The sequence below is a fragment of the Argiope bruennichi genome, chromosome 6 (genome assembly GCF_947563725.1).
Source record: "Argiope bruennichi chromosome 6, qqArgBrue1.1, whole genome shotgun sequence".
NCBI classification, from domain to species: Eukaryota; Metazoa; Arthropoda; class Arachnida; order Araneae; family Araneidae; genus Argiope; species Argiope bruennichi.
In genome coordinates, this window is record NC_079156.1 from 109,720,989 (window position 1) to 109,865,167 (window position 144,179).

The 144,179-nt window shown below is 29.8% G+C and overlaps 1 protein-coding gene across 3 annotated transcripts; it reads left to right on the plus strand.

The window, feature by feature from the left end:
* The first annotated feature begins 15,178 nt into the window (after positions 1–15,178).
* LOC129971555 (putative bifunctional UDP-N-acetylglucosamine transferase and deubiquitinase ALG13) lies at positions 15,179–55,806 on the plus strand. Of its 3 annotated transcripts, none has more exons than XM_056085430.1 (21): positions 15,179–15,334; positions 26,174–26,257; positions 26,564–26,614; positions 27,110–27,156; positions 28,437–28,509; positions 28,601–28,682; positions 28,976–29,114; positions 31,181–31,241; positions 34,793–34,922; positions 40,477–40,535; positions 40,611–40,705; positions 40,841–40,893; positions 41,041–41,073; positions 41,317–41,379; positions 42,614–42,657; positions 45,416–45,531; positions 45,852–45,954; positions 47,866–47,950; positions 48,189–48,253; positions 50,296–50,668; positions 51,345–55,806. In XM_056085430.1, exons 1-21 carry the CDS (start codon positions 15,248–15,250, stop codon positions 51,635–51,637), a joined length of 2,136 nt encoding a protein of 711 aa, XP_055941405.1. In that variant the 5' UTR covers positions 15,179–15,247; the 3' UTR covers positions 51,638–55,806. The 3 variants fall into 3 exon arrangements, with proteins under 3 accessions (XP_055941405.1, XP_055941406.1, XP_055941407.1); XM_056085432.1 differs by lacking the exon at positions 15,179–15,334 and adding an exon at positions 25,707–25,980; XM_056085431.1 differs by lacking the exon at positions 41,041–41,073.
* The last annotated feature ends 88,373 nt before the right edge of the window (positions 55,807–144,179 follow it).

Here is a 144,179-nt window from a genome sequence, read left to right on the forward strand (position 1 = left end):
TAAAGACCGATACCCAAGTAATTTTCATTTTCTGCTCCCATGGGATACAACCACATCGACCATTTCGTGCCTTTCAAAGCATTTGCAAGGAAATGAGGACTTTCTATTTTTTCTCCCTTCTGCAACGACCAGCAGTGGCTTATATTTTCAATATTCCACTGGAAAGTGCATCCGTTTCTTTCATTCTCGTTCTCATCTTTGGCAGCCATTTTGAGTATATCTCTTACACACTACTGACAATAGTTGATGGATGAAAATGGAGATATTGGTGAAATGTATTCAAAAGTACAAGCAAACATTATACTGGAAGAAGTATTTCAGCGCTCCTGTTTTTGTCTATTAATAACAATGCATTCAAGTTCTACTAATAACAAGCTTGGAGAAAGTAAGGTCTATTCTGTTTTAATCAACAATTGCTTGCTTTTTAGGTGATTGTTTATCTATCTACACGAGCTTCATACTTTTGATAACTAAAATGTAGCTTCTTTTGGTTTGTTGTAACCGTTCATTTTTCTTTACTTTACACAGTGTTGATAAATTTATTTCACCAAATACATCTCACCGCCGTTAAAATAAAAAAGATAGATTACTTTAACGGAAAATGCTTGTAAGAAACGATTTTAGTTTTTTCCATCATTTCAGTTATAATGATAACTGAAATGTTATTTCAATTACAATGTTAAATGAAATATTAAAAAGAAATTCTGGAAAATTTACCACTCCCGAAATTTAGATTCATCAATAATTATAAGCTTCTAGAATATTTTATAAAATTAACAGTTCCGAAATTCGGTTTCATCAATAATTATAAGCTTCTAGAATATTCTATATAATTTTTCAGTTCCGAAATTCAGCTTCATCAATAATTATAAGCTTCTAGAATATTTTATAAAATTACCAGTTCCGAAATTCGGTTTCATCAATAATTATAAGCTTCTAGAATATTCTATTTAATTTTTCAGTTTCGAAATTCAGTTTCATCAATAATTATAAGCTTCTAGAATATTATATTTAATTTTTCAATTCAGAAATTAGTTTCATCAATAATTATTAACTTCTAGAATATTTTATTTAATTTGCCAGTTCCGAAATTCAGTTTCATCAATAATTATAAGCTTCTAGAGTATTCTATAAAATTTATCTATTCCGAAATTCAATTTCATCAATTATTATAAATTTCTAGAATATTACACAAAGAATGATAAATGATTATAGAAATTCCATTTCCAGAATTTAATTTATTTTATTTTATATTTTCAGAAATGACTTTTTATCCATCTCGAGATGTCGAATTGCTTTTGCGTTTTGTTGAATCTCTTTATTTCTGAAAAGTATTACAGTGTTCTATAATTGTTGTCTAGAAAATTCGTATTAATCAATGTCGAAAAAATATATTACAAGCTTTTTTAGAAAATAAAATAAAAATAAAAATCCTACGTTTCGATGGAGACGATGGATTTTGATAACTTCCATTTACATGTTGTTTTCATCCTATAAAAGAGAAGTCCTCCCGTTGGTGTGGTGTGATGTGGAGAGGGGGGTGCCAGCTCAGGTGTCGTTCTCGTCATCTGACCGCTGTTCAAAATTACGAGATCCGTCCCAAAATAGTCCTAGTGCTGCTTTAAAGCGGGACGTTAATATAACTAAACTAAACAAATAAAACTAAACCTATAAAAGAGAATGTTTTATCATTTTTGAAATTTTAGAATTTAACTTGTTTATTTTGTGAGGATTCGGAATTTTAGAATTTATCTTGATTTATATCGTTTTATTTTCGATATTTAAAAAAAAATATTTTTTGGGGGGGAGGTGGAAGTTTATGAAATGACTTATTTCATATTTGTGAAGACAAAATTTTATATTGATTTTAAATATTGTACATTATTTCCGTTTCAAATTTCTTACAGTAGTGAATTATTTTAATTATTAAATTATTATTTAATATATTATTAAAGTATTACTTTAATACATTTAAAACATTTATTTGTAAATAAATCAATTTTAATGTAATATGATTGGCGCCATCTGGCAGCGAATTTCAAGGAAATTTAATATTAATACTAACTGGTATCCCGCGCGTTGCCGCCGCAGAGGAAATAATTATGGAAATTTCGTATGAAATTTGAAATAAAAATTTTGTTTTATTAGGAGTTATGCAAAGATTTAATTATTATTTATTTTCTTGTTGAGAATGAATGCATTCATTGAAATTTAATGATACACAAATAATATTAAATCTATTTTTTTTAAACTTTATTATTCAAGTGGTTTAGGGTAGACAATATTTTTTGTTTTTCTGTCTTCAGCAAAAACTAATAAATATCTTGACTGTCAGACTCGTGAGCATCCAACATACAACTGGCCACGTGAAAAATATGGATTTTTTTAGGTTCAACCCGCAAACTTGAAATGATTGACCTTGAGCCTTGTTGATGGTCATCGAGAATGCAAGTCGTAAGGGGAATTGCAGTCGTTTGGAATCAAAAGGCATGTCGGTGGGAATAATGGGAATGCGTGGAATGAGTACATTTTCTCAATTCGACTTTCCGTTAAGAATAGCTGCCTCACTTCTTGCCGCAGGTTGATCTTCTGATTTTGATACGCGTCATCGGGTAGCACGTAAACTTTGTATTTCGATTCTTACCGCATGTTGATCTTGAGTTCTGAAGCACTTTGAATTGCAATTCATAAACAATCTGCTTCATTGTTCGTTTGTCGTTTCTCGTTTGTTTGATAAGCTGGAATTTACTTATTTCTTTTGTCAATTGTTAGTTGTCAATTTTGTTAGGTTAGTTGTCAGAAACGTGTGAAAATGTTTGTTTGTAAATTTTATTGTGTTCAAAATAAATACTAATAATTGTACTATGCCTATAACCTTCGTGCAACTGCAGGCAATAAGTTGACAAAGTTTTATCGCAATCGGATGAGCGGTACCACAGCGCTGAATATATGAAAAAACAAAAAATCTTTTTTATATATTAGTTAATATAGTTTTTTTAACAATATATCCCTATTCCCACTGATAATAAAAATGTATTGTAGCTGCCCATCTACGAGTATTTGTATCTATAGGATGCTCTTCAGACTTGACCGTTTAAGTTAGACTACCAAACGTGAAAAACATATACTATAGAAAATCTCAATAGGCACTTAACTTTTTTTTAAAATTAATTAGAATTTCAATGAAATATGAATTAACTGAAATTTTAAAGATTTTTCACAACAATTTCCGAAAATATTATCGCATAATTCTGATTTTTAGCCCATTTTTACTTTCTCGCCTCCGTAGTATATTGAAATTATTGTAGCCATCAAAAATTTGAAATCGATATTTTGACGAATCTCTAGATTTTAGACCTCTAAGGGTTCGAGAAACACTTTTTTGGATAATGACTGTCTGTTGGTCTTTTTGTCTATCTGTGACAAAAATAACTTAAAACAATTTTAGCTAAGTGAGTGCAATTTAATGTATGGTTTTTAAACTAAATTTGTACATTTCATCAAATTTGGTGCAAAATTCGTTCAGAGAAGGTCTGTATGTCCGGCTGTTCGAATACAAGTTAGAGCTATAACTACAAAACGAAAAGATTTAGATTGATAAATTTCGGCACACAGATAAAACATCATCTATAAAATAGACACTTATCAAATTTTGATCCTACTCCAATAACGAGTTACCGTCTGCCAGTCTTTACATTCAGAAACATGTAAAACAGATTACTCAAAAACGTAATGACTTAAATATATCAAATTTGTAATGGACTTTTGTGACTACAAATATAGTTTAGTCCTGTGTCAGACTTTAGTTTCAATCAGTAAGGAGAGAAATGCGTCTAAAACACAAATTAGGGATAAAATACTATTTATTTATATTGGGTTGGTGCATCATTATCAGGCGTTTCTTTGACGTGCAGTATTTTAATGAAAACTTACAAAATTTTATAAATTTATGAATGAAAATATTCCTCTACTTTTAAGTTATAAAACTAGGTGTCCATAATCATATTCATTTTATGCTGTACCACTTTGAGAAAGGGGGGAAAGCAGCGCAGTCACTTCGCGATCTCAACGAACTTTTCGGAGAGGGCACACTCAGCGGAAGTCGATGCAGGGAATGGTTTGCCGGTTTCAGATTTGGTGACACTAGCTTGGAAGATAAGCTACGAAGGTCGACCCTCGGATTTCGATCACCGAGCTTTTTTGGCAGCCATGGAAGAGGATGAAAGCTTGACAACTCAAATGCTGGCCGGCAACTTCAATGTGGGGCCATTCAACTATCGTTCGTCGTCACAAAAAGCTTGGAAAGGTATGGAAATTGGCTGGATGGGTCCCCCATGAACTCACTGACAACAATAAAGCCAAACGCCTACAGCGCGGACAAGGCACATCCGCTCACAGCGGGATACAAAAGCAGAAGATGGTAAAAGAGAGAGAAATTAATTATCCCTGGTCGTCATTATAAATTATTATCAGAAATTAATTATCCCTGGTCGTCATTATAAATTATTATCAGAAATTAATAATCCCGGGAATCATAGGGATCTTTCAGAATAATTTGTTTAGATCAGCAATTTTTATCCCTTCCCTCGGAGTATGGAAACTTGCCGGCTTTTAGCCAACTCAACAATTTTTGAATTCATGTTGAATTATTTAAATAGAAAAATTGGAATGGGATCAAGAAATAAGAGAACATTTTAGAATGAAGTTGATATGGGCTAAATTAAACTGAAGGTTAGGACATTAATTAAGTTTAAATTAGATTTTAAAATATCATTACACACACACACACACACATATATATATAGTAATAAAAACCAAGTTAATAGGAAAAAAATCAAAATTAAAGCAAATAAAAAAAGAATCCGGTCGGAAGACTTTCTCAAGGGTCACCCTCAGGCAGGAATTAAAAAAAAAAAAAGGGATTTTTTCTGTGAAGGAATGCAGACTAATATCGATTCCTCGTGACCCGAAAATCCCTTGAAATTAGGCCTAAAAGTTATACCATTTTAACAGAATAGAAAAACACAAAACAATAAATTAGAAGAATACGTCCACTAATAAGCAAAAATACAATAACAAAAAATAACATATAATAACACTCAAACCAGTAATTTTGATTATTTCCTATTAACTTGGTTTTTATTACTATTGTCTCAATTCATCTGTGTTTTAGATGTAGCCGCATTTGCGCTCTTTAAATACGATGGTGTTTTTCTCTGTTCCTTTTATGGTTTTAATTTTGAATAAGAAATAATTTTTAGTTGCGATTCAACTTTAGTTGCCAATCAACGTGAGTGAAATGAAATCAAAAATATTTAGTGCAATTGCTTATTTTTTTTTTTTTTTTTTCGTTAATGAATACAGGATGGTGTCATCCAACATGCATAATATTTTGGTTGCGACGAAAAGCACATGTTATTCAGAGTTTATCTCACACATACAAAATAGTATTATTATTATCGATTCGGTTCAAAGTATATTACATATAATAGAAATTTCCCAGTGCAAACAGTAATTTTTCTATTTATTCAGTGAATCGACAAGCGTATATCGTGTTGATTGCTTCGTCAAAAAATATGCCTCTCTAACATTCATCAATTTCTAGATCTATCAGCACAGCACGTGGAAATAAGAAAATTCGAGCTTCTCAAACAAATAAGGAGCGGTAAGCGAGCAATGAAGCAGATAGTTGCCGAATTCCTATTATTCCCACCGATATGCCTTTTGATTTCAAGCAACTGCAATTCCCCATTCGACTTGCATTCTCGATGACCATCAACAAGGCACAAGGTCAATCACTTCAAATTTATGGATTGAACCTAAAAATTCCATATTTTTCACGAGATCAGCTTTATGTTGGATGTGCTTCTTCGGGCGTGGTTCGGGTTTCTTTGTGGCTTCAAAAACTCCAAACCAAAACAACTTCATGTTCTCTCATGTTAAAAAGTATTTTTTCTGGATAGCATTTTGCCCCCACTCCTCACCAAAGTTCACTCTTGCACCAATAAATGAACAAATACCTTCCAAATGATCCTTTTGCTGTTACGCCTACCTAGTTACTTACTGATGAGTGAATAAACTACTACTCGGATGACGACATTTTGATTTCGGTAAATAAGTAAATAAAAATTAATTAATTAAAGGAGATTCGAACCACAAAATAGTAATAAGTATATGTTTAAATTCTTGTTTTTGTATATAATCATGAATTGCATAAGTCGTACCATTCTGGGTGAATAATTTTTAAAAACGAAATACAAACCTAAAACCATGATCGTGTTGAAAATGAAAGCGAAAATTCTGCTTCAAAAATAATGCTCGAAGAAAATGATACATTTTTCTATCAGAATGTTATCAGTGAACAATTGATGATGTAATGATGTAATGTTTTGAGTATCAGCGATAAAAATTATCATCATCAATTGCGCTTTAAAATTTTGGGAAAACTTATCTAAAATAAAGAGGAAAAAATGCACGAGAATCAAATCTTATCACTCAAAATGTATTTTTTAATTTAAAGTGATCCCATCGGGGAAGAAGAGGATGAGGAGGGAGAAATGAGAATGAGTAGCTTCTGGTATGGTGGTTGGTTCTAATACACTGGTGGTCACAAAAATGGTGTGGAGTCGGCTACCTCATATCGATGACGAGACGCACTTCCCATAATAAGGATTTTACCGTTGTCAGTGATGACCCCTTGGATTCAACCTCAATTCCTACCAATGCTGCCGCGGCGGCCTGGTCATTCAGATTTTTCCGTGTACCTCAGAGCGAGTCAAAATAATCAACTGCTCTATTTTAAAATGTTATAATTTATTACAGAGAAATATCCCAACAGGGGCACCTTAGATATGAGGATGACAAGATTTCGGTTTGATGACTGGTTCTCATCAACTTGGTGGTCACAAATATGGTGTGGGTGTATGGTTCCCTTTATCGATGAGGGGAAGTATTTCCCACTGGAAGTGTTGTATAGTGGTAGGTGATGACTCTTAGGGCTTAACCATATTTCCCGCCAGTGTTGCTGTCGTGGTGGCCCAGTAATTCATATTTTTCCGTGTGCTATCGTGCGGGTCGGAATGGCCGGTTAAGGATAAGGTTTGAAATTCAAAGTGATATAAAAATGGTCTTTTTATAATTTTCACCGAAACTAGTTTGTCAAAAATTCTATTAACTTTTAATTAATTAAAAATTTGTTTAAAATTTCGAAAAACTTTTCTTTGTGGGCTTTTAACCCAATGGTAATTTCTTGTTGGATTTCTTAGCTCAAAATTCAGTGGTTTGCCCTATGAGAATTTTGAAAAACTTTTTCATGACGCAATTTTCATTTCACTCAATTTTTTAAATTTCAGATACCAGTTTATAAACATTTATATGTTAAGGAAAATAGATTCCAATTTTTTGTCACAACAGAGCTATAGTCTCATAACCGAAGTTGCTTTGTCACAAAGTTAAGAAAAGTTAACTGTTACCATCCAACATATTTTATTTTTGTGTCATTCATTTATCTGCTTAAAATAATTAAATTGCTTATATTCAGCAGTAATTCATTTTTACAACCGATTGTTTCGATGAGAAATAATGATTGTTTTTAGTTATAATTGTTTAGTGTTCTTCATTTTTCCAAGAAAACATTTTGAAATATCGAATTGGGACAAAAAATTTAATCCATATTATTTAAATGACTTTATAAAGGGTGTCCCCAAATTAACGTAAGATTTGAATTTGCCACCATTCCTGCAGTAAAGTGTTGGCAATCCTATTAGAAAAACTATTTGACAGCTGATAGTTAAAGTTTAGTAAAAATGGAGCGTTACACGATAGAACAACGTGTTTCCGTTGTTGAACAATATTTCAAAAATAAGTCTGGCAGCTACATTTCGAAAATTTGAGAATCGACCCTCTAGATCGTGTGATTTAACACCATCGGCTATTTTTTTATAGCGTTATTTGAAGTCAAATTCCTATGCCAACAAGCAAGCGTGCATTGAAAGAGGAAATTCAACCCTGCATCAACGAAATTTAGCCACATTTATGCAAAAGAGTCATGGAAAATTTCGACAAAAGAATGCGTATGTGTCAGCAAAGCCGTGGAGGCCATTTGCCCTATGTATTATTCCATACATAACTATATCCTGTGTACTTTACGATTCAATTAAAATATAACGATTAAAAGAAAAAAAAACTGATTTTTTTTTATTTAATTCAAATCTTGCGTTAACAAATTGTTCTATCGAGTTGTTATCAAATTGTTCTATCGAGTTGCGTCAACAAATTGTTCTATCTCCATTTTTACTAACCCTAAACTATCAGCTGCCAAATGGTTTTATTTAAATAGGGTTGCCAGCATTTTACTGCGCGAGTGATGGCAAATCCAAATCTTGCACTAATTCAGGGATAAACTTTATTTTGTTGTCTATTGCAAATAAAAACTTTTCTAATGGTGATAAATCCAATAACTCCATAATGCTATTAAAAACAGAACCGTCCATTGCTCTGTTTTTTTCCAATTTTCGTGATATTGTAAGTTAAGGTTATTATTCCCCCTATAAACTATATAGATTTAAACAGATCTGTTCTGTCTTGGCTTTCAGCAAGAGAATAAAATCATGCGCTTAAATATTTCATGAAACAAAGAAAATGGTTTAAATTTCATTATTAAGATGAAATCCTCTATTAATGAAGAATTTCGTCTTAATGATATAATCTGTTTTTAAAAAATGTCAAAATTTCTCTCAGTTTTAAATCAATAATTTTTTTAAATTAAAATCTGCTAACGCAAGTTTCATTTTATTATGTGAGAAGGCTATTATTTCCTAAGTTTGTCGTAATTAATTATGCCATTAACTAGTTGAAACCGGTTTGAAACAATCATGTGTCTATCAGATTACGCATGCATCGATATTTAGAAAAACGATGGAGTTTTTTCTTCTCCCCCCCCCCATCTCAAATCGTTCGAGCTCCAAAACTTTATCTCAAAGCTATTTTCTTTTCTTTTTTTGTGTGCAAAATTCTGGTTTAAACTGGTTTGGAATGATCAGGTGACTACTGTATTTTGTGACTAAAAACCAATTTTAGAAAAGCGATGGTTTTTTTTTTTTTAATTAAAAGTTATATTGTAGCACCTCTTTTTCCACTTGTGCAGAAAGCGCCCTCTTGTGGCGTTTTACAGTAGACAAGCAGTAGAACGGAAAACCTGCATCCTGTATCCTGAGACTTTTTCCCATGTGCAACCCCTGCGCTAACGCCGAATGCTTTCGGTTGGAAACGGTGGAATCCCTCCACCATACTGTTTTCTTTAACCTAATTGTCTATGTGTGTTTGTAAATTTTGTAGCGTAGCTGTGTTTGTGTAGATTAAAATTATTCTATTTAAAACCGGGCAGTTTATTAGAAAATCACAACACATTCACTATAATATAACTTTCGATACCTCCTCTCACTGTTCGCGCTTATTCCCATTTTCTTCTCTGTGCTTCTTCTGGCGATAACTTCTTACGACCTTGTCCTTTATTAGCCTGGCAAGAGAATTGGTTACATGGCGGACATTCGTGCCAAGTTTTAACTTTTGGTTGGCAATAAGTCGCCAAAGGTGACAACCTTCTATATCAATTTCTAATAATCCTAAAATCGAAAAATGTATGCCTCAAAAGCGAAAAATCACCAATTTTCTGCCCGTGCATTTTATGACTTCAAATACCCCAAACCAAAACAACATCAGGTTCTCACATGATAAAAAATTAAAAAAAAAAATGACGAAATTTATTAAAAATTTGCACATTAATTAAATGATGTTATTAAAAGGATAATTTCCTAAATTTTAAAATGGGAACAAATTTTGTTTTGTTTAATAAAATTTCCATGTGTTATTGCGGAAAAATACCAAAATATTACATAATAATGTTACGCAATTTCCGGGGTTCGTTTGGATAGTGGAAGTGATATGGTGTGGAGAACACTCAATCAGCAGGCGGCAGTAGAAAATAAAACAACGACGTTTATTTACACGAAGACACACAGGACAGCACAAAGACGACAACTATATACAGTACAGAAGACGATTATCTTCAGCCGAGACGTGCAGCATACAACAGTATACACAGCAGCTCTACTCCGTCGCTGCTCCGCTAGTCCCTGGAAGGCGAGTTCTTCACCGTCACTTCCGACTACTCTTCGACTCCACTGGTCCACGACTCAATTCACCACTGCCCGGCAGCTGCGGGTACTTCCTTTTATAGGTCTCAGGAGGCGGGGCTAGACGCCTCTCAACCAATCAGGAACGTTCGAGGCGTATCTCCGTTCCTACGGGACGGATCGGGAAAATTCTCGATGTTTCGGGTATAATCTATTTTGTTGCCAAAGTCGCCAAATGGACGAGAAGTTTGTAGCCAAGCTCTGGCTGATTAATTAATTTTAGAGAAATTAATGATGTACTTCATTAACCTGCAAAGAAACGCCGGAGTTACTATCTTAAAATAGCAAGTAGTAAAACTACAATACCTCAAGTGGACTTCATGCTATTATAGGGATTAGAATAAAAGTAATTGCCCCATACAGGACGTTTAATTTAATTGGTAAGTTTAATAAATTCATAGATAAAGAGGATGATAAATGTTTTTGTCAAGCTATGAAACTTGTTTTACAAATTTTTTTAATTATAACATAATTTAGAGAAAATCAACAAAATTTACGTTAACAAAATTTCAGTAGATCCTTATAGTGTGAATGAGTAGCATAATTTTGGAGATGCGCTTCCGAAAATTTATTCCTTTTGGAATAAACTTCAGTTTATTTTTCCACGGGGGGCATCGTTTGTACACAAGGACAAAGGCTGAAAGTGTCCGTTCGTACCAGAAGGAAAAAGCAAAACATTTGGAGTTTTTTCCCTTAGGACTCTTTACTGAGATATTCTGATAGTAATTTCTTTGATTCAAGAACGGACATTTTAGTATCTTTAAAAGGAATACGTTGGTGTTAGGGATTTTCATTCCCTCTTTTGGGGCATGAGAAATTCGCAGGTGGTATGCATAATTAATAGAAAAAAAGATGAGATTCATATTCAGGAAATAAGACGACATTTAAGAATACAGTAATATGGGCTTATTTAAAATGAAAATTAGGTAATTAATTAGGATATAAATTAGATTAAGAGATATCATTATATAAGAATCTTATCTTAGTCTTAAGAACCTTGGTGGGGTGAAAGCTTATAAGCCAGTTAACAAATACGCTACCCGAGCAATTGCTTTTGTATCGTGGTCATGTTACTGGGCTTCGAACCACAAGGTCCCAGGTTCTATCTTCGCATATCTCAATTCGCAACATTGGTGACCTCGGACGATGGACCTTCAACCTTCCTACAGATATTGTGGCGCCATCTACCCACAGCAAACCAAAGTCGTCAGATTCACTCGACGCAGCAATGCAAAAAGGCCGCAGCAACCCAAAGTCGTCACACTCACTTGACGCAGCATCAGCAACCACACACCCTCGCCATAACGCTTGGCACTACTCAAATGGGTACAGGCGCATTAGAATCAACAGCTAATACACCATCTATAGTCATATCGTTCGTCTCACCTTCGACTCACTGGAGGGAGAGTCTGTGGTGAAAGCTTATCAGCCAGTTAGCAATTACGCTACCTTATCAATTGCTTTTGTATCGTGGTCATGTCACTGGGCTGTGAACGACGAGGTCCCAGGTTCTATCTCCGCGCATCACAATCTTCCACATTGGTAACAAGGTTTTGCTTCATGATGCGAGAGTGCGCATTTGAGTCGCAATATCAACGAAAATGTATTTATATATTTATCTTACTGTCAATAACATATTTGTTCTTATTTCATTTTTATCCCTATTAGCACAAAATACCTAACATTACTGTTATGATATCTCCAAGCATTCAAAGCATCATATATATCGTACATTGTTTTGTGTTAATAGGAATATTAAACATCATCAGATAAATTTGATATGAATGATTAATTGGTCAATTTAAAACATCAATTTGGAATTAATCGAATCATTTGTGGAACAGGTCTCATTTTTTAACATCCCTTCGAATACAATAATATCTCTGTCACGTGCATCCAATTGCTACATTTTTAATTTCAAATCTGCAAATAAATAAAAGTATTAAATAATTGAAAATGAAAAAAAATCACTTAGGCACACTTAAATATTTCAAATGCCGCATATATTACTATATGAATTTAAAATAACAATAAATATCCCCAATATGAAGAGTCTATGAAGAGTTTCTAGTTAGAAAGTTAAGCAAATGCGTTAAGTCAAAGAGTTAATATATGCTATACCAATATTCACTACAAATTATCGAAGCTAAGTTCAGTTTTGAGCCCCTAATCTTGTCATCGTTAAACATATATTCTGCTAATTGGAAGGAAATATTGTTATCTCGAGATAAAATCATGATTTCAGACTCAGAGATTTCAAGTTTTGAAATCGATTCAATAACTGATCTGCCATAATGTGATGTCAATAAATCTGACTTTGAAGATCAAACTTCCTCTCTGCGGTGTGGTGCCGGTTTTAGAGAAAGAATGGTTTGAAAGAGATTCTGAAATCAGAATTTCGTCATCTAACTATGGTTCAGAATGGTCAATGTAACTTTGAAACGGGACATTGAATTAAATGTTGCACCAGGTTTTAAGAGAGGGTGCCTCCTCAGATGTGAACCTCTTCATCTGACTATGGTTCAAGAGTAGTCAATAAAGTAGTAGTTTTAAAGTAATGTAACTCTGAAAAAGAACATTAATTTAAATTTAACAAAACTGCCAATGAAAGTTTGAAAAGTGAACAGAACATACTATGCCTTACACAGTAAATTGTCCTGAACTACGGCGTGTAAGATGTCTACTTCTACATTTAATTTTATTTAATTCGGCTATTACCCCCTTTTAAAAATTACAAGATGTCTATTTTGATTTGAATCTTGTGATTTAATACCCAGGCCAAACGAAGAGAGAAATAATTTTAAAATATCACACATAAAAATTAAAATATTTGATTTGAACCCACATTTAAACTTACTGCCGCGTTTCAAATTAGATTATTTCTCTACAATTTCTTAAAGAATTTCTCCAAGCTGAATTAGGCCGCGGTGGCCTGGTGGTAAGGTCTCGGCTTGTGAGCCGTAGGGTTTCAGGTTCGAGACCCGATTCCACCGAAGAACCGACGTGTAGGGGGTCTGTTGCACGTTAAATCCGTCATGCCAAACGTCCTCCCGCTGGTGTGGTGTGGTGTGGAGAGGGGGGTGCCAGCTCAGGTGTCGTCCTCGTCATCTGACCGCGGTTCAAAATGGCGAGGTTCGTCCCAAAATAGCCCTTGTGTTGCTTTACAACGGGACGTTAATATAACGAAACTAAACCAAGCTGATTTATTTCTTTTTAATAATTTCCATGGTTTTCTGATTTGCTCGGATATACTCGTGAGTGTTAACGAATAGGCCAATATATATCAGGCACAGATGATCTTCTGTGAAAGATCGGTTTTGAACCCTTTGTTTTGACTTCCGAAGTTAATACTTTGATGCTAATTTATGTCTTCCGTTTTAAACTTGTATATATAATGTACGAGTACTTTTTAAATATGTTATTCCTTGAATGTCACGAAGGAGTTAGAGTAAAAAATTTTCAGTAAGTTGTATAAATTGAAAATTTGTTCCATTAGATAATTTACTTAAAACATAGGTAATTTATTTTTAGAGTTCCCTGCTAAACTTATAATATAAGATGTCAGATATAATCTGAGCGTATGCCTCATTTTCCAAACTTTTATGGATCTCAGTGTTCAAGTGGAAGTTCTGTTAAATTTATTTCAATGCCATGTTTCAAATTTTCCAACTTCTCAAAACTTTCTTGCATACTCTGTAATAAACTTGTCATGCCAGAGAACGCCTTACTTGACATTGGCGTACAATAGTTATGAAATATTAACTTCTGGCGTGAATTTAGCAGTTTTACTGAATCTATAGAGTCATGCTTGACGAATTATTTGGCCTTTAATCCCTGGTATGTATTAATTATATCCAAAAATCATATTTAAGTTGAAGACACGTTTTTTACCTATTGATTGAAACAAAAATTTGACACAAAACTGCAATTGTAGTCACAAAATCTCATAACAAATTTGATACATTAAGTCCATGCGTTTTTGAATTATAGCATTTACATACTTATGAAAGTACAGACCGACAGACAGTCAATCCGTAATTGGATTTGGCTCGAAATTAGACAGGTGCCTACACTATAGATATTAAATATGTGTATCGAATGTCATCTATCTATCTCTCTCCATTTTCTAATTATAGTATTGACTTTTATTCGAACATACAGACAGACGGACTTTCTCCAAACAGATTTTACACAAAATATGATAGAAATCGGTAAATTTGGTGGGAAGAAAATATACCAAATTTCAACCGTCTAGCTCAAAGAGTTTATGAGTTACCTTTGTCAGAGAACAAATAGACCGACGGACATTTTTTAAAATGTGTTCTTTGAACTCAGGAGGTCTAAAATGTGGTGATTTGTCAAAATACCGAGTTTGAATTTTTTTGACGAATATTACACTTTCTTCAAATTACGTATACGTGAAAATAATAGTTTAAATAATAATAACATTTTCTAGCTTGAAATCTCAAAAATGAAATCAAAAATTTTAGATAAATTTTAGCCTTTATGTGTGATACAACTAACAGCTTAATTACTTAAAACTATAAATCTTAACAAATAAACTCTTTTCGAAAAAAAAAAAAACTAAAATTCATGTATCTGAGAAAATTTTAATAAAAAGCCGTGTAAAAATAAAGATTTAATATGAATCAAATGCCAAATTTATATTTAATTTAAAATAAATAGATACCATAAAATATTTATTGGAGAAATACGGTAAACAAATTTATGAAAACCTTTCTTAATTTATTATCATTTATGCATCCAATAGCATCTCGCAAAAATAAACATTTCTTTTTTATTTACCTCTTCCTTCGCTATCTATCAGTTTCCTCAAGCTAAAAAGATTCTTCATTCTCATTTGTTGCTGACGTCAGTCATACGTCACCTTTCATTACCGACCAATCGGAGGCCTCATCGGGAAAAACCGCACTTTTCAAAAATATGCAAATTAATACTTTTCTGTCGCTGAAGAACACGAAAATTTCGATTACTGTATTCGAGTCTTTTTCTCGTCTGTTTAGCAAACGTTTGTATTTTAAATCAGAAAAACTATGGACGGTTTTTTAAATTGCTTAGGCCTTTATAGAAGCGACGTAGCCAAGGATTCTTCAAGTCTTTTTAGAGTTGTTTCTGAACAGGTATTTATTTACACGCATATTTAAATCCGAATTTTAATGCTTCTTTGCTGCTTGATATTTTTTCATGTATATTTTAAAAGGGAGCATATTCCTAAAGTGTTACTTTCATATTGAAGTGCTTAAATGTATATTGTTTATTTGAATCAATTCTATAAAGTTGTTCTTTTACGGTGATTTAATATGTTAAGAGTTAAGGTGTACAAATTTATACTATTCTTCAAGTTAAAAATAGTTTTTACTAAAACTTTTTAATAATTCACATTATATTAGCTTCTATGCAAGATTTGTTCTTTTGTATTTTGATGCGATTGTTTTTTTTTAACTTCTTTTCGATAGAATCTGTTTATTTCCTTTCTTTGAAAAGTTTAAAAATATTATTATAGCACCTTCATTTAAAAACGATTAAATTTAAGTCTCAATTTCATTAGATTTTAACACATTTCGTGTGATTATGAAGCAAATCAAGTCCATTTGTAAAGATAGAATTTCTTATATTTGGTTTTGTATTTTTATATTCATTATTTCAAGTTTGTTTTAATAAAATTAAATTTATTTGATATATTATTTCTATCAAGTATATTTATATTTAAGAATTAGATTAATAGACTTCTTAGCTGCATTATTTATATTATTTATTATAATGTGATGTTGGTAGCGAATTGTAAATTGAATTTGAAAAATAAGTTTTTCCAATATTAATGAAAACGAATTTTTATAAAAATGTTTTTAATGTGTTGTATAAGATAAATATAAATACCCCAATAAGTCATTATGTGGTTACTAAAATTTGTCTAAGCTGCATAGATTTAGAATTATTATAATCATACATTTATGTTTACAATATTGACTGATGTTCAATTTCATTAGAATAACCTTTACTTATAAACGGACTTTTTAAGCTCAGCTTTTAGAAACACTACCGTAAAATAAATACATATATTGCATTTTGAAAATCAACGCAGGCTTGAGTTCGACAATTTTTCATAATTGTTTATCTAATATTGATTTCATTAAAAAAATGACATTATTAAGCCTAAAACATTTATACTCAAATTATAATACTTGTTTTTGATTATATATACATATAATATAAATGAATAACAAGAAATAGAGATATTTGAAAAATTTTTAGTTTAAATTTGATTTTGTGAAATCGGGAACCAGTCCCAAATGTACATTATGAAATGGGACTATTTTCGAAATATTACTTAAAATTCTAGAGTTGCATGTATCCAAAATTATTAAAGTGCTGTTATGCAATTGATTAACTTTTCTTCTGCAAACAACACAATGTGAAGCAATTTGCAAACGTGGACTCAATATACATGATAATGTAGTTTGTTCTCGATTTCTTAATAGATCATTTAGTAATATCGGAGATTCAAGATCAGCACTATAATTGTAAAATTTTAAGAAACTATTGCGTAAAATACGTTATAAAGTACCTTCTTATTACTACTTTTATTATGATTAATAATTCTTTTTCTCTTCAGTTTTTTTTCTCTGACCTTTAGAGATACTTTATTACTTTTTTATTTGTTATTTTCTGATATACAAAAAGGAAGCATTCGTCAAAAATTGCGTCAAAATCTCGTGTTCTTTTGAATTTCGAATGAAATCGATTGTTTGTCAGCGAAAGTGGAAGCGATAGCTACAAAGCATGAAGAGTTAGATGGATGAAATGGTGGGTCTGTGTATTCGCAAACATGTAAATGCTGTAACTCTCAAATGTGATGCTACATAGATAAATGAAATCTGGTATGTTTGATCTTGTTACAGAAGTGAAGTGAAAAATTTTGTTCATAATCGATCGAAAAAGAGCATTCGAAATATATATTTCCACCCTATTTTAACCCTTCACAGGCTGATATTCGGACTGTATGTAATTAAATACCCCTCCTTCTCTGTTATCTCTTTAGTACAGAAGGGATGATCCAATTAGATGATTCGCTCAGTTAGATAGTAGGCATGAAACATAGGCAAGCTAAGAAGCAGTCAAGTGTTAAATAAAATGTTTAATTGCTCAGTAGAATTATTATATAACTGCCATTATCAAACTGTTGAATTCTGATTCATAACACCATATGCGTTCGGGTTTAAAATGCAGTCCCTTAAAGTATTCAAAATACTTTGTTTCATATAAAATGATGGCTTCAAGTGTTAATTTTCTGAAAAGATTTTTTTTTTTCTGCAAAACAAATTTTTTGTTCTGATCATTATCTTAATAGCACGAATCGATTTTTCTACTTTGATATTTCTTTTAAGTGTCTGTATGTGTGTGTGCGCTAATTTTTACAGCTAACAAATTTGTCATATGTATACCTTAGAACCTCAGAGGAAATGTGATCACCGGAATGGGTTTTTTAGAAATTTTAATGAAAAAATTAAGCTGAATTTTGGCGTTGTCCAGCGATAAGCTAAAAAAAAAATTGTTTTCAATTATATAAATTTAATAACAGTGTGAATTTTTGCTATATTTTTATGGTTTCTGAAAAAATCCTTTGCTAAATTTCCAACAAATTGCATTGTAGCCCTGAAATTTAAAACGTTTTCGTTGTTTCATCAATTTTCTGATCGCTCGAATTTTTTTTCCTTGTGTTGAAAATTAAAGAACAAAGTGTCTGTTCAATATCTGTATAGTGTACGAGAGCGATAAAAACCAAATGGTAGTTACAATATCGATTGTCAGTAACATGTCATAGGACTTATCTTCTTTATAAAGGTATATGTACACATTAAAGTAAGCCAATATAAAAAACAAAATTACACAGCTTTAATATCTTATAATTTGGCTAAGAATAAGGAAATTAAGTTATATCTACACGATTTAAAGAAAATTAAATATAACAAATATTTTCCAAGCACTAGCTGGTCGCTAAAGTCGAATAGTTTTGAATAAGGTCTACTCTATTAACAGTTAATTGAAGAATATTTAAATTTACTCAGTATGTTATAAAGTGTGAATATTATCTTACAAAATCGCGCAATTTTAGACCATTATATCGTTATCTCTAAGAAGATGTGAATCAGAACCCAGAGTTTTCCAAAGGCTGATTTTCCTAAGATTAGGAAAATGTTGATTGTTCTGAAACTGTAATATTCGGAGCTTCGTAATGCGGTCACATTTGATCGCTGAGGGTAGAAATTTTCTTAGTTTTAGTTTTTAAATAAAAGCTGGAGTATCAAGAATATTACGCTGAATGATTCCGTAGGATCAAAAGACAGTATAAAATTTAGATTTCATATTTTTTTTAAAATATATTTATCGACGGAAACAAAGTAAAATATTATTTACGTCATTTGAATTATTTTGAAAGTAAAACTAAAAACTGAATTTTATGATGAATCAAATTTTTATTAAATAATTCTTTGAGATATTACATAAATTTTTAAAATTATTCTGTAGTGCACGTAAGACTTCAATGCCGAACGATTTTGTTTTCTATGCTTATATTTAAAAAAAGCCGTGCTTGATTTCAACAAAAATGTTTTTGTATTAGTTTGATTTTGATCACTTTCGCTTTAATTTAATTTGAAATTTAACGCGAGTTGATAAAAATTACTGTTGCATCAGAGTACAATCAATAGAACGGCTTAAGGCTTCTATAGGAGTATGAGTTGCATAATTATCAAATTTGAAGCATTAACCTTAAAAACATTTTCTTGAAGTTATTTAGAGATCAGTTTACATAAAATATTTAATTGAAAATTTTAGAGATCTTTACTCCAAATATATCGGCAGGTCGTTCAAGGCGGCTAATGTATAATACGTGAAATTAAATCCACACATGTTATTAAATTTGCTTAAAATTTGTATTTAATAGTTGTCTAATTTCGATGCGCAAGCGTTAATTGAAAATCAATCAAATAATTTTAAATCAATTAAATCTTTTGAAATTAATTAAATGGTTATTTTTGAATCTGAAAAGTTAATAAAGATGCATAATTATACCCACAGAGGGTAAAAAAAAAATTCCGTACGGAAGACTAAAATAAAAAAAAAACATAATTTCTAATCTTTGCTTTTTATCTTTATAAACTACTTATATATTGTTAATGTGAGTCTTTAAAAGGGAGTTTCAGAATAAATTTCTCTTTTTTACAGAACTCAGCAAGTCTTCTTACAATTTTTAAGATAAATGACGAAGTATCATGCAAAAAAAGTTTCCGTACGCAATATGCAAATTCCTCCTGACGTGCTCTACAACTAACCCACAATAAATATCCGAAGTTGATGGTTTGTCAGAGTGAAGAATACGACATAACACATGTTTAATTTCAATGTTTCGCTGATCGTCTTAAAATGGAAATTCAGAAATCTATTCGAGAGTTAGTGATTTGGTTGCGCAAAAATAGATTATTTATGAAAAAAAAAAAAATCAGTGAAATGACTTACAAACCAAAGTCTACAGTGCAGTGTATTATTGAAAGATACTGTAATGTGTAAACATTTGAGGATAGAGATCGATCCGGAAGAACTCCGAAGTTAAATCACTTGCATAAAAGAAATATCATGTGTAAGGTGCAAGATAATCCTTCGGATTAGGGCGCCTCAACTTGCAACTGATTTAATGGTTAATTACAACATTAAATTCGCATCTTAAATTGTAAGAAATGTCATTTAAAGAAAAGGTTATAATGGATGTGGGGCCTGTTATAAGTCTCTGGTACAGAAAAAGCGTCTCGAGTTTACAAAGAAGCATATAAACAAGCCTCTATCTTTTTGGGAATCGGTCCTTTTTAGTGATGAATCAAAATTTAATATCCGTGGGTCAGATGGTCGAGTTATGATCTAGAGGGAATCAAAACAGCATATGTTACTTAAGAATTTATGTGGAACTGTGAAGCACGGTGATGGTTGGTATATGGTATGGGGGTGTACAAGTGCTGCTGGTGTCGGATATTTATGTTTCATAAATGGAAATATGGATAGGTACATGCATCTTGATATTCTAAAACAAAACGTTTTAACCAATGCAGATAAACTGTCCCTTAGAATGGACTTTACTTTTCAACAGGACAACGATCCTAAGTACACCTCCAAGATTTGTCAAGAGTAATGTCTTTATAATGTTAAAAAACAGATTAATAGCCCTCCCCAGTCTCCCGATTTAATCCTTATAGGGCATTTATTAGAAGAAATCGGTCGTGAACTAAAAAAAATATGACACAAAGAACAAGGTTGAACTCAAAAGGGTAATTCAAGACATTTGGAGTAGTATTTCTCCAAAAACAATAACAAAACACAAAAAAAAAAAACTGATGGGGGTTATGCCACAACATTTGAGAGAAGTGATAAAGGCCAAAGGAAGGCCTACCGATCATTAAATGCAAGTTGGTCTGCATGAAAAAAGTTTTTCACGTACTATGTAAATACCGTAAGGAAACATTTTTGTTCCTTATTAGAGGCATTTTTTAATTCTTTAAATTGAAGTATTTATTTTTCTTAGTTTTTCCTTTATAATATTCATAAATAATAAATGAAATTGTGTTAAACCAATTTTAAAGTTTTCATTTTCATAACAAAATATTTTGTGCCAAAAATTCAACTTTTATTAACAGTCATAGCTGCGTATGGAAACTTTTTTTACCCACTGTATGTGTATTTGGATTCTTCTTAGTACTTCGGAAGTTAAAAAAAATAATTATGGGTTTTAAAAATTTATAAAATATATATTGCTAGAATACAGATCTTATAATAATCATATAACTAGAATATGAAAACATCGCATCTTTTGGAATGTTGAGTCAAATTTGATAAAGGAATGAAAAGTAAGCAACATCAACTAATAAGTAAATGAAGTTGAATGAAAAAAAAAAAATGTGAAGTTCAAATTATTAATATATCCATTCTGAGTATTTCAAAATCTATATTTTCTCGTGATCGATAAAAAATATTGCATAATGTTGTAAATTTTTCCTTTTAATCTTTGCGGAACTTTTTTTTAATAGGAAGATTCGTATAGGAAGATTACCTATTGCAATATTTCATAACAAGACTTCGGAAAAATTGCTTCAGCATATCATGATCCCTAGAACCCCAAACCAACCTTCTTTCAAAAGTTATATTATATAGCGTATAACGCTTTCCCATATTTTCTTGTGAACTAGAGTAACTTAGTTTGGATTTTAATTGGCTTGGAATATGTTGTTAGAAAGGTAAAAATCTCGGACTAGTTTGTAAATGGTCCATCTAGCTCAAAGAGGCGTAGAAATGGTGGGGTGTTAAAATTTTCATTTCACTATAACTTTCTTAATATTGAAGATGGAAAAATAAATCCTATTAGCCTCATTAAGATGAACAACTTTTGTATTTAAAATGTTTCGATAACTGCAATATTTTAGAAGTTAGGGGCTGAAAAGTGATTTTCAAGCCCTAATTTTGACCATTTCTAACATCAACAATTTATGCTACCAAATAATAATTGATATAAAGGATTATATATTTTGTCGAATTTTATTATTATTTTTGTAATATTTTGTTGTTTATAAGACTATTATCCTATAAGACTATATTATATAAGACTATTATCGAATTATTATATTTCTAATATTAAATTGTTTATATTTATTTTGTTTTTAAGAAAAATATTATTTTAGTGGTATTTTTACTTTCTATAGCTGTATTTTATATAATCCCTTTTTATTTCATTTCTTCGTGACGCTTTACTCACATGACGTTTGCACCTGTACTATTTGGCAAGGGTGGCTATTATGAACTTTTACTTCCTTTTATATCTGACGAGAATTGTAAAAATTCCTTTTTTCGTTTTATGCATCGTATTAATTCCACAAAACGGCATATCATATGATCTAAAATATAGGTTTTAACCCCTTAATCTACAACTACGGGCATAGCCCATAGTACGATGATCGGGCGAAACGTAAATAAAATTTGCTGAACCGTGGAATGGCTCGAAGTCAGTGCGACTTTCTTTACGTTTTCAGCCCAAACTTTTGGAATGTAAATCGTAGGTTAAGGGGTTAAAAATCAACTTTTGGGAACCACTGTATATAAAAAGTGTTCGTACACTTACGAATTTTAATAAAATATTACTCTATCCATTATTAAAATTAATATTTCAAAATGAGAATTTTTTTATATCTACAACAGTTTTTTTGAACAAAATTAAATTTTTTAAATACTTAAATTTTCTTAAAAATCAATCAAAAGAAAATGTCATCGCACAAAAATCTTCATGTTCTGTAAAGTGGTAGTACAGTGCGCGAAAAAAGTATAAGGACAACATGTAATTGCATGAAAATATGCTTTATTTCCATTTCACCTAAATGAACTTTCTATATTTCTTACTTCTGCTGCATAATTTTGTGATAACTTATACCACATAAAAAACATAATTTAGCTTCAAAATATTGATTTAAAAAAATTTAACATTAAAGGAAATACGGAAAAAATTATAAGGACATGTTGTAAAATACTTAAAAAATGTTTCAATAATCAAGAAAACTACCTTTTTTTTTTCAATCACTTGAATAAGCCGAGAGGTCATAGATCCTGAAAGATCTTTTAAAATGTCCATAGATATTTTTTTTCCAAGCGTCTTTGATAGCGACGACAAGATCTTGTGTACATTGATACTGTGTGCCGTTTTTATAAACTTCTCGGGCTAGAAGTCCCCATAAGTTTTCGATTGGATAAGGATCGGGACTTCTGGCCGGCCAATCAAGTAAATTTATAGAATTAGCTTCAAACCAGAGTTTTGCACTCGCAGAAACGTGTTTCGAAGCATTATCCTGCTGAAAAATATAGTCCCCTGAAGTAATTAGTGGCGCTTCAGGTAACAAACTTTCTCCTAACTTATTAACATACCTGTCCGAATTCATTTTATGGTTGATAAATACAATTGGAGTGGTTCCATTTGCTGCAAAAGCGCCCCATACCATAACCGAGCCACCACCATATTGACGCCTGGAAAACACTTCCTTGGTCTTTCGCAGATCATACCAAAAATAACGAAAACCATCAGGTCCATCAAGATTGAACTTTTTTTCGTCCGAAAAAATTACATCAGCCCACTTTTGACCAAGAGAAATGTATTTTTTGGCAAAGTAAACTCTTCTTTTCTTATGATGATTTGTAAGAGGGGGGCGTGACACTAATTTCCCATAAGAAACTTGAGGATGCTTACTCAAAACATTTTGAACAGTCCTTGTTGAGCATGGTAAACTCAAATTTTGTCTAACTTCATTTGTGGTTTCTCTTTTCTCGCAAGTTCTCCTTACAATCATTCTTTGTCGACGAGTGAGAGTTTCTGGTCTCCCAGTTCGCTTTTTCATACCATACATCCCAGGATTTTTTAGAAAATTATAAACCACCGTTTTAGATCTCTTGATTCTTTTTGAAATTTCCCATCCACTTAATCCACATTCTCGAAAAGCAACAATTTTTCCTTTTTCAGAGTCAGAAAGTTGAGTTCCTTTCTGCATCGTTTAAAAATTCACACTGAAAGTCGACTAGTGGGAAATTCTTTTCACAAATGAATCTTTTAACTCGGATTTGTCATTTTATGCTTTCAAATATGCAAATTTTTAAATAATTACTGGAGAAAAAGCAATGTCCTTATACTTTTTTCCGTTTTCATTTAGGTTTAAAAATCTAAATTTAAATGTTAGCAGATTTAAAATTGAAAATTTTAATTACTTCAGGCATAAAATATTTTAGTTTTACTTTTATTTTTGCTGCAAAAATTTGCATACGATTCTGTAAACAAGGCTTCTAGATTTGGAGATTTTTCACGTGTCTTTATAATTTTTTCGGGCACTGTACAATTATGGATATCGAATTAATAAATGCAATAATTCGATTTAATAATAAAGTATCATGAAGACTTCAAAATAGTTTTTAAATGTCTGGTTATAGAGTACACTAAAGAAAAATAAATTCCTGCATCAATGTTCCTTCATTCTTCCATCATTGTTTTTGGATTGATATTACATTTTCGTACTTTAATTTTTAATTTTTTCTAAATATGCTTTCAGGTTTACATCCAACGTCTGAGGTAGTAATTTTCAGACATTGTGTACAGTTAGACACAGAAGGCGAATGTTAAAATAAGTGTGCTTTCCTACATGAGCAAGATATTCCATGATATTTCTTCGATATTATTCTTGAATGCTGAACAAAATATTGTTACAATATTATGAGAAATTTTGTATTAATGTGATCCTGAAATATCATTATCCTAAATTATCTTGCAGTATAGTTATCCTGATAATAATAAGGCTATTTCCTGTAGCTAAATTTTAGATTTCAAACTTTATATTGTCTTTTGAAATGTTTGAATAATGACCAAAATCCATTCTTCCATGAATAAATTTTAAATTACCTAATTCTGATATCGATATACAGAACTCCTTCCAAAAGAACACCATCCAGGTCAGATCTTCGGATTAAATTTTTGTTATTGGAATTAAAAATGCTGAATTAATTCTTACCTGCAAATAGAACGATTTCATTTCGGAGTTATTTATAGTTGATTTCATAAAGGAAAGCCTATTTCTGTTTTCTGTTCGTACGAATAAAATTTTCTTCTGATTGAACGCACATGTATTGCAGCTGATTTCAGCAATCCTCGTACAGTTTCAGATGAAACTTAAGTCGGAAACATTTTGTTAAACTCTATAAAAAAAATATCTACATCTTAAAAAAAAATTTTTTTTACAAATATTTAACTATAAATGTTTTATTACATCGAGTAAATTTTGAAGGACGATTTTTACTTTCTTTCCGATTCGATTTTCTAATTTAAAGCATTTTATGAATACTGCATTCTAGAATGGGATACATTTACTAATTTAACAATATGTCGAATTGTTTACCATTGCTACGGTGAAAAAAAAAATCACCTTTCGAATGTTTGTTTTCTTAAAACTACAAACCATTTTAAAATTATAGAGAAAGAGAAGTAGGCAGAAATGAAAGCCAAACGACTTTTAAAATATCACCAAAATATAAAATTAAGAACTATTATTTTAGTTATGAATTTACCTGGGAGTTTTCAGATGAATGAAAATTTTTGATTATCTTTATTTCTACCTCTTGCCCCTTTTTTGAAAAATTGAATTTCCCCTCCCCCCCACTGAAAAGAAATACTGGACTTTATATTCAAAATCAGTTCTCTACAACGCTGTTTTTATTTTCTTGAAATTTTAAAAGTGTACGAGAATTTTCGGGGTGTCACCATAGGTTAAAAATAGTTAATGAACATTTTCAAAATTATAATTTTGAAGTTGATATCCTAGCCGAAGTACCGGCATATAAGTCGATTATCTAGTTTTTTGGCATCTGTTGCTAAAGCAACTGTTGAATTCTTCAAACTTTTTACAATGTAACTGTAGCCGTATTCGGAAAAAAGGTTTTGTTTCGACCAAATAGAGCAGACAGATAAATTTAACAATAATTTTTATTCGATATTTGTTTTAATATTCCATAATTATTCTGTGAAAAGTGTAAATAATATTCGAGCGTACATTGGTTGACCGTGAACAGTGCTGGACACTTTATTTAAAAATCAGACATGAACACTGAACAATCACGGCATCCATTAATTTTCTAACAGGTGGTTGATATAAGTAAAGAAACCCGGGACTTATGCTAAGAACACAGCGTATTATTCTTTGACAAGGTTAGCTGGAGACAAATTAACGATTCCACAATGGTTTAGTTTTTAAATTTAAGTTTATTTCCATGGCAAATATCGTCTTTTTCACAATTAAAATTTCATTTTTTTAAAAATTTTTACATTAAATGACTAAAATTTACTGAGTGATTTTTATTTTTCAATGTTTACTAACAATCTAATTTGGCATCTTTTTCAGCTTTTCTATACCCAGGTTCATCATGTCAAACTTAGAGAGAGATGTGTTGAATATATGGAAGAGCATAGAAATATATTTGAACCGGTATGAAGTACAACATCATAATTTTTTAAAAATCGATTTAACTATCAGAATAGCGGTTTAATGATTAAAGAGATTTTATGTTTATTATTTTAATTAAAGTTTTAATTATTTATATAAATTAATAGAATAAGTGAATATGAGAAAGTTTCTTTTAGTATGTATTTTCTTTTATGAGAGAATTTAAATTTAACAATCATAACATCAGTTCAATTAATCTTAATTTCATTTAACAATCATAACATCAGTTAAATTAATCTTAATTTCATTTAACAATCATCTCTCATTTTCCACATTTGCCTATTTCAGCTCATAAAGGAAGACTTTAATGAATATCTCCAAAAAATAAGAGATCCACAGGTTAGTATTGTTAAAATGCAGTTCATAATTTTTAATAGTTGATTTGAGATGATCAACTGATCGTTTTTCTTCAGATATAAAACATATTTTTTAAAATTGATTTATTTGCAAATAAATGGGAAAATAAGTAAAAATATAATTTTTGTTTTATAATTTAAAAATATTTTAAAATCGAATTAATGGATTATTCTTTTACATCGCAGATCTCCATATAGTAAAATAAGTTATTTCAAATTTAAATAATATTATCTTGAAGACTCTGGATAGTCTAATTTTGCCCATTTAGTTTTTGAAGTATATGTGCAATGAATTATTTTGTTTTTTTACCTACATTAATTTAGGTTAGGTTAAACATCAATAAACTTTTAATAATTAGTGCATTATTAAAAAATAAATCAATATATATTACACACAAATAATTTTATCAATTAAAATTAAATTTAAATAATTCTGGGAATATTTTACCAGCTGATATTGCATTTTTCTACCTTTTAGGAATGGGCAGGAGAAGTGGAAATGAAAGCTTTGTCTTTGAAGTATAAGTGAGTTTTGTTTAACTTTGAGGGACACCCTTTTAATGACAATATAAAGATCTCTAAGTATTAGTATTTTTCTTTAAGTATTTTTTAATCTTTAAAGAAAATCAATTAAAATATTAAATTTTAAAAGAACAAAGTGACTACAATAAAATAAATTTTCACTAAATGAAATGGACTTCAATTGCATATTGCATAATTTTCATTTTGGATTTTAAATTTAAAATTAATTCAGAATTAATAAATTTTTTTGCAAAAACAATTACAGTAAAAGTACAAGATGTGAATTTTGGGCATAGTATTAAAATAAACTGAGTTTAGATTTTATATATCTATTAAATTCTTTTTATTTCCAAGCCATTTGTAAAAATAATGGTATAATGTTAAATGTAAATACTGATTAAAAAAAGTTCTGTTCTAAAGAAGGTTTTAAAACATCTGGAGTTTAGTTCTTACTGTTAAAAATAATTTATTTTCTTAAAGTGTGAATCTTGTTATGCTCAGATGAATCATATTTCAGAAGGTAAATACATTTCCATATAATGCTTTTCTTCCTATGTATAAATCAATAAATAAGAAGACTATTAAAGGAATACTACATATGAATTTAATCAAGTTTCTTCTTTTTGAATGTAAATTGTCAACAAGATTTGCAAGAATGTGCAAGGCCTATAATTTTCTATATCGAATAATTTTTAGTAATATCAATTACAAGCAGAAAAGAAGAATTTGTAGTTTGGGAAAAAAATAATAATCTAAAACATTTTTTACTGACTATCTTTATATTTATTTTGCCTTTTTAATACTTGTATTAAAATAAAATTCTGTAGTAATATTATTTAAGAAAAAATGATTCTTGAAATTTCATGCTGTTAGAACATGGTTGTTATATTATTTTCACATTCTTAGTTTTTTAAAAGCTTGATTTTATTTAATTTTTCTAATTTTTTTTTTCCAGTGACAAGTATATATTTTCATATTTATATGCTTATAAAGAGTTCTTTCATATTTTTGAATTTTTTTAGAATCTAAAAAGTTATTTTACATTCCAACATATATCTAACTGTTAGAATATTTTAATTTATAATGAATTTATTTTCAACTCTATTATGTTTATTGGTAACTTTTGGAGCATTAAAAATTGATTTGCTCACTGATATTCTGTACTTTAGATTTCTTACATATTTAGATTTGTTAGAATTTATTCCTTGGTTGGATAGTATTTTTGGTTATTTATGAGCTTGTATATTTTAACTGTTCCATTTTCTATAATAATTGTTTTACAGAGTGGATTTTGTTGTATATTATGATATCAGTAAACCACCTCTCAAGATAAAAGCCAGTTCTTCGAGCCAAACTGTTAAGTACCTTTTTAACCTATGCATGTTGTTACATTTTAAACTAAAGAACTAATATACTGATATTCATATTATTTTGTATTTTATTGTAGATTTCTCTAGCTTGCACTGGTGGCAATCGTTATGATTGTGTTTATTCAAAATCTGATTTATCAACCTTAGCATTTTGTCAATGTAAGTAAAGCATGAACTCTGAAATGTCTTGTCTTGATTAATGCCTCTAAATGTTGATCAGATCTGTTTTAACTGATTTAGAAAGAAAAGAATGTAATAAAAATCTAGCTCATGAAATTAATTTTTAATTTTTTAAATGTAAATGGCTATTTTCATGAATTTATTTTGTCTCTGAGCACTTTTTAAAATCATTTTTGTGGATTCAAGTTAGATTTTGTAAATTCCAGTAAAAAAAAGGGGAAAAAAAGTTTTAAAGAATTAAATATTTACTGCATTTTGCTTTATTATTTCAGCTATTGTCTATGAAGTGCTGTACAAGAACGTTTTTGAACTAGGTTCTGATGTTGATGTAGCTGTTGAAAAAATGCTTCATGATAAAGCTTATTCCAAACAACGGAGGAATAACTTGTTGTGCCATTACTTTAGAGAAAGGTTTGTATTATTGATTTTGAAAGATGTACAATGATTTTCCAGATATACTATTTTCATTTTTAGTTCTACAAAAAAAAAAAAAAAAAAAAAAAGTTCCAAATATTGAACTATATATATTTAATATATATAATTTATTCACTATATTGAATTATACAATGTATATGCAGTTATAATTATTCTTAAGTATATTTGTAGTTTCTACATTTTTGAGTTTTATCTTTCTATATAATGTTTTTGAATTAAAATAATTTTATTTCAAATGCAAGGATAAATGGATTATTAGGAAAATGTTTTTTTTTTTCACCTTCTAAGAAGATGGGAATTACTAAATGAGGAATGAAAGCAAATATTGTAAACTTATGATGTTGCAAATAATTGAAAGCACTTGATAAGCTTGTTTCTGTGTATGATCAAATACTATAAATTTTTATTATCCTGTTATTTAACATGCTAATTTTTGGAAAAAAGAAAATAAAATGTTTTTCTACCCATCTGAGATGCCTTTTGTCTCATGATGGTGATGATTATTAAAGATGCATAGCTTCTTTATTGTATGCTATAGTATTTTATGTAAAATATGTCCTTAACTTAAACATAATTAACTTAAAATAAAGATAAATTACAAACTTTTTTGCAATTGTAATTTTGATAGTTGTCTGGGTGAATGTATAAATATGCTGGAAATCTTTTTCGGCTTTATGCTAAACATTGTTTTCACATAGAATATTTAGGTATGACTTTGGCTGACCATGGTAGGTAGAACAACTGGAATTCCTGTACTGAATCTGCATTGATTAAACTACTTTAATTTATTGTTGATTTCCTTCATCTTTCTGAGATAATACATTTACAGAAATTAATTAGATTTAGCTCTACCAGATCTGCTTATTACCTGCCATTTCTTGAGAGTTGCTACTTTTCGTTGTGCACATGGGCAAAGCCATAAATAGCCGATCCGTACTGGCCAAAAGAATGTATGTTCAATCATAACAATAATATATGTTTGTTAAATAAAATTTTATGAAGTGCTTTAATTTAAAGAATTTTATGAAAATACTTTAAATTCTGTAAATTTAAAGTATTTTGGCTTCATAGTGATAACATTTGATGATTTAGGAACAGACTTGACAGTATATTAATTGATTTAGCTTTGTTCAATTTTTATTCATGAGAATTTTTTTTTCGTAAGTAAATTTGACAGTTTTGTTAGGACTGTTCTGCTAAAAGTCAGTCTAGATGGGGGATGCACCTTCTGTTGATAATATATTAAAAAAAAAAATAGGAGGGAGGATGTTTTATTTAGTTGAAGCTTTTATGAAGTTCAATATCTTTTGTTTTCTGAGCAAAAATTTTATTTGACATTGATTTTAGTTAAGCAAGTAGAATAATTTTTCGCATACAGCTAAGAACACATTGTGCAGGAAGTAAATAAATATATAAATAAAAGAACATGACATTATTTTAAAAATATTAGACACGTCTGAAAAATGTCAGATATTTATGAAAAAAAAAAAAAAAAAAAAAAAACCTGAAAATACCAGGGAAAGGTCAATGGAGTTCAAACAGCAGAAATGCCCCCCCCTCCCCAATTTAAATTATTAAAAGAGCAAGTATGTGACTATTACTAAACTTAATGGGGAAAATGATACATAGATTTCAATATTTTAACAATTTTATCACTTCAAAAATTTGTTTCATTCCTGTCATAATTTTTTTGTTTGTTAGCAGTTTTTTTTATCACCAGTGTTTTTGCAGCAGCATTTACAAGAATTATTTATTAAAAATATTTAGAAGTATTATATTAAATTTACAAGAATTATTTATTAAAAGAATTTACATTTATTAAAAAAGAAATCGGTTATTTTTTCTTCAATGTAACAAGAAGACTCATTTCTTCTTATTGCTATTTCTTTCTTGTAAACAAATTCTTGTGTAACTTTCTGAAATTGAAATGGATGAAATTATTTTATGTAACCTACAATTATTTTCTTAAGGTCATTATGTAATTAAGATGATTGCAAATTGTAATTAAATGGAATATTAATTTTTAATGCTTCATCTTTTAGTTGTCGCATAGATGGTGGTGTTGAAGATCAAAATCTGCCAGAGGATGACCAATCTTATAAAGTAAACATTCTTTGTATATTTTTTATTCAAAAACAAAAATGTGTGTGTGTATATATATATATATATATATATATATATATATATATATATATATATATATATATATATATATATATATGTATATGTATAATAACATTTTAAAATCTAATTTAAATCTTAATTTCCAAATTTTTATTTTAATTTAGTATATATTAACCTCATTCTAAAATTTCTCTTATTTCTTGATCTAATTTCCACTTTTTTTTAATTTAATTTACATGCTCTTTGGAAAACTGAGGAGCATGTTCAGCATGTTCTCACTCTTGAGTGAAGGGATAAAAATCCCTAATGCTTACTACATTCTTTTAAAGAAACCCAAGATTCCCTTACCTAAATTTACACATATCAGAGAAATCCCTATCAAATCTCATAGTAAAATCACTGTAGGAAAAAGTTTCTGCTTTTTTTGCTCTTGTGATGTAGATGTATGTATTGTACAAAGAAAAAATGGTAAACAAATTATGCCTCCCAGGATTAAATAAATTGGAATTAAAATTTCAAAAATGTCCTCTTTATTGGCCTCAAGTATCTGCTACACATATATATAAAATACTGTTGCAGAAAAAAAAAAAAAAAACTCTTCAAAACTTGATGGGTTCGATTGTATTAAGTGCATAGTGACACAATCAGCATGCATCAAACAACACTGTTTATTAACATAGACACAAATTTCACAGTCAACAAATACACAGCTGAAATGTACACAAGCAACACATGGCAGCACTTACTAAGATCAGCAACTCATAAGAAGTAAACAACCACAACAGCATACAAACTGAAAAGACAGAACTCGGCAAGAGAGAATCCACATAGGTATTCACTAAAGTCTCTCCAAATGTCTGCTATATTCCACTGTCTCCTCATTATAGCTGTACTGAACTGCTGACTCACTACTATACAACTAGCTTCTCAACACTGACTTGATGCTGCTTCAATATGTGTCTCCAAGACTTGGAGAACAGCTCAATGCTCAATCCACTAATCGCTTGAGCTTCACACAATACTTGTGCTTTGCTTGACTAAATAATTCACTTCAATTTAGTTAACTGGCCTTTTTTAGCTACCAGAGTAGGGCACAGAAAGTTCTCGAATAATCAAGCATAATTCTCTTCCTATTGGTCCTATTGCCAAAATTCCTAAAGATTCTAGTATGTAATGTTGCTAACCTTGTTGATCATTGATACAGTGGAATGGAGCTTTTATTTAAAATTTCAGCTAATCAATCCAAGGGAGCTGTTTGTAAAACTACCTTTTCAACGATGGAACTAATTGTGCTGGGAAGCAGCATTACTGATTCGTAGTAATATATTGAAATATTTCATTTGAAATGTATGATATACCGATTATATTATCAAACAATATTACTTTTGTTATAAACTTGGTAAATCATATTTTTATTACATTTGATACATTTATTTTAAAGATTTAATAAATTTAATACTTTTTTTAAAACTATAATAATATGGCATGTGTAACAAAAATTATCTCAGATTGATAGAGGTGGTTTAGTCTATAGTAGAAATAAGACAATGGACATGATCAGTTTAGATACACGAGATTATGTCATTTTCAGACATTGCATTATCATATTTTATTTGCATTCCAAAATATTTTGTCTATTAGGAGTTTTGCAGTTATAGTCTTCTACCAACTAGAATTTGTTAGTATATCATATGAATCTCTCCATAGTCAGCCATTCTGTTAAAATAACTTTTTTTAGACATGAAAAAAAAAAGTTTTGCTGAACTTTACACTTTGATTATTATCATGAACTGCTTAAACACTTTTCTCTATTCATAAGTTCTTTAGTCATTGAATGTTTATCATTTGAAAGATTTATGATTATAATAAAAGTGGTGGACTTGTCTGAGAAATATATTCAGGTCATCTGGTTTCACCATGGGGTTTGTTGGTTTAGTTCCAACCAGCCATAACTTCAGAAAAATCCAAAGAAATGAAAAGATTTTAAGGGATATAACAATTTTTACAGGGCATTGCAATTACATCTCTATTAATGGCTAGCCTTTAAGTGATGTAATTTTTTAAAAAAATTAATATATTTTATGTTCTTTCAATTTTTTTTCTTTTATAACTTCATTTGTTTAGATTTTTATTAGATTTTGAAACCAAAACAACCTTCTTATTGTACCTTGCAATAGATAATTTTAAAACTGCTTTCCATTTCTATGGATAATATTTTTGCTGCATGAACCAATTTCAAATTTTCTTTTTAAATCATTTATATTGTTGCAGTTGTTGACTATATAGTTCTGAACTATATGCAGCAAAATTAAATCCTAATAATGAAAAATATTCAACAGTTAGTCTTCTTGGGGTATTTTATTTGGCATTGCAATTCTGTTAAGGCTATAAGAAATATTTCATTTTCATTTTGTGTTGCAATGTTGATAATATTTCTATTTCACAAATGCATTATTGTTGGCTAAATGATCATTTAGCCATCAACTACTACTGTCATTTTACAGAGTCAACTATTCTAGAACTACTAAAATTTACAAAAATGCATTTTAGAAGGTAAGCAATATGCATCTTAATTTTTTTTTCTTTTTGAAATTTTTAATTACGATTTCACTCAAAATTTGAGCAGAAGTTTGAACTTTTCCACCGTAACTTCCAAAAATAGATATACAAAAACGACTTTCACATAATTTTAAAATACAATGACAAAAAGAATTACACCAATTTCATTGAGTTTTAATTGTTGCATAATTTTTAACAATTTTTATTATGAAATTCAAATTTTCACTTTATTTTTAAGATTAGAATCTAAGGTAGAGAGGGATTCTGTTTATTATTTGTAGTGTACATGAGCAATAAGAAAGTGAAACTATAATATTGTGAAATGCACTGTGCAATTAGAAATAGATGACCCGGACAATTATTTCTATTAGCAGTATAAAATCATAAGACTTGACAGCATTAGATTCATGTATCTCAATAATATTAACAGGCCCAAGGCTATTTTAATAACATTTCTTTTAAAATCTATTACAATTTGATTTTTAAAAATATTTTGTTGCGATTCATGAATATCAACTTACAGGATCAAAGCAAAGTGTTTATTTTGTAGATTTAATGCTAAATGTGAGAAATTTTGTTGCAATTTAATTCAATTCATGTTGCATATTGTATCAAGATTTAAATAAAAACACCCTTATGTATTGTTGATTAGAATTTTACCTGGATATTTTCAGAAATATAAATAACAAATAATTTTTTTTCAAGTTTTTTGAAATTTTTATTATTTAACTTCCTGATGTTGCAACTTTCTGTTTTTAATTTTAACATTTGGATTGAATTTATTTATCTATGCAAGTTTTACATCTTTGTCTCCTTTTCTTTTTAAAACCACAGTAAAATTACAAGACCACTAATAATTTTACATTCAATATTATTCATCAGCTGTACTTTGTCTTTATATCTGAGTTTTATATAAAATAAATTTTCAAGCGTTTATACTGATAATTTTTGGTCCTTTGTTATATCTTCAGAATCCACGACTGGATATCCGAAAAGCACTAGCACAAGGTATTCCTCCATTTCCGTATAAGGTAGCTAAAACCTTAGACCCCGGCATCTATCGAAATGTGGAATTTGACATGTGGAATGAGAAAAGAAAAGGTAAAATAACAAAAATGACTTTTAAAGCATTTTTGTAGTGTGAAAGATTTTTGAGTTTCTTATACTTCTGTGGTTTCCCTCCTCTTGAAACCTATTACTTAGCTAATATGTATATTTCAATGTATGAGCTATAAAATCTCAGTAGAACCAAAATGTTACCTAACATAAATTGTTGCATTTTGTAAAGGCATATGTAAATGATTGGCTGCCATTCATTTTTAAGTAGGATTCATTCTTTCTTTCAAAATTAGCTCTGTTAAAATAGGTCCCATGCAGTAAGCTCTTGAATAAAAAGGCATTATTTACTATTTAAATGTTTCATTAAGTACATTTTCCTTTTAATAGGAATATAAATATGCAAATGTGATTATTTGTATACCCATTTCTCATTCTTGTGCTTGAAGTAAGGAGTCCATGAAGGCCTAGTGCTAAGGTCTTGGCTTCAAAGCTAGAGGTTCTAAATTTAAGACCTGTTTCCATCATGGAATTACTTTAATTGATCTGGTGCACATTATATTTGTTGGAGTCGAGCATCCTTCCATTAGTGTGGTATGGAAGTTTGAAAGGAATGTAGCCAACTTAGGTGTTGCCCACTTCATTTGACCATCAATCAAAATTATGAGGTTTATCCAAAAATAACTTTGATGTTGCTTCTGAATAGGATATTATCTAATCGAACTGAACCAAACTGTACTTGAAGTAACATTGAGTAGAAAAATTGTAAGTTAAATTGAATTTGCTTAAAGTGCACTGGATAATTTAATCAAATATTACAAAATTAATTAAATCCATATGGGTTTCATATTCTTCAAATGCATATTTTTTTAAGCAACTGTCCAAATTTTTTTTATTTAGGCCATTTTTTAAAAATGAATTATGTATCTTTTTCTTAGCAACATTAGTTAATTTCAATCAAAACTTTCAAAACAATATTATAACATTTTTTAATAACATTTCTGTGATATGACTGTTTTTAGATCAAATAACTAGAAATATTTAATATCTGTTGTACAATTCTACTTTTCTATAAAGATAATGTTGTATGCATTATCTGTCTGCTTGTATGTATATTACAGGCTAGACTGTTTTTTGGCTTAGAATTGTTGAATGTGGTATTTTTTGAAGATTTGGAATGTACAGATTAAACTTTTTTGGACCTAAAAATAGAATTTAGAATAAAAAAATAAAAAAATAATAATTTTTTTATAATGATAACTTTAAAAAGTGTTATTGCACTAATTTTTATTCCATCTTTAAATTCCATAGATTCTTTTCAATGATACAAATTTAGCATGTTATTTATTTTAACTTTAACAAATATTTAATGATTTGCAACAATTTCCCTTGTTGAAATTTAATTTGATCATTTTTTCAAATTTCAAAATGATTTGTTTTTCGTCTCTTGATAAAGACTATTACATGCAAAAAAAACTTATAACAAAGGATTTTGCTTTTAATATGAAAACAAATTGTTCATGGTATAAAAATGTTAGATTTTCTTCCTGTAAATAATTTTAGTATATTTATTGTAATATTTATTTAATGTGCATGAACTAATATTTAGAAGACTTATAACTTCTAAAGTATTAGATAATTTTAAATATCCATTTTATTAAAAAGTGTAGTTTCTTTTTTATTTCTTTAAAAAATATTTTAGCCATGAATTTGTTATTTAAAAATGTAATAAAGATTTTTAGTCATAAGAAAAAAAAAATTAATTACCAAAGCCATTTTAATTGTATGCTGCCTCCATGATTAAAAGTTTGCATATAAATGAGATTTTTTAATCTTATAAATGCTATTTTCATGTATGTTATTAAAAGTACGTGATCATTTTTAGATCATGTCAGAATAATAGCGCATGATGCATTTTTAATGTAAATATTGAATTGGATGGTAGCTATGGCTTTTTTTTAAATATATGTATTTGTGCATTTCATGAGAAGGTAATTTTACTTAGCTTTGAGACAAAATAGTCAATTTGCCACTCTGTTGTAATATATTTTAAATATGTATTTTATAACTATACAATGTGGAATTACTTTAATTTCATGTTTGATCCAAAGGAGAAAAATCTTAACTAAGCATTTTTTAGAGTCATTTTACTTAGCTGATTTTAAAAGCTAAATGTAAGGATCTAAATCATTAACTTAATTAGTGGGAAAATTGGGCAGGACATTTTTTTCAGGTTTCAAAATTTGCTTCAAATAGTAATAGATTTTGTGTGTACTGTTTTTTAATATTATCCATTTTAAGTTCTAATAGATTGTCGCCATTAAAGATTTCACAGTATCAAAAATCAAATAAGCTCAATATCTTAGTTAAATTTAGGCAACATTGAAAAAATGCTATTTTGGAGAATGTAAATATTTTAAATGGTTTATATATATTTAGGTTTGGCTATACAATTTTAAACTTAGTGTTTCCTATCATAAAGTTTCAGGGCAAGAGAGGGGGTGGAAATTATATAAATTCTTTTCTTTTTTTTTTTTTTTTTTTTAAAGAAAGGATGGGTGCTTTGTTTTGGTTATTGCATTGGGTGCCATTTTATATGATTACACTTCTGTATAAAAGGGAAGATTTGGACAAGCGATCCATAATTGCCTGCACATATTAAGATAAAGCTCATGAGACTTTATTCCTGCTCCCTTTTTCTTCAGCAATGTGCTGTTTATTGAAATAGTTATCTGGAAGGAGCAGCAAGAGATACTTACTGTGCCATACTTGTTGACCCTTCATAATGTTCGAATATATTTAAAAAAGAAAAACGAATATTTCAAAATTTTAGTTATAAGTTTAATTTAAAAAATATTAACGTTTTGTCTCCAAAGCATCAGCTCGAGAAAATTATTTTTACGCCGTTTTAAAGATTAAAAAAAAAAAAAAAAAAGTTTTTTTTTAATTACATCAAATTTTGTTTGAATGAATCTATTTTTTCCCTTTAGTTTTAATTTTTTTAAAATTAGTTTTGGACATAATTTGTAACATGCAAATATAATATAATTTTTATTATAATGAAATTCAAAGCAATATCATTGCTTCTTTAAATCGTTGAGTCATGTTAGTTTACCACTGTTAACATCGTGATCAAAGAAAAATAAAGTGCTTTCTTTCCTTTAATTTAAAATTTTTAAAACAGTTCCTTGAATAAAATTCTTCTTTTCATGGGTTTTGTTAAATTTTAAAGCAAAGCAATATATTGTTTCTCCCTGGCTTCAAAAAATACTTTTAGGAAATGCTTCTATTAGCATTTCTTATTTCCATTTTGCTTCTAACTACAGAACTGACTCACTATTAACTGCATGAATTTGTTTCTGTTATTTGGAAATAAGTTCACTTCATTTCTTCACAATCGCATTTTTAAAATTTTTTTAAAGCTATATATATATATATATAAAAAGATTAAAAGCAAGTTTTTTTTATTAAATTTTCAGAATGTTAAAATGAGTGATTACATGATAAAGTTTTTTTTTCTGAAATTATGAAAATTGTCATGATTTTTTAAAATTTAATATTATTAATGTTTGAATAAGTTTCTTTATAAAACCATGAGAATTTTGTTTCTAAGTCCATTTTTTGGGAAGTTACACTGATTTTTATACTTGCATTTACATACGTTTCAATGCTATTTTCACAAATTCTAATCTTTGATAGAATTTTCATAAATTAAAATCCATAATTTTTGTTCAAATTGTTATAATTCCTCAATATGTCCTGCAGTTCCTAGAATGCAAGTAATCTATTCATTTAGAAATATTTTAATTGTTTTATTGCTTCCCAATGTGGAAAAAAAAAAAATGAAAATTTCGTCTTATTTATAAATTGAACCCCAATATTTAAAGAATAGATAAAAATACAGCCTAATTTTTAGTTCAGGAATTAGATAATGTAAATCTTTAACTGCAAAGTTTTAAGTAAATCATTTGATAAATTTCTAAATTGGAATATTTTTTTTCTTTATACCTCTTTTTTTTTTTTTTTTTTTGCTAGAAAAAAATCCTTTTCCAAGGTTTTTTTAAAAATTATTTTCTTTTTTTGCCTTAAGTGATACAATTTGGTTTTATAGATGTTTCTTCAATCTTTTTTTATGTAAATATTCAAAAATATAAGTGCACTTGAACTTTTTCTAAAAATTCATCCTGGACATAATCATAAATCTTAAATGTAAAAAAAGGAAAAGCCTTTACTAAATTTCAGAAGTTAGAAGCAACAAGATTATTTTTTATATATTTGATCATTTCTAAACGCTGGTATTCTTTTCTATTAAGAAATGATTCAAAAAACTTATTTAGAACAAGGTATTGATCTATCTCAATTTCTTGGCAATTTTGCTAGTCTTATAATTGTAACCATTTTAGAATATTTAATTAGTTTTATAAGACTGCAACTAAGTTTCCTAAATGTAGCGAATTAATGCCAGAGGAAACTTACACTTTCTATTCCAGCTTTATCGAATATTATTTGCTGTTGCATATATAAAAATCAAATACAAACTGTGTGGTCTTGCTATGTATGCTTCTACAGCATTGACAACATTTTCAGAAATGATGCATCTATCTAAATAAGTTAATAGTTTATTTTAAGAAATATTGAAAAATATCACAGATCTTAGTTGTTAATCTTATAAAAGTACACTTCAATTTTTGGTATTGATAGCTTTTTCATTTTTATGACCCTTTTTTGTTTCCATAAAAACTATGTATTATTATAGAACAGAAAATAAGTATGCTTCGAAAATAGACAGATTTATGTATGCGGACATGTACTAAGGTGCTTAAAAAGTGTTTTAAAGGTGTTGCTTAATTTTTGCAACAATTTCTCACTATGCACCCAGAACTGCCTGACAAGCCCGGTTGACATGTTTCTGTGGTACTGGTGCAACATTGTATCCTCAATAAATTTAATTCTTTGTTGAAAGAAGGTAAACAATTTTGTTTCTAATTATTGTGTTATTGTATTTATAAATACTAGCTCAAATATTTGTTTTGAAAGAATAAATTTTATTATTTTTAATTTGCTTTAAAAAAATTTTTTATGAGAAAATGTTTATAAATTAAAGATTGATCAAGCTATCCAAAACTTAGAATTCCTAACATTCTTTATTACAGAACACTATTCTTTCAGAATGTGATAATTTGTCATCAAGAGAGATTTAATAGCTGGGGCTTTATCATGACTTTGCTTTCTTTTTGACTAAAAGTTTTGAATCCCTATAATCACAAGCTGTATGCTTTTGGACTGGTTGAAAACTGTTTTTAACTAGTCACTCATGTGTTAATGCTTCTGCTTTCTATAGCAAAATGCCATTTATATTCGGGAAAATTATTTGCAATGTTCTAGTAGTTCCTGAATATGGTAAAATTGCTTCCCATGGAATAAAATATTAAAATTTAAACTATGTCTGCTAATCTTTGTAAAGTTAAATTTTCTTTATCTAAAATCTGAATTATTTTTTCATTTTTTTAAATGCAACCTCAAGTCTAAATTTTTCATAAAATATTTCTTGTCTTTATTTTGTGTTTTAAAATTCTGTAAATATGTTATAAATTTACAGAGGAACAAAAGAATGAACAGTTTGTCATACCAAAACTGGAACCTGGGGTTAAGTGCAAGGTATGGAAAAAATCCATTTTTTGATGTCATTTAATTATTTTTTTAAAGTTTTCTGAATGAATAACTTTTTTATAGGTATATATAAATAGAGAGATCTACGTGGGACATGTCCAGGATATTTATCATGATTGTGATAGCGTGTCCATTTACATTGAGGAGCTATGCAAGCGGTGAGTTCATAAATTATTTTTCAAATTTAATAATAAAAATTTATTTAATAAAATAGTTTAATAGTATAATTTTTTCAAATTTATTAATAAAAATTTTATTCATTAGAATTATATTTTGATTTTTTTTTATGATAGATGTATTGTGCCCACCAGTGTCCTTGAAGTAGTTCCTGTGCCTGCTTATAAAGGTATTTTATTATTAAAAAAGTTTTTGGAATTGTCTGTTTGATTAGTAAATATAAATTTTTTATTTGAGTTATAAACACAAAAATTTCATAAGCTATGTAGCGAATGACATTGAATAAATTATGAAGAACATGCATGATTATTTTCAGGATCTGGAGAACCACAACCTGTGGATGTCCAGGGTATGTTTTCATTAATCTAAGCATGCCAAGATATTAGCTACAATATGACCCTCCCTTTAATTTTTCTTAACATTTTTATAGAAAAAATAATCATAGCATGCATGTTTTGAATATTTAATAGATGTTTATCTTGTTTTAATGATTTTAGATTGTAATTTTTTGTCATTGTTTGACGATTTTTATGCTTGTGCCTATATGCAACTTAATCATGTTTATATCATGTGTTTTTTGTTTTTTTTTCAGCATTGACATGGCAAGGTGGAAAAACTTATAAAGTTTATTCTGATGGAATGCAAACTGGATCTGGTATGCAATTATAGTTTTAAAATGCTTTCTTTGAAGACAAAAAAAAAAAAAAAGCTTTGCTTATTGTTTTTAATGAATGAAAGTATTTAATATGAAAGATATATGAATTTAAATAAAAATTCTTTCTATATAAAATGTTTATAGTTAAGAAATAATACTTTAGAATATCTATTATTGAAATTGATCTGTTACAAAATAGAAATTTTACGTGCCAAGACTTGAAATACTAGATAAAATCGTATTTGAAATATTTTAGTTTCTAAATATTTAATAAATGGTCCTATTCAAAGTAAGGAGCACTGTTATTCCTTTTCAAATCTTGATTTTACGTATGAGGAAAATTTTGTATACCAGTAGCAAATGGAATAAGTTTATTCTTACTCATTTAAAGCTAATTTATATATTCTATTTTGCTCAGCATAAAAAATTTTTACCATTGAAAAATTGCTGTTGAAACTTAATTAAAATTTAGTTTATCCTTATTTAGTTATACTTATAATATTGAGGTACTTATAACAAGTATTTAGAGAAAGGGTTAAATTATTACATACAAATTAGCTGTTAAAAGTTATAATGTAAACTTTGCAAAAAGTATAAATATATTTAGTAATACTCAAAAGATCCGAAAGTGTCCATAAAAAAGCTTTATAAATGACATATATGATATTTTGCATTAAAAAGTAAAACTTTTATTTCATCTGTAACTTTATTTAAAGTGAAAAATTGCTGCATCAAAGTTGTAACAGCTTTTAATTTTCAAAAAAAAAAAAAAAAAAAGAGAGAATTTTGTAAGATTTTTAAAATCACAGGATTTTTAAGTTAATATTTTTAAAGAATGAAAAATTAATTGATAATTGTGAGTAACAACTTAAATTTGTTTGTTCTCCATGGAATATAAATTCAGACATTTTCAACAGTAAATTTCAATCCTTGTTGACTGTTAAAAATTGTCAAGTCTTTAAATAATTTTTAAATTGGATAAAACCTCAAAACTCTGTTCAAATTGAAGAGAAAAAAAAATTTAGCATCAATAATGTGACATTTTCTTTAAATATTGTTCTTGTGCTTTGGGTATTAAATTTTCAGCACTGTCTTATTTAGCAGTATAATATTGTAAAAGGAAATATTTAATTATATTTCTTTATTTTCATGTTCAAATTATATCTTTTTTAGTCTTTGTAGTAAAAATTACCATGTTTTTATTTAATTATATATTTGTCTTCATTTCTTACAGATGCTGAAAAAAGCAGGTGTAAGAAAAATGTTAAGAAATTTCAGGTATTGGAAAAGATATGTATTAAACTTTAATTGTCTTCATGTAACTATATTAGCTGTTAAAGTAGCTACTTGGCATATTTGTAGCATTTCCTCTTGGGGGGGAGGGTTCCAGGACACATTTAAAAACGTTTTAATGAAGAATTTGGAAATTTTTTGTGCCTATTGGTTAAATAATTAATCAGTAAAATTACAACATAAAGGTTTTAAAGATTTTTTAAATTTAATTTTTAATGAAAAAGTGCAATATATTTAAATTGTAAAACTCAAAATATTCTTGTTCAATTTTCAAATTTTTTTTAAAAAGCTTAAAGCTTATATTTGTATTTAATTTTGATTCAACAATTTAAAAGCTATTAATTGTACAAAGAAAAATGAAATATTTGAATAAAAATTTTTAAATTCTAAGATACTAAAAAAAAAGTAATTTTTTTAAAAACTAAACATTTTTTTTTAAATTTGCTGAATCAGAATTAAAGTAACATATTTAAAAAAAGGTTTTTTCCAAATTTCATCCCTTAATTTTTATCAGCTCTTGTTTTATAACAATCTGGAATGCAAGAAATCTTGGGGGGGGGAATGCATTAATTAGAAATGCATGTTTAAAGTTTGAACACTTTTCCAAGAGACTATCTGAAGCTTGTCTGAAAAATAGCCATAATTTTGGTAACATCTTTTTGCAGAGGAATTTTAATGACTGTCTAATAAATAGTGGATTTTTGTTTCAAATTCAGGGCTCGATTAAAGGAGCATCAAGATTCAAGCCTGGCAGAGCATGTTATATGTTTTGGTTTAAAGTCTATGGAGCTGCAGTGTTGCAGAATCACATAAATATACCTCTTTATCCCTTTGACATTGTGTTTGTTTCTTACTATGGAGTTGCAGTAATATCTGTTAAGCTCGAGCCATACAGCTATACAAAATTTGTTTCTTTCCACTCGGTGGAAAGAAGCACGGAAAGTTTAAAGTGTTACACCCTTTCCTTTTCTTCATCTGCTAGTGTACATAGAGCATGACAATTGCCTGAGTGTTTGATTTGAAAAATACATCACCAAAATAATTATCTTTTGTTCTAATTAAGATAGAAATATTGCTAAAGCATTTAAGTCATTTTAAGCAGGTTTTTTTAATTAAAAAAAATTGTGAAATTTGATTTTTGTCCCACAATGTCTTTATTCTGAAGCTGGAAAAATCAAATTGACCCCAAATCTCTGTGGTTAAATCCTTCTGGTCAAATGATTCTTATGTGTACATTTATACAAGATTCCCCCCTAGGGCTAAATGCTGCATATTTGCATTATGGACAATTATTGTCTATGTGAGGATTGATATGATACATTAGGATTTTATAACAATGTTGACTAACAGATTGCACTGGCAGTCTGTTTCTTTTAAAAGACAGATCTCTTGTGTATTAGCATTTCTCTTTCCAAGAATAGATGGAAGTCTGTCAGATGTCTGGGAATTATTGGGGTTTTGTTTTTAAACAGAAATATGCCAACGAGTGAAAAGAGAAGCATATGCTCATTTTGAAGTTTTTTTAATTTTAATTTTTTTTTTATTTATCTAATCTGAGTTGGGATATTGTGCGAGATATTCTAGGAACTGTTTTATCCATCTCGCTCTTATTTGTATAGTCATAGCTAAAACACCTGTTATCCTTTTTGTAATGGTAATAAGTAAGTTTATGAATGACCCATCAGTGGTTTTTTTTTTCTTCACGACAGTGTCAAAATATTAAATAATTGATAAAAATAGTCAGAAAATGTTGAGTACTAGTCTAATCTTTATACAAAGTACTCAATTTACATTCATGTTGATTGTAATAGAATGCCTTAGAATGTAAATTATCTAATGCTGGACTCGGCATTTATGTGCGCTTTGAGATTTTTTATTACTTTGAACTATTTATTTTCGCTGTACTCTCAAAATATTTTATAACATTAAATGTAAATTTTTTTCTTATGTTTTTATATTTTACATCAATTATCTAGCATTAATTTTAGTGTATTTCACTAATTGAAAATACCATTTTTTAGTATTAAATATCAAGTATTTTAATTTAAATCTTTATTATCTTTAATCTCATTTTTAATTTTATTGTGTATAAAAGTTCTTATTGTGCATTATTTTTTAATGTAATGTTAATGCATATTGCAAAGTATCAAGTTGTGAAATGTTTTCTCCAATTGAATTTAGTCCTGAACTTTTCATATAAATGTTATTGAACTTGATTCTGAAAACTCATGATGAGCTAATTAAAAAGTTTATTTTATTACATGGAATAAATAAATATATATTTTGTATGATTTATTACGTTGTTGCAATATAAATGTTGATGTCATTTTTATATGAACCTCATCCACTAATTCAATTCATGCGCACACTTTATTGATTGTAAAATTTGATTTTATGAGTTAATTTTTATTTGTTCTGAAAAACCGAAATTTTTTTTATGAAATATGTAAACAAATATTGCTGTCTCTAATGAATTATTTTTCTATCAAACTGTTGCATGAACAGTGAACAAAATTAAGAATTCGATTGTTTTATTAGTGGGAGGAAATTTTATATAGTCACAAATATTTGTGTAAACTAGACATTTTTACATCAGTTAATTGATTTTGTATTTAAATTACTTCAAGGATTTATGAGACACTCTGTGTGTTTTATATGTGACCTTTTCATACTTCTAATATATCATATATTGGAATTCCTCTATGGAGTATTTTAATTTTGAGTTTTAAAATTTTATTATCAGGAGTACTCTCCAACTCATAGTGGTGGAAATAATTCTCTGAAGCCAAATGCTATTACACGATCCAATTCTTTACCTGTAGCATCTTCTCAGCGCAACTGTATTCTTCGCAGTAACAGGTATGGAAATTGAAAGTAGCTTCGATTGTCTTTAAACTAATTATCATAAATAATAAATTTCTTCTTTTTTTTTTTACTTGATTATATAATACTAATTTAAATCAATTTCTTTTTGTGTTAACAGATATATAAAAATCCTGTTTTAAATTAATTTTCCCAAATCTCATATTTTAAACAGGCATGTATGGAATCAAGAATATACTGATGTATCTTTTAATTGTGTTGAATTTTAATATTTAAAATTTTAGAAAAAAATTTGGTCAATCTTCTTTTATTCATGGAATCTAGAAAGTTATTAAATAACTACTATTCAATTTCAGTTTATACTCCTCTCCTCAAATTCCACGAAAGAAGGGGCATTCTTCCAGTACACCTATTAACCATAAATTAAAGCATCCTGTGCCAAAAGAAGTACATAATGGAGTAAGTTTCCCCCAGTTAATGCATCTTGTACACACTTTGGTGAACATTCAGTTCATCAGTTATCTATATCCCATTTTAATGTATAAAAATTTGCCTTTTTCTTTTTTAGGACTTAATATTCTGTACTTAGAAAAAGCATTTGTGGAATTTTTATTTTCACAAAGTTATTTTCAAGACTATTTTTCTTAATAACTGAATTAATATCAAACGATTTTGAAATTTTATTTTTAAACACATTTATGAATTAGATGACTAAGCTTCAGTCATATTTTAATATATGAATGCAATTGTTATTTGTAGAAAAAATGTACTTAGTACTAAGTTTCGATTAATAACCCATTTGCATCAGTAAATTAAACATTTTAATCATTGTATTAAAAAATTTCTACCTGTAAATATTTAAAGGAGGATTTTTAAAAATTTATTTAAGGCAGAAACATAAAGTGCAGATTTAATAAAACATTCTTGTTTCATAGGTTTTTTGCTTTGAATCAAATTCGAGATTTCTTTTTAATTGCTTTAACTGATTAGGAAACTATATTTGTAATGTTTGCTTTTCTGGTTTTTAAAGGTGTTTTCTTAATTCATTTATTTTCATTGCATGCACTGAAATGCTGTTGTTCATTTTTTTTTTTCAAATGTATATTTGTAATCAGAGTTTTAATTATTTCAGCATGAAATTAAGGTTTTGAAAATTGAAAGCTACAATTATAAAATAGGATTGAAATAAATTGTATTTGTACAAATGACTGCTTTTCATAATATTTTTCATATCAATTGAAATTGAGCTTTTTTTCTTCTTTGGAGTTAAGGCTGTAATTTGAAAACAGAAATGAGAAAAAAACTTAGAATTTTTTTTTTGTTAGCAGCTGAAATGTGCAGCATATATTTACATTTTATTTAAACTATTTTAAATATGAAAACAAATTTATAATATGCAACAGTTGTTTAAAAGTTATAGTTAAGAAGCAAATGCTATATTGTTTATGCTTTTTACAATGAATATAAAAGAAAACAAATATAATTTCTCTATCGTCAATTATCAATTAGAGATTGTTAAAACCTGCAGTATAAATTGAATGTACTTATTTTTCCAGCATCTATAAGTAATAATTTTTAACTGATAAGCAAAAACACTCTGAAGTGCTTAACTTTTTGATTAGATTTTATGAATCATGAACATATGGCAGGTTTCAAAGCTATTGTTCTAATAGTTACCAATTAATCAATTTAAAAGTATTTTTAACTAGTTTAGCATAGAAATCCTGAATTGAGACATTATGAGAAACTTTATAGATATTATTTAGATAAATAATAATCTTCTCAATGCATATAATTTGGCATTTAGAATTATAAGCATAATCCTTTAGAATTCTCATGTTTAAGGTTTTCTTTCGAGAAACTGTTGTTTCATAACTAGAAATAAATTTTTACACAAAACAACAGTGGTAAATTTTTATTAGAATTTGTCCAGAACCACTAAATTGAGAAGAAGCATAAATTTAAAAGTCTTTAATTTTCTCATTGTCAAATAAATAAGATATAATAAATACAAATCCTATGAATGATAAAATATCAGGACTATTTTAACATTATCAAGTATTTTTTGCCCAAAATCCTATATTTCGTTATGTTAACTTAGTTATTAGAATATTTATAAACCCCGTACATTAAAAAATGTACCAAAATAAACATGTTAAAAATGTGCCAAAATACGAAATTAAACCAGCCACTTACTTAAAAGAGAGGTCACAAAATACTTAATTTTGCATTTCATGTATTTAATCATTCAGTTTATTTTTACATGCATAAAAAAAATTATATTCTTTGTAGTAATTTTTAATAAGTTGACGAGTAGATTGATTACCTTTATAAAGTTTTTTAATAATTCAATTTATTTTTGGATTATAGCAACAAGTTAGAGTTCCTCAGAATTACCCATACATTTGGAATGGAATACCGCCTAATCTTCCTACATCACCAATACCCATTCCAGGTAAGTTTTATTGTAAGGTTTGCTATATGTTTTTGTTCAAACAGAATTATGTGCTTTCTGTATTGGCTATTTTTGTACGCTAATTTTCTTCTTGTAATATTATATACCTATTATTGAATGAGCTAATTATTATTGAAGGCAAATTATAAGGCAACAAAAATTAGTTCATACATTAATAGATCTTGTCATGCATTATTAATCCATATTTTTTATTTAATTCATTTGAATTCTCTTGCAGGAAAAGCTACTCCAGATTGTTATCAGGGCCAACATGGCAGTCCTGAAATGTTAAATGAGATTAATGTAAGAAACTTTATAAGATTAATATATGAGATTAATATTAATAAATATACAAGATAAGTACACTGAGAAGATAAATTTTTAAACTTAGTAGTGTATCAGTCTGTATTTTTGAATTATGTATTGTAGTTTTACTTGACAATTGGTTTGATAAATGCTTGAATTGTAATGAATTTATGCTCTTCCAGCATGTTTCTAATTCATTTTTTTAAACTCTTATCTGAATATATCATTGAAATAAGTAAAAAACTCAGTCTCATTAATATTTTCATTGTTTTATCTACGTAACTTGCTATGCAGTTTGTGTCAATGGTATTAGTTCAAGAATAAAAATGACATTCTCCAGTATATAGCAGAACTTAGCATTATCACATTTGAGTTGCTGTAGCCCATAGGATATTTTGCAATAATGTATTTTGGAATTACTTAATTCTCTTTCTAATTTGGCTGATTTAGTCAACAGTTTCTGATTTTAAAATGTGAGTTTAAATTGATATAAGAAATTTTTGATAAAAAAACAACTTCTGGTTTTAGTTAAATATAAAACCTAAAAAAAATCTAGTTATTTTTCTTGTCATCTTTACTGTCATTTATGAAGACTTACCGATTTACAACAAAAAAAATCATAACACTTTAAAATTAAAATATACATGTATGGATATTACTTTTATATTTATTGATTAAAAAATGTATGTTTTTAAAATTTTAATTTATTAATTATGCTTTATTTTTTTATTTATATTTAGATTTCAGATTTTTCTGCTGTAGAAAAACATTTAAAAATCCCACTTCTGTGATCTTTACTAGTGAAGATTTTTAGAATATTACTTTATTCTTTTACAAATGAGGGAACAGAATAAATGTTTTGTCAGTGTGCTTGCACAGTTGTAGAAATTACTATTTTGACAGCACCTTCCTTCTACTATGGAACAGAATGAATACACCAGATTACTATTGATGTGTGCTGTAAATATTGATTTTTGCAGGAGTTTTCTGTCTCTAAAGAGTTTAGCTGTATTATATACCATACAGTTTTTTGCTGTCCCCAGAATATTAAAAGCCTTAAAAGAAAAGTTATCAGATTGTTCATAGATTAGGTATTGGTTACAAAAAGAAATTAATAATAATGGTTATATGCACACAGATATGCAAATTCTGAGTGTAGAAAGATTGTAATTTTATAGCTCATAGTGCCATTGTTTTTATAGTTTCTGGAATATTTTGACATTTAAAAATTGTTTTACTTTTTTGTTTAATTTATTAATAAATGTTTTTTATGTTTTTGAATAATTTTCCTGTATTTATTTCAAGTCTTTGTAGAAAGAAAAGATTGTTTAACCACTTAACTGTTTCAACCTCTTTGGGAAAAGAGGTGTCTAAATTGTGTCACAAAAATTTAACAATGACGAGTATATTCGTCAAACTCAGAATATGTGTAATATGAAGATATGTTGTAATGAAATGACTTTTTTTTTTATTTCAATAATAACATTTATTTAAACTAATCTACAATTACAAAAAGAAACATAAAAAAAAAATGTACTACTAATACAACACAGCGATACATTTAAGAATAACAATATTATAATTAACAATTCATATTATTTGTGAGAGGGAGGACGGTTTGTTAATAATTATTAATCTTTTATTTAATTCCATTGATTTCAACTTGGCCTCAAAATATTTTAAACACTTTGAAATTTACAAATGTTTCGCAAATTTTAAAATGATGAATATGTTATATATAAATATGTTTACTAAAAGTGTAAGTTGAATTACAAATTGACACTTTTTATTACTGCAGACGAATAAACTCGTCGTAATTCAAAATGTTGTACTTTTTCCATGATGAATATACTCGTCAAAAACAGTTAACCGGTTAAGAAATGTTCGATCCCTCTACTTTTCTGTTGATCTGATGCGACATGAATGTTTGAAAGATTAAAAATGATGTATGGTTTGCATTATAAATTTTAATCTTCAATTTTTCAGAGATTAGATAAGATCATGGGATATTTTTATATGTATGCTTTTTAATTTGTTAGGAGTCAGGCTGGGCTGAAGACTCATTCAAGAATCCAACTCCTAATATCACTCCACCCCATCAGTATATGATAGCTTCTGCCTACTCGGATCCAAACTATACTCCTAATGCTCCCTTTGCCATCATGTCTCCTAGTCCTGCATCCTTACCTGTGCCTATTCCTGGCAATCAAGCATCCAGTCCCCCTAAAGGTGAAAATGCTTCCCCATCAATGCCGCCTTCTCAATGTGCAGCCACTATGGCACTTTATCCTTATCCTATGTATGCTGTCTCAAGCATGTATCTTGTTTGTCGGGATGGATCGACTTTGCCAGTTAATATTGGCAACCCTTGGGGAACTCGAGAGGCATTGAACGGAACCGAAGTTCCTCCTGGTAAGTTGATATATTTTTTTTGGCCTTGGTTAAATTACTAAAATATGCTAGTTGTAGCCAACTGTCTTGGCATCTGACTTGCCATAAATCTTATGCATAATAAAGCTCTGCACAATTTGAAAATCGTATAATAAATGTGTGAGAGAGTAAAATAAACAGTTGCTGTTTTTAAAAAAGTGCCCTTAAAATAGTAGTTGCTTATTTGATGGATGTTATTTTTCTTGGCTATTCTTTTCTGATCCAATTCTATTCAGAAAATTTAAATAACTGCCTCACTGTATTTTTATTGAAGCATCTATTCTCGGAGTAGATACAGATTAACATTTTAGAAGGCATCATATTCAAGAATATAATTTTAGGTATGCAATTTTTTTGAAGGAGTTTTGTGGGTCAGTAAAAAGTACGTGATCAGCTGGAATAAGGCATTTAGGGTAAAACTGTATGGCTATTTTAAATGTAAAATTAAATCTGATATTATCAAATTTTAAAATAGTAATTTTGTAGAATTAATAATTTACACTAGCACTTCTTTTTAAATTTAAATGATAAATATTATATTCAGATTATATTTAAAAGAAATTCAAAGGACTATTGAGAAGTTTATATGAAAAACATTCAAATTAATGAAATTTTGTTTAACCAATTTTACTTAATTCTCAATTCCAAATATCCTCAGGTGTTCCTAGTGTATATTTCAATACTCCACCAACTGGCTTGTCACCTCCACCTGTTGCATCATGGATTCCAGCTACTATTGCTAATTACGGATCCACTTGGACACCTGCGATGTCATCAGCAGTTGCATTTACACCTCCGTTGGACATGAATGCATACCAGTCTCTGATGTCCCCACCTTGGAGCCCCCAGTCTGGATTGTACCTACCACAACCACCTACTGCAGTTGCATACCAGGTCCAGCAACCTCAAATGGTATCTCAAGAACCACCTCCTCCCCCAGTGCAAAAATGATTGGATTTATCGAAATGTTAAATTTCATTGTAGGATTAAATCTTTTGGATATGGATAATTGGGCTTAAAATCTTTAACTCTGCTCTTTTTCTGAAGGAATTGGCTTTAAAAATGCAGTGTGGTTCATTTTATTTAATTCCATTAGGAGGCAAGGAACTTTCTTGCACACAGAGTTACTGGTACTGGGGTAGGGTTTGACAGTGTTCCTGAAAAGTTAGAATTTTTAAACTTCTCTCCCTTTTTTCATTCATGTCGTTTTTTAAAAGGAGTTAGAGTTTAAAATTTATCAGTATTTGTTATCGAATTTCGATTTTACATTTTTTAAATGCTATCGAACATTTTCATAAAATCATAATTTATTCAACTTTAAAAGAAACAATGCAGTTAAAACATATTTACAGTTGAAACTATCTAGTATTTTTGTCGAAAGGCTGCAGCTTATGTTTAATAAGAGTAGAATTTTTCTGTGATGTTGATAAATTGTTTAAAATATATTGTGTTGGATATTTTTCTTTATACTTAATTTATTATTTTTACTGTTATTATTTTTTTAAGTTTTTGTTTTATTTGTTTTTATTTTTATTTTGTTATTTGAAGTTAAGTTTTCTTACCAAAGCTGTATTATAATTACTGAAAAAAAAATGGAACTGTTAAATGTTGAATCTTGAAGAGTATAAATTATGAAACTTAAATTTCCACAAGATATTTTATACTTATTTATTGATGAAAATTTGATATTTTACAACCCTTTTTGGGAAGTTATTTATATCCAAAGAATTCCAATGTCTTGAACTGAATATTTGTTGCAGAAATTTCCGGCCTGTGGTGTCACTAAAGTTGGTAACTTTCTATGCAGTAACCTTACTATATTATCTGTTGGTTTTTATTATTACTATTTAACCTGTGTTTGGTGAAATGTTATATATAAATTAGATGTATCGATTTTTAGATTAATTTATCGTGGAAAAAAATTCATTTTAGTATCTTGAAAATTACTATTTTTATATTATATAAGAATGTGAAAAGTAAAAGTCAGTTGCATCTCAAAAAATTCTTTTTTTAGTTAGTTATCTGAAGTTTGAGATTGTTTGAATTTTCAGGATTAACTCCAGGGGTGTTTGTGCTCCGGGGAAACCCCGGAATTCCGGGGATTTTGAACTTCGATACCCGGAAATTCCGGGGATCGTCGTTCAAAAGGAAGTAGGAATAATAATGAATTATTTATTTTGATCTGGGTAATTTTGTTTGCTTTGAAAGCAGAAAATGCAAGGTCAGTGTGTGTGGTGAAAACTTTTCCTTTCTTTCTCCAAAGGCAGTAATAATGCGTGAAAAGGGGGAAAAACTTCTTTTTTGTTCTTTCCTTATTGCGAGTTATGACTCATTCCCCCGGTTCTCGGACATTCTCTTCTGGATTCTTTTCGGCAAGTAGGCGCGGCAGAAAAAAAAGGGAGAGACTTCGTTCGACCAGATGTGCGATCACGTGACCTGGGTTCAAAGGTCTTAATTTTGCAAAAAAAGTAATTCATTGAACTTTTATAATTAGGTCATTCAATACTTCATAATCGTAATTTTTCATTTCTCCCCCCCCCCTTCTCGAAACTCCAAAATGTCGGTAGTAAGTCCGTAAAAGTTTCCGGGGATTTTTTGGGGTCCCACAAACACCCCTGTAACTCTTAATGTAATGTTGGATATGCAGAGTATGGATTTATTGATACTCTTTTAATTATAATGTAACTTGTGGATTTTCAATGCAAAGAAAAAAAAATTTCAGTAATTTTTTATTACTGTTATTAAAATGAATGATAACTGTCGCATATTTTGATATTAAAACTGATAATTTTACACCTAAATTCTGCTCTACTTTATGTATTAACTATGAGATTAATTTCTAATGAAACCTTGTATTGAAATTTCATTCTATTTATTATATAATCTGTTACTTCTCCATTCTTTAGTGACATCACTAAGTGTACTATAATGTAAATTTTTGATGTGTAAATTAGAACAGACTTATATATACATATTGAATGTGCTTTGGCAAATTTTTTCAAAACGCAACTGTGATCTTTTCTCTTTGCATTCAAGTTTTAACAGTGGTGCTGCGTCTAAGCGTCCAATATCATTCCAAGTTATATCATAGAACTACGAATTCAATTTATTGTGTGTTCTACTTCGAACTTATATCTGACGAGCTTGTTTATGGATACTTTTAAGGGTTTTAATACATGCTGTTTTGGGGAAAATTGAATCTAAAGGTCTATTTTTTTTGTTCTTCCCTTGACTCTAGTATTTATCTCTTCCATTAAAGTATTATTTTTAATCATCCAAGAGGAAAAAATGTCCACATACAAATTACTAAAGCCTGTGGCACTGCCCAAGCTTTTTAATATTGGTGCTGAATCTCTAGGCATAATTGTGTGTATATGATCGCTGCTTCGATATCCAACCATGACTGTTTTGATCAGCTGTGGTCAAATGTTTTGTTCACTTTTAAAATTCGATTCAAACTTCATATTAATCATCTTAAATGTAGTTCATCAAATTTTTTTGATTCTTATTTAATTTGAAGGACTATACTTGCTTGAAATTTTTTATCGCAATATTGAACATAAAAATAATCTCTATATAAATCTAACAAATTTTTAAATTCTTAAATCTAGATATTTGTAAATATTAATTCGTAATTTAGTAATTTCAAATAAGGTTAAACAGTTACAATATGGTTATTCTTCTTAAAGTAGCTATGGGTAAATTATGTCTAAGTTTAAATTGGTTCGATCTTGCTAAGGATCCTATACCATAATTTTATTGCTGCAATATGCAAATTAGACTGGCCTTTCTCAACAAAACTATCGATAATTAAAAATTGCCTAGTATTTAAAAATAACCATAGCCATTTCTGATAAAACTGTTTATTTAAAATATTAAACAAATAAAATAAGAAAACCACTGGTTAATTTGTATTATAGGATTGTATCTTAAGTTATTAAAAATGTTTTTCCCATTTCCAACTAAGTTCTCTTGAAATTTTGCTACATATCTTCCAATATTGTGAATATTGCATGATATATTCAGTATACAGTCCTTATATATAGAATAAACGTGAAATGGTTATACAATCATACAAATTTGGTATTTATCAAGACCATCAGAATGTTGTCAAATTCCATTGAATACTAATTATTTTCTATTTGTTTATCGACTTCAACTGATCTCCAAAAATGTCTCATGGCTTGGATATCTCTGAATAAAGCCTTTGTAAGTTAGTTCAGTCTGAAATTTTAATTACATTTGTGGAAAACATCCAGTATACTTTCTAGTCATGTGAAAAATGTTTGCATGCATGTTCACCTGTTGTCACGACACAATTTGAAAATCTCCAGTTGGAAGTGACTCGTGGATATCAAGGTGCTTTATTCTCTAGTCCGGCCGTTTTAACCTGTGACTAGTGCTCAATTTTTCATGTAGTATTTCAGAGTTTAAAGTCTCCAAATGGATGTTATTTACACAATTATTATTCATTATATTCAACTTGGGTGCCAAGATTCGTAGAAAAGTAGTTCACACTGCATTTTGTAATTATACATTTGCATATCAAGGTAAAACTGAAATTTCTTGTGTGATGTTTTTAAGGAATCGGGAACCACTAATATTTAAAATTTATCTCCTACTAACACTTTTAGAAATGGATATTTAATGTCATTCAACCCACTCATGTAGCGAGTCAGTTTATCTTAGATGGTATCATAGTTCCCTAACATTAAATAAATTGATGTATAGTATCTCTTTGTGTATGTTAATTGATTTAAAGATGGGTTTCCCAACCGTAGTGTTGTTCTGTAGCTGGATATCACTAAACGTAGTTTTTGTAAAACATATAAGTGTAACCACTGTTTTAAAATCGATCGCTTTCTTGTGTTTGCCTGTGTAGAAAGAATCTGTGCGCAGAAACTGTGATATCTACTCAGTAGAAATCGGATTTATTCATTCCTCATTGTTTTACAGTTGAGGTGTTCCTGGGTCTTTTAAGTTTCATCGGGGACGCGTGGAATTTTATTTTTCTGTCTTGCAAATCTGAAAGCGCCGATTTCTGTGTGTTTTTTACTTGTCATTATTACTCTTGTAAAATTTATTTCGTGAACCGTGTCAATAAATATCTTCCATTTTCAGTTTTTGATGTTGTTTTCTTTCATTCGTATAACGGCACAAACATTCACATAAAATGTTTGCAGTGTTTTTCCGAATATAAACCGATCCGTGCATAAATTGAATGTATTTTCTTCTAAAATTTATCTAAAATTCAAAGTACATATATATTAAACTGATAAAAATTTTGCGACTTTCAAACATGTTGCCAAATTGGCGAAAATATCGCCAAACAAGTAAAATAGGTGGGATATTTTCCATCAAGTTGCCATAAAGTTAAAGAGCTAAAGTTGCTGAAATCAACAACGATAGATTTAATTCTATTCTCTGCTAATTTTATTTTGCATGAAATTTTAATATTTTCACGTATACATATTAAAGAGAAAGTATTGTTATCGTCAAAAAAATTCGGGATTTTGGCGAATCATCTTTTTGGATCTCCCTGAGTTTGAAAAACATTTTTCAAAAATGTCTGTCTATTTGTCTGCGACTCAAACGCTTTGAGCTAGACGTTTGAAATTTGGCACATGATCTTTAACCCATTACAGGTATGGCTATCGTACCAAATTTGTATTCCATCGAATTTTCAGCTAAATCTACATTGGAAATCTGTCTGTCCGGCATTTCGGATATAAGTTAACACGATAATTACAAAACGGAAAGAGCTAGATATATAAAATTCGGTACCTAGATTTATCATCTGTAGCGTAGACAAGTATCAAAGTGTAAGCCAAATCCGATTAATAAGTTGGTAGTCTGTCGGTCTGCATTTTCTGGGAACACTTAAATGCAATGACTTACACATTAACATATCATATTTGATATGTTTGACTTACAAGCGCAGTTTTGTGTAATTTTTGTTTTAATCTGTGGCAAAAAAAAGTGTTTAAAATACAAATTTGATTTTTGGATATTTTAAATCGCATGCTAGGGAATAATAGCCAGATAACTCTCCAAGGATAAGACGATAGATCCAGTAAAAATGCCAAAGGGTAATATTTCGCAGCTATTGTACTCTAATTCCTTGGAAGACGTTTTCTGAGATAATACGTTTATCAGAGAATATGCGAGAATGTTTTGGGAGACTACTTCCGGAGATTTGCAAGATGAATGGGAAGAGAAATTTTTATGCGGCAAACTTCAAACTAGAGGTGATTGTGTTCCAAGGAAAATTCCAACAGCGTAGCTAAGCAGCATTTTTTCATAAATTTTCAGTACAAATAAATTTTTTAAAAACATTTCATTTAAAATTTCTTGAAGTTAAGAAATAGCACTTTTTATTTCTGTCTCCGTGTTTAGGGGGCTGTATTGCTGGTGCAGCACTTCCTGAAACGTACTAACGGTTTTTGCAAGATCAGTGGATCGGAGTATAAGCAGACTTCAGTGGTTTTTGTGACGTGTGTGTAGTTAAGTCGTTTTCTTGGCCCTAGATGGCGCTACTATAAAAAACAAGAGACTCTCCCCTACCGGCTTAAAATCGCTGTCTTCGTAACAGCGGGTTTGTCCATGGCAAGTACCATAAGAAACAACAGCTTTAAAAAAAATATCGAACATTCTCGGCTTTTGCATGGAAATGTTCAGCAAGAAAATTATCTGTTGCATATTTTTTCCCTTTAAGAAAAAATATTAATTTTCTCTTTTGAACTAGGACGACAAGCATTTCAAAATTAAACATTCTCAACTTTGTTCCGTGTGTAACAACAGTCATTAATTGGTTTAATTTTGTATGCACTGACTAAATCCATAACTCTATTATTTATTTTTCTTGCTTTCAATATTCAGAGAGAAAACAACAGCAAAAAGATATTTCGCAGAAAGAAAAATTCAAAATCGGTAAGTATGGATTTCTCAAAACTTTCCCACATACTCCCTAATAAAGATACCTTTTTCTCCCCCCACCCTAAAAAATTAATGGACAAGGTCGTGACCGTCAAGAGTGCTCAGAATATATTTGTTCCCAAGAGCTCCACATGGGAACATTTTTAAAAGAAGTTTGGGATATAATTTTGGCGATCTACTGAAACCAAATTTTGAGATAGAATTACAAGATCACATACTAGAATTCATTTATCTACATAATTGCTGTTTTGAATTATTATGATGTTGACATGTACGTCATTGCAGAGACCGATAAATGATGAATATGTTGACAGATTTACTTCAAAATTTGATACGGATCAAATCTCAACATATAATTACAAAAATTAACTATTTTTGCTTCGAAAAGGTATTTTTACGTTCCCCCTCTTCTCACACATAATTTGCATTCAGGCCAGATGTAACGCCATCCGTTTTCCCACGCATAGTTAAGTGCATATGGACCTCCAGATGTGGATCCTTTTCACTAGGAGAGTCATTGTGTCTGGTCATTTGTTACTGTCGCCGGTGTTCTAGCATAGGGGTAGCGCGTCTTCCTCGTGATTTGGGCGTCCTGGGTTCGAGTCCCGGTTCAGGCGTGGTTGTTCTTCTTTTGTGTTCTATCTGTGAGGTGTCTGAATGTGCCCCCCTTTAAAACGGGGTTGTGCAAGCGAATGTGTGTGAGTTTCATCTTCATATGAGCTAGAAGTCAGACTTCTGCCCTTGGGTGCTCATGGGTCTTTACCCTCAGAAGCTACTGCTACCCCTTTCCGTGGTAACGCGGACACGACACCATCATCATTATCATCATTTGTTACTGTCCAGGTGTGGGAACACAGAAGTGTGTCCCATCGTTTCAAATAGATCCATCATATCTTCATAGAGAAGGAACGACAAAGCATCCAGATGCTAAACATTTTTCCCCTATGAAGAGACTCCTCAAGTCATCAAGAATTGATCAATCACCAGCAACCGTTGAAATTAAATGTCAAACCCAGGTGCACTTCAACCGGTGTTAGCTGCGAATTGATAATAATTGACGTGCTCGAAAGGCGGTCGGCTACAAAGATGGATCCTTAACAGATACCCCCTCAATCGAATTTAGACCATTGAGGAAACATTGCTGAATAGCTATTAGAAGATAGGGAACTCAAGTTCAACAAGGGGAAAAACGGAGCAAGAGTGTACAGCATATTGCATATGGTGTACGACGTTCTCCACTGCGGCAGGTAAACTGTCTGTTTCCATGTTCATAACAGACCCTCTTATATTCTGTTTGAAGACATACAGGTTTGTCAAGAAGAGGTCAAGAGCGAATTGCTAATAGGTCGTTTGCCCATCCCTTTTTATAAGAATGCATGGCGCTGCTGTCACGCATTCATTAAGAATTTTACATGGTCCATCAGGATATGCAAATTTTGTCGTTCGTACGTGACAACAGCGACAATATTTCATCTATTGGCAACTTTTGGTACTAATTATTTTTCCGTGCCTTCCACAGTCTGTATGGTTTCATTTTGTTCATTCGTTTTAGCTGTAGAAGCCGCCAAACAGGGAAAGTTATTTTATGGTCACCCTGTATTTTCTTTATATCCTCCGCTTATGTGAAAATGAAAATACAATTTCTATCATTGCGCATGAACATTCGTAATATATTCTGCATAATTCACAATCAATTTCGCTCTACAGTCAATGGAAGAAAGCTGCTTTCAAACGAGTAGTACCAATTCCTACATTTGTACAATCACTGTAAAAAAGTGTTATCACTCAATTCCCTTGTTTGTAAAAGAAGGAAGACACTGCCTCCCCACTAACAGCAACAGTTTAGGAGGTGGTCTACTCCCCTAAAATCCTACATTGCTGCCTCATCGCGGCGGGGGAGTGTTCCTGGGCGAAGTACGTCTGGAGAGTATTCTCTTGGTAGGGTCACCCAAGGCGTGAAGGCCGTTCATTCCATTATGCTCAGCTAAATGCAATGCAGGTATGAGGTAAAGTCAGACTTCAGCCTTTGGTGTCTCTAGGCCCTTGACCTCTTGAAGTTGCATTTTAAGCCCTTTTATCATGACTCTTCGATTAGGACTCATGGACCTGGTTTGATGTTACTGTCAACCAGGTGGGATAAACCACAACAACACAAGGGTGGTCGAACCTTTTAACACATTGATTACTGCATAATTCATATTCAAGTTACTATAAAAATTCTCATTTCGCATAGAATTTGATGCGAGTAAAGCATGCCTGTGTTTAATTTATATCTCCTCGTTTAATTCTTAACCTACACCTACGGGCATAGCCCGTTGTACGATGATCAGACTACAAATAAATGTTATTGATTTAGGTTATATTTTAGCGATTGATACTAATTCTTTCGTATATCTATCTCAATCATTACATCAGGTTGTAATTGCCCATCAAATATCCCACACAATTAAACCAGTTGTGTCTTAGACATAGTATTTATATTCCGTAAGTTGTGCGCGTACAGCTTAGGAGCGACTTGCCGAATCGCACGAAATCTGCGCGACCTTGTTTGCGTTTTTGGCCCAAACTTTTAGAACGCAAATCGTAGGTTAAGAGCTTAATATGCTGTTCACCGTGTGTATTGCCTGTGATTCACACCTAATATCTAATTAGTCTCTTCTTTACTACAGTTAAGAGATAGCAAAGAAGTAAGGATCTTGTTAGCTAGTGGTCCCAAACACAGGCTTGAATCGTGGCAGCAAACGTGTTAAATATTTTTTCTGTTCAGGGAAATAGTATTGCTGTCCTTAAATTTTAATTTAAAAAAGTGATGATCGTTATTAATATATAAAAGTTAAAAACATTGCACTATTAAGTTTTTTTTTTAGTTGTTAAATGCAAGAGCAACATTCTTACAACAGTATAATTGATTTTAATCATAAAATTTCGTTTCTTAAAAAATGGCTCAGCCGTGGTTGAATATATTTTTATAAACGAAAATAAGGTATGTAAGAGAAATAACAGAAGATATTTATTTTTAAATACAATTTAAATAATAGTTATTTTTTTTTGTTAACTCTTTCCTAAACCAAGTTCAAAATATTTTTCAATTCCTACTATTAGTACACACTCTCCCTATATATATCTTGTTCAAATTTTCACTCATTAATAAAATACTTTTTATTCATCCACTCAAATTCAAATACCTTTTTTTAAAACTTGTAGTGGATGTCACTTGATGTTAATACAGTTTTTTCCTCAAATACTAGTTAATTAATTACATTTTTCCAGTAGTTTCTATTTGGTCGCCAAAGTCACCAAATCTGTCGCCAAGTTTGTCGCCAAGCTCTGAGATTACTTGTGCGACACCCGATCATAAATAATATAAGATAGATATATAAATAATATAAAAAATAGGTAGGAATTGAATGAAATGTTTTTTATATTATTTGTTATCGATTAATAATTAAATTAATAAAAAATAGTTAGTAAAAGCAAAATTTAAGTTAAGCTATAAGACATAACTATGTTAAGATAGCAGCACTATTGCTGCTTAAATACAAGAACCGCCTCTGTCAAGAAAATAATTCTGCTGATTCAAATAATACACAGGACACTTAAGAGACTAAGGACTGTGTCTCCCTGGAACATTCTCGTGTACTCACTAATAAATGTACTTGTGTATTATTAACCGCATGCCATTGTCGTACAGCAGTTATCAAAAAGCCTATCAGCTAGCGATGTTTGGCCATTGACCCTCTGCACTCTAGAGGTGAATCATGGCCACATGGTAAACTTGAAGGAAAAAGTTTCTAGAACTAATTTATATATCTATCTATACTTATATAAAGCTCAATGTGTGTGTGTGTGTGTGTTGGCGCTCTACAGGCCAGACCGTTTGACCTACAACTACCAAATTTGGTATATGCATACCTTGGAGGTCGGGAATGTGCACCTGGGGTCCCTTTTTTTGAATTTTTAATTACAATTTTAATTATTAATTAAAGACTAATTTTTCCGCCAAAAAATCTTTATTTCCCCACCGCCAAATGAGTAAGGCTTCAGTTTTTTTTTCCCACACTAAAGAGGATAGGCTTAAGAAATTTTCGGCAGATTATTTCAAAGGATTCTGTTTATTTTCTTAATGTTTTATGCATTTAAAATTAAACATTGTTAATGAATCGATCTTTCAGATTCATTCTGAAGTACTTTTGAATTAAAATAAAACAGAATAAAGGAAATTAAAAATGTCTAATCTGCATAGCGTTACCCCAACTGGAGTAGAAAATTCACGCATTTGCGTTACCATAATTGGCGTTGAAAATTCACGCATGCGCATTATGTTCTGATTGTTGACAACGGATACGGACTTGGTTTTGAAGGTTTAATATGTTTTCGAGAGATTATTTCAAACGAATCTGTTTTTTTTTGTGTGTTTGATGCATTTAAAACTAAACATTGTTAATGAATCGATCTGTTCATCGATTCATTAACAATGTTCCGCCGGTTCGCCAATCTTAATGTTCGTTAACATTTTAATAATTAAATATTTTATGCAATTCCTACTTTAATAGCTTCTTCATCAAAATATTTTAAAACTTCCAATTTTGATAGTCATATAATTCTCTCATAATATTATAAACGCCTTCAGTCATAACTTAATATGTATCTCTCTCATTTTCTGTTAGTTCCCATAGAATTTATACTATAAATTAAAGTGGAAAGGATTAATCTGCAATTAATATAATAATATTTTTTACTGAAACAAAGTATTTTTTTTTTTTTTGTAATATGATTACTGAAAACAGTCACTGAGCGTTTAAACTTTATGGGCACTAAAGAATATCTTTCCTAATTTATGTAATATTTCAAGAATTTGTCAACAAAATATTCTCAGATTCATTATGACCAGAACGATTAATTAACAATGTTTCATTTTAAATGCATTAAACACTAAGAAAATAAAACGAATCGTTTAAAATAATGGTTGAAAACAGATTAAAAAAAACTAAAAAAAAAAACGATATACTTAAAACTATAAACGTATACAAAAAATATATAACTAACATAAATACACTTTAATTACAAAAACATGCAACTAACCTAAAAATAATTTAAATCATTCGTTGATAATGGTTGTCATGTCAACAATCAGAACACAATGCGCATGCGTGAATTTTCAACGCCAGTTACGTTAACGCAAATGCGTGAGTTTTTCTACGCCAGTTACGTTAACGCTATGCAGATTATACATTTTTAATTTCCTTTATTCTGTTTTATTTTAATTCAAAAGTACTTCAGAATGAATCTGAAATATTGATTCATTAACAATGTTTAATTTTAAATGCATAAAACATTAAGAAAATAAATTGAATCGTTTCAAATAATCAGCCGAAAAATCTTAAGCCTAGAATCATGACTGTTGGGGAAAAAAAAAAAACTGAAGCTGTACTCATTTGGCGTTGGGGAAAATGAAAAGATTTTTTTGGCGGGAAAGTTAGTTTTTAATTAATAATTAAAATTCTAATTAAAAATTCAAAAAAAGGGCTATCCTATCTTTTAAGTTAGATCAAACTGCACACGGTGTGCAAATTTGATTAAAATCGGTTAAGTAGTTTAGGAGTCCATCGCGGACAAACAACGTGACACGTAATTTATATATATTAAGATTGAGAATCATGCATCCAATTACTTTTCCTAGTGCAAAGGGTGAATCACCGAGATGCATTTGATGCACAAACGCAAGAGCACCGAATGTACATTTTGAGCGCCCTTTTCGCGATCGATTTAAAGCAAACTCGACGTTAAACTGCAAAGATTGTTACAAACTCACATATACTAATTTTCATTCATTTATTAAAGTCATTGCATTTTTTTAGCTATCTCGTTTATACAAATATAGAATATCGAACAATATCTTCAGCTCAGAAAGTGGGAGTACAAATGAAAGGGAAGATATTCTTAGTCAGAGCATTAAAAGGGTGTGCTAGTCAAAGAGCTGCAGAGTATTAATGGAATACAAATGTAAAATATCACAACAACCGAATGATCAGAAGCAACGCATGTATATCTTCGATGCAAGTCCTTTGAAAACTTGCTTTAAATACTCCACAAGTTTATTATTCATACTGTTTCTTAACTGCCATTTTGCTGCGTACGAATCTTAATGCTGTCATTCTTTCAACTATTTGGCTGTGCTATGGTGAGTTTGTATTTCATGAAATCTGTGTTTTTCACTTTGGCGTATCCATTTTTTAAACTTAATTTACTAGTAAAGGATTTTTTTTTTACTTAATTCACTAGTTTTGTGGCAATAATAATTTGATTTTCCTCTTCTAGCATACCTTTAACCCTCTGACTGCGCAATTTTTTAAAATCACTATTTAGATGCGACGTTTGCAAATAAGTTCAAATATTTTTTAGACAAAGCAAACTGATACTATATGTTGCATTACAATAATATGATATAATACAAATCTGTATGCTTAAAAACAAATACTCTAAACTGTGAAAAATGCGGGATGCAATAGAAAAGGGACTGATTACCAACTAGCGGAAATCGCAGGATAAGCAGCAGGTGGGTTAATTTTCTGATTACGTAATTTTTTAAAATCACTATTAAGATGCGACATTTGCAAATGGGTTCAAATATTTTTCAAAGTGAACTAATACTATATTGTACACGATAATATGATATAATAAAAATCTGTATAAGTAAAAATAAACACATTTAACTGCGAAAAAACGCAGGATGCAATAGAAAATGGAATGGTTGCCAACCCACGGAAATCGCAGGTTTGTTTAGTTTAGTTATATTTACGTCCCGTTTGAAGCAACGCTAGGGCTATTTTGGGACGGACCTCGTCATTTTGAACCACGGTCAGATGACGAGGACGGCACTTGAGCTGGCACCCCCTCTTCACACCACACCAGCGGAAGGACGTTTGGTCATGACGGATTTAACGTGCAACAGACCCCCTTACACGACGGTTCTTCGGTGGAATCGGGTCACGAACCTGAAATCCTCCGGTTTCGAAGCCGAGACCTTACCACTAGGTCACCGCGGCCCCCATGGAAATCGCAGGATAAATAGCTGAAGGTTTAATACGTTGACTTCCATGTGACTCGCGTACTATCACATCTATTATTTAATTGTATCGAACCAGCTATCTAATTACTGTTCGTTTCAGTATTCTGAGACGACCACTTTTCGGCGGTTCTATTTCACTAAGGGGTGGCACATGGAAGGATGTGCGCCATTTCCGGAATTTACTTTATTGTTAAATTTAAACATCTCCTCCTTTCCTCTCACCCCTATTTTGCCAAATTAAACCCATCCTAACGCATGCTCAAAAGCGCGAAGGGTTTTAGAATCCGTTAGCAAACAATAGATGATTCCTTCTCTTAGTTAACATGTTTGTTCAGGATAGACTGCTCTTCCTCTTCGTCACGGGACATTTCTATTTGTATCCGCTAGAGGTCGCCTTACACATGCAGCTTCAAGAGCGAGAGATAAACCCGGAACTTAAGGCAGAAACGATGCGAACTCTTGACCACTAAGACTATTTCTTTTTCCTCAACAATGTTCAATGTGCAGTAAAGTGTTGAAAAGTGTTTCAATTTCAGTATAATCTATTAATCCAAAAAGTGTTTCAGTGTTATTTTATGGAGTCACTCCATAAACGGATTTATTGCGGTTAACTGTTAGTGAAATGGAAGCCCTGCTTCCCGGAATTACAGAAAAGGTAGGTCAATCTTGATATTATATTTCTTGAATAATATGCGTACTGATTCTGATAAAATTAGAATCTAAATTCCCGACAATGTTCGTTGCCCAATTCATGTCTGATATTCTGACTCGCTATTTAATTAGCCGATCCTTTCCTTTTATGTCTTAATTATAATAGAGAAGAGTCATCTAATTTGTTAGACAGTCACAATTTCAAACGCAAATCAGCGTTCACACGAGGTCAAGACTAAACCAAACCACACGATGCCAAATATTGAGCTTAATGGAAGGTCACGCCTATCTCAGGAACATCACGTGCCGCCAACGGGACAATGGCAAAAGGTCTTTCCATTGCGAGCAACAGTTGGCTTCCTGTGAGCCCTGCTTAAATCGTGTCAACGAACGTATTAAAGTCTGTTCCGTGAATTTAGAACCTCTTGCAGAGTGAACACATCATTATTTAGATACTATTTGAGAAATTAAAGGATTTGAATTGCAAGTTCCTTTAATATTAACTGATGCATACAAGAATAAAAAGACATGAATCGTTCTGGCGATCGAATGCAACGTAAGTGTATGTTATTTACTAGACGTGATTCTCTGAACGTAAGTAAAAAAGAGAACATTCGTGTGTATTCGAAAGAATAAACTAGTAAGCAAACAAAATAGCAAATAAACTTATTCATAAAAGTAAAGAATAATACACAATTCTTTCTATTCGATGTTTCGAAGCAGCAAAAGTGGATAAATTTCAAACTTTCAACTTCTTTCGATTCAAACGACCTAAACATTTTTTTTTCGAACCTACAGAAATCGTGATTGTTATAAGGTATACTAAATAATTAACGATTGTTTCATTATTAACTGTGTCTAAAAAAATGTCTGTTTGTATTTCGGTGAAATATGAAATGGGCAAAAATTAATTCCAGATTATTATGTGTTACTATAAATTTTGGCTCGTATTCAATTTGATTTTAAAATTCATCACTGTGTTTTGTGTATTCATCTAATATTAAAAATATGCTATAAAGTGAAATCTATGTTTGATGCCGAATTTTTGAAGCGTAATTTGATTCTGCAAATTCTTTACCAAGCCGTATCAAAACAAAATCTGCCTTCTAATTTGATACTTCCTGTTTGAGAATTAACTCCATATATAAATGAAAACATTTCTTTAAAAACTTTTTAAATATGACACTCTTCATGTTTTTTTTCTTTTGATATACTACTACTTTCTACTATTTCTATTGATTAGACTCCATTATATATATACATAATATAATATAATAGTGAATACAATGCCAAATAAAAATAATTTTTGTGACATAATTTGGAAGCTCTATAAATTTCAATTTACGTTTCAAACCTCAAAAAAAAGTATTATGTCGTCAATGAATACGTATTTTAATAAACACGTATTTGGTCAAATTTGTAGGTTACCATTAAATTTTGAATGAAATCCATTTTGAAGATATCTGTTAGATTGTTGAAGTATAATTGAACACGACAACTGCAAAATGTAAAGACTAGATAGATAAAATTTGATACACAAGTTTAGCATTTAAAATACAGATTCTTATCCAAATTTGAACCAAACTTGTGGAAGGTTGGCCGTCTGTTATATTCAAGTAAACGCAAAAACTCATCAGTATAATAAAATTCGATGTATGATCTTATGACTACAACTGTAATTCCTTATCAAATTTTGGTTCCAATGGGCCGGTAGGAAGGTGCCCAAAATACATATTTGCACGATAGTTTCAATAAAAATGCTAGAGTTACATCAAAAGTCCATTATTCGTAGTTATTGTTCGTTGATGCCATATAAGGCAATTGTTGACCTTGAGTAAAGCCACGAAAGGCATGCAATGGATGCCTTTACAGCCTTACTTAATTCTTATGCGGAGAGGAAGTGTATTAAGCTTTATTAGAGGGGCCGGGATAGACTGGTTGGAGGGCGTTGGATTCGTGTCCTTTGGGTTTCGAGTTCGAACCCCGCCGACAGAAGACTCTTCGTGTGTGTGGTGCTGGTGCACGTATAAATCTGTCGTGGTCACAAAGTCCTCCATGGCGAGAGTAATACCACTGGGGGTGTTGCATCAGGGGTGATCGTTCTGATTCAGGTCTAAATTACCATCTATGGATGAGTGAATGAAATGCGTGAATGTAGTACGCCCCTTAAAAAGGGCTGTGGTAACTAAGTGTGTAACTAAGTCGAACTCTTGGCCTTAAATGGCGCTACTGAAAAAACAAGAGACGCACCCTTGACTTAAAATCGCTGACTTCTAAAGTCAATGGGCTTGCCTATGACGAGTGCCATTAGAAACAAACACAACTACACCTTTATTGAAGAGTATGCAAGAAAGTTTTGATGGGATCACTCTTGCTGGTTAATTACCGTTTTCAGAGGAGATAGTAAGATTTCGGTCGACAAATTTCACTCAAAATCTAAGAGATTTAAGTGTAAAGATCTGAATCAATTTTTATTTCTTTATTTTGACTCACTATTTTTTAGTCATCTTGTTCGCAGACAGAACAAGATGGATTAGAGAGAGAAAGCATAAAAAATAACCTTGTTTTGCTTACCTGTGCTGCTTTATGGAATTCGGAAGAGAATCGGACATATTTCAAGAGAAAAATATGTTTTTTTTTTATTCGACGAATTTGTTTTCAAAATTTGAAGCAGATGTTCAACTTTGGCATGACTATAATGATAAAGTGAATTACGTTTGTCTTCTTAAGAATTTAGGATGAACTCAATAATATTCACCGCAATATCACGATGGAACCCTATTCGTCATCTCTAGCCATGGCCCAACCTTTGCCATAGAAGGCATTTTCCATCATCGAGTTGGAGGTAATTCTACTCTGCATCAAATACTCTTCCACCAGGAGAAGCGTGAGCCCGATACTTATCTGAAAATTACTTATTATTCATTTACTCGATGCATCTTCCGGGGGGGGAGGGGCAATTTAAATTATAACCACAGTGGAACTGCTGCAACTACCCTGTTCCACTTTAACATATTGGGTAAAGTGAATGACATTATATCCATGAAATTTAGAAGTAACAATTTGGTAAGAGCATTAAGCTTCAATTACGAGAGGATAATGCGTCAACTGAGGTAAACTCATTAGGAGTGAGGGTAACTCTATTTCACATCATTTTTGTACCAGCAGGAAAGCGAAAACCAAGTACCATAGTGGAAGCTTCCAATCTTCATATTTGATATGACCACCTGTGGGATAAATTCGGTATAAGAAAGATTAGGCAGATTGAATCCAATTAGCATTGCACTTTTAAGTAATCATATTCACACACAGAAAAGACACGCTTCCATAAAAATCGCAAAATAATAATAGCGATGCTTTTACACCAGAAGATCAGTTGCTTGTGACTAAGATAGTGAGTTAATATCTATCTATCTATCGAACTCCTTATAATCTTCTGTTTGGAATTTTGGTATATATTTGGTATATATATATATATATACTAGCCGCCTGTTCGCCAATCTTAGTGTTCGTTAAAATTTTAATAATTAAATATTTTATGCAATTCCAACTACTTCAGCAAAATATTTTATTCTTCAGCAAAATATTTTAAAACTTCAAATTTTGATAGTCATATAATTCACTCATAATATTATAAAGGCCTTCAGTCATAACGTGATATGTATCTCTCTAATTTTCTGTTACCCCTCGTAGAATTTATGCTTTAAATTAAAGTGTAAAGGATTAATCTGCAATTAATATAACAATATTTTTTACTGAAACAAAGCATTTTTTTAATAATATGATTACTGATAATAGAGTCACTGAGCGTTTAAACTTTATGGGCACTAAAGAATATCTTTCTTAATTTATGTAATATCTCAAGCATTTGTCAACAAAATTTTCTCAGATTCATCATGAATGGATCGATTTATTAACAATGTTTCATTTTAAATGCATCAAACACTCAGAAAATAAAATGAATCGTTTAAAATAATCTGTCGAAAACAGGTTTAAAAAAACTACTTAAAAAACGATGTACTTAAAACTATAAGCATATATAAAAAATATATATAACTAACATAAATACAATTTAATTACAAAAGCATGCAACTAACCTAAAAATAATTTAAATCATTGAAAACAGGTTAAAAAAAACTACTTAAAAAACGACGTACTTAAACTATAAGCATATATAAAAAATATATATATAACTAACATAAATACAATTTAATTACAAAAGCATGCAACTAACCTAAAAATAATTTAAATCATTGTAAACAGGTTAAAAAAAACTACTTAAAAAACGATGTACTTAAAACTATAAGCATATACAAAAAATATATAACATAAATACAATTTACTTACAAAAGCATACAACTAACCTAAAAGTAATTTAAATCGTCCGTTGATAATGGTTGCCATGCCAACGATCAGAACACAGTGCGCATGCGTGAATTTTCTTCGCCTTTTACGTAACGCAAATGCGTGAATTTTTCTACGCCAGTTGGGGTAACGCTATGAAGATTAGACATTTTTAATTTCCTTTATTCTGTGCTATTTTAATTCAAAAGTACTTCAGAATGAATCTGAAACATGGATTAATTAACAATGTTTAATTTTAAATGCATAAAACATTAAGAAAATAAACAGAATCGTTTGAAATAATCCGCCGAAAAATCTTAACCCTAGCCTCATTACTGTTGGGAGAAAAAAAGAACTAAAGCCTAAATCATTTGGCGTTGGGGAAAATTGAAGATTTTTTTGGCGGAAAAGTTGGCGTTGGGAAAAATGGAAGATTTTTTTGGCGGGAAAGTTAGTTTTTAATTAATAATTGACTACCCCTAACATTTAGGGGGATGAAAAATAGATGTTGGCCGATTCTCATAGATACCGGATAAGCACAAAAAATTTCATCAAAATCGGTCAAGCCGTTTCGGAGGAGTATGGCAACGAAAACTGTGACACGAGAATTTTATATATTAGATAATTTATATATAATATATGTATATTATATAATCTTGGCAAGCTGGAAGGCAAAGTTAAAATTCCTTTAAATATTTACTTACTATCTGGCAACATAAATTGTTGATGTTAGAAAATAGTCGAAATTAGGGCTTGAAGATCCCTTTTCAGCCCCTAACTTCTAAGATATTACAGTTATCGAAAAACGTTAAAACGAACAATTTACGTATTTAATAAGGCGCTAATTCGATAGGTTGGATTTATTTTTCTATCTTCAGTATTAAGTAAGTTAGCGTGAAATGAAAATTTCAATCTCTCCACTATTTCCGCCCCTTTTGAGCTAGATGGGCCATTTACGAACTCGTCCAAGATTTTTAAATTTCTAACAACATATTCCACGTCAATTAAAATCAAAAAAAAAATTACTCTAGTTATCTTAGATAACATGGGAAAAGCATTATACTTTATATATACAAGGTGTTGCCGAATTCGGCCGACAAATTCAGAGGTAGGATAGTAGACATCAAGAGGATAAAGTATCACCATAACACATAGGGTCCCAAACGACGTTTAATTGGTAAAAATCGCAAAAATATAGAGTCGAAGAACTGTTGGAAACTGTGAAAAATTAATTAAAAAAAATAACAAATGGCGTTTAACTACGAATTTTTTTATTTAAGTGAAAGCACATTTAATAAGTTTTTTTTTTTTTTCATGCTGGTAACTTGCGAATTTGATGATCTATCTTCTATTCGTAAATTACCGAAAACGAAAAAGTAGTTTAGAACACATATTTGCAAAAAAATTAAAACTTGAAGAAAAATAAAAGCTCGAAAATAATAAGGAATTTTATATTCTATAATTTGATATAAGTGTGTAGTGCGAAAATTGGGGGAGTTTTAACAATGATCCTCATAAAATGATGTGTGCAAGATATTTTCCACACATGTAGCAATATGTGGTGGAGCGTCATCCTGCATGAAAGTCGTATCTTCCAGCAGGTGCTTATCAACCAGGTTAGGGATGATGAAATCCTGTAACCTATTGGCTTGCCTCGCACCCGTCACGCTCACAGTTTGAAATGCAGAACCACGCATTTCTTCGAAAAAATGAGTCTGTTCACGAAAAATGTGATAATTCCACACCACCACGTGACTTTCTCGTCATGCAGTGGGTTTCCATGACAGTTCTAGAATTTTTAGTAGCCCAGTTGAGGTTCAGCAGTTGTGGAAGTTGACAGATTTTCAGAGTATGAAACGGGATTCGTCGGTCCACAAAGTGTTAAATAATCAATCGTCATCTTCCTCCATTTTGGCACTTTCTTGGTTTCAATAAAACCTCATGTCATTTCAAGCACGTGTCTCAATGCTTAACTCTCCACTTATTTTTTCAATGAATTATTGAATTTTCAAATGTCAACGAAATTAATTTTGAATCACTCTGCATGAATTTTTCAAATGTTAAAGGAATTTTGAATCTCTGCATGAATTTTCAAATGTTAACGGAATTAATTTTGAATCTCTCTGCATGAATTTTCAAATGTTAACGGAATTAATTTTGAATCTCTCTGCATGAATTTTCAAATGTTAACGGAATTAATTTTGAATCTCTCTGCATGAATTTTCAAATTTTAACGGAATTAATTTTGAATCTCTCTGCATGAATTTTCAAATTTTAGCGGAATTAATTTTGAATCACTCTGCATGAATTTTCAAATTTTAGCGGAATTACTTTTGAATCTCTCTGCATGAATTTTCAAATTTTAGCGGAATTACTTTTGAATCTCTCTGCATGAATTTTCAAATTTTAGCGCAATTAATTTTGAATCTCTCTGCATGAATTTTCAAATTTTAGCGCAATTAATTTTGAATCACTCTGCATGAATTTTCAAATTTTAGCGCAATTAATTTTGAATCACTCTGCATGAATTTTCAAATTTTAGCGGAATTAATTTTGAATCACTCTGCATGAATTTTCAAATTTTAGCGGAATTAATTTTGAATCACTCTGCATGAATTTTCAAATGTTAACGGACATTTGAATCACCCTGCATATTCTCTTAAACAGAAAACCTTAATTTAAGTCCCCAATCCAGAATCACTGTGCTGACTTCAAGATGACTAAAAATCTTATAATCGACCACTCGATATATTAACAAGGTAGCCTGCGCCTCGCTATCTTAACATTTCTTGAAATATCATTTAATAAAATGTCTTTAAGAGATCCTGGCATTAACTATTGGACTCATTTCATCAATCTCCATGTATGAAATTTTCATATTTCTTCACGCTTATTGTGTAAGTATAATTTAAAATATTTTTTTTTTTCCTTTTGATAAGATGCAGCTTTCAGAATAAGTTGCCATAATAATAAGATAAATACTTTTAATACAATTGGCAAACAGCTGGCCTTTGAAGGCGGCTAGTCAAAAGTTAATTTCATAAATCCTTCGATACAAACGCATAATTGGAAAGGTTACACAGTGAAAACATATTGCTTCTTGCACATTTTCATTAGATTCATGTACACTGGAGCTTCCCATACACTAAATGTTATGCATTTCTGCCATTGGAATCATGCTGTTAAATTCAATCTACTTTTCATGATATCATTGATTGAGTAATAAGGGTTGAATTATCCAATTTATTTAAGATAATTTTTTTTATCTGTGTTCTTTACGAAACACATAGCTTGGCGGCCTGGTGGTACGGCTTCGGCTTCGGAACCGGAAGGTTTCAGGTTCGATATCTGATTCCACCTAAAAACTGTCGTGTATACGTGTCCGGTGCACGTAAATCCGCCAAGACCAAACGTCCTCCCGCTAGTGTGGTGTGGAAGTTTGGAAAGGGAATAATCATTTTGGATGTCGTCCTCGTTATATGACAGCGGTTCGAAATGACTAGGTACGTTCCAAAATAGCCCTAGAGTTGCTTTAACCCTTTAAAGGGCCATTTTTTTTCTAGTCATATTATGTAAAAATATTTTTAGGCTTGAAATTAGAATAAGAAAAGGGATTCATTTAGCTTATTAGATAAATTTAATTTGGTTAATTAATAATTAAGTAACAAATCAAGACACATCATTTTGTCTGAGATAAAGAACTGAGGCATCTAAGTTTCAGACTTATTAAAAAAATTTGTCGGAACTTATGCCAACCTACATAATTTCATACAAAGATTGAAAAATTGGGTGGGACCGGCCTAGAAAGGGTTAAAACGGGATATTAATATAACTAAACTTAGGAAACACATGGTGTTTCTGCTCATATGTTCTTAAGTAAAACTTATTTGTTTTGGTATGCCTGACTTAAACGTTCAGTTCATCGTAAATCTTTCAAACCACTCTGTAGTTTATTTATTTACTCAAAAAAAAAAAAAAAAAGTGGTTGTCCCCATTTGTAAATAACTTTTTTCTTCTACACCCATTTCTGACTTTATCCAACTGAACACTAAATAAAAAAACAACAGCCAACACTACACCGTTTGAGTCTAAGCAAACCATTATTCTTCCAGGAGACGTTATGCAAGTCACAGACGTGTTCATTTCTAAATATTAGCTGTCCGCCAATTGTCCCGCCGGTGCTGTTGTCCTTCGAATGCATCGAGCGAGTTGGGGGCCTGGTGAATCGTGAACAATACGAGGGGCGAAACAAACCCGAACAACTGTTCCCGCCCTATTTATTGAGCATCTTACGAATAAGGAGCCCTGTAATCCTCTGAAGCAAAATAAAAGCCAACGACGAGATTGAGAGGGCGTATAAAAATAAGCAAATAAACAAGTAAACGAATGGAAAAAAGAAAGAAAGCAGGGTTAGCTGGAGGAATACCATCGCGAAGCTTTTGTTCCTGGAACATCGATCAGGCCATAAGTAAACACGTCAGGTTCTTTCTTCTGTGCGTTAGGCCTAAACGAAACAGTTTCTTCGCTTCTTCCCATTTAGAACTCCATGGATGGCAACACTCGACGGAATACAAATCAGGTCTTCGTTTTTTTATTTTTTATTCGTAGTTCTTTTTTGGTTTCTATCCCGAGCGACGTTTTCCTTTCGTGTGCTGAAGGCGCGAGTTATTATGGGTATTTTCTTTGTTGTGCAGAAGGCTGGTTCGTGTCTCTTTTATGGCGGGAACAGATTGAAAAAGGCTTCCAATAATTGCGAGATATGGATGAGAGAGCGATATTATATCTTCCTTATGAGGCCCACGATTCGTTCCTCTTGCTTATTTCTTATATTGGTTTTATTATGGCACGGTGGCATAGTTGGTAGGAATGTGGCGTGTTTTATAGCATATATCTGCAGCCAAAATCGGTTGTAACATTAAGGAAGTAAACAATATCCATGGAGCAAAAAACATAAATATTATCATTGATCTTAATTATATGCCAAAATTATTAATATTTTTCTAACAATTATGCAGACTACTTAAAAATTCACGAGGAAAGCTTTAATACGTTGTTGAGCGGAGATTTCAGTGTGGGTAAAAGAATATAAAATAAATAATAACCAGCATGTCTAGTAAGGAAAATATGGGAAAAAGTGACACTTCAAGACAAAAATACAAGCAGAAGACATGAAAGATTGTTTCTTATATTATCGAATAAAAACTGGAAATATACTGGAGGGTTTCAGATTCGAGATCTGATTCCACTGAAGAACCGTCGTATAAGTGGGTGTAGTGCACGTTAAACCCTTCGGGGTCAAATATCCTTCCCCCCGATGTTGTGGTGTGGAAGTTTGTAGAGGGGGGGGGGGGGTTGCTAGCTCAGATGTCGTCCTCGTCATCTGACCATGGTTCAAAATTATCCGTTCCAAAATAGCCCTAGTGTTTCTTTAAATCGGGAACTAACTAAACTGTAACTGTAATCTAACTGTAACTAACTAATTACTGTAGTCAGTAACTAAACTAAAATAAAAACTGGAAATTTTATGTTACCGAATGAATGAATGAATAAGTTATTTATGTATTTCCATAACAATAAATATAGAAGGTGTTTCAAAATTAATAGAACAAGCTATTAAGGGTAGTACTGCATATTCCAAACAACATTTTTAGTACAGTAATGTATGAGTGGAATGGACATATCAAGAAAGAAACAAAAAATAAGCTTTAACCAATGGGGGTGGTCCCCCAATTCTCATACACTCTAATAAACTTGTTCATGCTAGAGAAGGCCTTGTATAGTGATAGCGTACAATAGTTACGAAATATTAATTTTTGGATTGAATTTAGCAATTTTAATGAATCTATCGTATCATCTTTGGCGAGTTTTTGGTTGATTAATCTTTGGCATGCGTTAATAGTATCCGAAACTCGAATTTGTGACTTAGACACGTTTTTCTCAAACGATTGAAACAAAACCAAACTTGTAGTCACAAAAGCCCATAAAAAATATTTAATATATTTAAATTATTGCATTTTTGACATATCTCGTTTACATTTGTCTGAAAGTATAGACCGACCGACAATCAACACGTTGTTGGATTGATCTCAAATTGTAACGAATGTTTAAACTATGGGTGTTAAATCTAAATGCCGATCTTATGTATCTAGTTCTCTTTATTTCGTAGTTCTCGTGTTAAATTATATTCGAAAAATAAAACAGATGGATTTCCTCTGAACAGATTTTGCTCAATTTGATAGAAATTGGCAAATTTAGTGTTAAGATTGTGTACCAAATTTCATCGGTCTAGCTGAAAATATTTCCGAGCTACCTTTGTTACAGAGAAATGGACATTTTCCAAATATATATAATATATATATATTTGTAATTTGAACTTTTTGACGATTAGTATGCTTTTTCTATACTGTGTATATGGAAAGTAATAAATTTGTGTAAACCAATGCTTAATACAATAAAACTTTATATTAAACTAATATAATTTACTACAAAATAGCGTTTCTATAAATACACTGATTCTTTGTAATCGTGGACCATTAGCTAATTTTTAAACCGATATATATATTGATTCCAATTTAATAATGCACATTAATTAACTTAAAGAATTAAATTTCACATACGGTTTTTGAATTCTTATAATAAACCTCCTTAAAATGTTTGACCTCAGTTCAAGTTAAATAGAAATTTTTGAATTAAAATTTATTAAGGCTGCATTTACCTTTTGTGATATAAGAGCAAAGTTCACTTCGAGTTTATTTTCTATATCTTGGTAGAATAGATTTGGCCGTGGGGCAAATATGAAGTTTCTTAATTGATACTGTGAACTTTAAGAGATTGAATTTTAATTTAAGAGAATATCAATTTTCAGAGAAGATCAGGTAAACGGTTCTTTGATCTTAAATACTTAATACTTCTTTGATGTAATAACGTGCGTATGGTTCTTAATATCAATCACCACTTGAAACAGAACTCCTAGAATTTAGGTAAGTTTAAGTATTTAATTTTCTGAAACAAGATGTAATGTGCTATGGAATGGGGGAAAAAAACTTTTTTACGAGCAATACAATAAAAACAGTTTTGAATTTAAAATTTCAATAAAAATTTTAAGTTTAGTCAATTTAAAAGGAATTTAATAAAATAACCCATTATATAAAACAGTACACTTACAATTACACACATTAAATTTATTACTTGTAAATTTAGTCTAATATTTAAATTTACAAGCTTAACGTAAGTAAATCTCACGATCGGCAGGTTTCACGTGCTTACAGTCTCGTGGCTACTAGCCTCGTACTGCCGCCGACATGCTTTTGATTGGCGAAGAAGTTGGCGCTTGGTTGGCGCATTGGCTTTAGTTGAGAGTGTTGCACTGTTTTTATTTTATCGTAAATGTAGAGGAAGTATAGAAATCGTCAAAAAATTCAAACTCGAAATTTTGATGAATCTTCACATTTTAGACCTCTCCGAGTTAGAAAAACGCAATTTTTAGAAAATATTCTTCTATCTGTCTGTAATAACAATAACTCAAAAACGCTTTGAGCTAGATGATTGAAATTTGGTATATGGTCTTTATACCAAATTTGTAGATTTCAATCAAATTTTGAGCAAAATACTTTTAGATGAAGTCCATCTATTTGACTATTCGAATATGAACCAACATGAAAACTACTGTACGTAGAGAGTTACTCGGTAATAGGACTCGGTACATAGAGTTAACACCTATAGTGCAGTCACCTATCGCATTTTGAGCCAAATTCAACTACGGCTTGACTCTCTGTCTGTCTGCACGTTCAAAAATTCGTATACGTGATAATTCTAAAACACAATGAGTTAAATACATTTAATTAGGTATGAGATTTTGTGACTACAAGTGCAGTTTTGTGTCACATTTTTGTTTCAATCGATTGAGGAAAAACGTGCCCAAAGCACAAATTTAATTTTTGGATACTATTAATGCATGCCAGAGATGAATCGCCAAATAACTCTCCAAAGATGACATGATAGAATCAGAAAATATTGCTAAACTCACGCCAAAACTTATGACATTTGTACACCAATTCTATGCAAGGCATTATTTGACGTGACACGTTTATAACAGAGTATGGGAGAAACCTTTGAAGAGACCACTACCGCTGGTTGAAAATACCTTCGATGTCTTTATTTATTTAGTGGGGAAATATTTTTTGTTTCGGGTAAATTTTGTGACCTGCATTCGGACCTAAACTGCTTTAAGAGCCAAGATATTTAAATCTTCTTTAATGTTATATCAAATATTTACATTCTAGCATTTGAATTTTGAGCCATGTTAATATGACGATAATTAACAGAAAAATTGTCTGAACTTCAGATGCCATGAAATTAGAAATAAGAACATAGTTCTGCGAATTTTCAAAATTAGAGGGAACTATCCATTGATACGTTAATACAAAAATAAGTTTTTGATGCCAGCTGTTAAAATATTTAATAATTCAATAAAAATTGATAATTTACCACATGAAAGTAAACGTTATTCGTTGGATTTAAACAAAATACAGCTGTGATAAACGCATATGATAAACCAAAACTTTTATTCGAAACAGATTAAGGCAAGTATTAAATAAATTTTATCAATTTTAAATGACAGCATATCAATTACTGTTTTAGCACATTGAAAGACATTGAGCAATAAAAGAAAATGTGAAAATGTTCAAAGAGATATTTAGTGGTTTCATTTTGTTTCCGATCAATTGAAATCAAAATTTCATGAAGAATTAGAAATGTAGTCAAAAAATGGCATGCCAAATTTCTTTTATTAAAGACATTGCATTTATAAGTTATTCCATTAAATATTAATACAAAATGACAAAAAGTCAACTATTTGATGGTATTAGTTCAAAAACTTATAGGAATCTACAATTCAGGTGTTAAATTTAAATATCAAATTTCATCTGTCTAGCTTCCTTCATTTTGTAGTTATCGTGTTATATATAGTTACGAAATTTTTCGGGGTTCGTTTGGATAGTGGGGGTTATATGGTGTGAAGAACTCTCAATCACCAGGCGGCAGTAGAAAATAAAACAACGACGTTTATTTACACGAAGACACACAGGACAGCACAAAGACAACTATATACAGCACAGAAGACGATTATCTTCAGCCGAGACGTGCAGCATACAACAGCATACACAGCAGCATACAAAACAGCATAAACAGCAGCATACAACAGGCTCGACTGCAGACAGTAGCACACAGATTAGTTCAGCACTAGCTTCACACCGTCGCTCCTCCGCTTATCTCTGGAAGGCCAGTTCTTTACCGTCGATTCCGACTACGACGACGACTCCACTGGTCCACGACTACGACTAGTCTTTCGGTTCCGACTACTCTTCGACTCCACTGGTTCGCAACTACTCTCTCCAATCTGGTTCACCACTACTCGGTAGCTGCGGGCCACTTCTTTTATAGGTCTCAGGAGGCGGGGCTAGAAACCTCTCAACCAATCAGGAACCAATCAGGCTTATTTTGTTCGAGGCGTAATTCGGTTCCTACTGGACGGATCGGGAAAATTCTCGATGTTTCGGAAAGTTCTCGATGTATAATCTATTTTGGCGCCAAAGTCGCCAAATTCGTCACCAAGTCGCCAAATGATCGCCAAGTTTGTCGCCAAGCTCTGAGATCTATGGAACCCACTATGCTGGGAAGCCACATCAAGGATTCGTAACAATATATATATATATATATATATAAATTGAAACATTTATAAACCCCCGTGCACTACAAAGTATCACACGGGGCTTACAGAAGTAAGTATGCAACACATTACGTAAAGAAAAAAAAAAGAAAATTTAACAGTCATGAAGGATTACAGATATCAACAATAGATTTACGGATATTTTCAAAAGCACTTTTGGTGGAAATAAGTTGGTGAAAATCTAGAGGCCAATTTATATTAATGCCCTTGATAGCCAGTCTTAAGATCTATCTTTGACAAATTTGGAGCATAGGAGGAGCACATGTTCAACATTTTCCTCGCCACCAATATTACAATTGCAGGAAGATGACGGAAACAAATTAAATTTGTACAAATGACTTTTAAAGTTACCATGACCAGTGAGAAATTGGCTTATTTTGTAATTAGTATAAAATGATAGCATGACTGTCTCTTATTAATGGATGGAAAAAATTTCTTTGTTAAGCTCCCTTTATTTGAAATGAGATATTTATATTGAATAGCCAGATAGACCCAGAATTTCGAACAAAATTTGATAGATATTTTCAAATTTGGTGTATATATGTTATCGTTAAAGTGTTAGTGTTAAGTAAATTCAATTAAAGTATATATGATATGAAAATATTCATACTTTACCAAGTTATTATATGAAATAGCTAATAATAGACCGTTAAAATGAAAAATAAACAATTGCAAAGTTATTTTATAAATTAATAGGTCATAAATAGCTAAAATCTCTCGAAAAATAAATTTTATCCTTATTGCGGATAATTAATTGATCCGAAACCTGTTTGATTTGCTGGAAAACAGGTTGCAAAAATATTTGTGAATAATCCAAAAAGTAAAACGCTAACATAAATAAACCGTCTAAATTCTACTTCTAAAAACAACGGAATGAAGCGTACACACACGTAATGACAAAGGAGCTATAAGCTGTTCAAAACTGACTAATAGAAGCTATAAGCTGTTCAAAACTGACTAATAGAAGCTATAAGCTGTTCAAAACTGACTAATAGAAGCTATAAGCTGTTCAAAACCGACTAATAGAAGTGTTGCTACTGGCGATAAGCGAGGATCGAACTCGCAACCTTTGGGTTCGTAGCCGAGTAACAAGACCACTAGACAAAAGAAATTTCTCATGTCTCGTAGCTGTTATCTGGCTTATAAAGCGTCACCACATTACTCCCCCTTCAGTTCGTCGGAGGTGAGACGAACGATTTTTTGTCCTGTTTTTTGCTGTTATTAGTGGTGATATATTGGCTGTAGCGTCTTATGCATTTTTTTTTTTTTTTTTTTTGGCTGATTATTTATCAGCTTCATATTTTATTTATTGGCCGATTGTTTATCAGCTTCATTTTTTTTTTCATTTTTTATTGGCTGATTATTTATCAGCTTTTTTTTCATTTATTTATTTCTGGTAGAGGGCGCTACAACAGTTGTATGAAGGTATTTTGCGTATGACGTCATCGGGTCACCAATGTTGCTACTGGCGATAAGCGAGGATCGAACTCGCAACCTTTGGGTTCGTAGCCGAGTAACAAGACCACTAGACAAAAGAAATTTCTCATGTCTCGTAGCTGTTATCTGGCTTATAAAGCGTCACCACAGAAGCTATAAGCTGTTCAAAACCGACTAATAGAAGCTATAAGCTGTTCAAAACCGACTAATAGAAGCTATAAGCTGTTCAAAACCGACTAATAGAAGCTATAAGCTGTTCAAAACCGACTAATAGAAGCTATAAGCTGTTCAAAACCGACTAATAGAAGCTATAAGCTGTTCAAAACTGACTAATAGCAGTTAGAACCGGTTCAAAACTGACTAAAAGCAGCTAGAACCGGTTCAAAGAACTTCATACTTGAAAGATCAAATAACGGTTATTTTATAGAATACCTAGTTGAATCGTAGAATTCAATAATTTTATATACTTTAACTGAGTTGTCTAGTTATTTCATGAAATACCTTGTTATTATATGAAACAACGGATTTCACACTGTAACGGTAACGTATATACAAACTTCCACAGTCTAGCTCGGAGCGTTTTGAGTTATTTTTGTCCGAGACAAGCAGAGAGTCAAAATGACAAAAGCGTATTTTTCTATTTGGGAGAGATTTAAAATGTAGAGATTATCAAAATCTCGAGTTGCTTGTACTTCGTACATGAGAAAGCAAAAAAAGAAACTGATAAATTTATTTTGTGCGAAATAACTTTAAAAAAGTGATTAAAAAAAAAAGAATTCTACGGAAACAGAATTGACGTTAAAAAAAATCGAATTAAAAAAATATTTTTTTTTTTTGAACTAGAAGTAATATAGTGGAATGGTATGTTCTGGAAATATGGCGGAAAAACGTAAAATCATTCTTTCAATTCACCATCTTTCAGGAGGCGTGGTAAAATTTTTTAAAGCGCATTTAATCCTTATAAATGCTAAGGAATAAAGAATATACGAATTAGGAATCTCTCTCTCTCTCTCTCTCTCACACACACACACACACACACACAATATAGTATATATATAATATATATACACGTGTATGCACGCGTGCGAGTGCATTTATTGTTTTAATCAATGTATAAATTTCTGAAAATATTACAAAAAACTACATTTTTGTTTAGTCTTCCAGTTTCTTTAGTCAAATTTAGTAAAATATTCTTGATACATTAACATGTACACAGTGGAAATAAAGTTCCACTTTTCTGCTTCCAAAACTGACACAGTTAGGAAGTTTTGAATTTCGTTTTTTAGATCAAATAATGTGGTTTACAAAAAAGATCTTTAGTGAAGAAACTACTTGAAATGATCAGAAATCATAAAATATAATCATACTGGCCCAGGAAAAAATTTGATACCATGCATGTTTTGCAACTGTAAATAGGCATCTCAAGGTCAAGGGAATAATTTTTTTTAAAAAATTAATTATATCTGAGATCACTATTAGATTTCCAATTTATTTTAAAATGTGATAGTTTTTACAATAATTGCTCAAAATTGGATACATCTACAGTAATACATGAGTGGAAACTACGATGAATGGTTGGCTTGCAGTTTCAAAGGGTTAAGTTATTTGGAACCACAATGGATTTTTCGAACGACAAGATGATCAACAGAATAAAACTGGATTCTTGCAAGGGAGAGCTTTCACATTTTCCATAAGAAATGCGCGTATCTCGACAATTCAAGATCCAAGTGATCATTAGACTGACTTATCTTAGCTAGACGATCGTGGCCCATCTTATGCATTCAGATTATAGAAATGGGATTAATAAAGTCTCGTATTATCACATTAATCCATCTGTTTCTATAAACAAAATGTTAGTTGCAAGCGCTCAACCATACTTAAATGGTTATTCCATGAATTTTGAATCACCCTGTATGTATCATAGAATCAATGTTTTTTTAAGAGACTTTTATTACAATATATTTGAAGATAATATTCAGTTATGATAATGATTGACTATTTGATAATTCTACATGTAGATTTTTTTATAATGGTCCCGCTGCTTTTGGCGATCAACTTATTTTCCCCGAATATTCGTGTCTGGAATTTTGGAATCGTATTTGGAATGAAATTATTTAAAATTTCATCTTATTATTTTATAAGACTAGAAAACATAGTCAGTCTGTTTCAAAATTATAGCGCGTGGAAATTGAGGAGTATATATTGTTACGAAATTTCCGAGTTCGTTTGGATAGTGGGAGTTATATGGTGTGGAGAACGCTCAATCACCAGGCAGCAGTAGAAAATAAAACAACGACACACAGGACAGCACAAAGACGACAACTATATACAGCACAGACGATTATCTTCAGCCGAGACGTGCAGCAACAGCAGCATACAACAGCAGCTCGACTCCGTCGCTGCTCCGCTAGTCCCTGGAAGACGAGTTCTTCACCGTCGTTTCCGACTACTCTTCGACTCCACTGGTCCACGACCCAATTCACCGCCGGTTCACAACTACGACGACTCCACTGGTCCACGACCACTCTTCTTTGTCTCTTCCGACTACTCAATTCACCACTCGACTCACTACTCCTCGGCAGCTGCGGGTGCTTCCTTTTATAGGTCTCAGGAGGCGGGGCTAGAAGCCTCTCAACCAATCAGGGACGTTCGAGGCGTAACTCCGTTTCTACTGGACGGATCGGGAAAATTCTCGATGTTTCGGGTATAATCTATTTTGGCGCCTAGTTCGTCGCCAAGCTCTGGGACCTCCTATGGAACCGACTATTCTGGGAAGCCGCCTCACAGATTCGTAACAATATACTACGAATCCGAATAGCACAGCCTGTTCCACAATATTGTATAATATTATATTAATCAATATTCAACAATATTAAGCATACTGATCAATGTCATACAATATTGTGCAATATTAGGGTAATAAAAGCTGGGGTAATCTACCTCATAGGGTAATCCTACCTCAGAATTAATGTTCAAAGGATGTAATCTTTGTTTTTTTAAATCTTAGTTTTAACATTGGCAAATTTATGCCAATGAATGATTTGATGGAATAATGAAACTAACTTAAATTCAATAAAAATGTTGTTAAAGATCATTTCTCAAATTAAATTTCAAACTTTTAATTATATTATAGAAAAATTACGTGAAAATAAAATTGAATCATTGAAAAGGTAATGTTTTGACTTTTAAAGTAGAGTAAAAATATTTTTTATTATGAGATATTATTTTCAAAAAATATAGGACCAGATTTTGCTTCATTTTTAATCAACTGATATTTAATTAAATTTTATACTTTAAAAAAGCTGATAGTGATTATTCTATTATCTTCAGGAGCAAGTAAAAAGGATAGAAGAATTTTTTTGGTAGAATTTTTTAAAGTCTAGTTAAAGAAAGTTTAGAATTCTTTTAAAATCAATGTAAAAATAACCAAAATATTAAAAAAAAATTAAAAAAAGGAATACCAAAGTATAAAGGTAAAATGATTAGAACTATCACAGTTATCTAGCAAAGGAGCATCTATAAATTTCTTGATTCAAAACCCTCTGCATCAATTATTAAATTTTGAAAAGTTAATAAAAAATTAAGAAAAAAATTGCATGGAAATGAAACTGATACCATCAAAAAAGTATATATTTTTTCAATTTTATGAGGGCACGATAATATTATTCAGTGAATAATTTCTTCAAATAGTAATACAGGAAAAGGCAAAATCTCAGTTAATCTTTGACTAATTGAATATTTAATTAAATTTCGCAATTTGAAAAGTTGACAGTATTTTTTGTCTTGTTTTTGAGAACAAAATTTGTTTGAATCTGCACTTGTTATTTTTGAGGAGATCTGGAACATACATACCCCCAATGACTTTTTATATTAAAATTTAGGACTAAAAATGAAAAAAGTCTAATATAAAAAAAAGCATTTTATATATTTAATGAAGAAATAAAGAAGTGGTTTGAAAAAAAATATTTTTATATTTAACTAGTCTTTTTATTTTAGAATTATCATTAGCTTTTTTAGAAAAAAAAAAAGAAGTTGAACCGCAATGTACAGGTAAAGTAATTTTTTAGAGCTGGAACCAATTAACTTCTTATAAAAACAAGTTTAAGATTGATGAATATTTTTTGCTGTCAAATGCGGTCTTTTCTATTTAAAAAAAAAAAAAAAAAAAAAAAAATCGATCCAGGGCTGTCAGCCTGATGTTCCTTCCGGCATGGGTGAAACCGCCTTGGCGCATCTGCTCAAAGATTAAAAGATCAACTTGTCCAAATAACTTACTTTCAGTGAACCAACTGACTTTTCTGCACTGCAAAGTAAAATAAAATGTAGTTTCTAGATCAAATTATACTAGTTATTTTCTGATAATTAGGGATAAAAACATCATTTTATTATTAAATTAAACGTTTGTTTTAGAATTTTTATATATTTTTTGCATGCAAACTGTAATAGATAAAAAGAAATATACTTGCAAACGATATTTTGATATAAATATTTATTGGAATTTAAAATTTTGGCAGAGTATGATTTTTATTTTCTTGTATAGAAAAATAAATTAATGTAATCGTCGATAAATCTTTGCATTTTAAATTTTACGAATCTGAAATCTTCCAATCCAATTAGGCAAATGTATACTGTTTTGTTACAATGTATTGTTACAAAATTTTTCTTCTACAAATACCACTAATCAATCGTAATAATGCAGCGCATTTACTCGCTAGTTCAGCAGCTTGCTTGCCGTCTAATCCTCCAGTTTCTCTACGTGTCGGTGACTCCTCTCACACACGACTTCTGACGATACACACACTTCACTCTCAACTTCAGATTGCCCGTCTTTTATAGTTCCGAGAGGTGGGGCTAGAATCTTCAGACCAATCAGGACGTATCTGAGTGTATCTTGGTTCCTACTGGATGGCTCGTGAAACTTCTCGAACTTTCCAGTATGATCCATTTAGTCGCCAAATTCGTCGCCAAGCTCAGCACGCACAGGACAGATCTTACAAAGGTTTCAACTGTTTTTCCAGGATGTCACTATTTGTGCGGGTAGAAAAATTACAGATTTGTAACAGTATTCTGTTCTGTTCTGTGTTTTTAATATAAGGTGGGTTTGCACTCGGCTAGCTATAAGACGGCCAGTAAGACAACGTACGTGCAAAAAAGAACCGATTTATGTTTGACACAATTTCTTAAGATCGATTCAGGCATTCCATGTTTTGCTATAAATTGCGTTTTGGCGTGCCTAAATTTATCTTTATTGCGTGTCATATTAAAATGATGGATATTTATACAAATAAACATAGTAAAATAAGAAAAAATCAGCATACCTAAATTAGGAATAGTTTAGAAAAAATATGGCATATGAAATGAACACACACACACACACACACACACACACACACACACACACACACACACACACACACACAACTTCGCATCAGAAAGATCAAAGAGTAAAAAATGTCGGAATTAATCTAAGATAAGTGATCAATTTTTTCACTCTGAAAAAAAAGCCCCTCCAAATTCTACAAACGCATGTGCAGTAAGAAAAAAAAAACAATATATACAGTATAGTGGCATGTTGTTGTCCCATAGGGAGAAGTACTTGCCATGGATCGAGCAGCGTTTTTCAGCCTTTCTAAGTATGAGCTGCCTACTGACCGTCTTATAACTGGCCGAGTGTAAACCCATCTGTATTCTTAGTCAATAATGCTACGAACTGTTGCATGAAAGTTGCTTTGCCGCTTTGAAATTAAACTTCTAGTTTTCTATAGAAATTTGGATGAAATGGATCAAGAGATATTCTGTATGTTTGTCCTTTGTGCATTTGACGCGGTAATTCAAAGATCTAAATATATACTGAATTTACCATGGACCTTTATAACTATGATTATAGATTTGTGTCAAAAGAGCGCAGGAATATGTAATTCAAGAACTTGAGGGGGGATTTCAGTAAGCGATCTTTGCATTAAAACTATATATCTAAGAATTATTTTAAACTATATGCTTATGTCAAATAAGACTATAGACACCTGTCTATTTCTGTATAAACGATAGCGACAATTTAAACAAGCAGGAGTAGTTTCTTCGAAACTTTCACGTATACTTTCTTACATATGTGCTTGTGTATTAACCGTATTGCATTGGTGAACAATAGTAACAAAAGAGCCTTTTAACGCGCGATCTTTCACGATTAACTCCTAGAGTTCCGTTATTATACCAGCGAGAGTGGTCGCATCAAAAGTTTCTTGCATATTCTGTAATAATGTAGCAGTTTATACGCCATTGGCAATAGTAATTATGTAAGAGGTTATTAGAGTGTGATTTTGCTGTTGTTCTTTTTTATGGCACTTGCCATGGACAAGCCCGCTGTTCGAAGACAGCCGATTTAAGCCTGAGGGGGAGCGCCTCTTGTTTCTATAGTAGCGCCATTTAGGGCCAAGAGAACGACTTGGCTACACACACGTCAAAACCCTTTTTACGGGGCGGACTTCATTCACGCATTTCATTCACTCATCCACAGATCGTAATTTAGACCTGAATCAGAGAACGATCCCCTCTGAACCAGTACCCCCAGTGGTATTACTCTCGACATGGTGGACTTTGTGACCACGACAGATTTAACGTGCGTCAGCCACCAAGCACGCGAGGAATCTTCGGCCGGCGGGGTTCGAACTCGCAACCTAAGGGACGCGAATCCGACGCTCTACCAAGCTATCCCGGCCTCAAAGTGTGATTTTAGATTATTTTGGCGATTTCATTGATGCGATGCTGTTTATACATCAAGCGCTAGAAAACCGGATGTGTATACCGTCTGGATGCCTCCCCTCCCCCCACGATTAAAACCAAATTTAGACTAAGAATTATCATTGTAGTTGCAAAATTAGATATCAAGTTCATATATGTAAGTCATCTCGTTTTCGAATTATCTTATTTGCTTGTGAAAGTACAAATCTGCAGATGGTCAGCCATTAGATGGATTTAGTTCCAAATTCGATACATATCTACAATTTAGATGCTAAATATGTGTATCAAATTTTATTTATCTAGAGGTCTTTGTTTTATAGTTATCTTGTTAAATTATAATCCAGTAACCCGGCAAGAAGACTTCCAATTAGAACGGATTTAATTCATAACGTGATAGAAATCTGCAAATTTGGCGTAGGGACCGTATATCAAATTTTAAACTTCTATTTCAAAGCATTTAGGAGTTTTCTCTGTCATGGACAGAGAGAAATAAGGGCAAAAATCTGTTTTTCGAACTCGGTGAAATTAGAAACGTGGAAATGCGTCAAAATCTAGAGATTAAATTTTTTTTGAGGATTATAATTTTTTCGCTTTGTATACTTCGTATATGAGTAGCTAAAAAGCCTGCATTCTAGATAAATGGAATTTTGACTCAAACTTTCAGATCTAGAAACAAATTTCTATCTAATAAGTCAATAGGAAGAGATTAAAATTCATAGTTCGTCCATCCCCACCATCATTTCAAAATTTAACACGAGATTTTCTGTACTGTGCATGTATACGATGTTTGAACAAGTTTCTTTGTAAATAAAACCTTTAGAATTCTGTTTCGAAGTCTCCTTTGGGGAAATTACACTGATTTTTACTTTTGTATTTACATACCTTTTAATGATATTTTTCTAGATACTATGATGCACGTTAAATCCGTCGTGGCCAAACGTCCCCCCGCTGTTGTAGGGTTGCAAAGGGGGTGCCAGCTCAGGTATCGTCCTCGTCATCTGATGGCAGTTCAAAATTACAAGGTCTATCCCAAGATAGATGTAGGATGCTGCCTTAAAATGGGACGTTAATATCACTAAACTATCTCTAGAGATATTATTTTCTCAAAATTTAAACTGCAAGAGAATTTTCTTGCAAAAAAAATCTCATGAATTAAAATCTGAAGTATATCTTTTATTCAAATTTGGTATAATAATTTCTCAATATGTTTTGCAGGTTCATATGTTCACGATGAACTAGAGAATAAGCAATCTATTCATAATAACATTTTATGTGGTTTTAGTGCTTCTTAATGTGAAAAAAAATTAAAAATTTTGGGTTATTTATCATTTGAATTACAGTATTTTAGTAATGTGTGAAAATACAGGAATTAAATAATATATTTCTTAATCTATCTGAAAAATTTGATAAACCTTGAAACTAAAAGATTTTTGTTCCATGTCTCTTTTTAGCCAGAAAGCACCTTTTTTCAATTTTTAATAAATGTTTGCCATTTAATTGGTATATTTAGTATTATTAGGTGTTTTTTTTCACTTTTTTATGCAAATATTCAAATATATAACTATTTCAGAACGTTTTTCTAAAAATTCATCGTGAACGTAGTCATACTTTATAATCATTGCATTGTTTTATTCCCTCCTTTTTTTTTCTTGAACATTTACTGTCTATTATTATTTTGCGATAACTTCGGAAAATATTATTGCATAACATAGGCTTTCCATTGTTTCAAAATAAAAGTCTTTTTAATGATACCAATTTAATAGTCGTGCAAATGTTTCCTTAATTTTGACAATTTTTTTAAAAAATATTTTTTCCTTACTTCCTATAATAAAATGCATTGTCGTCCCGAAATTCAAATAATTTTCATTCTTTCATAAAATATTAAATCGCATGATTTTCTTCCATTGTTGAAAGCTAAAGATGAATGTCAAATCTAATATCCATGTAGTTTACGTGACGAATAAAAAAAAAAGTGAGGTTACAATATCGTCAAAGTTAGCAGATGGATTGACTAGGTATTTTTGTTTTTAATAGAACTATTATGTCATAGAACTATCCACCTTTAAAAAATTTTCTTGTATTCAATGAATAGAAAATATGTAGGACAGTTTAAATAACACGAGTTTAATGTTCGACAATTTTACGGAATCAATGAACATGAAGTTATATCTAATGGTTTTGACTGAAATTAATTATAACAAATATTCTCGGCGAATAATCATTTAATTTTGTCTTCTTTTTTATGAACAGTTGCTGTCGATTAGAAACTATTCATTCTTCGTATTGTTTAATTATGTGTAATTTTTAGAACATTCCAAAACTCGCATTGTTCTAGAAAGTAATTTTTAACTGAAGATTATTATTAAATTTTCAGACGATTTTGTAAAACAATAAAGATAATGAAATTTGTTATTTTCAATAATCGTTCCTGATAAGTTAAAAACAAAATATGCATTTTGCCATACAGTGAAGATTTACAAACAAATTACAGTTAAACTTCTACAATAGATTCTGTTGTAAAAGTTTCATCTGTATATCCGTACTTCAAATCTTTGTTACTTTAAATCTAGGACTGAAGTTTTAATTATAAAATAACTTTAATTATGGATTTCTAGACTTTTCTATGCAGTTCTATAAGAATTTTCAATTTATTTCATGTATGAATGCTGAATCTTATAAAATGTGGGGATTTTCTCCGTTTGCATTAAAATTTGCTGTGGATTTATAAATTTGTATTGGCAAATTGTGCGTTAGCTTATGCACTGGATAGAAATTCGATCGCAGATTATTCTGTGGACCATTATCATTATTTTTCAAAAAAAAAAAAAAAAGGTTTCGTTTAATCCTCTGTTAGATACTATTACACGTAAACTTAAGATTAGGGTACCGTTTCGTCATGAAGCTCTCGAAATGCTCGAAATTTCCACCAAACAGGCGCCATTTTGGTTAAATGCAAACATCGAATTTTCATTTGAGAAATATTCGAATTTCAACTTCAATTCAATTTTGCAAGGTTGCAATTCCTTTTCACAATTTTATGATTTGTCACATTTGGCGAGTTATTGCTTGAAACGAATCATAATTTGGCGAACCCTATCATTGTGCATATTAATTAGATACTGTGATTAATATAGGTTAAAAGTATTACTGTTTGATTTTGACTGTATTTACCTAAGGCTAGAAAGAAAACAGAAATGGTGGAACGAGTGAAGCCAATTGTGGTGTCACCTACCAGCCAATAAATGTGAAAGATATCAATTCTCCGAGAACAAAATGAGGAAGGCCCTAGCAAATGGATCAAAGAATACGACGTAATGGATAAATTCATCAGGTGGAGATGTCATGATATGCCTAACCACTGTTAGTTCCTTCCTCGAAGGTACCACAAAGCAACCATAAAGATAAGGAGCATAATTATAAGGTTATTATAAAATTATAAGGACGTACTAAATTCAGATTTAAAATTCATTTGTTCGAGATTGAATTTGTCGGCTATCGTCAAAAGTACGTGATAAAGATTGAGAAATAATTAAAATGCTGAGATCATCCATCGAGGCTGAGATGGGCCTTGGTGGCCTCGTGGTATGGTTTCGGAACCGGAGGGATTCGGGTTCGAGACCCGATTCCACTGAATAATCGTCATGTAAGCGGGTTTGGTGCACGTTAAATCCATCATGGCCACACGTCTTCCCGCTGATGTGGTGTGGAAGTTTGGAGAGTGAGGGTATCAGCTCTGGTATTGTCCTCGTCATCTGACTGCGGTTCAAAGTTATGAGACCCATCCCAAGATAACCCCAGTGTTGCTTTAAAACGGGACGTTAATATAACTAAACTCAACTAAACACTCTAGGGAGAGTTAATTGTCATATGTTCGAAAATTATTGTAGGACTTACCAAGAAGTTAGTCTTACAATATCCAAACATGAGCAATTATCTCTAACGAAGGCCCTAAGCAAGGGCATTTATCATGTGATTAGTGTCCTTGCTCACATGCTTATCATGTGATTAGGAAAGGATTACTTTACTCGTTTTTCTGAGCTATCTTTCACGGATTGATGTTTTTTACATACTTCATTTAGATGTATTTTCTGTAATATGTTGTAAACTGCTGAATTGAAGAAATAATTACATCACTATCATAAACTGCATTTCTTTCACGCTTCTGATGCTTATTTCCCTTTTCTGGTCGTATTTTGATATTTCAAACCATCACTATTCTTACTTCAAGTTCCCAGCACTTTTAACGTGATTCCCGCTTTTATCTTCAAGCTCTAAAATTTTAAAATAATTATTATGAAATATTAATAAGTTGTTAGCCCATTGATACCGGAGGAAAAAAAAACAGTCTGTAAGTAGATCATAGATTCCTCTTTTTCCTGGTATACAATTCACATGCTTGACGATTTTCCTGAGTGTCGAACTACTGACTCTTTGGCTTTGAATCCGAGATTTTACTTTAAGGTCACCATACTTTTGGCGAATTAGAAACTATATAACTCGATTTTTATTCTTATATAAGTAGGATTATCGACTCTTAACTTCTAGGAGATAATAGCTATGAAAAACTATTAAAATAAATGTTTTGAACAATGATGAAAACATTATACAGTTAATTTGAACAGTTTTAACAAATAAAAAAGGGTCCCAGAGTCCTGGCCTAAGGGTAGCACGTCTTCCCCGTGATATGGACGTCCCGGATTCAAGTCCTGGTTCCGGCATGGTTGTTCTTCCCCCTGTGTTGTATCTGTGAGGTGTGTGAAAGTACCCCCCTGTAAAAGAGGGTTGCGCAAGCGAGTGTGTGTGTCATCTTCACATGAGCTAGAAGTCAGATTTCTGCTCTCGGATACTCGGGGGTCTTTACCCTTAGAAGCTACTGCAACCCCCTCCTTTCCGCTACAATGCGGACACGACATCGTCATCAATAAAAAAGGGGTAGCAATGAAAATCATTAAAAAAAACGCTGTGAGCTATGATGATGGAACTGTAAGTCTAATTTCAACAATCTTTCTATTTTTAATATTTAAAGAATCATAAGGAAATGAAAATTTCAAACTCCACTTCCTCCTTTTTGAGGTAAGTGACCGATCCATGATCTAATCCGAGATTTTCACCTTTCTTATGATCCAACTTTAGTTGTCACAAAAAAGTAAAGAAGCATCTTCTTTATTCCAATCACAAAAAAGTGTTGTTGTTGTTTCTGATCCAAGGTAGTTTAGCTGCGCTATACCACCTCCATAAAACCAAAGATCTCTAAAAAGTCCAAATACAATAGCGAATCCCTTAAAATCTCAAAAATCGTAAAATTTAAACATTAAAAAATATGATTGGGGGAGGCTTGATCTGCCTTGCATCAAGGACATTCAGCAAAGATCCTCCGTCCGTGTTGGAAGATGAGGGATTTGGTGTGTCCACTTAAAAAACGAGAGAGAACCGTTTGCTGTTTTCTAGAGATATTTAGACGGTGACACCAACCGGGACTCTTACCAAAGTACCAAGGGTGAGCAGGTGGGACTCTCCAAAGTGCACTCGACTCCCTCTTTTTGATAGAGGAGATTTCAGTGTTGCATCACCATGAAATATGTCAGCTGTGGCAGTCTTAGCTAAATTATCCGCTATCTCATTACCATTTAAATCAACATGTGAGGGGACCCACTGAAAGTGTATAGAGTGTTCAGCGAAGAGCCTCGAAATAATAATGTTTAGATAAACAAAAAAGTGTTAACATCACTATTCAGACTGTGGTACTATTACAAATTTTGGAAATGTCATCTTAAAATATAATGCACCAATTGTACTGTCATTAAGCTTGGAATGCAATTTTGTGCAAAAATTATCAACTGTCGAAAACGCTTTTTCGGCATCTAAGATAGTTGGTGATACTGTTAGCAATTTGCGATATACTTTTTCCAAATATTTACCTCTAAATCCCTCATATTCAAATAAATCGATTACTCGTCGGATGGTTTTGGATATAGCTGATTTCTGTATTGTATTTTGGTTTGCTGAATTTTTTTATCGCTAATTTTAATTTTTGTTCAAGAGACAATTTCTTTCACATCATAACTGTACCGAATTCTTCTGAATGTGGATAGGTTTGTGAGTAAAAAATTTTAAGAAAATTTACTATAAACTTGATCAGATTTGAATTGATTAGTCTCTTTTCTTCTTTTTCATTTTTAAAATTGTTACAATGATATTTTATAAAACTGCTGGGAATTCAGCCGTTTGATATCAGAGTATTGCAGTGAAATGATGACAAATAAAAAGTCTCCAAAGATTAGGTCCGACAAAAGGAAAGGTTTAATTTAAATACAATTTATTACGAGGAAATAGAATTGAACACATGATGAACTATTTACAGATATGACGGGGAAAACTTATAAATACATAAACGGTCATTACAGGACCTGAGACCAATACCGAACCAAAACATCTTACAAACATAACGACACGTATTTTATATCATGTCTTAATTCTAAAATTTGTATATTAGCTACAGTTGCCAGGTTAAATAAATGTCAGATGCAATACCGATTAAATAGTTAAATGTTTAATGTCACGTGAAGTGATTTATTCATACCAATGACGCACAAAAGCAGGTTCAAAATGCATTGCATCATTTTTTCAATAAAGTACGGGAGACAAAATAATTTGGAATTTATAACCTTAATGCCGAAATTTCCTAACAAATCATTATAATTATTTAAATATCATAAGACATTTTCTATTTCGGTATGCTTTTCTTCTGTGCGATTTTTCAATGTAATATATAATTCTTCAGATAGTGATGTGTGCTGTTCTTTCAATGACTGCAACATGAAATTTATTGTTGCATTAGCTGTTAATAAATTAGAATCTCTCCGACATAATGCCTCAACTGTCAGTTTTAATATTAAGTTATAACAACCTGTTCTGGATATTAAGTCGAATTCACTATCTGAAAAGTTTATTTGCTGGTTTAAGTCGATTATTGCTTTTTCGATTGGATATCTCAGTTTCAAAAATCGTTACATCATTACGAGTAAACTGTTCCAACCTGTTTTGAATCTACTCCTAAACATCTCCTTTCATCTTTCCTCTCACTCCTATTTTGTCAAAGTAAACCCATGCTAACGCATGCGTAAGAGGTGGAAGGTTTTACAATCCATTGTCATACAGTATTTTATCACTTCTCTTGATTGTACGATGGAACTTTGTATTCTCAGACGAATTAATTTCGCCCGTTAGGGAGACAATAAAACAAAAAACGTATATTATTTTGCTATGTTGGCGATCCCTGAACAATTTAAACAATTCCAAGACAATTTTAAAAATTTCTAGTAAATACCGAAAAATCAGTATTTAAATTTGTGAATACCGGTATTACAAAATTGTACAAATGGCTCAAAAGACCGGTATTCTGTATCCCGGTATACCGGTATTGCAATCCCTAACAGTTACATACAACCAGAAAATTGCAATTAAGCAACTACAACAGTGCAAAGTGGGCAGAGAGAATTCTCTCAACTACTCACTTGAGCTCAACTGGTCTGATTGATTCCTGTCAGCTTTGTCTATCAGTTTTTATAGTTTACAAGACATGCCAAGGAAGCTTATAGAACAAACTGTCGAACTCGAATTTTTATGGAGATATTGCCAAAATTCTCAAATATTCTGGATCCTTTATTTTTATCGTCAAGACGGGAAACCACTCAATAATGATCCATTCTGCAATCCATCATTATTTCTTTAAAACTATCTTATGAGGGGACTTAATACGCAGTGAAGCCAGATTGTAAATTCACAACAATGTGTAAATTTTTGATGATAGGTTTTGTGTGACATAAACTTTCATTGCAGTAAGTATGTCTGGCGTGTTCATAAAAGTCAATGCAATAAGGGAATTTGTTTAATATCTTAAGAATATATAGCCGTTCCTCCGTTTAGTTTAATTTAATTATATTAACGTCCCTTTCTAAAGCAACACTAGGGCAGACCTCGTAATTTAAAATCGTGGTCAGATGACTAGGACGACACCTGAAATATCACTAATCCACTCACTATCCACTCGAAATATCACTAATCTAATAACATTTAAAGTTTATTTCTTTTGATATTATGTGAAAACGTGATGTTGTTTTGGTTAGGGGATTCTGAAGCTTGAAATTGCGTGGGCAATGAATAAAGCACGAATGGCCTGTTATCATCATCTTTTAATCAAATATATTTTTTACCTGCTTTCACCAGTATTGCATTATTATTATGCATGCTTCTTTGAAAGCAGATGCGTTTTTAAAAGGTTGACCTGCTTTTACCAGAGTTGCTTTATTATTACGTATGCTTCTTTGACAGCAGATGCGTTTTTAAAAGGTCGACGTAGAACTATGGCATCATGGCTGGTATTTCACCTCAAAATGGGTCAAGCTCCAAAATTTTGTTTGACAGCTAGAAAAAAGTTAATGGAAAAGTTAAAAAAAAAGTTTGAAAGTTAAAAAAAAATATCACATATATATAATATGGGTGGATAGAGACCGATAGAGAAGTCTCGTGATTATTTCAAACTGGTTAATGACTTAAATTAATTAAGACAAATAATGACTTAAAAATAGTAATTCTCTCACATAATAACTTGAAATTTGCGATTGTAGATTTCATTTTAATTTTTATATTATTTTTTGAAAAATTATTTCGAACTAAAGGTTTGTAGCTCCAAGATGATTTGCAGGGATATTGTTTCTATTTAATGAAATTAAATATGTCTAAATAAAATATCATATCCATGATTCCTCCAAAATGACAGAAGTTAGTTATTTTAATCGCCTTATTTAAGATCTGTTTATTGTACGTATGAATAGTTTTAATGGAGATCTCTTCTATAACATCATCATGCTATTAAAAACGTAAATGTCAGGTTCAATGTCAAGTCTTCTAAATTCAATGGTTTTGTAACTTCTCTCTCTTTTTTATAAAATCCATTTTATAAATTACACAGATATTAAACAGATTCTCCTTTCTTAAACTTTCAATAATGGAAGAAAATCAAGCGGTGAAATATTTGATAAATCAATGAAAACAATTTGAATTTCAGAACAGTGAAATATATTGTGAGAAATTAGACAAAAAAATTTATTTGAATGCCAAAATTTTGGAACTCTTCAATTGGTATCATTAAAAAGACAAGTTTTAAAATTTTGAAATCATGTAAAATTAATTTTTATGCAATAATATTTTCTGAAGGTTATAGCATAAAAAATGCAAAGTTCAGCTATACTTTTAATTAAAAGTATAATTAAACTTTTAACCACCTCCGAGGTGCACATTCCTTCCCACCTATGTATATATGTGTTAAATTTGGCAGCTGTCTGTCAAATGGTCTAGTCCGTATAACATCAACACACATATTCATCCTTATTATTAGTACAGAATGACACAGAGTATAAAAAACAATATAAATTCACACAAATTAAACAACACAAATAAAAAAAAACAATATAAATTCACATTCAAATTTATATAGAAACAATATAAATTCACATATAAAAATATTTTTTCATATACAAAATTATTTACAGAAACTCGCACTTGTATAAACATAATAACCAAAATAATGAAAAATGTTGTAAAATAAATAAGTTTTAAAATGATATGAAAATTAGAGTAAAAAAAATTTGGTAACAAAATTGTTAGCACGAGAAAGCTAATATTGGATTTTTGTTGCAAAAATTGATTTCTTACAATGAAATGGTTATGCAAGCGTACTTTGTACTAGGTTCAACAATATACCCAGCAAAACTTTTTGAAAGAAATTTACATCATATACTTTACTGAGAGTATATTCCGCATGTAAATATTATCGTGTTAAAATATTACAAATAATTACATGTATTGAATATATTTATAACCTCTAGACAAATTAAATATATTATTTTCTGGTTTCAGTTTTAATTTAGTATCAGAAAGCGTTATCATTCGAATGTTTAAAAATAAGAAAAAAATATTTTATGTGTCATTTTTGATAGAACAAAATAATATTCTATCCTAGGCATAAAAATAATAAAGATAATATTTAAAATAGTTTAATATTGTGTTTGTTGTAATATCTAATAGGAGTGAATCATTTTTTGTTTTATGAGATGCATTTAAAAAACTTCTAAAAATTGAAAAGTCGAATATGAGATTATTTGTATGACTTACAATATTCTGTAATTTATCCCTAAATTGATTTGAATTTTTTAACAAGCTGTATCTCGAATTTCATTTTCTGCGTTTTAAAATTTGACAGAGAAAATGTAAATATCCGAATATTTAATTTCAAACAATAGTAGAGCACAATTGGTTTAGATTTATTTTATAAGTCTAGTTTTCTTCTGCCTTGATTGCATCAGTTATTGCATTCAGTGTGTGACGAGTTTTACATCACACAATTTACAGAATAATGCTTATTTAAAAACATTATCAAATTAATAAAAGCCGTATGTTTGATTCATTAGGCCTGAAAGCATTATTGGATTCGAGTGTCCCATATGTATTTTTCCTATTTTTAATATGAAACGAATACACGATATTTGCTGTTTAAGGTATCCGACTAGGTTGCAAAAATAATTTTTCCAGAAAAAATGTGAAATTTTTTTATGATCTGAAAATAAAGTCTAAACATCGTAGATTCTAAAACATACTTGATTTTCAATATACAGTGGTGGCCAAAATTGTGGACACTTTTGAAAAATTTTGTTTTCTAACTTTGTATGCTTATTAAAAATGTAACGATTCACAAAATGCAAACTCTTGCATATCATTTTAAAGAGAATTGAATGCTGCTTTCAATACCAAAAGCAAAATTCAAATATTTGCAATACGAAAAAGTTGAGAGGCAATAATTATCGAGATACATTAGATGCTGATGACTGCAGTGAGTAATCAGTGCTTAGTAAGGTAGCCTTTATTTTTTATTACAGCTTCATACTGATGTTTCATTGAGCTGATGAATTTTAGCTCTTCTTTCGCTATTGCACGATGCGAGGAAACAATTTTAGTCTCTCTCTTTTATTTGATGCACAAGAATTTTCAAACGGTGCCATAAGTTCTCAATAATTTTGAGTTTCGGACTGTTTCCTGGCCATGATAATAATTCAATGCTCTTTGTACTAAGCCCCTCATTCGATATTTTTGCTGTGTAGAAAGGAGCTGAATCCTGCTGAAAAATAAATGATGCGTTGTTGAGAAAAAAAATAACTGATGGAAGGTGCAAGTTTTGGCTCTAGAATAGTCTCAATGTATTTTCTAGCATTTAATGTCCCATTGATAACGTGAAGGAGACCAATACCATCTAATGACATGCATGACCCAATCATTACACTAACGGAGTTCTTCATAGTTGCCTGAATGCAGTCAGGATATAGCTCTTCGCCAATACTTTGTATTACACATTTTCGACATCACTACTGAATTAACATTATCTTTGTTTCATCACTCCGTATAATTTGTGACGACTGATCATCTGGCCATTAATACATTCCGTTGCCCACTGTAATCTTTTTATACGCTGCTACAAATTGAGATAAGGATTTTTTCGAGGAATTCTGCCTCTTAGTCCAACATCTAATAATCTTTTGATTGTTTTGGAACTGACAAAAACGCCAGCATCATTCAATTGACTTCTGATGGCATTCTTCTGTCTTGGAGACATAGTATTTTTATTCTTCTGTCACCAACAAATGTGGTTCACCATTCTCGGTGTTTTCATGATTTATTTTTATTGAATTTGTCTCCTGATATCGTAAACAAAACTTTAGGACTCCAGATGAAGTCACTGAACCACCCATCTGTCTAGCAATTTCAGCATAAGTAAGATCTTTCTTTTAACACAATAATCTTGGTTCTCTTTCTAGGTGTCCAATATATTCTTTTATTTGATATCATTGCTTCTTGACTAACTATTGGAAATATTAAAAAAAATTCCTACTAAATATTAAAAAGTTTAACAAAATATCTAACTTGCAATTTGATTACATAAAAAAGGTCTCCCTCTTACAGAAAAAAGCACAATAATGGCTTGTTTTAACTTTAAACATGTCCTTTTGGGTTAGCAGTTATTAACATTGGATTGGTTCCCAGATCAAAAGCAGTGATTTGTCAGGAAAGTTAGAAATTATAATCCACTTCATCACTGTTATTGAGATTAAAGTAAGAATAACTTTTTTTGTGTTAAAATAGCATTAAATTCTCTTTAAAATGGTATGTAAGACTTCGTATTTTGTGAAATATAACAATTTTTTGAAGCATACAAAATTAGAAAACATAACGATTTTCAAAAGTGCCCACAATTTGGGTGACCACTGTATATAAGATAAAACTATAGATATAGTAGTTTCAATAATACACAACAAACAAAAAGTAAATAAAAAAGAATGTTTTTTTTAAAAAGCGAAAATGAGTAATTAATTTTATTTTTATATAAAAATTCTACAAAATAATTGATGTTATATTAAATCTCTATCTACTCAGCCTTAGTTTGCTTATTTTTGGCATTTCTGTTTAAAAAAGCATGAAAACTATATTTGTTTTCAGCGCATTTGGATGAACTAACTTATAAGAAAATATATAAACGCATTTTCTGAGGAATGAATATTTCACTGTGATAGATTCACTGAAAACATGAAATCTCAAAATCAATTCAATAAAATTTCATGAAATTTCGCATGCATGTATCCAAAACCTTTGGGGATTTTAAGATAGCTTCATTTAGACATATTTTACAGATACTTTAATTTCAAAACATAGACAAATTTTCATGAAAAAAAAATCATTAACGGCAACTTTAAATACTCATAAATATTCATTTATTAAAGTCATTTTTATCTTGTGGTCTACTTTATTTTATGTAGTTTGAGCTATATATAGGTGAAATAAAAATTAAATATTTCCATTATTTTTTTAACTTACTCTGTTTTTCCTAACTGAAAATTTTGCTAAATTTTCGTTAAGTACGTAGTTTTTTTTTTTTTTTTTTTTTTTTTTTTAACTAAAGACAATGAGTTTATTTTTTTCTTCTAATTGTGACTTCTCAAGTATGTTTTAGCTTTCTGATACATGAAAAATGCTTAAGTATTATTTTTAAAAAATGCATCTCCAAATCTACTCTGATTCACTCGATTTTTTTTCGTTGTCAGTAAGCTTCATTAAAGCCTTTATTCTATCTTTTCAAAACTGTTGCTACTTGCATGCAAAATTCTTCTCGAGATGAGCTATATGATTATTAAAAAGTTATATAATTATCAAAATTTGAGGCTTCAAAATATTTTGCCGAGGAAACGATTAAAATCGAATTATATAAAAAATTAATTGAAAATTTTAACCACCATTAATTTTGACTCATTAGTTGGTCGCCAAATGGAGCTAGTCTGTAATAATTCGAACCAACATTGTGGCATACGTATTTACTCACTTAACTTGAAAAAAAATGAAAAGAAAAGATCTAAAATAATTTCATCTTTTAACTCCCTACTGAATTCAGTAAAATTCTTTTAAATTGTGTTAAAAACATCAAAGCTCAGATAACATTTCATTTCCATTGATAGAATCCGAGGTAATTAAAGTCCTATATATAGAACACTAATTATCTCAATGGGTGTTTAAGAAAGACTAGAATAAAAAAATTCTTTCGTATGCTATTTTCAAATGTGCAGTTCTTTCTTTATTCTTTCCATAATTTTTAACAATTTAATGAAATTTCATTTCTAGGAAGAAATCCGATATAATTAGTGACCTATATACATAAATGGGTGGGCGCTTGAGGAAATTTAGGATAAAAAGACCTTTCCCACTCCTTTATCAAAGACACATCTACGTGCTTCATTCCATCCATAATTTTTAATTAATTTAATAAAATGATTTTGATATTAAAAAAAATCAAGATTAAGTAAAAATAAAAGATTTTTGCTTATAAAAATAGATATGTATTTCTAATATTATTTAAAGGTGTAATCTATATTGTTTAACTCGTAGTATTTGGGTTACAAAGTTTTATAATCATTTTGCATAACATTTGAGGGATTTTGACTGAAAAAAATTTGAAATTCGCATATTCTTTGTTGACGTTTCTTCGGTTATATGGCATTATCAAATAAACATAGATACTTTTTTTTATTTCATACAAATGTCTGCATTGGTATCCCGATGGTTTTCCATATACTGCTTCCAATTTTGAGCTATACAGGGTGTTGCAAAATCCGACCGACAAATTCAGAGGGCTGGTAGTAGGCATCAGTAGGATAAAGAATCACCATACAGTATGGGGTAATAAACGACGTTTAATTGGTGAAAATCGCAAAAATATAGAGTGGGAAAACTGTTGGAAATTGTAAAAAATTAATAAAAAAATAACAAATGGTGTTTCAACTACGAATTTCTTTAAGTGAAAGTGCATTCTTAAAAGTTTTTTTATGCTGGTAACATGCGGTTTTGATGATCTAGGGGGCTCGTAAATTACTGAAAACGAAAGAGTAGTTTAGAACCCATATTTGCAAGAAATATTAAAACTTGAAGTAAAATAAAAGCTTGAAAATGTAAGGAATTTTATGTTCTATAATTTGATATGAGCATGCAGTATGAAAGCTGGGGAGTTTTAGAGATATTGAAGAAAAACTAAAATGGGAACTAGAAAACATCACTGCAACATCAGTACCGATGTTCGCAGAGAACGTTGTGAAATTCGAAAGAAAAATCCAAAGCAAGTATAATAGGCATTAAGTAGATAAAAAATTACTAGAAAACACAGGCTCACAGGTTATTCAGTTAAAATCGCAAAAACAGTCATCGAAAAGACAATGAGTCTGGCGAAGAGAATGGCCCTACGAATGCGAGGATTAGGAATAAGGTAATAGAAAAGAAGCTTTCTGGTATGTAAATTTTTCTTGCGTTCGAGCAAAATAAAAGAAGTGAGCAAGTATTCATTAATGAACATTTCAGAAATGATGGTCACTAAACTTCATTCACAAACCACAAATCAGATTTCACGAATGTAACTAAAATGTGCCGGTGCTCCATCGTGCATTAACCAAATTGTCGATGTTCCCTGCAGTAAATACGGAGCAACGTGCTGGAAGAAAGCAAGGTACTTTTTGCAGCTGACGCGTTCTGGCAGAAGATACGGTCCAAATAGAAGACTCTGCCCAGATCTTAATATCAAATTTGTGTTGCAAGTCCGACGATATACTGGAATGGGGATTTTAGAATGACCAAATATTCGCATTGTGCGTGTTGAAGACACCTTATCTCGTAAAGCAGGCTTCATCTGAGAATGAAACTCTAGCAGAAAAGTGTGCATCTTCCTGTGTGGCATTAGGTATCCAGCGTTCGAACTCCATCTGATTTGTGACTTTCATTGAAAATCCAATTTTCATACCTGCGATACTAGCTTTTTAGGAAATTTTTCATCTGCTCAATGCCTACTATCCTGCCTCTGAATTTTTCTTTCGAATTTGACAACGCTCTCTGCGAACATCAGTACTGATGTTGCAGCGATGTTTTCTGGTTACCATTTTAGTTTTTCTTGAATATCTTTAAAACTCCCCACTTCTCGCACTACACACTTATATAAAATTATAGAATATAAAATATCTTACATTTTCAAGCTTTTATTTTTCTTCAAGTTTTAATATTTTTGAAAAATATGGGTTCTAAGTTACTTTTTCGTTTTCAGTAATTCACTACCCCCTAGATCCTCAAATCCGTATGTTACAAGCATGAAAAAAAGACTTTTATTAAATGTTCTTTCACTTTAAAAGAATTCATAGTTGAAACACCATTTGTTATTTTTTTTTATTAATTTTTTTACAGTTTCCAACAATTCTCCGACTCTATTATTTAGCGATTTTCACCAGTTAAACTTCGTGTGGGACCCCATGTATTAAGGTGATTCTTTATCCTGTTGATGCCTATTATCCCCCCTCTGAATTTGTCTGTCGAATTTGGCAACGCTCTGTACAGAAGCAATGTATAGTGTTTTCATCATTTATCATGATTTGTTCTTGCATGTGTTTACAAATCGAAATCTTTTATTCATTTGAAAATTGATCAATGCCCTATTTCCTCAAGAATAGTAATTTTATGATTTTCGAAAACCCAATGGTGTTCTTATTTTTATATAATATATTTTATATAATTATTTTTATAATTATATAACTCCATTCATATTCTTACTATAATTATTTACGAGACCATATTACCATTGTACAAATCAAGCTTTGCAGTTCTTAGCCTTTTCGTACTTTGAAACAGATATCAAAGAAACAACATTGAAAAAATTTTGGCAAAACGAGTCGAGTTTTTTTTTTTTTTTTTCTGTTTTTGTTTGGATTATGTGAGTATAAATTGACACCATTTTTTAAATTTTAACGAAACAATATTACAACGAACAATAGCAAAAAAAATATTCAACAGAGAAAAAAAATGTTTATTTTTGGGGCCATTTTTTTGGCTATCAATCGAATATATTTTGCTGCTCAATATATAAATAATGCCATTTTTGATCCTACATTATTAGTGACTTTATAATATAAATTTCGATGGAAAGAATTCTTCAGTTTTATTTTTTCTCTTTGCTTTACTTAATTATTTCAGTAAACTACAAGCTGAAATTTATCAAATTCTAATTTGGTATTTCAATAATTCTTAGAATGAAAACAGATCAAATAATTTGGTTTTAGCTTGACCTATAATAAGTTTTTAAATTACTTCAAGTGACAAGTGATATTATAGATATTATTTTATTTAAAGCTACTTTCTGTCAGGGGAAAATGAACAGTACATATCTTTTTTTCAATATATTGCAAGGCTAAGAAAAAGGCTGTCTTATTCCAAAAAGAAACAAAACTGGGCACAATGTATGAGGAAAAAACTCAACGTGGAAGATAAATATTTTCTATATAAATGAATTTCAAGTTATAATAATTTAAATAAATACTAAGAACTAAGAATAGAAAACTTAAAAATAATGTTTTTTTATCCAGAAAAATTAGTTATGCTTAAAAAATCTTTTTTATTATAAAAGAAATGAGAAACGAGCTCCAGTAATGTAAAATGCAATTTTTTAAATGACCCAGACAATTTTTCCCCCCAAAAGTATGACTTCGATAAAAATACGATCAAGTGATATCTGCATAATAATGTTTAGCTGTTTATTCTGGAAATGATTGAGGTCAAAATATCACGAAATCTCTCCACTATGCATATTGTATTAAATTTATTGATTGTAGTAGACCAAAAACGTCGCATGACTTATGTACAAAAACGCTTCTAGTGCCTCATATCATTAACGCTTCAAGTTTTCAGATTTTTATAGCTTGTATATCTATTTTACGTTGGATCTTTCAAAAATTTAAATCGTTGAAACATTGATGAAAATCTATATAAAAGTAAAACATTTCACTCTTATCAAAGCATACAAGATGAAAAATATAGCATAATCTATCTAAGACATTTATCTATAGTTCGCGTTTAAATGGCAAAGTGACAAAAAACGATAATTTCTCGGCATGCGCACTTCTTACAGCTTTTACTGCCCCAATTTTCTCACCTCTTCCTTACGCCCCTGCTTAGGGCGCCGCCCTGGTGGCCATCCTTCGTAACTAAGCCACACCACTGAGAGATACTCTGGCGTAAAAAGCTAAAAAATCCGGCTACGGTGTTTACTATCCTTTCTTGGAGAAAAAGCCGGACATGCCGACTTAGCCGGGGCGGCCCCACTCAGCCGCCCGACCGTCGGTAAGTGCCCTTTTTCCACTTCTTCCTCACAATCTTCCCAAGCCCCATTTTCCGGACCGGTATTGTTTGTTGGAATTTCACACTGGGGGAGGGGGGATTTCCAGCAGCTGTCTTTCGACGGAGGGGGGGGGGGTGGGCAGAATTTTCGAACGTTCGAAAGGGGGGTAGCACCGCAAACTGTCATGGCCGCCTTGGCAGTGGCGCTGTCGGTGAAACTGGAGAGTTCATTTTCGGGTCTACCTGCGAGCTGAAAGCTATCGTCTGGCTGTTGTTCGAAAAAAGGGTTTCGCTAAGGAAATTCATTCCAGAATCGTTTGCTGGTCCCTCCCAGATATCATTCCCCTGGATCGTTCTGCTCGCATTTGTGTTTTCCGTTCCTTGCTGATAATTTGTTTTGTTGGAATATATATTCCCGGATAACTGTGGAATTGGATATTGGATTTTATTGTTTGTGTTATCAGAAACCGGAAGTGCAGGTATGTTCTTGATGGAATGTTGTATTCTCTTTTTTTTTAACACTAGAAATAAAGCATACGGCGTCTTTTTAAAAGCTATAGCAATTTGTAGATAAGGTAAACGAGTTAAGATTACATTGATAAATTTGCAATGAAAATATTTCATTCAAAATTTTTTTATTTGTAGAAAAGAGAATGTTCTTCTTTTAATATTAAAATTGGTTGGAAAAAAATTCGTAAGTTGAAAGCTTTTTTTGGCATTTTAACTTTTAATAAACTTTCATATTAATGTACGAGAACAAGAATTTCTATATACTTTGACATTTTATAACATTCCGGGGGCAATTTTATAAACATTTTAAACTTAAGGAATTTAAAATTAAATGTCTTTAAGCTGAAATTTTAATGAAAAAATAAAAATTTTGGAATTGAATTATATTTTCATGTTAATAACGAAATTTTATTGAATAAAATCACTTTTTTATGATATGAATTAACTAAACTTTAAATTATAAACTTGTTTTAGTGAAAAAAAATGCGTATTTATAGTTTCTTAAGTTAAATTTAACATTAGCTTGTAATTTCTGTGTGACAATTTAAATGTCTGTTGACATTTAAAATTAAAATTTTTCAGTAAAAAAAAGGAGAAAAGCTCATAAATGTTTTTTAAGGAGATAGCATCATTTTTTTTAACAAGTGATTTTTTATATTCTTCATTTTCTAAAGATTTACATTAAGAAACATCATCTACAAATAGAAGTTTGAAGTCGCCTTTTAATATCCATAAATAAGGTGTTATCTCAAAAGAAATTCAGTTAATTTCTTATCAATAAAGCATTTGCTTGAGAATTCGACAGCTATGTTAACAAAAATCTACGAAATTAAATTGACATAAAAACTTTCTATATATGCATCTTTATTTTAACGAGTCCTATTTCCGAACTCTGAAATCCATTATAAGTTTAATATTATTTTAGGTTATATTTGTATTTTAGAAGTAATATAAAGAGAAACGAAGTTTTAACCATTGATATGTTGCCATCGATAACATAATAAATATTGTGAAAAAATTTTATAAAGTAATGCTTTGAATTTATTTTTTAATTTACTAGCAGATGTCACTTTTCATTTTAACAGATTAATCATACATAATATTTTTTTGACACAATTAATATAAAGTTGAATGAATTAAAATTTTATTTTTTAACTCTAAATATATTTTGTTCAAAACTGTTGACTGATTCTCCCCCCCCCCATAAAAATCAAAAAATAAGTATTGAGTTTAAGAGATTTTATTCAAAAATTAGATAGAGAAAAATATGGAACAGAAAGATTCAAATAAATTTTATTTTATGACACGAAAGTTCTTATTTAGCCAACAATTTTAAACAGCTTTTTTTATGTTCGAAACGAATGAAATCTATGATTTGAGCAATTCCCACTGCAATAATTCTGACTGATTTTCCTTCAATTTTTGAAATACTTCATAAATATTCTATGATTTCGACTATACAGTTTGATGGAATCGGTTAAACATTTTAAAATGCAATCGAAATATATAAAGCTGGACGCGCATTAAAATATAAAATAAGATTCCGACAATATTAAACATGTATATTATTTGCAATCCTTTTTTTCAATGCAATGTAATAGTAAAAATTACTTTAAATCATGATTTGAAAATGGCACTGCAATACTTAATAAAAGGCATATTTAAACTCTGATTATCAAAATTTGCATTTATAATAACTTGCCAATTTCTGTTTTACTTAATTGTTTATTAAGTATATCTAAACTTTAGTTATCAATAATTGGATTTAATGAATTTCACAATTCCAGTTTGTAGAGTAATTTATCAAATATGTTGAAAATTTCACCAAATTCTTCTCAAAAACTGTATTTTTTTATTTATCAAATTAAATTTGAGTGTTCTTTAAAAGTGTTCTAAAAATGATATTGATAGCGGCTTACTTTTTTGTAGAGGATGGGGGAGGGGAAACCTGAATTATATCGAATATTTATGAAAGAGAATTTTAAAAAATCGTTTGCTAATTTTAAATACGTGTACTAAAAAAAGATATTGGAATGACATTAAATCATTAAAATAATTATTTATAAAAATGAATGTGATTTTTATTATGTCTGTTGTTAAAAATAAGAAAAAAACATTTTTTTTTTCAAAAAAAAAAATGTTTTGAGGTTTGCGGAAAATCTTTAACGAAATTAAATTATAGTTAAATAAATATATATAGAGAGAATTTTAAATATTATACTTAACATGAAAATTAAACTATTGACAATTTTTGATTTAATATTTGGATATTTATTCAAAGAATTTCAGCAGGTGCGCTGACATTTCCTCGTCTTAATTCGTCAACGCAAGAAATATCGTTATTTCTGTTCTTTTACGAGATCATGCTACCATGAAAGAAGCAAGACATAATTCCTGCTTTCACTACGCTTGCTTTATATATATATATATTTTTTTTCGCTACAGTCTTTTGGCAGTGCTATCAATCCCATTGTTGAGACATATCGAGTCATCCGTGAAAAAATAGATAATGTAAGTGGGAAATGTTTGAAAGAGTGTTGGATTTCGATTTTTTCTCGGTCCAGTGATTTTGTTTACTGTGGCATAGGAACCGAATCGCAGGAAAGATGGTATTACAGAATTTCATCTCGATGTGTTAACGATGAATTAAAATTATTAGTAAAGTTATTTACTGTGGCATAGGAATAGAAACGCAGTAAAGGGGGTTTTACAGAATTTCATCTTGATGTGTTAGAGATGAATTAAAATTATTAGTGAAGCTGTTTGTTTACTGTGGCATAGAAAGGCAGAAAAGCTGGTATTGCAGAAATTTTTCTTGATGTGATAGCGATGAATTAAAATAATTAGTGAAGCTGTTTACTCTGGCATAGAAAGGCAGAAAAGCTGGTACTACAGAATTTTTTCTTGATGTGTTAAAGATGAATTAAAATAATTAGTGAAGCTGTTTACTTTTTTCATAGAAAGGCAGAAAAGCTGGTATTACAGAATTTCTTCTTGATGTGTTAGCGATGAATTAAAATTGTCATACCATTTATATGAGATGAAAAGAATTTAACTTCAATAATTGATTTGAATGTCTTAGTCTTTTCCTAAATTTTGCTTTTGATTAAGGATGCGTGTATTAAATTTGATTTTGATATCATGTAGTTTTTGATTATGCAGACATCATTAATTCAAAAATTAATTTGATTATTAAAGGGCTTATGGTATATTGGATCATAATATAGTTCAGGCTGCATTTTTTAGGATTTTTTCTTGATGTAGAGATGAATTACAATTGTCATACTTTTGTCATATCACTTAACATGTCGTATAAAGTATTTAACTTTAATAATTGATTTGAAAGTCTTCGTTTTTTCCCTAAATTTTACTTCAGATTAAAAGGATACTTGTATTAAATTTGATTATTATATAAAATAGATTTTGATTATGCAGACATGATTAATACAATAAATTCAAGTGCCTATCGCATTTTGGATCATAATAGTGTCCAGGATGAATTTTTTTTCATGACTTCTCAACATGACTTCTTTCATGACTTCTTCTCGCATTGCATTCGAATTTAATCAACATTTCTCAATGTCTAGACGATTATGTTTATTAGGGAAATCAGACATCTTGGGATTTCTTGCTTAACAATCGAATTTGTGGTAATTCGCATATTTATAATTCATCACTGGCTCAAATTCTTGGGGGGGGGCATTGAACTGCTTTTTTCATTTCGTTTCTAAAATGAATCCTCTCTGACGTAAGGGAATATTTTAGACTTTAATTCACTAGTGACTTTTAATTTATTACTGCTCAATGTATTTAGAATAAAAAAATAGAAATTTCTAAATTTCTTGACTTGACTTCTTCTAAAAAACTTGAAATACCTTAGAAGTGGCTTGTAATACTTTATTCTTAATTTAATTGTACAATCATTACATTCAAAATTGAGTATATTATTTCTTTAATAAAATTATTTATTTATTAAAATTATTATTTCTAAAATTAATGAACTTTTTAATGTTAATTAGCATCTATCCCTTTATTTAATAAATTTGCTTATTTATCAATTATATATGATTATCAAGATTATTGAATATTAGAACTAAACTTATACTATCATTTATAATTTTAAAAAATTTCATTTTCTTTTGTTGTACTTAAGTGTTTTTTTTATTTCGAATTCAGAAGATAAATCGAAGTTGTATCGTTTCCTTGCCTGTTTTTACTTTATCAACTTTCTCTGTGGTTTGATAAGAAATGTTTGCCTTATAAATATGTAGTATATTAGTATGTTGAAAAGAAAGAAATCTTTTAGAAATAAGCAATATGAAGAATTGCAAAAAAAAAAAAAAAAGAAAGAAAGATGTAATTATATTTATTTTAACCATTCGTTTTCATCACATTCTTTGTATTAAATTGTAGTTATAATTTCATCTGTAATTTGTTGTACATCCAATACGATGTTCTGATGACACAATTTCCTATTAAACTTTGTAAATATATTAAAAGTCTTTCTAATGGTACAGTTTAGCAAATTTAGTCAATTCTTATGATAGGTACGCATGATTCTTTTTCTTTCTTTAAATTAATGGAATAATGAAAATTTCGAATAATTCTTTCTTGGCTGGGAGGTATTAAGCCCAGTTTTATGTATTAAATTATGAAATTTTGTCTTGTTTTTTCTGGATTTATTTTATTTTGGATCTATGTATTTTTAAAAAAATCTGTGTAACGCAATAAATGGTTTTAATGGAAGAAAATATTATAAAATAATATTTTTGCTCTTGTTTGATTTAACCCTTTATTTAGCAAATTATTTTACCAACAATTTTTCAAATTTATTTTTGAACTATTAGTTAAGTTTTGATACAGAATAACTTAAGAAGGGAAAAAATTAATTAAAATAATTAAATTAATAATAAAAGATTTGTAGTATTATGTTTAGTTATTATTTGCTGCTTTCTATTGGAAAAACGTTCCTCGTGCTCTTTCAAATACTGTTAGAAAAAAATAGTCATATCGTGAAGATATCGTCAGATTTAAAAGGTATTTTAAAGTACCATCAATAAATAAAGGTTTAGCAGAGCATATTTCAATATAGAACGGAGCACATTATATATGTATTATTTTTAAATTCTCCCAACATGGCGATATAACACAATGGGGATAAGGTACTAAATATAATCTCTGAATCTGCAGTACTTAAAAGCTTATCTTAGCACTGTTATTATTCAACATAAGGTGACTATCTAAATTCTTCAGAAAGTGGAACATACATTAAAAAACAATATATTATTATCATTAATAAAGAAACATCGGTGAATAATGGGATGAACATGGGGTTAATTTATCATCTAGATTCGTAGTTTTTGTTTCTTCCTTTTTTTGTGTCTATTTGTGCTATGCTCAATTGGAAATCCATTCATATTCGTTATGTACTTATTTGCTTTACAGTGAGGTGTTACTTTGCAACGAAATACTACTTAGTGAGCTATTTACATAAAATTAAATGAACTATTTATACAGAACTAAGTAAGCAACAACAAATTATAAAAAAGGAATTTTATTCAAAATTAAATAATAGAAATCTATATTAAATTATTGAATGTAGTAATAATAATCTAACATTTTTAAAATTAATTCATAAAAATATATACAGAGCTCTAAAAATTTATGCTGATTTCATTTGCATTTCATTTTTTTATTAACTAGGTGACCACTTGGTTCACTGAAAGTATTGGTTATATATGATTGCAGCTAAACCGTTTTTTTTTATCGTGTGAGAACAGGATGTTATTTTGGTTAGGGGGTTTCGAAGCTCTAAATCGCGTAGGCAATGAATATTGAAGCTAGCTCTAAATCGCGTAGGCATTAAATAAAGCATAAATGACAGTTTTCATCATCATCTTTTAATCGCATAAATTTTTTTACTTGCTTTTACCAGTATTGCATTATTATTATGTATGCTTCTTTGAAGGCAAATGTGTTTTTAAAAGGTTCACCTGCTTTTACCAGTATTGCTTTATTATTACGTATCTTTCTTTGATAGCAGATGCGTTTCTAAAAGGTTGAAGTAAAACTATGACATTATAGCTGTTATTTCATCTCAAAATCGGTCGAGATCCAAAACTTTGTTTGCCAACTAGAAAAATTGAAAATGAAAGTTTAAAAAATTATCATTATATATATATATATATATATATATATACATACATACATACATATATACGTATATGAGAGAGAGAAGTCTCGTGATCGTTTCCAGCCGGTTTAAACTGGTTAATGACTTAAATTAAGACAAATAATGACTTAAAAATAATATTTTCCCATGATAACTTGAAATTTGTGATAGTAGATTTAATTTAAATTTTTTTAAATAATTCTATGTTTATGATTCCACTAAATTGTCTCACATTAAAAGTGTTATCTTAATTGTCCTAGTTAAGATGTATTTATTTTGTAAATGAAACCTTCTAATTGAGACCAGTCCTATGATATCCTGGCACTATTTTAAAGATGCAGATGTGCAGTTCGTCTATCTTATGAATTTTGTGTTAGTGTAACTTCGTTTCTTATAAGTTTCGTAAACTAAACAGATTATTTCTTTAACTGTTTGCGGTGCAGTCAATCGAACAGTCAGATCGTTGATGAAACAGTGAAAATAGTTTAAATTTCGCGGCAACGATGTAATTTATTGTTGGAAATTAAGCAAAAAAAAGTTTTTTAAACTGAAAAATTTATCAAATTTTAATATTTCTTAAATTGGTATCATTAAAAAGACAGTTTTTTACATGTTTCAAATTGTGTGAAATTCATTTTTCATTTCAAAAGTTATCGTGGAGTTATTCGGGGTAACTATCGTTACCTCGAATTATCCCGAAAAATTTTTAATTAAAATTTCAATTTATAATTAAAAATCGCTTCGAGGTGCACATTTTCACCTAGCTAGCCACCAAAACATATATGCCAAATTTAACAGCAGTAGCTCATATGGTATGACCTGTAAAGCAACAACAACAACACACACACACACACACACACACACACACACACACACACACACACACACACACACACACACACACACACACACACACACACACACACACACACACACACACACCTTTATTACGCGATAAGCTGTGTCGTCAAAAATTAATGATAATTTAAATTTTCAACTGACAATGTTAGGTAATTTGATCTATAAATAGCTTTTTTATCAAAATATTTAAGCTTCAAACTCGTCATATAACTTACAAAATTTTAGAAGCCTTATGCTATTATGTTCGTTGTGCTGTGTATTTCTCTAATTTTCTGTCAATTCTCTTAAAATGTTAAGTTTAAATTCAAAAGGAAATGATTAAACTTCAATTCATACAAAAACCTTTTAGCTGAAACAAAACATGTTTTTTGAAAAAATCTGAGTGCAGAAAACAGAAGTATTTTACATTGTTTCTACGGATACTACCTTTATAATTTACATAATACCTCAAAAATTTATTCAAGAACAATAATTCATAATAAAATTCACTTTTTATTTTTACTTTCCAAAAGGATTTAGATAGCGTAAATGATATTTTATTTTTTCAGTTAGTAAATATATTTCTGAAAAGGTTATGAATTCCAAATATTATACAGTTCTAAGGAATTATATTCAGTTAATATATATTATTCTATATATAAATATTCTTGATATACTATAGATAATCTTCATATTTTATACAGATATGTAAAGGGTAAATTTTATTTAAAACACCGAATACAAAAATCTTTGCATCCTATTTTAAATCTCTTAATATAATTCGTCTCCTCCTTCTATTCTTTTTTATCTAAATCGTCTGCTTTTAAAATCATTTGTATCTCTATATTCTCTACAATGACATCAAATTCTTGTTTAATTTGTACAATTATTAATGGATTTTAGAATTTAATTAAGGAAGTATCATTAAACTTGAGAGTTAATTAATTCCTATTAAGTACTTATTAATAAGATGGTATAAAAATTGCAGTGGCATTTGTAAACTAAAAATAAAAAAAAAACTCATTTTCATGATTCTGATAAATTTGAATGAAACAAATCATATGATTTATAGAACGGTTCTATTGTTAAAAAAATAAATTAAAAAAAGCACGTATACTGATTACTTAATATTGTTGTTAGTCAAAATCCTCCAAAAGTGAAAGCCATAGCAAAAATATATAGATGAATTGAAAACCTATTTTTAAATTTTATTAAAAAATCGTTATTGTCCTAATAATGATATTTATCTTTAGATAATCTCTGTCACAAAAAATTAATGAAAGAAATTAAATGAAATATAGACATTAGCGAAAGATATTCTATATTTTAGAATTGCATTAATTTTCTATATAATAATATTAATAATGGAAAAACAAATTTATATGAAAAACGATTTTATTAATTCAATTTTTTGCATTATTAATATAACTTAATGCAATCAATTCATCCAATATAAACACTGGTGAAAAATATTCAATATTTTAGAATAGAATTAATTTTCTATATAATTATATTAATAATGAAAAAAAATTTATATGAAAACGATTTTTTAATTAATTTTTGTTGCATTATTTGTATTATAAACCAATGCCTCTACTGCAACACTCAATGCCATTACTTGAATGATTGACTAAATGTATGACATCATTATGCCTAGTAATATGCATAACAGAATTTATACATGTATCATTAATTATTCGACAATGGAAGGCAGCATGCTAGCCACGGTACGTATTTAATTATTAAACAACAAGCTTACTATATCTGAATAATCTGGAAAATTTTTATTTAATTTTTTTTTCTAAATAAATTATCATTTAATGATGAATTATGCAAAATAGTGTCATATAATCATTCCAAACATATGAAATCAGAAAAAAATCCTAATTATTTATGTGTATTTAATTAGTGAATAGAAAATTTAGACCATATAAAAATTCTAATGATACTTTGTTTAGAATGAACTTTTGTTTGTTAGTGAGGCATGCAAGAAAAACATCATTACACTATTAATTTTTTTTAAATGTGTAGTGATCTGTTTAATAATTTATAAATTAAAATGATGAAAAGTCCATGATAAATGAAAAGATATTTTAAAAGTTTAATTTTTAAAAGTAAATCAACATAATTGATTACTTGTCTGTGTTTATTATGAATAGCGCACTTAAAAGATTCAGTAGGAGTTAGCTTCAGACGTAGTCTAAATTTTAATTAAAATGTTCAGAAAACGAAACTAATATGATGTTTATGAAAGAGATATAATACAATATATAGAATATGTTTGGTTAGATTAAAAAAAATAATAGCCATTTAATTATCTTTTGGTAGTTTGAAACTGACGGAACAGAAATAAAATTTCTTTTTTAGTTAAAAATAAAGACAGATAAAAAAAAAGATATCTGCAAATAAAAAGGCAGATAAAAATGAATATATTAGAAGAAAGCAACGATTTTCTTAATTGAAATAGCAGCAAAATCTGCGCTTTGTTTATAGCAATTGCAATAAATAATAAATAATATTTTGATAAATAATTGTAAAAATAATAAAAATTTCGATAAATATTAAAAAATACGAATAATTTTTTTAAAATTAACATTTTTAGTTAAAATTAAAAAAAAATATTAAAAAGACAATATATTTTGAATGTTAAATTGTAATAAATAATACTTAAAAATAAACAGTAGAGCTCACAATAGAGAAGCCCAAATTTTTAAAAGAAAATAAGTGAGGATTATTTTGTGTGATATTTTTAGCGTGATTATATTTAAAGTAAAGTTTCTAGCTTGATTATATTTAAAGTATTTCTAAATTACATGAAGAAAGGTGTAAAAAAATTTTAAAAACTTTCTTCAGGGTAGAACGTTGAAACTAAGATCTACCAAATTTGGAATATATTTACTTTTTCGATTGTAAATGTTCACTCTGAAAGAGTTTAACAATATATTTCTATAAGAAAAAAGGTTTAATAGAAAAGTTTTTCTTCAATTAAAAAAAAAGTTTTTTTTAATAACATCGGTGTATGCAATTACACATACTATTTTCTCAAAACTTTAATTTTAAATAGTAAGGATTTCAATGATACTAATTTTATTTTCGAATAATTTTTCTTTATTTTTGATAAATTTTTAAAAATGTTTTTAATTTTATTTCACATTTTAACATTTCATTATTTCAGTCACTAGATTCATACTTACGCTTATTTTTATAATATTAAACATAGTTTTTTTTGTTAAACGTTATCGTTGCTATAATAAAATATATATTATTAAAAAGTACATAAAGGCAGACAGGTGAGTTCTGTATAAAACCAGAGGTTCGAATCTCCTTTAATTTTATTGCCAGTCGTCTTTGGCGACTAGCTGCTTTATCGGGAATATTTTGTAGGCCAAATGTTTTGACTTGTGTTGTACTTTTTGCCTTTTTGAAACTTCTTTTAACTTTATCTAGATTTAAGAAAATTGATACTACTTGGAGAAATATTTTTATAAGAATAAACAAAAACTATCAATTTTATTTAGATAAAAGTTTTAATAATTTCGTTTCATAACTTCAATTATAAGATGGAAATATCTGTTGCAAAAGTAATTTAAACATATCGAATGACAAATATATCGAATTTTTTTTGGTCAAATGATGTTTGAAACTCAATTTGGTACATATTTGTACTTGGAAATATTTTTACAATATTGATTTTAATATTCAGAAAATTATAATTATTTTCCTACGATAGACATATAGAAGGTATGCAAAAGTATTTACAAATAACAGATTTCTAGAATTTTTAGAAGTTAATCTTCCATGAGTGAAAAAGAAATTAAGAGTTTCTTCATCGGCTTATTCTCAAAATTCTGAGCGTAATTTTAAAAATGACCTTTTTCTCTGAAATTAATTAAAACTAGTTTCTAAAAAAGAAAAAACATTTATTATGCTTAAAAATCTGAACAAAATACAACTGTATAAAATTCACAATTATAATAATATCGTATATTATTTCGGTGATGTTATTGTATAATATTTTGACGAAGCTTCAAAAATCTTCAAAAATTGTCATTGCTAAAACTTTAATTAACTAGCTGTCTTTGGTGACTATCTGATTCACCAAGGATATTGTTATTTATTTTAGTAAAACCTCTTAGACATAATTTAATGCTCACTAACAAATTATTTTTAAGCAACAAATTGTCATGAATCTTAAAAGCCGTGTTATTTTAATATATTTGCTGCAAATATTCTGTTTATTTTTCGTATGAATGTTTCTAATGCTGACTGGACTCGTGACATCATAACGTTTATAGGAATGTGATTACCGGGTTCATTTATTTTCTGAGTTTCGGGGTACCGTAACTTCATTTTTTTTAATTCGTTCTATAAATTTCATAAATATTTAACCAAATTATTCTACTTTAGCCTTCAAACAATGGGAAAAAATCACTTGATTAAATATTTGATGAAACTATGAAAACTGTTTGATTTTCAGGCAATAATGTTATCTATTTTTAAAATTAAACAATAATGTTATTCAACAACATTTGAAAAATATTTTTTATTAATGCAAAAATGTAAATAAATATTTATAAAAAATTTAAATTTTAAATGAATTAATTCTTTAATTTTAATTTTATTTAATATATATTTATAAGAATTATTATTTTTCTATTTTTTGATGAAAATATTTCTTTTTAAAGATCAGGGAAATTTTGCATTACTATAAAAGTGGTATCACTAAGAATATTATTTTTTAAAATAATTTTTAGGTGGTGTAAAAAATTATTTTTGTGTTGTAAATTTACAGAAGTTATGGTGAAGAAATTCGAAATTTGTTGAAATTTTAATAAATTAATATTTTTGTTGAAATTCCCGATGAGCACGCGCGCGCACAAGCACGCACACACACGCACGCACGCACGCACGCACGCACACGCACACACTCACTACTATTAGAGAGGCATAAAAATATCTAAAAGCATAAATACGTTTAAAAAATCAGACAATTTAAAAGATCTTTAGAATATATCATTAGGTATATGTTGAATTTTATAACTGAAATATTCAGTATTTTGATAAAATTCAACCGTATTCAAAATTTAGTAGAAACCAAATTTAATTCAAAACCAAAATTTAACATAAGCCTTGTTATTCCTATCCAGAAAATAGAATCGAGAAAAAGGAGTAAACAACCCAAAAAAGGAAGGAATGTTTATCTTGACTGATTTGATAGCGTATCAAACGATTTACAAATTTACAAAGAGAGCAGATGTTTCCTTTTTTGATTTGCAACTGATTTGGGGATAGATAATCTTTGATAAGATAATCTTAATCTTTGGCTAAAAGATTTGTAAGAACATATAAGAATGAAAGGGTAGTAAACATTTATTTATTCTGCTTAATTTAGAATAGTTTATGGCTTACATGCTAATTTTTTTTTATACCTGAATTGATAACTTCTAAGAAACGCAACTTTTGTACAATTTTCACCATGTCAATAATAGTTGATTTTAACTAACACATTTAGTATTTAGCATTGGTTTTACTTCCATGAATTCATATTAATTATACGAAATCCATATCGGAAAATTTTGATATATTTCTGTAAAAAAAAGCGGGAAACTAATAAAAGGGCTATACATTCCTAACGGTAAAAGCCTAGTGAATAGCGGCATAATTGAAATTTATCTGAATATTATATATGTGTAGGGAACTTTTTTTATTTCTGTATTTTATTAAACTAATGCTGTAAATATTTTTAAAAGTTAGCTAGCCTAATAATCGTCAGCATAGATAATTTAATTTTTCTTTAGCCGAAATTGAATGATTGAAAAAAATTCATTTTGACCAGCTGGAAGGCAACCGTAGATTCCTTTACATCTGAGTTATTATCTGGCAACATAAATTGTTGATGTTAGAAACAATCAAAATTAAGGTGTGAAAATTACTTTCCAGTCCCCAACTTAAAGATATTACAATTATTAAAAAATACAAAAATTCGTCTTAATTTGGTGCGAATTTGGCTAATAGGATTTATTTTTCTATCTTCAATATTAAGAAAGTTATAGCGAAATGAAAATTTCATCCTGCACCATTTCCACCGCCTTTAAACTAGATGACCCATTTACAAACAGAGATTTTTACATTTCTGACAAAATATTACAAGCCAAGTAAAATCCAAAAAAAAAATATAATAATTTAGTTATTTTGTTCACATGATAACGTGGGGAAAGCATTATACGCATATAAACCTTTGAGAAAAGGATGGTTTTGGGTCTAGGACCACAATTGGTGAAAATTTGAAGAAATGTTCCTGAAGTCTTGTCATGAAAACCATTGATATAGGTAGTCTTCCAAATATAGTTGTTGGCTAATTTGAACAATTTCCAATATAGTTATTTTAGTCTAATTTGAACGATTTCATTTGTAGTTGTTGTAAGCTTATTTGAACGATTTCATTTGTAGTTGTTGTAAGCTTATTTGAACGATTTCATTTGTAGTTGTTGTAAGCTTATTTGAACGATTTCATTTGTAGTTGTTGTAAGCTTATTTGAACGATTTCATTTGTAGTTGTTGTAAGCTAATTTGAACGATTTCATTTGTAGTTGTTGTAAGCTAATTTGAACGATTTCATTTGTAGTTGTTGTAAGCTTATTTGAACGATTTCAATTTTAGTTGTTGTCAACTAATTTAAACAATTAAGAATTTAGAAATCTTTCAGAAAGTTAAGTATTTTTTTTTTAATTTTGAGCAATGCATTATTACACATGACATATAGAGTTTTTTAAAAAAAAATAAGTGTTTTAAGAGGGATACTTTAGTATATATAACAAACATTAGTAGTATAACAAACATTAGCATATATACAGAACGGAATTTTGCTTCAAAAAGCTCATTATTTAGCTTTCTTATATTATTATATTCTTATTTAGCGAAAATATACATATATCTATTAAGAACAAACCAGTTAATATGCCCATCATTTTATTGAATTTTTTCACTGTCTCTTTGTTTCTTAAAATAGAAAAAAAGAAAATAGTGAGCTCTCTGTTAAAGGAAAAATAATTCATATATTTGGCCTTTAGCTTGAAAATATTCATCGTTTCTCTTTACTATATTTCAGAAAACAGATAAAATACATAAACATAGCCATAAACATTGTTCTGACTAAAATTATTTATATGTCTGGCATTCTTTATAAATTGCTGCTTTTTAGAATATATCAGGAAAACCCTCCTGTTATTTTCAGCTTTCAAATTACCTAGATATGCTGAACGGTCATGTTGTTTCGTACATTGAGTTTATTAATGTATTTTATCGATTTGACGAGTAAGCGAAAAAACCCAACTTTGCTGATTCCTTTGTGGAGCCATACCTGTGAAAATTAGGTTTTTCCACCTATTATTTATAAGATCGGAAGATACTGCTTGAGGTGTCTGCCTAGCAAATTTTAATTTTCTCGTATACGCAGTGAGACTATTGTAATGTTCTAAACATAAGATTTCAATTTTTAACTGTTCTCTCATATTTTAAAATTCCTTGAGTTGGAAAATCACTTCTTTATTTTCTTGGATACGATAAAAAAGTTTGGAATCGTCGAAAAAATCTGAATTCGGCATTTTGATCAATTTCCACATTTCAGATATCTCTGAGTGCAAAAGAGTTTTGAAATTAACATCTGAGAGCATGATGACTCAAAATACTTTCAGCTAAATGGATGAAATTTAGTATGAGAATCTAAGTTTTAGTTGGATTTGATTAGTTTTAAATAGTTTTTTATTAATTTGTTTTAATTAGATAATTTTAAATAGATTTATAGGTAATTTAATTATTATTATTATAGATGAAATTTAGTATGAAAACTAAAGATTTAGTTGGAATTTAATTAGTTGGAATTATATTTTTATTAATTTGCTTAATTAGATAATTTTAAATAGAATATAGATGATTTAATTTTTATATTTAGAAAATTTTAAATCAACTTTTGAACCAAATCCATTTTAAGAAATCTGTCTATCTCGTTATGCACTTAAACACTATAACTACAAAGCTTAAAGAGCGAGAATCACATAATTTAGTATGCATATTTAACATGTTAAATGTATTTTTGTTCCAAAACTTGAGCCAAATTTATGAAAGTGTTGTTCGTTACTTTCGCTGTATGTAAAAGCAATTACACAAAAAAATTCAAAAATTAAAATAAATGAGCACTTTGTATGTGATTTTGTTATCCAAATTGTAATTCCGAGTCGGATTTTAGTTTCTATCATTAGAATATCACGAATGAAATGAAAGAATGTTTAGTTTCTTAAGAACAACACATTCATGCTCGCGGAAATCAAAATCTGAGAATTTATTGTTTCCACTTTCTTGCTAAGGTCCATAATTTCTTACTGGTAAAAGGAGAAATAACACATTTGTTTGAGAATAGGCGAAAAAGTTTCGGGAAATCACTCCTGCTTGTTTAAAATTATGTCCGTGCATTTGATTAGTCTATAAATTAACCAGCGGAAGTGGTTTCTCCAAAACTTTCTCGCATTCTCACTAATGAAAATGCTATCCAACAGAACGTCTGGCATGTCACTGACGTACAATAGTTATGAAGTATTAACCATTGGAGATAATTTAATATCTTTACGAAATCCATCATGTAAACTTTGGCGAGTTATTTGGCGATTAATTGATGGCATGAGGTTGATAGTGTCCGAAAATCGAATTTGTGCTTTAGATCCAATTTTCTAAAGCGAATGAAACTAAAAATTGGACGCTCAGTTACAAATTGTAATCACAAAAACATGTACAAATTTTGATATATTTCAGTAATTGCGACTTTGAGTTACATGTTTTTGAATGTAAAAACTACTGACTGACGATCAACTGCTTGTTGTAATTGGGCTCAAAATTTGATATATATCTAACTATACATGCTAAGTCTGTGTACCGAATTTTACCTATCTAGCTTTATTCGTTTTGTAGTTATATTCGGTCAGTCGAACAGACGGACTTCCTTTGAGTTTGCTCAAAATTTGAGAGAGATTTAAAAATTTGATGTACAGACAGTATACAACATTTTATCCGTCTAGCTCAAAGCGCTTCTGAGTTATCTTTGTCACAGACAGACAAATGGACATTTCCCAAAACTGTGTTTTTCGAAAGCAGGGAGGTCTAAAACGTAGAGATTCCACAAAATATCGAGTTTGAACGTTTTGACGATCGCAATATTTTATCTAAATTTCATATACGAGAAAATAAAAACCACTATAAGGTTGACGGATAAAATTTGATTAATAGATTAGCATGTAGAACTAGAATAAACTAAAGCTGTAAAATTATATCAAATGTTGAACAATGTTCATTAACAAAACAGATATTTTTCTGGAATGTGTATTTTGATTTTCTTTTCATTACGATAAAGATAAATATGTCATCGCAAATATTGCGAGTTTTATTCAAATAGCTTAGAATGTTGGTTGAGGATGCATATAATTATTGTTGTGGAAAAATTTTAATGATTATAAAAACTCAAAACATAAATCCAATATTAATAAGATAAAATCCCTATTTGTAACACCAAAAAAATTATATTGAGTAAAACATTCAGTCAGTGATGAGGAGGATAAGTGACTCTTACGAGTTCACGTGAGTGACGTAAGAATTTATATCGGGTTAATCCATTTTCATAAGACTGAAAACAAAGCCAGTTTGCCGGATCTGATTGAGTTTCTCTCCTTTATAATGAGTGACTGAAGCTATATAAATAACGGAAATTAGGAAAAAAAAATTAATGCAATCTTTTTTATACAAATTTATTATTTGTTGGAACTTTCATATTTCTTAATTCATTATTAATTTTTTGTCAACAAATGCATTAGTCTATCTGAGAGTAAAAGTCTGCCGCGAATTGGCGAATTCGAAATTGGCTTTAAACCCAACCTATTACCAAATTTCCGTACTCGATATTGCGACATAAAATGAAATTGAGGTTTAAAAAAAAATTCACCGCAGCTCTTAAATATGTAAATAAAGTGTTTAAAATAATTAATTAAAACCCTTAAAAATTAATCGAAATTTGGCAACGTTTCTGATTATAAAAGATATGCTAAATGAATATTTTTTACCTTTGATATTATATATGTACACCTTTAAGTATGTATAAATATATAAAAAATAATCTTGTCATTAAATGGCTTAATTCTCTCTGCCATATTTGAAATAATACTGGTTATAATTTAAATTTGTCATTAATTGAATATGTTTATTAAAATATTTTACATAATTTCTTGAATAACCTATTTAAAAATTTGAATTAAATCAGGCTGATCACTAATTTTGAATTTAAAATTAACAAATTTCCATTTTTAGAAAGCTACATTTTTAGATCTTTTTTATTTAAAAAAAAAGTCTGAAATCTTTTATAATTTAAAAAAAAAGGGGAAAGAATGAAAAACATTTTTGAATGAAAAGATTTTTAAGATATTATAAATGTTTTCTTTCACAGAAATACTAATATTTTTTTAAATCTTGTAATTTATAATCTTTCTATTTTGATGTCAAGTATTTCAACGAAATTAAAAGAAGAAAAGTAACATTATATGTAACAAAAGTAATGTTATATATAATATTAGTGGTATAAATATTTTTAGTTAATATTTTATGAAGTGATTCAAAAAAAGGAAAAAAAAAATACTTCGATAGCAACTTTTTGAAATTTTTTTAAGCACAAAAAAGTATCTCAGCATTATTCAACTATTTTCTTAATGCCGCTTAGTGTTAATTAATTTCCATTTATACTTTCAATGTAAGATTCAATACTTCACAAGTTTTGTTTCAAAATGACCACAGACAAATTGAAAAGAATTTCTGTTTCAATTCATTGAATAAAAAGAACTGCATAATTTTTTGAAAGAAAAAAAAATAATGACTTTCTTTGAGAATATAAATAATGAAGGGAAAAAATCTCTTTAAATAAACACCCTCGAAGCCATTTGATTTTCTAGGTAATCTGTTACGTTTGTCATTTCCAATTAGCAATTTCATTCTACAAAGAACTTAATTTAAGGATCCGTTATGATCTTTCCGTAATTTCATTTGACGCCATATTTGACACATTTTAAATCTTCGGAGATCAAAGCTGCTCTGCGCATGCTCCGTGCCACAGTTAATTAAGCAAGCGAGTCGACGAAATATCGTTCTAAAACATTAGAAAAGGGGGAAAACTATTTTCACTTTGTATTTTACTTATTTTTTATTCCTTTTTTTTCAGTTAACATCACACAAAAGAAGAAATAATGAGTGTGGACAATTATTTTTCCGTCTTTTTCTCAATTAAAAACGGTGAAATGTGGATGTTTTTTTTATATTTGTCACTGTCGTTTTAGTACGTCTTTTGTTTCACAGCGAAATTTTTTTTATTATATATTTTTTTCATCCATTTATGCTCCCGCTTAATTTCATTCTAGCCTAAATGCGACCTTTTCTTTTCGTCAAATGGAATATAACAAATGAACCGTTGTAATTATGAATGAAAAAAAAAGAAAACGATAAAGGAATTGGATAGCAAACGAAAAGATAAATGGATATTATCCAGAACATAACTGGAACACAAACAACTCAGTTTTGATTTAAAAAGGAAAATATTCCTTTTTTGAGATTCATTATAAAGATATTGAAATTTTGAAAAAGATTTTAATTTGTTTAAGGAATCCGTGTCATTTTTAATTTTGATACTCCATAAGGTTTAATAAATTGCATTAAAATAAGAAAAATGGCTAAGCGAATAGGAAAAAAAACTATGTTCTTAATATTAATGAGTAGCTTACCTTTTAATTCTATTAACATGCTAACTTGCATTTTATATTTATTATATTTTATGCATTTTATTTAATTAATAATTAGATTTTATAAATTTCAACGCATTCTTAACACATTGAGTTCCACGGTCAATTGGATTATATTTCTTTGTGGGCAGTGATATTATTATTATAATTGGCTTATTTTGTTTTCAGGTATTTGTGTGATGTATGATTTGGTTAAATTGTTGTGGATTTATTAGTTTTTAGCGTATTTTGATGTCTATCACCTAGGAATTCACACGGTACTGATGTATTTTATTATTCTGCATTTGCGAAACCCATGGTTAAGAGATGTTTCCTTATAAACCTCAATGTTAGATACCAATATAAAATACATAGTTATGTCGCTCAGTGTAATGCAATGCGGTTATGACGTTAAAAATGTCTATCACACACATGTGTACGACGCGGCATACTGAGAAATGTTACTATCGTGTACATATGCCCGAAGTAGCAGGCAATGTATTAAGCCTTGATTTTTTGCAAAAAGTTACTATTTATTATGGTTTATAAATCTTTATTAACCAGTTAATTGTTTCGACCCCTTCGGAAAATGCTTATCTAAATTATGTCTCAAAAATATAGAGATGACGAGTCTACTCGTCAAACACAGAGTATGTATGTGTAATATGAAATTATGTTGTAATAAAATGTCTTTTTTTTAATTTCCATAATTACATTTATTTATTTATTTAAACTAACATACATTTTTCGCATATGAAAGAAAAGGAACATAAAAAAATAATTGGTTATTTTCATTTGCTGTTGGGAATGGTATTGAGGAAAGCATGGTACAACATAAAATAATTTTTTATTTGCTCCTTTGATTTCGACTTGGCCTTAAAATATTTTAATCCTCTTAAAATTTTCGAATATGTTTGAATTTTTACTAAAATTGCAAATTGTTACTAATTCCTAACGAATAAATTCGTCATAATTCAAAATATTGTACTTTTTTCACGTTAAGTATACTCCTCAAAAATAGTTATTTGGTTAATATCCATTAAATACTTCTTTTATGTTACCATCAAAGATCTTATGAATGTATTCATTGCTTTAATTGAGAGTGCAATATAGAATAATACCAAAAAATGTATTTGTTTCCAACTCCACTGGTCTAATATATCTCCTTCCTTCAAATTAAGAAAACAACAAAGTTAGGAAATCTCGATTTAGATGGTTGTCCTTGCATCGCTTAACCCTTTAAAGGGCCATTTTTTCTAGTCATATTATGTTAAAATATTTTTAGTCTTGAAATTAGAATAAGAAAAGGGATTCATTTAGCTTATTAGAAAAAAAATTAATTTGATTAATTAATTAATTTGGTCAATTAATAATTAATTAAAAAATCAAGCCATATCATTTTGTCTGAGATAAAGAACTGAAGCATCTAAGTTTCTGACTTACTAAATAAATTTGTCAGAACTTATGCCAACCTACATAATTTCATACAAAGATTGATAAATTTCAGCAACTTTTCGTAAATGACTGATTTTTTTAAAGTATTAAAAGTGAAAAAAATTTATGAAAAGAATTATTGTCCTTTATTACATACTAGCCGCCTTTGGCGACCAGCCGGTTCGCCATTCTTAATGTTCGTTAAAATTTTAATAATTAAATATTTTATGCAATTTCTACTTTAATAGCTTCTTCATCAAAATATTTTAAAACTTCAAATTTTGATTATCATATAATTCATTCATAATATTATAAAGGCCTTCAGTCATAACGTAATATGTATCTCTCTCATTTTCTGTTAGCACCCGTAGAATTTATGCTTTAAATTAAAGTAGAAAGAATTTATCTTCAATTAATATAATAATATTTTTTACTGAAACAAAGCATTTTTTTATAATCTGATTACTGAAAATAGAGTCACTCAGCGTTTAAACTTTATGGGCACTAAAGAATATCTTTTTAAATTTATGTAATATCTCAAGAGTTGGTCAACAAAATTTTCTTAGATTCATTATGAGCAGATCGATTAATTAACAATGTTTAAATTTAAATGCATCAAACACTAAGAAAATAAAACGAATCGTTTAAAATAAACGGTTGAAAACGGTAGAATCTATGCTTTAAATTAAAGTGGAAAGAATTTATCTTCAATTAATATAATAATATTTTTTACTGAAACAAAGCATTTTTTTATAATCTGATTACAGAAAATAGAGTCACTCAGCGTTTAAACTTTATGGGCACTAAAGAATATCTTTTTTAATTTATGTAATATCTCAAGAGTTGGTCAAAAAAATTTTCTTAGATTCATTATGAGCAGATCGATTCATTAACAATGTTTAAATTTAAATGCATCAAACACTAAGAGAATAAAACGAATCGTTTAAAATAAACGGTTGAAAACATGTTTTAAAAAAACTACTTAAAAAACGATGTACTTAAAACTATAAGCATATACAAAAAATATATAACTAACATAAATACAATTTACTTACAAAAGCATGCAACTAACCCAAAAATAATTTAAATCATACATTGATAACGTTGTCATGGCAACAATCAGAACAGAATGCGCATGCGTGAATTTTCTTCGCTGGTTACGTAACGCAAATACGTGATTTTTTCTACGCCAGTTGGGGTAACGCTATGCGGATTAGAAATTTTTAATTTCCTTTATTCTGTTTTATTTTAATTCAAAAGTACTTCAGAATGAATCTGAAAGATTGATTCATTAACAATGTTTAATTTTAAATGCATCAAACATTAAGAAAATAAACAGAACCGATTGAAATAATTCGCCGAAAAATTTTAACCGTAGCCTCATTACTGTTGGGAGAAAAAAAAACTGAAGCCTTTCTCGTTTGGCGCTGGGGATAATGGAAGATTTTTTTGGCGGAAAAGTTGGCGGTGGGGAAAATGGAAGATTTTTTTGGCGGGAAAGTTAGTTTTTAATTAATAATTAAAATTCTAATTAAAAATTCGAAAAAAGAAACCTCAGGTGCACATTCCCAACCTCCAAGGTATACATGTACCAAATTTGGTAGCTGTATGTCAAACGGTCTGGCCTGTAGAGCGCCAACACACACACACACACACACACACACACACACACACACACACACACACACACACACACACACACACACACACACACACACACACACACACATTGAGCTTTATTATAAGTATAGATAGTAAAACTGAATTTGAAAAAAAAAAAAGCCCAATTATCGTCTGCAATCTTCTATGATTCCGAATTTCTGTTAAAGACACTGCATACGGTCAACATATTTAACAGTTAGGCTTAATACCGATATAAATAAATAAGAATTAATTTTTCAGAACAGGAATTCTAAATTTGAACCGAACTATCAAACAAACAAAAGAAAAAATGCCATGTACATTTATGAGCTTAGATATAATACAATATTATCACGCTGTCGTTCGATATTCGAAAAGCCCTAAAATTGTGAAAATATTGTAACAACTTTATTTGGTATTATGTGTTAATACAGAAAATTAAAATTTATTTTCTGAATTATTCATTGAATCTTACTCCTAATATTACATTAATTAATTTTGTGTAACGTTCCAGTGATCTTATCTAACTGATTTTTTATATAAAAGTTGCAGAGAGGTACTATAAATACAATTTCAGGCAATATAAGATATTATCTATAATCTTCGTAATCTTATATGAAATGTGCTAAAAACTTTTATTGTTTTTACGAAAGATTAAGTAATTTCGAACTTTTCGAATTTCTGCTTTATTTCCATAAATATAGGTCGAATAAAAAAAAAGATGATTTTGAAATTTAGATGAATTATTGAAAGGCGATTTTCCATATAATTGAAAATGCTTAGATTTATACTTTAAAAATATATCGTTCTGAATAATTCTAAAACTCAAATTTATTACCCCCCTGGTAAATTCTGAAAAATGTATCTAAAAATAAAACTAATCAAGAAAAATATATTTAATAAATATTATACTTAGTTTGAATTATGAAACTTATTATTTAATGATCATATTTTAGATACCTATCATTTATTAACTTAACATTTTCTAAGCACATTTTATTTTCAAAATGAATTTATTTTTAAATATACAAAAAAAAAAAAAAAAAAAGGAAAAATCGTCTGCTTAAAAAAGTTTTTGGCTCTTGAAGAAAAAAAAAAACCAACATAATTTATTTTGATTAGAAAACGATAAACATATGGCAAATTATTTTTTGGGTTGATTATTTTTGGTTTTTTAACACAATCTTTTTTATTTCGCGCGGGAAAAAAAAGAAAAAAATTCTTAAATGCTCTTTCTGTGGTCAAATATGGCCGCATTTGAGATTTTGCTTGTTGCCATTTGCAGTAGATTCTTATTGATAAAAACCCAGTATTTATTCCAAAGATTTTCTTATTTCAGCTTTTACCTTCGCTTCGCTGAATTCGTTCGGCGCCTTAGATATTTAGGAAAGTTATCTACTATTTTGAAATCGATTATTGCATTTTCTGCGCTGCTCTGCCTTTTCTTTCTTTTTCTTTAAGCCATTTCCAAGGAAATAATTTTGAAAGGAATTCATATTCATGCTAGCTATATTTATCTCTAACAATAATCGTATCTTTCGAAGCGAAGTTTTTTGATAGATTTCATTCATTGCTTTCGAAAACTTTCTTTTTTCTATAAATTGTAATAAATATTTTTCAATATTTTTTTCTTTGTATATCTTATTTTTCGTTATTAATTCTACATATGACTTTATGTCATGTACTAAAAAAAAGACTGATTATTTAATAAATTTAATCGAATTACAATTTTTTAATCATGAAATATTAATCTTTATGAATAAAATATTCCCTATTTCGTTTAAAAGTAGGGATCCAGTGAAATATACCGAAAAAAATGTAGCGCAAATTATCTTTGAATTCTAATTCTAGTGTCGGATATTTGAAATAATAATTAGGTTAACTAAATAGTTTATTTTTAATTGATTGATGTCAGATTGCCTTTTGTGACAATAGGATTTAGATATATAATTCTGTGAAATTTTTAATATCTAAATCTTATATGTTAGGGGCATCTAAATATAAATTTTTTAGATGGTTACTAGATACATTTATTTTATTTTTTTTTTGTAATTGTAGCATGTTTGTAGAGCAAAATGTTCTTGTTTGGCTTAGGGCAGCAGGTTTGTAAGAATTTGTAGGTAAAATGTTTTTTATAATAGGTTTAAATGTGTAAAAATAGCAGAAGAAATACGAATTAATGATAAAAAAGAGTATAAAAAGTAAAGCAAGGGAATTAATAGTAAATGACACTATGTTTTATGATAAAAGACATTGAATATTAAAAATGTAACTTCTCTTATGTATGCATTAAAGAAAATAAATCGATTTTATTTCTATTTTAATATAAATGTCGTATAAAAAAATCAGAAAATTTGACTTGTTTAAAGTATAGTTAAAGTTTACAGTAGTTCTTTAAAAATATTCCTAACTAATGACGGAAAATTCTTGGCAATTCCAAATTTGAGTTTTCTGAACGTTGAATGCAAATTTAATCCTGAAGCTTTACTTAATATATTAAGTAAATTTACTGATAACCGTTTTTTAAATCATACTCTTATTAGTGTATTAGGAAGTGTGTTTTTTTATTTTAATCAATTTCTATATTTCAGTCTTGAACTTAAATTCATTTTCATAAATAATATGAAAACTTGTAGCCCAATTGTTTCTCAAATTTACTAGCAGATGGCGCCGTTTGTATTAACCAAAATTTAATTAAATTATTCAATTGCCTCATAATTAAATTCTGAGAAAACTAAAGTAGTGAATTATAATCCCAAACACATGAATATGCATAATTTCAAAACTCTATTAAATCAAAAAGTCGGTGAAATATTAATTACAAAATTTGCCTACTGGGAAAACATGCATGAAAATATTAACTAAATTAAAAGTGTATAAATAGTTCAGGTTTGTGAATTTCATTGAATTCACAATACTCATTTCTAAACATGCATATATAAGCATTTACAGATAATCTCGTGCAAATACAGATCGAGGCAGTTTATTGAAAAAATAGAAAGAGTTGATGTTTTAGATACATTACATTTAGATACATTACATTACATCAGGCAACTTACATTTTGTATTTTTGAACAAACAAGCAATTTTAGCTACATTCTTTACTTTAAACAGCATTCGATATTATTACGTTTTACGAATTAATCGATGTGTTTTTTCTAGTCTCTGATTTATGGGCAAAAATGGAAAATACATATATTTTTCTTTTCTAATATCTTCCATATATTTTATTACGAAAGTGGCCTTGAACAATGCGTATAATTATATAGATTAGAGTTTTTTATAAATGTTTTTGTTTAACTTGACATATTTCATTTTTTGCTAAAATGGAATTTTGTAATCATTTTTTGATTCCTTTTCTAAAATTCTTGAATTTTGAAATTTTGTATAAATATGTACATTTTATAAAAATATATTATTTTAATATTTAGAAAATTAAATTAACAGTATATCAATTAATTTAATTTCATTTTATTTCTATATTAGAAATGGCATCTGCTAATGAAATGAGAGAAATTTATTTCAGGCGCTCAAAATAATTCTAAAAATGACTCACTTAAACTAACTAATAAAAATTTAATTTTTATAAAAAATAATAATAATAAATAAAAAACTAAATAATAAATATTGAATAATTCTAAACTAAAAAAATAAAAATTGAAGTTAATTAAATTAAGGAATTCTTTCTTTTTATGTAGATTAATAAAAGCACGTTCTTAAAAGAATGTTTTTGTTTCTTTTTTCTTTTTCTTTTTAATTTAACAAGCTAATCACAAAATAAATGCGAAAAGTTAATATGATACATACCCATCAAAATCATTCAATGATATTTCTTAGAAACGAAAATAGAATCGTACAGTCCGTCGTCCTCAAAGAAATACAGAAAAACAAAGTGAACTAAACTAAATACTTTCTATAACTATCGTAGAGAAATATATTGTTTCAATTTCTATTAAGGCAATTGTTATAAATTTTATCTACAATTTATTGCTTTAAATTCTACTAAAGAAATTGTTACAACTTTTATCTTTAAATTATTATTTTAAATTCTGTAAAACAATTGATGTATAATTTATTGTTTTAAATTCTGAAAAACAATTGATACATATATAATTTATTGTTTGAAATTCTATTAAAGCAATTGTTGTAACTGTTATCTACAATTTATTATTTCAAATTCGGTACTTTTCCGTTAGCCGGGTGCAAGCGAAAAATCGCCAAATAATGTAGAATTCCGCCAAATTTTTTACTCCAAATTCGCGTTTGGTTCATAATTGGCGACATTTGCCCCCCGGCTAATGGAAAAGTACCTTAAATTCATATTATTTTTTCTTTATATCGTCTGTTGATGTAATGAGGTGATCTATGGAGGGAAGAAATTGTTTCATGCTTTAGAAAAATGTATCGGCGTTCAAAATGAAAGGTATTTCGCAAACTAATCTCGTTTGACTTCAAAGCGGATGTTAATATAACTAAATTATAAATTTTTTTAGAATTATTTTACTATTATTAGCATATATTGATGTTTCCAACACAAATAAGCATACTTTACATGTAGAAAAATATTTTCCTTAATAAGATATTCTCGTTATTTTGTTCGAGATATTATATTTCAGAATTTCTTTACAAAGAATATGCGTGGGCAATTTGTTAATTCTATTTCTGATTTAGTCCTATTTTCTTTTTCTCGATTACGATTACGTAGAAATTTATCAGTCTTGAAATCGAAAAATTGACGTCAAAATTGACAAATCTCTGTGTTTAACTCGATTCAGATAAATGCCCTTGAGTGTTGAAGAAATATTTCCAAAATTATTTTTGTCAATATGTGAATAACATAACTAAATAGCACAATGAGCTATATAGATGGAATTTGGTATCTGGTCTTGTCGCCAAAATTAGAGATTTTTATATTTTAAATAAAATCCATCAAAGGCAAATATGTCTGACAGTCCATTCCTGAATATATGAACAAGGTAATTCAGAAACGCGGAGATAAATGAAAGAAATTTGTCATTTAATTTAATCTCAATTCAAATGCTCTACAAAATTTATCAATTAATCGATGGTTTTCATACTTCGTATGTGAAGGTGATAGCTGAATTAACTAACCGGCAAATTCAGATAAATTCATCCAAATCAACCACTCAATCTTATTTTTTCTCTCTCAAAGAAGTATATATGTATCCAATTTCGAATATTCTCGTTTCGAATAGAATCGTCCAGTTCGTACCTCAGTTTCTTTCATTTGCATTTAAAGCACAGCGCATAACACGATACACCGGGTCAGTTAACAACACATTCTTGATCCATGATGCCTTCATATGATTTATTTATAGCCTACTCATTCCCTCTGTTATATAGCGAGCTTTCTTTAACACTGTCCATTTTTTCCAAGCTCCAATGAATCATAAAAAAATACAAGTTGTTAAGAACAAAATTTATTTTTTTATTATTTCACCAAAAATTATGTACAAACATGGTTGCTTTTCAACATAATCACAATGAAGATTCAGCCATTTGTCATATTACAGAACCATGTTACATATCCTCTTTTTGAAGGACATTTCCGCCAATAATATGACATGGTCCTTAATGTTCCTTATTAGCCAGGAAGTTCTTTGAAATTTTTTAAGGGAAAACACATGCAGCAGGAATGTTTAAACATTTATCCTCCAAAATCACAATTTTGGCACGCTGGTCATCCAACTAATGACATGGATATCCTTCGTTTATTTAGAACCAACAAGTTGAATAACTAGTTGATTAAGATCCTCTGATGAGACAGTCTTGTGTTCTTCTCGCACATCACAGAGAAGTCGACTTAGAGACGAGCGATTTTCAGCGCCATGCTTGAAGTGATTAACTGGCTAGGATGTCAAAATAATTATACCAAACTAATAACCGTAACTGTCAACTTCGACCCGCCAGCAGCACAAGGATAAAACGGAATGATAGGACCAACACGACAGCAATACTGGCGGGAACTGTGTGCGAGTCCTAAAGGTCATCACCCACCATGGCACAGCCTTTCCTTAGGGAAGTACACCCTGTCTTCTATGTGAGAGAGCCAATCCCCACCTCTTTCTGTACTCACCAGGGTGATGAGAACCAACCACTATACCGAAAGATTCTCATCTTCATTTTTGAAGTTCCCCTGAGAGAGAGTTATAATTAAAGTTAAGTATTTCAAAGGAATGTTAACCGTCATTTCTTATTAACAGTGGTAACAATTGAAAAGGAGATCGGATGCCTCATTTACTGATGTGAAAACTGACTGAACCTTCACGATGATTACGTTTAACAGTAACCTTGATTGCACATAATTTTTGGTAATAAATAAATTCTCTATTCTTTTCTTTTTTTTTAACTTGAAAAAAATAAGCTTTCCTATTTAATGCATTGATGAAAATCTTCTTTTCCTTACATTCTTTTGTCTTTTTTTTACCTCGCTTTATATCACAAAACGACTAGACGACGTACGCCTGATCCAGCATCAAAATATGAACACAGAATTCAAGAAATCGTTGTTATCACGTCATCATGTAACCCCTCCTACTTACTTTAGCGCCCCCTAGTAGAGGATTGTTTGAAACAACATCACTTGCGTGTATTGCTAACATGAGTTAACCTCATGCTTATTGTAGCATTTTCGAGTGAACAATTGTATGAAACCATCAATTTACGCAATTACTTGAAAAAATTTTATAAGCTCTTTACACCAGGAGAAGTAATCCGATGCATAATTATTCACCTAATACAAGGGTTTGTTTATTTTTCCAAAAAATAAATATGTATAATTGTGAGAAGTTGAATTTCCCTGAAATTTTAATCTGCATCTTTTTACCATTCTGTGCGCATTTCTTACAATCAAAATTGAAACGTCAAAATGATGCATTGCCCTAAATGGTAAATGAGAGACACTATCCGAGTGCAAAGTGTTAGAAGGAAAACCTCACATTGGCAACATCATTTGCGTGTGTTGCTAACATGAGTTTAAACTCTTGTTTAGTGTAGCACCCTCGAGTGGACAATTGTATGAAACCATCAGTTTACTTGAAAAAATTCATATTAACAACATCCATCACTTAATGTGCGATCCCATTCTAGCCTATAGCGGAGAAAAGAAACACTTCTTTACTCAGCATCGACCAAGAGCTGCCGATCAGTGAAGAAACAACAACAAAAAAAATTAACTAAGAAATCGTTATCAGTGAATTTGCTCTACCTTTATACGTGAGAGGGTCAAAAGGAAATATCTTCAACTGGTTTCTTGAGTAATTTTTATTAATATTTATAATTTTAATAATTATTAGATTTCATTGTGTAAGTTTTTAAATACAACTATCATATACATATAAGCAGACATTGATTAAGAATTCGCGTTATTAAAGATTTTTTGCATACTTTTCAGTAATTCTCTTCTGTGAAAAACTTACTAAGTGACATATTCCATCTAGCATGCAATGCATATATTTGAGTAAAAACGAAATGCTTTTTGATATATTTCAAATTGCTCCTCGAGAATGGCAAAATAATTAAAAAATAAAACGTTTTTATCTAATCTAAAAGTTGATTTAGCTTAAAAGATTAAAACTTTATTTGCATCAAATGATCTTAAATTTACATTTCCTTTTTTTTCATCAGATTTTTTCATTAGCGTTCTTTGAAAAGAAAAAAATAGCAATAGTTTTCTCTTGAACATGAAAGAATGTGGAAAAAGGCTACTAGAAAGAGGGCATAGATAAAAAAAAATTCTAAGAAACGAAACTGAATTAGACATTTTTTCGCTTTTTTTTTTCTAAAACAGTAATTATCATTTTTTCATTCCTTTGTTGCAATTTATTTTTTCCGTGACTGAAATGGTCGTAAGTAGTTTTTTACGTAACCATTTGCATAGCTTTTTAACTTTCCCCATTCGTCTTTTTTTTTTTAATGTTCAAAGTTGCATTACGATTCATGGAAGTAATAGAAAGCAGAGAATTGTAAACAGATGATCTGTTCCTAGCACGTTACAATGAGCTATACGCTGTATCAGAAATTTCTTTTAGTAGGGTTATTTTCTATATCTTTTATGAAAATTGTGTCTTATAAATACTAAGAGGTATTAAGAATCACAAAATTTTTATTTATTTTTATTTAATTTGACTTGTTTTATGTTTGCAAGGATATAGTTCTTTACTTTCTTCTATACATAGTGTAAAGAAAATATAACAATCGCAAAAAATTCGAGCTGGAGATTTTGACGAAACTTCGCTTTTTAAACCTCCCTCAGTTCCAAAACCATATTTTTTGAAAATATCATTCTGTTTGTCTGTGATAAAGATAACTCAAAAAGGCATTGAGCTAGACGGTTGAAATTTGGTATACCATCTTTACACCAAATTTGCAGATTTCTGTGAAATTTTGAGTAAAATCCGTTCAGAGAAAGTTTGTCTGTCTGGCTATTCGAATATAGATTAACATGGTATCTGAAGAGCGAAGGGATGAATAAAATCTGTATGATGGAATCTGGATGAATAAAATTTGGTACACATATTTAACATCATCTCTAACACTTATCAAATTTTGTTCCAATACCAGTAACGGATTGTCGGTTTGTACTTTCAGAAACATGTAAACATGATGACAAATACATCATATTTAGTATAGCATTTCCAGATTACAAGTACAGTTTTTTGTTTCATTCGGTTCAAATTTTTGTTTCATTCGGTTGAAAAAACTTGTATAAAACACAAATTCGATTTCCGAATACTATTAACCATGCCAGCAATTAACCATCAAATATCTCGCGAAAGATGACACGATATATTCAGCAAAAAGGCTAAATTTAATCTAAAAGTCAATATTTCGTATCTGTTGTACGCAAATACCATACAAAGGCGATCTATAAAGTGGCAAGTTTATTATAGAATAAGCGAGAAAATTTGTGACGATCACTTTCATTGGTTTTTGACGTACTAGTTTTCAAATTTTGTGCATCTTTTATTCTCAAAGCGAATACACAATTTTAACTTTTTTTTATAATTTAATAAGTTATTAATCATTTTATTGAACAAATATTTATTACAAACATATGGCGACATTTGAAAACAAATTTCAGGAAAATGATTTAAAATTAAATCAAATTTACAATGAATTATTTTTTAAAAAAAAAACAGAAAAAAGTAGAAAAATTATTAATTAATGCTTGCTAGAAAATTAAATCATCGAAAAAAAAAAAAGAAAAAAAAAGATTTAAAAAAAAAAATTCGAATTTTCATCCTATTCGGATTTTTTTTTTTTTTTTTTGCTTGAATAAATCAGCTTTCATACATCTGGCAACGATTATTTAGTTATTTATACTTTGTCGTAATCTGTCAGTGATCATTTGATGAACAAAAATATAAAATTGAATGTTCGATTTTCTAGATTAGATCTAGAATGTTGTTTTTGGAATGTTTCTTTATTCAAGGCTGCATATTTATAATTCTTAAGTTGTTTGTGGTGTGAAATTTTACCAAATTCTTGTAAGAATGATTCATCGTGCAGTTTTTGTTTTTGAGTTATACTTGGAAATCAATACAATTCAAATGAATCGCCGGTAATTGAAAGTTGTGTTCTTTCAGTTTTGGGTTTGCAAGCTTTCCCCTTTGATGAAATTCTATCTCAATTCTAGCAGTTACAGTTATTAATTTCATCAAATACTTAAAAACCTTAAAATTTACACTGATAAAAGTGTGTTTTTAGACTTTTTTTCGTAAAGTTTATCGTTGAAAAAACCTTGCAATCATATTGTCAATTAATTGTTAAAAAATGAATTTTCTTAAAGTTTTTATTAAAATGCTCTTTAGTTACATACCAAAGGTTTATTTTAACTATAAGATCCAATTTTACACCCGGTTCATGAAAAATGTATTAGCATGGTACTCAAAATTAATGACTAAGTCAAACAAAGTGGAATTATGCCATATATTTTATGCAGAAATTAATGTAACTGAATAATTTCTGTGCAAAGATTATATGCCAAATTTCTGGCATATTGCCCGTTGCAGTTTTTGGTACGTATAAGAAAGCAGTTCACATATAAATAGACAGACAATCATTACTCCCATAAGGGTGTTTTTGGATTCAAAGACATATAAAACTAGGATTAGACATCTCGAGGCTTTCTTTTCTCACCATTACGTATATTCCGTTTTATGCTTTGCATACGAGAAAATTAAGACTCGTCGTATTATGAGACCAAGTGATAGCAACGAAATCATATCATCAGATGGAATTTTATTTAGTTCCCGTGTCTTTAAGTTTTTTGCACTTAGATGAAAAATCGGTTTTATAAAGAATGGGACAAAAGCTCTAATAATACATGCATTGACAGAGGTAAATGAGAACTTTTAAGCAGTGAACGTTGCTGAAAGCGAAACTGTTGCGAAATATCAAAAAATTCTCACAAATGAAATTTTTATGTTATTTTGAACTAAATAGATAATTACCAAATATGCTTCACACATTATAAAATATTTTTCTTCTGATACTTTCACTTGTAAAATGGTGTTTGAATTATTGGTACTTATATTGTTTACATTTATAGTAGACTCCCAAGTATCCAGCCTAATGGGGCGGAGAGATTGACCAGATAACAAAAAAAGAATAGGCCAGAGTTCTATGAATTCATTTTTTTGCCACCAATACCAGAAAATTAAACTTTTACATCAAAACTCACTGTTATACAATGTATTTTCTCACTTCTTATTGAGTACTAAGACCTCCATTTATCTCAATGTGAACGCAGCTTCGGCCCGTGGAATAATAGAAGGCTCTGTACTGGTAGTTTATATGCTTATATACTGCACTGTACATTTCAAGAATTTATTTGAGAAAAAGTAAGTTAAAAGAAATAAACTGTTTAGATTTTAGTATAAATTCTGTAATGCTCAACTTAAATGCAGGAAACATAAACAAAACATTGATGTAAATCGTAGGCCTGGTTCTTAAGAAAACTGCCCCAAATTGATTTTATTTTTCGCTGATAAACGATTTCACGGTTATAAAAAGGTAACCTTAAGATAAAAGTCAAAACTTAGTTTTTAGATTTTGAAAATGTTCTTGATATATTACTTAATAGACGCCTTGCTTTCCTCATTTAATTACGATAAAAGAAATCTAGGCCGGACAGTCTCGAACCGGATAATCGGGAGCGTTCAAAAAGGGAGTGTATTTTTGTGCTGACCATAGAGATATTGTGTTCACCTTGAAGTCTAATGGATAATATTACTGAAGAGCAAGAAGCGTCGAAAAAGTTTTATGGATTCTGTTTTCTGATTCTGATTTTCACCAAAGTTATTCAAAAATGATAAATCAATGTCCGCAGCAACATCTCTTTGCTAAGGCCCAGGACTTATTATGGAGGTTTTCCTCCTAGAGATACACTACATAAATCTGCCTACTTAAAAAGTCTTTTTATAAAGAAATAAATCGCCATGCTTTGAAGCTAAATGACGCATCTATTTCAGGTGCTACAAAGAAATACTAAAATCTTTAAATGGGTAGGATAAACTATTCTTCCCTTATTATAAACTAGCCGCCTTTGGCGACCAGCCGGTTCGCCAATCTTAATGTTCGTTAAAATTTTAATAATTAAATATTTTAGGCAATTCCAACTTTAATAGATTCTTCAGCAAAATATTTTAAAACTTCAAATTTTGATAGTCATATAATTCACTCATAATATTATAAAGGCCTTTAGTCATAACGTGATATGTATCTCTCTAATTTTCTGTTACCCCTCGTAGAATGTATGCTTTAAATTAAAGTGTAAATGATTAATCTGCAATTAATATAATAATATTTTTTACTGAAACAAAGCATTTTTTTAATAATATGATTACTGATAATAGAGTCACTGAGCGTTTAAACTTTATGGGCACTAAAGAATATTTTTCTTAATTTATGTAATATCTCAAGAATTTGTCAACAAAATTTTCTCAGATTCATCATGAGCAGATCGATTAATGAACAATGTTTCATTTTAAATGCATTAAACACTAAGAAAATAAAATGAATCGTTTAAAATAATCGGTCTAAAACAGATTTATAAAAACTACTTAAAAAACGATGTACTTAAAACTATAAGCATATACAAAAAAATATATAACTAACATAAATACAATTTACTTACAAAAGCATGCAACTAACCTAAAAATAATTTAAATCATCCTTTGAAAATGGTTGTCATGACAACAATCAGAACAATGCGCATGCGTGAATTTTCTTCGCCAGTTAGGTAACGCAAATGCGTGAATTTTTCTACTCCAGTTGGGGTAACGCTATGCAGATTATACATTTTTAATTTCCTTTATTCTGTGTTATTTTAATTCAAAAGTACTTCAGAATGAATCTGAAACATGGATTAATTAACAATGTTTAATTTTAAATGCATAAAACATTAAGAAAATAAACAGAATCGTTTAAAATAATCCGCCGAAAAATATTAACCCTAGCCTCATTACTGTTGGGAGAAAAACTGAAGCCTTACTCATTTGGTGGTGGGGAAAATGGAAGATTTTTTTTGGCGGAAAAGTTGGCGGTGGGGAAAATGGAAGATTTTTTTGGCGGGAAAGTTAGTTTTAGTTAGTTTTTAATTAATAATTAAAATTCTAATTAAAATTTCAAAAAAAGGGACCCCAGGTGCACATTCCCGACCTCTAAGGTATACATGTACCAAATTTGATAGCTGTATGTCAAATGACCTGGCCAGTAGAGCGCCAACACACACACACACACACACATTGAGCTTTATTATAAGTATAGATTAATGTAATGGCATGCGTTCAACTAAGTCAAAGTGTTTCAGTAAGTAATTTTTTTAGTAGTGACCTAGCTGTATATTTCAATTCCTGTTTCCATGAAAACTTTCAGAAGAAGCATGATTCCATTTTGTTTGAACTCATTGAATTAATGCAAATGCGGCCGAATCGGTTTCGTATTTCTGGCTTTCCAGCCTATCAAGAATGAGATAAAAATAAGTTTTTATACCAAGCAAGCGAATGTTACTTAGTTACTTATCCACCTAGTTATTGAATCATGTTCAATATGTAATATTCTTCAAGTGACGTATCGAAGATGACTTGGAGCACATATCTTCGTTCTCAGAAAGAAATTAAGATTAGAAAATTTTATGAATGAATATCGATTTATGAGTGCAAATGTATAATATTATTATATATGACTATAAGTTTATCACATTGTCTGCCTGCAAATTGTCATAATTTGCTTACAGCTAACAAAGTAATCATTTGAACTCATTGCAGAGATGAAACTTAAAGCTTTGACTACTTTCATGATAATTTCTTCAAATGGTTACATAAATATCTATGTGATTGTCCATTTTATGCCTGATGTTATTCGCAATGAATTATATCCATCTAATTGTCACATGCATATTTTGATTTTGGCTATCTAGTCTTTTAAAGTTACTTCTCATGTCTTCATTTCAAAGGGATATGGATAAAATTTAAAAATAATGACCGTTGGCCAACAAGCATGACCGTTACCAACAACATGTAACAAGTGTTTATAAAGTTGCAGTAAAAACTGTGAGAAAAACCATATTTGGCAAGAAATCGCTCCGACATAATTTTTTTAGTGATAGGACACTAAGTCAGTTCTGAGTATGCTTCATAAGCTCTATCTTAACGCTTCATTTGCGCGCAGAAAAAAATTAACTGTAAGTACCCCCCCCCCCCTCCAGTGAAAGGTTCACAAGTTAACGGAATAAACTGTTACATGCATGTTGAGTTATGAATAAGGAAAACATGATAATGATTACGTATACAAACAGAAGTTTCTTTTTCTATATTTTACAAACTTATACTTTCTGCCATTGTTTCCTAAGAAATTACAACCGATGAGATTGTTTTGGATCACTTTGGGTATTTGTATTCAAATAATTCGTGTACCATTGGGCTTATAACAATGTTTGTAAAGTATGCGCTTATTATGAGTACTAATCAGAGTGTGTGGTCACCCTAAAACATTCTCTCTAATAAAGATGTTATCCCAGAAAACGCCTTAAATAGCATTAACATAAAACAGTTACGAAATATTAACCTTTGAAATGAATTTAGCATTTCTACAGAATCTATCGTCTCATCCTTGGCGAGTTATTTGGCGATTAATCCTTGACATGCGGTTAATAGTATCCGAAAATAGAATTTGTGTCTTAAACGCGTTTTTCCCAACCGATTGAAAAAAATTTGACATAGAACTGTATTTGTAGTCAAAAAAATACCATACTAAAATTGATATATTTGGGTCATTGCGTTTTTGAGTTATCGCGTTTACATATTTTTGAAAGTACAGACCGACAGACAGTCAACCTCTGTTGGAACTTGGCTCAATATTTGATAAGTGTCTATAGTATAGATGCTAAATCTGTATACCGAATTTTATCTACAAAGCTCTACCTAACAGTTACCGTGTTAAATTATATTCGAACAATCACTCAGAAATACTTTCGCTGAGTGGAATTTACTCAAAATTTGATAGAAATCTATAAATTTAACATAAAGGCTGTGCACCAAAATTTATCTGTCTAGATCAAACCATTTTTGAGTTATCTTGAGTTTTGAATCGTAGACTGACGGGAATTTCTCCAAAAATGTTTTTTGTTTCAGAACGTTAGGGTTAAAACGTTAGGTTAAAAACGTTAAGATTCGTTTAAATCTCGAGTTTGAATTTTTTGACGATTACTATATTTTATACTATGTATACGAAATTCAATTACTTCAATAGATTTTGGTCCACTCCAATGAGCACAAATCCTGATCAGGATTAGGAATGTTAATACCAAGAATTCTTTGAACCTCTACCAGAAGTCTCGTACTACTTTAAAGCTCTTTTGGTAGAGATTTTTTTTGTAATTATTAAGATTCCACTTCATTAACGCCATTAATTTGTTTAATTACTTTGTTACTATAAATAGGTTTCAATGTCTTTCCTTACTTATAGGTAACACTCTCAGCAGCACTTCAAGAACAGTTAAGGATTAAACACAGCACATGGAATTAAAGCGTGCAGTATATCTAATTTTCCAATAACTTAAAATATACAAGAAGCTTCGTTTTGTTTACGTCTAAAATCCCTTTTAAAATGGAGATCAGGGTTTTCATTTATTCTTAATCTTTAAAACTCCTTTGCCATCTGAGAATTAATTAGAGGCTTAGGTCGCATTCTCCAGTTAACTTCCTTAAAAGGCAACCGAATCATTTGATTAACATTCGAAATAAGTAACGGCGATTTTAGTAGAAGTCTATTTATATTGTAAAATTGTATCAAATGTGTGTTTAAATCTAAATTATGCATGCTATCTAATGTCCTGATCAATGACATGCTGTAGGTTAACAAAATTAAACTATGCAAATAGTTTTACTTTATTTTAATGTGCAAATTTTTAATACTCACAAGCTAATTTAATATTTTAAGGAAAATGCACTATGTTTCATTAGTAAATGTTTTATCATCTGGAAAGTGCTTAGATTTTTTCAGTTTTAAAATGAAAAGAAAAGAAAAGACATTTTCTCTCTTCGAGCTCAACAATATTGTTGAATATTGTTCAACAATATATATTCAATATTGTATTTCAACAATATTGTTATTCATCAATAATTCAACAATATTTTGTGTTTGCTTTGTGAGAAATATCGTGGCGATATTTGAATGCGCAGTTTTTGAACAATATATCCCCTCATCGAACGATTTGACTAAGATTTTTATATCAATCTAAAATTTGGGAATGGAGACTACTAAGATCTTTGAACTTTGAATGTACCGCTTTCGTTGAAGCACGAATAGTAGCTCTTATAAACGTATTTAGTCCAAAAGGGACTCAAATTTACAATTCTATTGGTAAGATTATAATATGCCAAATCCCATCTATTTAGCTCGTTAAGTTTTTTAATTGCCATGCACACAAATAAATACGTCAATAAAAAAAATCAGCAAGCCAATATATTTAGCCTAAATTTAAATATAGAAATATAATTCTGGTGGTAAATCCATACACCAAATTTCATCTATCTACTTTATTGATTTATGGTATTTATACAGGGTGTTTCATAAATGATGGGAGTAACTTTAAGGGGTGATAGTACACATCAAGACGAGTAATAGTAAATAGGAAACCAAGTGTCCCAAACGTCTTCCGAAGGAGATAGGGGCATCAAAGTTTAGGGCCCTAAATTTCAAATGATGATAAAAAACGGAAAAATGGATCGATTTATTTGCGGTTTTCGCTAACATCATTCTTTAAATTAGAATTTTCTTAAAAAAAAAGTTTTAAAGATAAAGTTTAAAAAATGCCGATAGAGAACGCTCTAGACTTTGAAGTACCGAACAACTACTTTTTACCAGTATTTTTTTTTTATTTTGTTTAATGTTTACTAAAGCTTAGACTTTAACTTAAATTTTGAGCG

Excerpts from the sequence above, each read along its gene's own strand:
- LOC129971555 (XM_056085430.1), top strand. The coding sequence starts at position 15,248 with ATGGACGGTTTTTTAAATTGCTTAGGCCTTTATAGAAGCGACGTAGCC. Across the intron at positions 29,115-31,180 it reads TGCCATTACTTTAGAGAAAG|TTGTCGCATAGATGGTGGTG; the intron begins GTTTGTATTATT and ends TTCATCTTTTAG. Across the intron at positions 41,074-41,316 it reads ACAACCTGTGGATGTCCAGG|CATTGACATGGCAAGGTGGA; the intron begins GTATGTTTTCAT and ends TTTTTTTTTCAG.